This window comes from Pleurodeles waltl, chromosome 4_2 (genome assembly GCF_031143425.1).
Source record: "Pleurodeles waltl isolate 20211129_DDA chromosome 4_2, aPleWal1.hap1.20221129, whole genome shotgun sequence".
NCBI lineage: Eukaryota > Metazoa > Chordata > Amphibia > Caudata > Salamandridae > Pleurodeles > Pleurodeles waltl.
This window is the reverse complement of record NC_090443.1, coordinates 1,025,432,196-1,025,572,914: the sequence shown is the minus strand read 5'-3', so window position 1 is coordinate 1,025,572,914 and position 140,719 is coordinate 1,025,432,196. Positions and strand designations below refer to the sequence as shown.

The following is a 140,719-nucleotide window of genomic DNA, read 5'->3' as shown; positions in this document are numbered from 1 at the left end:
GGCATTTTCCTGCACTAACCATTTGGGGCCTGCTTCCTGTGTCCTGGGTCACATGACTGTGTATAGCTTGGCAGTTGTCCTTTGTTTATTCTTCCCAGACAGTGAGACATAGAGGTGCTAAGTGTTGGCAAAATGGACCATCCTGTCAAGATGGATGAGCAGAGCTGTTCCCTTCCCCACTTACATTTCAAGGGCTGCCTCCCGCACATACACCCAGACCTATTGGAACCTCGGCAGGGCAAGGGAGGACAACTTGCAGGTTAAGGCAGGAAGCAGTGTGGCCTCCGACAATTTGTCTCCTTAGGAACCGGATGAAGGGAAGGCTGAAAGAGAATTCAGGCTGCATCTGGCCAAACCTCTAAGGCAGAAGAGGAAGACAGAGGCTGACAGTGCCCTAGAGGAGTGAATGATGGCCCTAGAAGAGAAGAAAATTCTGCTAGCTCATCAAGTGAGTAAGCAAGATGTGGACCTAAAAGCAAAGCAGATCTCAGAAACCAGTAGCAATGGTGGCAGTAATATAGGCCCTCATTCTGACCTTGGCGGGCGGCGGAGGCCGCCCGCCAAAGTCCCGCCGTCAGGTTACCGTTCCGCGGTCGAAAGACCGCGGCGGTAATTCTGACTTTCCCGCTGGGCTGGCGGGCGGTCGCCTTCAGACCGCCAGCCAGCCCAGCGGGAAAGAGGCTTCCACGATGAAGCCGGCTCGGAATCGAGCCGGCGGAGTGGAAGCTGTGCGACGGGTGCAGTTGCACCCGTCGCGTATTTCACTGTCTGCGCAGCAGACAGTGAAATACATGTAGGGGCCCTCTTACGGGGGCCCCTGCAATGCCCATGCCAGTGGCATGGGCACTGCAGGGGCCCCCAGGGGCCCCGCGACCCCCCCTACCACCATCCGGATCTCGGCGGTCCGACCGCCGGGATCTGGATGGCGGTAGGGGGGGTCGGAATCCCCGCGGCGGTGCAGCAAGCTGCGCCGCCGCGGAGGATTCAATGGGGCCGCGGTACACTGGCGGGACCCCGCCAGTGGTGCCGGTCCGACCGCGGCTTTACCGCCGCGGTCGGAATCCCCATTGGAGCACCGCCGGCCTGTCGGCGGTGCTCCCGCGGTCCTCCGCCCTGGCGGTCAAAGACCGCCAGGGTCAGAATGACCACCATAGTATCCAGTGGAGTGGTGAGGGTCTGTATTCCCCATGACCTGGTGCCTAGCTGTGTGGTGGGGGATGATATGGATAAATGATTTCAGCCTGTGATGTAGCCCTGAAAATACCCAGGGTCCCAGAGGAGGATTAGGGGGCAAGTTTCTAGAAACACATACATACAGTGGGGAGGATACTCTGCTAACACTAGAAGTAGGGGCCCAGAAAGAGGTATGCTCCCATGAATGCCATTCTTCTCACTAAGTTTGGGCTCATCCCAGAGAAGTACCATATGAGATTTAGGGACAGCCAGAGGTTGCCTACCTAGTCCTCGGTTGATTTCCTTCATTACTCTAGTAAGGCACTGAGCAGTCAGGTGACGGACAGTAAGGTGAGTGATTTCAATGGGCTGTATTTTGAGGGAGCACATGCTCAATACTTGCTTTACAGAGTTGCACCAAAACCTAATGGACAGTAAGCACACTTCACCTAGGGAGCCTGCCCTGGAGGCAGACCTCTGGGTTAGTGCCCGAGTGTGTAAGAGAGTATCTGGGGGAGGGGACGTTCACCCAAAGGGTGCCAGGGTTCCTACCAGAAGAAAGAGGATGGAAACAAAAATAAAACCAGGGAGTTCTCTCAAGGCCCTTAAGTCCTCAGGGGAATGGTTCACAATCCCAATGGGTTCCCTGAAAAAAACTCCTCAGGGAAGTTGAACCCCAAATGTTATGAGTTGTATGGATATGGGCATATGAAAGAGGATGCCAAATGCCCCAAGAGGATGCAGCCCCCCACTGGTGGGTAGGCACCTGGGTTGGCTAGTGTAGTGCTTTGGGAGGAGGTTTTCCCCAGTTAACAAGTCAGGTAGAGCAGAGGTTGACATAGTGGCACTGGGTGAAAAAGAGACGATGCCCGAAGCCCACAGGCTTTCCAATCCTTCGGAGTACAGGCAGTGGACACAGGCAATGGATAGAAGTTGGAGACTCTGGGGTTCACAGGGACCAGTATGACTACCATAAGGTGGCATCTGTTATCCTCAGAGCAAGTAATCCCTAATGGGTTCCACCAGGTTGTGGTAGCAGACATCCATCAGAGCAGTACCCAGTAGCTCTGCTTCCCTTTGAGGTGAAAGGCATCTCAGCTTCCTTGAGAGTAACTGTGAGTACTGTCATGCCTTGGTATAGACCTAGGGCACACTGTCTTGAAGGAAGTGGACCTCAGATCCCACCTGGTGATGTTAGGGTTGCCTGTGTGGGTGTGCATGACCACAAGGTCCATGGCAACTGACGGGAGAAGTCAATGCATGGAGCCTTGAAAAGTGGCCTACCTAGCTGCTAAGAGGAGAAAGAGGAGAAAGGGCAAATCTGCGCATGACACTCCCTCGGTCTGGGAGGAGGCTGAACCTGAGGGAGACACCCTAGAGGAAGACACCCCAGAACCTACAGGGAGGGACATTGCTGATCAGGGGGACTTAACCAAGCTGGCTGATCGTCAAGCTGAGGGAGGGCCCACGACGAAGGAATTTTGCAAGGCTCAGAAGGAGAGCCCTTCCCTTTAGGGCCTCAGGCAACAGGCCCAGGCAACTGGGGGCAGCTCTGGAGAACACCTTATATCTTGGGACAATGACCTCCTGTATAGCGAGCCTAAGGTTCCTGAGCTTGGGGCAACACATTTGTTGGTGCCCCCCCTCAGTGCTACAGAGCTTTCCAACTGGGTCTGGCTCATGACATACCCCTGGCAGGACATCTGGGGCAGGACAAGACCTTTACCAGGCTTGTCTCTCACTTCTATTGGACCTGGATGAAGGTGACCTCAGATGCATTCTGCAAGCCTTGTCCTACCTGCCTAGCCAGTGGGAAGTCAGGGAGAACGCTAAAGGCTCTCCTGTCTCCCTTACCTATCATTTACACTCCCTTTGACAGGATGGACATTGACATTCTGTGGCCCATGCACCCCAAGACTGCCCTACGCAACAGGTTTATCCCGGCCTTGGTGGACCATGCCACTAGATACCCAAAGACCATACCTCAGAGAACTGTGACTGCACCCGCAGTGGCCAGGGTCCTGATGGGCATTTTACCTAAGTGGGGTTCCCCAAAAGAGTAGTGCAGTACAGGGGTACAAACTTCATGTCAGCCTATATGAAGTCCATGTGGGATAAGTGTGGAGTAACTTACAAGGTCTCGAAACCCTATCACTCTCAGACCAATGGGCTTGTTGAAAGGTATAAAAAGAACTATAAAGGCATCATTATGGGCCTGCCAGAGCCCATGAGTCAGAAGTGGGATGTCCTCTTACCATGCCTTCTGTTTGCCTACATGGAGGTGCCACTGAAATGAGTTGGGTTTTGAACCCCTGTATGGCCACCCTGTTAGGGGTCCCCTCAATTTCCTAAAGAAGCGGTGGGTGCAAGGTCCCAAGAAGCTCCCCAAGATGTAGTCAGCTACATGATGGCTCGCAGGACACAGATGTGGCTCTGCTGGAAGAATGCCACTGAGAACCTGCAAGACAACCAGTAGGTGATGAAGCATGATCAGAAGGCCACTCTGGTCAAGTTTTAGCCTGGCCAAAATGTGTGGGTGAAAGATCCATTGGTGCCCGGGGCCCTACAAAACCACTGGTCTGTGCCTCATGAGGTGAGAAAGGGGATGTCACATACCTGAAGGACCTAAAGATCCGGTCCTGGGGGTCTTGAGCATAGATTAATTTACTGACTTTGGTGGTTCTCCCTGACAAGGCTGTGATTGTTGCTTGGGGTGAAACCCCACTCAATCAAAAGCCCATTTTTTTATAGATAGGTAGATAGAGTTGTATAGATAGATAGAATTGTATCGATAGGTAGATAGATAGATAGATAGATAGATAGATAGATAGATAGATAGATAGATAGATAGATGGATAGATAGATAAGCCCTAGGCCCAGCTCCCATTACGTACCTGGGACTGGTCTTCTGACAAGTATAGGCCCTTGCAGACCCGGCTAGGTGCCTCGAGGCTCCCGCCATGCTCCCTCAGCTGCTTCCACTTTCACTCGCCTCATTCTCATACTCTCTCATGCGCCCAATTCTGTTTCAGGGCCTCTCTCTCTCTCCTCGTCTCTCTTAATCTCTTTACTCACCTCTTTCCATGCCTCTCTTAGACTTCCCCAATGTGTGCCTTCTCTCTTTCACACTTTTCAGCCTCTTTCTCTCTTACTTCTTCTCTCACTCTTCACACGTTTTACGTGCCTCTTGTAGGCTTCCCCCTTGTGCACCCTTTCTTGTTCACACTCTTTAGCCTCCTCAATCTCTATTTTCCCTCTTTTTGCACTCTCCTCTTGTTTTTTCAGTGGTCTTTCACTCTGTACTCTCCTTCCTCTTTCCTCCTTCCTTACATTTGTGCCTCTTTGTTCTCTTTTACCACCTCTCAGGCTCCATCAGCTCCCACTCCCCCTCATGCTTCTCTCCTCTCCCAGAACCTAATTAATGGTGGCTGTTGTGCAACAGCACAGCAGGATCATCAAAGGCAAGCCCATCTAAGTCTGTCCCTGCCTGTACCATGCCCAGTCCCAAGACCCCTGGTCGGTTGTACGCCCACTGCTACTCAGCTGCGATCCTTCACTCGGTAGATCCAGAACCCTAAACCACCAACTGCTGCTACACCGGACCACACGGCACGGCAGGACCTTTCTCACCCTCTCAGACAACTATCCCACCACACAACACACCAGACCCTACGCAAAATGTCACAAGCATGCTTCTCAACGCCTGCTCACTTAGCAAACACGCAATCAAAATCTCGGATGTTCTCCACAGCAGCACACTGGACCGCCTGCTCCTGATGGAATTCTGAATGAACCCCGCTTCATCTCATGACAACGTTGTGGCCATACCAGCAGGATGAAAGACTGCATGCCAAGACCACCTTCACAAACCTGGAGGTGGACTGACCATTGTATACAAGGACACCATCAAATGCATAACAAACACAAACCTGGAAACTCCCATCATGGAACACATGCACTTCAGTATACAAAATAATGACAACCCCACCCTGAAGGGTACCCTAGCATAAAGGCCAGCTTCAGCAACCTCATCTCAGAATTCATCGCATCCCTCAACATCAACTCCAACTACTTCATACTTCTTGCCGACTTCAACTTCCACCTGGAAGATCCCACTGACCACTTTTCCACCAACCTCTTTGAGAATCTGCACAACATTGCCCTTTCCCAACTTGTCATGGATCCCCCACACAACACAGGACACACTCTAGATGCAAACTTCACATTCGGCAGAAGTGTTAACTGCAACTCCCTCTCACTACTCACGTGGACCGACCACTCCATTATCCATTTTGCAGTCTCCATTCCACAAGCCAAAGCACCCTACCTAGCAAGAATTGGAACAGAATAACAGTAACTGGCTCAGTGCACTCGAAACAAACCAGCCCAACACCACCATCAACCTAGTCGTGGATAGCTCCAACTTCAACCAGTGGATATTGAGCTGTGTTAATGGACTCACACCCGCAATATTCACAAATACCGCAGAGCAAACAGAGCAAACACCACTTGGTACACCAACAAACTACAGAACTACAAAAGATATTGCAGCAGCTCAAAAGGAAATGGAGATCCAACCATGAAGTCGATGCAAGATCTACTTACAATGCCAAACTCTGGCACTGCCACCATATTCTGAGAGACACCAAGAGCAAGAGAAAATGCCTCACTGATCGGATTCAGGCAAGCTCCTATAACCACAAAGAAATCTTTGCCATCATCAAGGAGTTCACCACCGAAGAAGCCACAGCCAACTCCATTACTCCCTCCCATGAACTCTGCAACAACCTTTCACACTTCTTTCATAGCAAAATCAAAAATATGTACAACTTCAAAAAACAACCCGAAGGACATCATCACCAACCTACCCATCACCTAACTAAACACCCACCTAACCAACTGGAGAACACTCACAGAGGAGGATACCACTACAGTCATGAAAACCGTCAACTGCAGGGCCCCAACAGACCCTTGCCCACATCATCTCCACAACTTGGGAAGTCCTCTGATCAGCAATTTACTGACACACATCATCAACTTCTCCACTGAATCCCCCACCTTGTCCAAAGACTGGAAACATGCAGTAGTCACGGCCTTCCTCATAAAACCTTCCACCAACCCATGTGAGATGAGCAACATCTGCCCTATCTCCCTGCTGCCGTACTCCTGTTCCCAGCCAAAGTGATAGACAAGACAATCAACCAACAGCTCACCAACCGTCTGGAACTTCACAACCTTCTCGACCACTACCAGTCCAGTTTTCGAAGCAACCATAGCACAGAGACAGCACTCCCCTCCAGAGACGAGATCCGAACCCTACTAGACTGAGGGGATACCACTGCCCTCATTCTGCTGGACCTCTTTGCTGCATTCGACACCATGACACACCCCAGCCCCATCAAAAGAGTTCACGAGAAAAACATCCAAGGACCAGCCCAGTCACAGGAAGAACACAAAGAGTCAGACTCCTACCATACACATCAGAGCCCAAAGACTAGATCTGCGGTGTCCCCCAAGGTTCGTCTCTCAGCTCGACCCTGTTCATCATCTACATGATACCTCTTGCAGATGTCATCAGAGCACATAGCATATCCATCGTCTCCTACGCCAATGACACCCAACTCATCCTATCAATGTCCCACAAGTTCATCACCACCAGAACCAACTTCACTGACTGCATGATCCGCTTTGCAGAATGGATGAAAACTAACTGCCTCAAACTAAACTCTGACAAGACAGAAGTGCTGATCTTCGGGAATAGGAACTCCACCTGGGACTTTACTTGATGGCTGCCAGAGCTGGGTCCTAAACCAACACCCACTCACCACGCAAGAATCCTGGCAATCATCTTAGACAACAAACTCAACGTGTCAGAACAGCTAAACACAGTCGGCCCCTCTGGCTTTCATTTACTATGTATCCTTAGAAAAATCTTCAAATGGACACTCAGGAACACCAGAGGCACAGTCACTCAAGCTCTAGTCACAAGCAGGCTAGACTACAGCTATGTTGTCTACGCCGGAATCTCTAACCATCTCCTCCACTGACTTCAGACCATCCAGAACACCACAGCAAGACTCATCCTAGACCTCCCACGTCACTCCCAGATCATGGCACACCTCAGAGAACTCCACCGGCTTCTGATAACAAACGCTGTCAATTCAAACTTCTCACTCACGCATACACGGTACTGCAAAACATAGGGCTATCATACCTTAACAACCGTGTTTACTTCCACCAACCCACGAGGCACCTGCGCTCAGCCTCATTCTCTCTCGCATGCTCACCCTAGATCATCAAAAACAGAAAAAGAGACCTAGCTCTCTCCCACATATTGCCCAAAACATGTACCAACCGCCCTCTACACGTCAGGGCCTCATCCTCACTTCTTGAATTTCACAAGAAGCTGAAGACCTGGCTCTTCAACTAACTGTGTTATGTTATGTTATCTTATGTTAACTAAGCTTGTATAGCATGACGACTCACTACCGAAGGAGAATCCCGGCGCTGGTTTAGCATATCCAAGGTAGGTAAAATAGCTAATGGTATTTAGAAAAGCCATGTTTTAAGCAGTTTTTTAAACCGTCCAAAATCAAGGCAGGCACAGATGTGAAAAGGAAGGTTATTCCAATAATGAGGAGTTAAATAGGAAAACGAATGACCTCTGTATATGTTCGTTCAGATACTCTGTCGTTTCAGGAGAGCTTTATTCACAGACCTCAAGTTTCTACCTGGACTATACCAAGAAAGCCTTGTACGCTAGTATGCGGGCTGTTACCAACAAGTGTTTAATGAATAAGACACAAGAGTTTGAACAGATTCTGCTTTCTTCTTGGCCACTACCAGAACTGCATTGAATGAATGAATGATATAGATTTGTATAACGCAACGATTCCTAGAGGCGTCAAGGTGCTAAATTCTGATCCTGAAATTAACCCTGCTAATACCCTTGCCAGATTACAAGGAGAAAAGTCAGGTTTTTAGGGCTTTCCGAGGGCAGACGTAAAGATACTACTTGTAAATGCCCTTTGTGAATTCCCAAAGTCGTAAACTTAGATGTTTGGTCTAAGTTTAGACAAACGTCTGTTTACCTTTCTGAATCGAGCACAAGGTTTTGTACCACTCCCTTAGGGCAGGGTGTTGGACCAAGTTCTTTTGGCCACTAATTTTCTGACCAAAGTTCCTGCGCTTTTCCGCACAGGAAGATTTGTCTTTCCTTCATTGTATTGTAAACAACTCAAACTCATCCAGGCCACCACCCTTCTCATACAGTCAGATAATCCAGATTTGGAGGTCTCTAGATTTTGCCCAATTGAGATCACCAGATGAGTGTTGTTGGGCAGTCCGGTTACCCCCTGTCCAAGCAAGGACCCTCACTCAAGTGTCATCCCTGTAAGATATTATTTCAAATCCACAGGATTTGACAATCTTTGCAAGTAGGCCACATAAATATTAAAAAGGGTAGGACTCCGGGAGAATGCCTGAGGTACCCCCTTATTATTTGTGACTGTCCTAGATTTGAAGAGATGGATCGAGACCACTTGGGATCTGTCAACCAGAAAGCCCCTTAACCAGGCTAGGGCCTTTGCATGTACACCTATCTTATACAGTCTCTGAATAAGGATAGAATAGGAGACCGTGTTGAAGGCAGCTGACAAATCTAGTAATGCCAGCATTGCCAGAGTGCCTGCATCCAGCAATGTCCTAGTGGAATTGATAACAGTCAGAAGGGCATTCTCTATGCTGTGTGCTGTTCTAACACCTGATTGTGAAGAGTCCTGCATGCAATTGTCCTCTAGGTATTTGGAGAGTTGTTTATTAACTAACCCCAAAAAGAACAGATGATGTACAGAATGCTAAACAATGCACAGATCTGGGTTTAATCCATTGTTTGTTTGCTCAACATGCCACCCCAGTTTGGACCAAGTCATATGCAAATCAGTCTTGACCCTGCTCCCCATGGGAACAGTCCAGCCCGAACTGCCAGACCAGGTCTTGCTCGGACTGGAAACAAGCATCCTGGGACCGGTGGCAGGGTATCACCCTTCATCAGCCAGGCTAGCTTGAATCCAATGGTGCAGTGAGCACCGGACCCTCGTCTGGGCATAGCCTTCCCACTTAGGGTGACAAAAGCAAAAAGAACAGATGATGCTGAACAATGCATTCAAACTAGCCTGGCTGATGAGGGATGATACCTCGAAACCAGTCCCAGGATGCCAACAAGACCCTGTGAATATCTGTATCCTGTAGTTCAACCCAAAATTGTGTTTTAGAGCAGTGTGCGCATCACTGTGTTTTGATTTTAATGATAGAGTTTAGCAGGAGATAATCTGAAAACTGGTGAGCCATAAAGTGGCATAAAGTGCTATGACGCAAAAGGATAATTGTATTAGAAAGCATGTATTGTGAATGAAAATTTCCATTGTGTACCTAATATATCATTTTAAAGGATTTCTGTTGGAAGTTTCGATGCAGGCATGCAGAAGAACATATTTCTATGTGCTATAGTTTAAGAAATATTTCATATTATGTTATTTATCTCTGGAGTGCAGTTGCTGAGGAAGTAAACAGAAGATTCCTCTTACCTTAAGACTTGGGTTAGTGCTAAGTTGATTTAATTAATACGAAGTGGTTTTTGATTTGCCAATGCGATCTAGCAATGATCATACCATGCTAAATCTGCAGTTTTGCTAATTGTTATGCATAACTTATGTATAAAAAAACATGTTTTTGAGGGTTCAGAGGAGACTTATTTTTTTATCCTGACACTCAGTTCGATTATTGTGAGACTTTCTTTTCCTCCCTTAGGATGCAATCAGTGCTCCTTTAACCATTTAATCACCCCATTTAGCACATTTACTTGTTTAGTCTCAAAAACACACCTAGGCAATGGTTCAGGCAGAAAGGGATGAACGGATTTTGTTCCTGGGGGAGTGGTGGTTCCAGGCATCATTTGAGGTCAAAGCTTCCCCTCCTAATAGAAATGAGGAATGATCTGGATGAAAAGGTAGCCCTCTCCCTTGATGCAGAGAATGCTTTTAATCACTCTGATTGGGGGCAACTCTTTCACTCACTGAAGAGAACAGGTATGAGTCCAAACTTTATACAAAAAGTGCTGCATCAAGTTCCTATGGCATTGTCGGTGAATTAGGGATTCACATCCCACCAAATTCACATTTTCAGCAGTGCCAACCAAGGCTGCTTCTTTTTCCACTGAGGTCCCTTCTTTTCCTGCTGCCATTGGAACCAGTGGCGATCATCACCAGGTAATTAGAAGATGTCAAGAGAATTTCTTCAGCAGGGGACATTCCAGGATTTAAACTACTTCTCTATACTGAAATTAACAGAACCAACCACAACCATATCTGACATGCTGAATCTGGTCTCTACATCCTCAAAATGAATTAGACTGAAAGTAAAGCAATGCTCATGAAGTCGTATGGATGCCGGAAGCCTCAACTGGCCTCACGTTTTTGATAATTCCTTCACAGTGCTTAATTTGAGCCTGTGGTTTCTGGCGCTCGGCACTGGCACTTAATTGTCAGTACTGGCATTAATGCTTGCGCGCCACATGGTGGCGCTGTTTCTCTACTTTAGAGATGAGCACAGCAACAGTTGTTTATTAATTTAATGAACATTAAAAATGACTAGTACCTGTGGCCCAAGCCATTCTTATAGCGTGGGAGCCTGGAATAGTCTGAATTGTCACACTTGTAGCAGTGTGGTGGTTGGTAGTTGTGTGGGTTCTGGCATTGGCATTGCTGGCATGGGTGCTGTAAGCTACAGTGGACTCTTGACAAGGGCCCGGGCACTTATTGTTTTATAGATTAAGCACTGTTCCTCCGTAATCTTAAAGATTTGGGAATCATCCTGACCTATGGGATCCTGGGATGATACAGGATATTGAAACATCCTTATTGGACAGAATCACTTTAACAAATTAAAAAACACTATGGTACAGGTTGTCCAAGAATTTGTGCCCGTGGAAAGTGATGCAAAGTGTTGTAAAGTCTTGGAAGGGTATTTACTTTCCAGAGCAGAAGGCGCTTTATGGTGTAAAGGCTCCCTTTTCTCAGCAAAAATGACATTTAGTGCACTGTGTTGCACCACTTTGAGCAAGGGGGAAATACATGGGTGAGAAATAGGCAGATCATCACAAACACCCATAGTTTTGATGCAAAGTTTGATCCACTAAGTTTGTCAGACTGAGGTGTGTGTCCAAACATTATGCTGCTTTGAAGCAGGGGCTAACTTGGAGAAATGTTTTAAAATCTCCAAACACTTCACACATTGCATGTACAGCACACATGCAATGGGTAGAATGTATTAAAATGTGTCTAGGGATAGGATTTTATACCGGAATGGTATTCTTCCAGTGTAAATGCTATTCTTTACATTACATATACACTTTTGCACCATGGCGTTGAGTTTGTGCATGGCGATAGGCAGTGTGTTTGTGTGCCAGCGCAGGAGGTGACAGGAATAGACAACAATGTGACTCTGCTCTACTTTCTTACCCTTGCGCAGTGCAACGCTGCAACGTTGTGTTAAAAATGAACCATTCTACCCCTGCAGCTAGTGCTTTGGGGCAGGGTGCAGACGGGTATGTTGGCTTGTTGCACTATGTCATTCCTGTGATCCCTATACAGATCCCTCAGCCAGTAGGTATTTATTGTTAGGACCTGGTTTCCAGAGGAAAAGCATTTTTTGACTTGGCTGTCTCTTTGGCACCGTTTGACAAATCTTCATGAAATGTTCCCAAAAAAGTGTCAAGTTGGGTCTTGTTGTGCATGGAAAGTTTTGGGGTGATCCATCAAGCGGGGGCCGAAAAAAAGGCGGGGGAGGTAAAAAATAAGTGTGTTTCCCATAGAACTTTTAGACATGACTAAAGCCCAAACCGCTGGACGGAATTACACCAAATTTGGCAGAAAGGTAACTCTTGGCCCAGAGAGTGTCCTCATTGTTATTTGGTGTAAATCAGTTCAGTGGTTTTTGAGATATTAAATAAAAAAACTAATTTGCATATCTAGGTGCATGAATAATTTGTGAATTCTCTGGATTTCATGCAGAGATCTGATTGGCTGCCAATACTTTAACCAGGAAGTGTTGGCAGACATTGTTTGGCCGAGCCCCAAACAAAAAGATTTAAAAAAAAGAAAAGGGGGCAGGGTATAAATACCCTGTTCCCCTAGCCTTGGTGCTGGGGTCCCCCCGGACCCTTCCAAGGCCAAAAGGCATCTTTTAAAAAATGTAAAAATTCATAATTTCAAGGCAAAAAAATGAATAAATAAATACGCGCGTGCTCCCGCGCTTGTTTTCAACAAAGCCCCTGGGTGGGCCATGTCCCGGGGCCATGCCCATATATAAAAAACATGGTGGGAGGCGCATGGAGGCCCCGCTCCTAGAGCTTTGTTTTAGGGATCACCACCTCCTGGGGCTTTATAAAAAAAATGGGATGGGACTGCGCGGACCCCCCTTCCTTGGGCTCAGAGAGCCCTGGGGACCACCACCTCCCCGGGGCTTTATTTCATAAAGGGGGGCCATGCAGACACCCCTCTTTGTCTTTTATGTGCTCTCTGGACCAGCAGAACCCCGGGGCTAAATAAATACTAATGGGGGTCTCTGCAGACCCCCCACAGCCCTGCAGCCCACCGCCTCCCTGGGGCCATATACAAATTAGAAAATGGGAGGGGGCCACGTGGCCCTCCTCCTGGGCCATATACGGCTCCGAGGACTGAAGACCACAACCTCCCTGGGACTGGCTCATGCTATTTAAAGGAGGGGCCGTGTAGCACCCCTCCGGTAGCCAACTATGGCCCAGGGCACTGCCACCCCTATCCGTCTCCCGAGGTGCCCAGCCTAGGGAGATAGATGTTTGCTTTCTCTTGGTGGAAGCTGACAGCTTCCGCCAAGTGAAAGCAAACACTAACTCTGCCTCCAGCAAGAGGGAGCTGTCAAACAGCTCCCACTGGAAGCAGAGTTTTCATATGTTTCCCTACGCGCTGCCATGCGGGCAGGGAAACAGATGAAACGATTGCTCCAGCATGCAGGGAGCTGCATTTCTTGCAGCTCCCTGTGTGTGAGAGAAATGCCGGCTCTCGTAGGGGGGTGGAGAACAGGCTGGGGCCGCGGGAGCCTTGAGGCTCCCCCGCAGTTCCCAGTGATACACACTGGGTGCCCTGGGTGAGGCCAGGACACCCAGCGGCCAGTCTCCGGGGGATGGGGTACCCAGGGCCGAAATTCCCCAAAGACACCCCTACTTCTGTAAAGTACAAATCACCCTAACTTCCTGCGCACGGCCAAGGCAAAGCAACTGTGTGTTTCTCTGTAGTTCGATCTTGGAAAGTTATTGGTATGCAGCATCTTCCCGCACTTTTCCCATGGTGATGGACAGCTTACTAAAAGGCCCCCTGTGCGTGTTTCCAGCCGATTTTAGAGACAAGTTCTTGATGGACAGGAATAGGATTGCATCTCCACCAAACAGACAAGCACTTAGTTCTGTAAAGTATAAAGCATCCCAGCGTCTTGTGCATAGCCAGGCCAAAGCAATTTTTTTTCTCTGCAGTTCCACCCCGAAAAGTTAAATGAAATCCTTGATGGAGGTGTTTGCATCGTTGCTCTTTTGGGTGCAATATCTTAAGGAGTGATACTAGGAGCATGTTAAATGACCTAGAAGCTCAGCCCCAAATACATTAGTGGTATGCAATATCTTCCTCCCCTTTTCCCAGGGTGATGGACAGCTAACTAAAAGGTCCTGCGAGCACATTTCCTGCCCATTTTGGATACACGTTCTTGATGCACAGGAAAATGATCACATCTCGACCAAACAAAGAAGAACTTCATGCATGGCGTGGGATTGTGTGGTTATAGGGGGTATGCTGCAGGGCTTGGCCACAAACCAGGCCTTGCGGCCAACCCCTGCCATGTATGGCCAAAGGCCTTGCACGGGTTGGGTGAGTATACAAGGTAGGTTGCAGGATCTGCAGCCAACCCCTGCCACGCACAGCCAAAGGCCGTACAGCCATGCATGGCGGTGGTTGGATTAAAATAAAGTAATTAAAGTTACTTAGCACTAAAAAAAAACATAGAAATTCACTGAAAAAAACAAAGGTTACAGGGATGTTATAGTTAGGAAATAGAATAGAATAAAACATAGAAACTCACTTAAAAACCCCCAGAGGTTAGAGGGATGTTATCATTAGGCTCATATTTCATGAGTTATAGTTACCTTAGGGCACGAGTTATTGTTACTTGAAATAACTCTAACTGTAACTGCTGAATTTCTATCGTTTTGTACATTTGAAATGTGAGCCTAACTATAACGTCCCTGTAACTTTTGTTTTTTCAAGTGAAAATTTTTTAAAAAAAAAAAAACATATATATATATATATATATATATATATATATGTGTGTGTGTGTATATATATATATATATATATATATATATATATATATATATATATATATATATATATAAATATATATATATGTATATAAACTCAGTGACTCACGGTCGCCACTTGGTAGTTATAGTTAGGATAGTGTTTCTATAGGAAGGGCCTTTTTTGATTTGCTAATACCTTTAATGCCGTTTGACAAATCTTTGCCAAACCTTCTAAAAAAAGTGCTCTTGTTTTTTGGTCAGCTCCTTCCTGGAAGGTTTCAGGGTGAGCCCTCAAGCAGGGGCCAAGAAAAAGTAGGCCCCAAAACGCAAAATCCCTATGTAATTTCCAGAGAGATTTTTGAAAAGCACTACATTCAAAATGGCTGAACAGAATTACATCAAATTTGGCAAGCATCTAGATCTTGCTCGAGAAAGCATGATTTGGTATAGATCTGTTCAGTAGCTTTTGAGAAATTAAGGTTAAAAAATATTTGTATATCAGGACAGTTGAGCACAACTTCACAAAATTGAGCATTGTGGATGGCCAAAGGGGCTTTTTTTCCCTTTGGGCCACTGTGCACCTAGGGGAGAGAGGGTCCTACAGGAGCGAGTGCGCTGATTGGCTGCCCAAAACATAAACAGAAATGTTACAGTGACCATTACAGGACTCGAGGACTTAGTCCTCTGTCAAGAAATGTTTGAAAAATATAAGAGGGCCTGTGGCCAGGCTCTGTGGCCAATGCCCCTAAAAGCAGCCAACCCCACACTCCACAGGGCCTTCAGTCGTGGCACCTTTTATTTGCATTAAAGGGGAGGTGGCTGCATGGCCCGAGCCTAATATGGCCGTGAGGACTCTTTCCCCCCAGGGCCATATATATTCTAAAGGGGATGGGGGGGCCTCATGTCCTCCTAACCCCTCCCATTAGGCCCTGAGAACCCCATCTCATAAATCCCCCATGGCCACCCCTGCTCCCAGAATACAGAAGGGTCCGGCATTGCTCCTGCACGCAGGGAGGAGCTACTAACGGTGCTCCCTCCAGGCGTGAGCAATATTTTGATCTTTTTCCCTGCTCGCATTAGTGTGGGTAGGGAAACAGATCAAAAGTGTGCTCCCAGCCGGCGGATGCATTTTTAAAGCTCCTGCCAGCTGGGAGTAGACTTTGTGTAAGCTAGCACATAGTGAGAGATTAAAAAATGCTGCTGCCAAGCAAGAGCAAACACAGGTTTCCCTTCCTGGGCCGGTGCAAGCAGGGAAACCACTATGTCCCGGGGTAGGTTCACCGGGACATAGCTAGTCAGCCAGCCCTGGGGATGGGACGCCTGAGGTCACAGAAGGCTGAGTCAGGGGGACTGTCCCTTTTTTTCAGAGTATAGCACCCCTGGGAGATGGGGGATGTAAAAAAAAATGTTGCCCCCTCCCCTCCTGGGTCCTGATCCACCCCGAGGAGTTTTGAAAAGAAACGCGAGAGACTGTACTTTAAAAAAAAAATTGCCATGGATTTATGGATCCTCTACAAATGAGTAGCACAATTAAAAAATATATGTTTCTGCCTCAGATGGGATCCCTCTGTGATCCCACCCCGAGGCCTAGGGGGGCAGAGTAGATGTACCCTGCCAACTTATGACTCTGGACTGAGTCCCACCACTTTCTGGATCCCTGCGGCATGAAATATACTATTACAATATGTTATATATGGTAGCACCTTGGGCAGGCACACAGGAGTGTGCCATGTTGTGTTTTCAATCATGGTTTGCACCATGGCACATAGCCTGCAATGGCAGTCTGTGTAGAATGTGTGTGTGGGTCTCTTAGGGTGGCATAAGATGTGCTGCAACCCTTAGGGACCCTCTTTAGTGCCTTTGCCTTAGGATACCAGGGATACCATTTATTGGGTTACAATTAAACATCACATAGTGTAAAGGAAAGAGCACAGACACTGGGGTTTGTTTGGCAGTCCTCAGTGCACTGTCAGAGTCGAAAACAGGCATCTAGTAGCTAAAAAAGGGGTAAAAGGTGGGGGGACACTGCAACAAAATTCCAGTTTCCTACAGTACTAATGATAACAAAAGGGGATTGTGATCTGATATTATCTTGCCAAGTATTCTGTCTTATCTATCAACAGGGGAGTGTCTCCACTCCCCAAGACAAATCCAATCTAGTAAGTACCACGTTGACTTGTGAATAAAATGAAAACGTTCGACTATGTGGGTGGAGACTCCTCATATGTCCAAAAACTGCCACTGCTGCAACCAACCCAAGAATTTAATGGCAAAAAACTGGCTTGGGTACCAGGCAGTGGGGGATGTGATCTGTCTCGCTCACAACTGTGCACCATGTTAAAATCACCAACCCATTGTCGTGCAGATAGAGCGTGTTGCAGACAAAAAGGACCCAACCCTCCAAAAACGACACCTGTTGAACATTGAGTGCATACCTGCTGGCAAGCACCAGAGATCTGCCATCTAATGTGCCATCGAGAATGGTGTGTCACTCCTTAATATCTATACAAGAATCATGCTAAACATATGGACCCGCTGACAGTATCCAGACTAACGTGCCTCTTGAGAATATGGAGTACATTGTTCCATACAGTTGCCCATGCAATTTTTCCGTAGCTTAGATAGTTCCGTCACAGTCATGTGAGACTCCTGGAGGCCTGCAATCTGGACGTTGCATCTCTTCAGAAAGGAAATCTGGTGATCCCAAACCCTCAAGTTACAGGTAACACACTGGAATTTATGCAAAGCCATCAAGACTAGCAAAGGGCCACTCACTTGGGCACATACACACTTTTGGGTTCTTGTAACTGGACTCAAACATAGGGGCATATTTACATCAGTCCTGATGCACCACTTTTCTTGCGTCTCCCCTGCCCCATCTAACAACACCATGGTTGCACCGTATTTACAATACGGTGTACAATTGCAGTTGTTAGGACAATAGCGTCAACATGTTTGATGCTATTGTGGCGCTTTGGTGCACTAGCGTCAAAAATGTTGACGCTAGTGCAGCAAAGCCCAGGGAGGCACATTGATTAAAATGCAAGCATTGCGCCACTTTGTAAATATGGGAGAAATGCCTCCTTAAAGCCACCTTAGCTTAAAAAATATGATGCTAGGGCGCAGCAAGGTGGCGCAAGTGGCTTGTAAACATGCCCCATAGTATTCGAACCCCAAGGCAAATGAGCCATTGGAGCTACTGTGATCTGTGCACATTATCCTCCATCCTGAGCGCTTACCACAACCATCCCCATCCCTGCAATCCCTGAATCCAGGACATCGTCCATCCTTGGCCATGATTTGAGAACTATTCTTGCCATCCTAATTTGAAACAGAAATTAGAGAACACAAAAAGCAAACCATGAAACATAATGTATCCATTTGGATAGTCTTGCACTGTGTACTCTTTGGGGGAAACTTTTAGAACACTAAGGCCCATATTTATACTTTTTTACACAAATCAGCACTACGGCAGATTCGCGTCAAAAAGTTTACCGCCGGCTAGCGCCATTCCAACGCACCAGCCGGGCACCTTATTTATGGAATGACGTTAGCCGGTGCTGCAGCCTGGTTAGCGTCAAAATAAATTACTCTAACCGGGCAGCGCAGGCGTAGGGAAGAATGGGGGTTGTGCGTCAAAGAATAGTGCAAGTCAGGTTAGAGTAAAAAATCTTGGCTCTAACCTGACTTGCACCATTTTTTGATGCACAACCCCCATTGAAATGACTCCTGTCTTAGCAAAGACAGGAGTAATGCTCCCCTGCCCAATGGCCATGCCCAGGGGACTTCTGTCCCCTGGGCATGGCCATTGGGCACAGTGGCATGTTAGGGGGCCCAAGTTAGACCCCCCTATGCACTTTAAAAATATATACTTACCTCTACTTACCTGTACTTACCTGGGATGGGTCCCCCCATCCATGGGTATCCTCCAGGGGTGGGCGAGGGTGGCAGGGGGTGTCCCTGGGTGCAGGGAAGGGCACCTGTGGACTGCTTCCATGGTCGGAGACCATCCAAATGAGCCCACAGGTCCCTTAACATCTGCCCTGACCCAGGCGTTAAAAAGCGGCGCAAATCAGGCTGGGAGCCATGTTTTAAGGCCCGCCTCCTCCTGTGCATCAAAATGACGCGGGAGTATAAATAAGGCGCACAGGCCTTAAAGTCATTTTTTGCACTGGAATGCCTACCTTGCATGTAATTAGCGCAAGGTAGGTTTTGACGCACAATCCATAACTTTGGAGCTGGACGGTTCCAACGCCAAAGTAGAAATATGGAGTTAAGTTTGCGCCAAATTTGCGTCACAAAAATTACGCAAATCTGGTGCAAACAGAGTATAAATATGCCCCTAAGAGGCTACCCAGGGTCACACCGCCTCTGTGAGCAGAAGAACATGCACTGAAAACGTTGCCAGCTATCATATTTGCATATGTACTGATCCCCTGTAGTACAAAGGTCTTTAATCCATGCAGATAAATAGTGGCATCCGAACAAAATGGCCCCACGTGGGAGACATCTGTATGTGTTGGTAAACAAATTAGGTCAATTAGTCACACACTGACTGATAAACGTCTACCATCCCCAAGTTAGCAAGGCACAAACCTCTCCCAAGAGACACCAGGAATTAATATAACGAATCACACAATCATAACAGATCATCTACAGATTTCGGGGTATGGCAGGGCCAGATTTCATGCCAATGTCCTCCAGTTCTGCACCTTCTTCCCTGATGTGCGTTAAGTCACCCGTGTACAATGGCCTTTTAGGGGACTATTAGTGCACCAGCTCTTCAAAGAACTGGACATGCTCTGTTGCTGCATGCTCTTCCATGAGTATTCCACCTAGGCGCTAGCATTCAGACCGCCTGCTCCATCGCCGACCCTCTGCCAGAGGGCAGTCATAAAAGTATGTCTTGCTTTCGGGCACCAAACATAGGCGAGCCGGAAACCGGAGCACATGTGGCAGGCCAACCTGGCACAATTTCCATTTGAATGCTAGGAGGGAGCTGGGCTGTTTCTGGGTCTCCGTCATATAGTCGTGGATAGTGTGTGTCAGGCCACAGTTTATATTCCATGGGCCATGTTTATGATCACATTGTAAAATTTGGTCCCTCTCCCTATAATTGAGCAAACGTGCTACCATTGCCCTTGGTGGTGCTCCAAGAAAGGGGGAGGGGTGGGGGCTTGGGTGCTGCCAGGAATCCTCTGTGCCAATTCCACTGAGAGCAATTTAGTGGGGTGATTTTTCTATTCTTCGAAAATTGCCTATTCCTCAAGAGAAACCTCCGGGCATTGACCCTCCATGCCTTCCATAAGTCCCACTATGCCTATGTTATTTTGCTTAGATAGACTTTCAGCATCATCGGACCGCATCTGTAACTTAACAATTCCTCATTGTTGTACCTTTACCTTGTGTTGTGGAGTATCTATAACTGGCAAGGGATCTGTTGAAAGGGCCTTGTTGGCCAATATGTTTTCTTTGACATTTTTATCATCATCTCAGAGGAGGCTAATATCAGTTTGTTTCCAGGGGTCACATAGTTTAACTTAAGGAAACAAGTCTGCATTTAGGAAAAAAAATGACTTTAAAAAAAGTTTGGTTTATAATTGCCGATGGTTTCATGGATCACTGTTCACTCCCAATCAAACTTTTTAGTTAATTTATCACACATGGACCCTTTCACCTTTGTGAATGGATTACCATCTTCTTTAAGGAGCCTGTAACCTATCAATGGTTCACAACCAAAATTGCTTTTGCACACCCTTGATACACAACATTCCGAGTCACAATTTGAAAGTTAGGGGCATATTTACAATCTTTTCTCGCAGGGCAGTACCGCAAACCTTCTGGCTGCACTGCCCTGCATCAAAAGAAAAGGGCAGGAATGCACTGTATTTACAAGATACAGCACATTACTGTCCTTTTCCCCTGCGCTGGCGCACAATAGACTGCTATGCGCCAACGCAGGCACCTTTGCACCATGGTGCAAGGGTGTCTGCGTTGCGGGGATTATTGTTTTTATGCCGGAAGGGACACCTTCCTGCACAAAAATAATCACAAGAGGCGTTTTTCTCTTTCTGTGTGTGCTGCAGAATGCAATGAAAACAATGAGAAAGAGGGGTGGGTTATTTTAATCAGAGAAATAAGAAAGCAGAGTGGGCCTTTTTGAAAACTTCACTATTGCAAATGGAGCCTCTGTGTCATTGGATCCCTTCTCTGCCAGTCATGAGGGGGCCTATAAATATGGAGGACAGCTCTTTTCCAGGATAATGATCTCTTACCCCCCCTCCCAGAGGGACAGTGGGATGTCTAACAACTTTTAAATGAAGACCCTTAGGCACCCATTCGTCATCCTGCCTTTGCTTTTGAGAGTATGTAAAATTCTTTGTGCATTCTTCCTTTTATAAAAATAGTAATTAGTATAGAAATCAATAAAAATCTTCATATGTCTTCCTTGGAAGGCTGATTAAAGGGGGCCTTGATAAAGTAATATATGTGCAAAGGAGAGACTATTAATGGGGAATGACAACTGTAAAATTCATAATTGACTATGATTTATTTTTAGCAACACAACATGATGGATGAAGTGGTGAAACTTTTCAGACACTCACCCACAGTCACAGATCGGGGTTAAATCCATCTTTCTTTTACTCACCACGCCAACCCAGTTTAGACCCAGCCGTATACAAAATCAGTCTTGACCCTGCTCCCCCTGGGAACAGTCTAGCCCGAACTGCCAAGCCAGGTCCTCCCTGGACCGGATCAAGCATCCTGGGACCGGTTTCAGGGTATCACCCTTCATCAGCCAGGCTAGCTTGAATCCAGTGGCACAGTGAGCCCGGGACCCGCGTCTGGGCGTACCCTGTGCCAGGATGCTTGCTTCCGGTCCAAGGAGGACCTGGCCTGGTAGTTCGTGTTGGACAGTTCCCATGGGGAACAGGGTCAAGACTGATTTGCATATGGCTGGGCCCAAAGTGGAGTGGCGTGGTGAGAAAAAGAACAATGGACTAAACCCAGATCTGTGAATGGGGGTGAATGTTTGAAGAGTCACAGCACCCCGTCTATCATCTTGATGTATTGCTATGATTTATTTGTGACAATTAACCCCTATGGTGCCTTGGACGAGGTGATCTCATCCAAGGCACCAGTTCCCGGGTGCCTTGGACGAGATCACCATGTCCTGCACCCGAGAACCGGGGGGGAGCGCTAGCTCTCCCCCCATCTGCCCCCCACCCACACCCGCCGGTCGTGGATGGAAGGGGAATCCCTTCCCCTTACACCCCGACCCCCCCACTTTCCCCCTGTGACGTCAGCGCACATCGCGCGCTGATTGTCACAGAGACCTCCTCCTTCGCGCTGGAAGCTCAGCTTCCAGCGCTCAGAAGAGAAATGCTTTTGCATTTCTCTTCCGATCACATTGAGGAGGCCGAGAGAGGCTTCAAAGGGAAGGAAATATACTTCCTTCCCTTTGAAGTCTCTCTCAGCGTTTCAAAAGCCAGATTGTAAAGCAATACGGCTTTTGAAACGCCCACTAGACACCAGGGATTTTATTTTGATTTGGAAACTGGCATGAGGGAGTGATCCCTTGGGCAAGGGTCGCTCCCAGGGGGGGATTTTTTTTTTTAAGGCCTTTTCTGCCACCCCTGGGGGCAGATCGGCCTATTATTGGGCCAATCTGCCCCCAGGGGGGGCAGAAACCTCTAGGGACCAGGAATCATTTTTTTGTTTGTTTTGTTTTTGTTTTGTTTGGTTTTTTAGAGGTGGGTCGCTCCCCAGAGGGGTTGGGGGGGGGCATATTTATTTAGGCCATTTCTGCCCCCCCTGGGGCCGGCTGAGCTAGAGGCCAAAATCTACAGGTAGGCAATTTGCAAAAAACACCTCTGTTTTCTGTGAAAAAAAGTGATGTGTCCACGTTGTGTTTTGGGCCATTTTCTTTCGTGGGCACTAGGCCTACCCACACAAGTGAGGTATCATTTTTATCAGGAGACTTGGGGGAACGCTGGGTGGAAGGAAATTTGTGGCTCCTCTCAGATTCCAGAACTTTCTGTCACCGAAATGTGAGGAAAATGTATTTTTTTGCCAAATGTTGAGGTTTGCAAAGGATTCTGGGTAACATAACCTGGTCAGAGCCCCACAAATCACCCCATCTTGGATTCCCCTAGGTCTCTAGTTTTCAAAAACGCACAGGTTTGGTAGGTTTCCCTAGGTGCCGGCTGAGCTAGAGGCCAAAATCTACATGTAGGCACTTTGCAAAAAACACCTCTGTTTTCTGTCAAAAAATGTGATGTGTCCACGCTGTGTTTTGGGGCATTTCCTGTCGCAGGCGCTAGGCCTACCCACACAAGTGAGGTTTAATTTTTATCTGGAGACTTGGGGGAACATAGAATAGCAAAACAAGTGTTATTGCCCCTTGTCTTTCTCTAATTTTTTTCCTTCCAAATATAAGAGAGTGTGTAAAAAAGACGTCTATTTGAGAAATGGCCTGTATTTCACATGCTAGTATGGGCACCCCGGAATTCAGAGATGTGCAAATAACCACTGCTCCTCAACATATTATCTTGTGCCGATTTTGGAAATACAAAGGTTTTCTTGATAGCGATTTTTCACTCTTTATATTTCAGCAAATGAATTGCTGTATACCCGGTATAGAATGAAAACCCACTGCAGGGTGCAGCTCATTTATTGGCTCTGGGTACCTAGGGTTCTTGATTAACCTACAAGCCTTATATATCCCCGCAACCAGAAGAGTCCATCAGACATAACGGTATATTGCTTTAAAAAAATTGACATTGCAGGAAAAAGTTACAGAGTAAAACGTAGAGAAAAATTGCTGTTTGTTTCACCTCAATTTCAATATCTTTTTTTTTCAGTTGCTAGTGTCTGTAGAAAACCCTTGTAGGATCTACACAAATTACCCCTTGCTGAATTCAGAATTTTGTCTATTTTTTTAGAAATGTTTAGGTTTCTGGGATCCAGCATTGGTTTCACGCCCATTTCTGTCACTCACTGGAAGGTGGCTGAAAGCACAAAAAAATTGTAAAAATGGGGTATGTCCCAGTAAAATGCCAAAATTGTTTTGAAAAATTGGGTTTTCTGATTCAAGTCTGCCTGTTCCTGAAAGCTGGGAAGCTGGTGATTTTAGCACCGCAAACCCTTTGTTGATGCCATTTTCACGGAAAAAAAACACAAGCCTTCTTCTGCAGCCCCTTTTCCCCATTTTTTTTTAAAAAACGACATTTTCACTGTATTTTGGCTAATTTCTTGGCCTCCTTCAGAGGAACCCACAAAGTCTGGGTACCTCTAGAATCCCTAGGATGTTGGAAAAAAAGGACGCAAATTTGGCTTGGCTAGCTTATGTGGACAAAAAGTTATGAGGGCCTAAGCGCGAACTGCCCCAAATAGCCCAAAAAAGGCCTGGCACAGGAGGGGGAAAAGGCGTGGCAGCGAAGGGGTTAAAGTCTTACTGTGCAATTTTTATTGTAATTACATTAATGTATTTATTTATCTAACAGAGTAATCGGAATAAAAAATAATTAAAAGACTGGCAATAAACATGCTTTGCACCCGTAGCATGTGTACTACGGCCAGATTTACGACAAAGTGGAGCAGTGCAGCACACAATGGGTTGCCAAGTGCCAACGCAGGCACCCTTGTACCATGGTGCAAGGGTGTCCCGGTTGCATGCAGGACTGTTTTTGTGCAGGAAGGGACACCTTCCTGCACGAAAAAACAATCCTGGGAGGTTTTTTCCTCCTTTTTTGTGTGCTGCAGAATGCAGCACACACAGAATTAGGTAAAAACAAGGAGAAATAAAGATATTTTTCCTTGTTGTGCCTCCCCAGGCGTACCAGGGCAAAATCCACGGAACACCCGTGAATCGCTGCCCTTGTGCATAGTAAGGCAGCGATTTGCGCTGCCTTGCCTTACTCCAAATCTATGAGGCCAATCAAAAATATGCAAAGTGGTCTTGCTTGGCCTGATAGATATGGTTGCACGGATTACACCGCATCACAAAAAGTGGCACCGCGGCGGCGGAAGGGGCTCCTAAATACGCCCGTAGGTTTCTAACAAAAGGCTCCTATAACAGGTAGAAAGTCTGTGTGTGAAGTGCTCAGACTGAGGAATACATTCATTTTCAAGGCAGTATTGAGCTCAGTAAAGCTCGCTTTTGGCCCAAGTGAGCCAGCAGTTCCCACACTGAGGCCTGCATGGCCCCTGGGGCCCCAGTAGGTGGCGACTGTTCTTAAATATGGTCCTACTGCACGGCAGAGAGAGTCGCACATACCTAAGGGTATGGATTGCAGAAAGTCAAAGGCAGACTTGCTTATGTATTTAATGTATGTATAAAGTTTCAAGCAACGGCTGGGGATGCTTAGCATTATAACAAGACCAGAAGCAGATAGTTATTACTCTGAAATACGAGACACTTGGGTAACAGTTTGCGCCCGTGCTAGGGCACAAGTTCCATGTTTGCGCCATGGCGCACCTTAAAGCAAGTGTGCCGGATGCAAACGTAGAAAGTGTGCCCTATTAGTCAGAATGTGCCTGCCTCATGGCAGCCGTGAGCTCGTGCCGTCCCAGGGGCAGCACATTCAAGAGAAATACGTAGCAGCCGTTCAAAAGCTTCTCCGTGTTTCCCTGTGCAGGTGGCAACCTCCCTGCAGTTTTTAGGGGCATTAGCAATCCCCTTGCAGGCGGGTGTAGTGAGTCAGTGCACCCGCCTGCAAGGGGATTTCTGGGGGGTCCATAGGACACCTGTTCATCCCTTTTGAGGGCTGCCTATAGAAGACACACTGAACGTGCCCCACATTTTTATTGCACATTTTCAGTGCACCTTCTAAAGGTATGTTTTCCTCTGCGCCCATGTCGGTAACACAGCGCCGGTGCAGAGGCAAAGAGATTCCCTCATTTGCATGGGGCCACGCCCACATGCAAGTGAGGGCACGCCCTCTACTGACAGCGCTGGTGGTATAAGTGTGCCACCGCTATTTGTATTACAGAAGGAGCTGCACAGGTATTTGCTGCCCCTTCTGTAGCTTCTGTAATACCAAAGTGCCCAGAGGGCCACGAAGCAGGCGCAAATGCCTGTTGCGCACCCGGGGCACTTGTGTAATACGGTCCCTGGGCTTTTCAATGATAATGAATCAGAAGGGGTGGATCTGCAGAGGCGAAGATGAAGAGGCATAAAAAGGTGAAGAAGGCAGCAGGGGGGAGAAAGTAGCAATCAGGGCCTTTGAGTAAAGCGCAGTCTGAAGATGGGAGGCTTTAGGTGTTGTCGAATGACGGTAGGGCTGGATTGATCCTGAACTCAGCTGAAAGGTTGTTCCACAGCAGTGTTTTGAAGCTTGGCTTTTCAGCAGGTGATTGTTTTTACAGCTGAGAAAGAGGCTTTGTTAAGGCAAAATGTGGCACTGTCTGGGGCATGAACTTGAAAGAGTTCCTCTGACTTAAAGACTTCCTAGATTAGTTGACATTTGCTAAACCTTGTGGGAAAAGCCATGGTTGGAAAGTTGGGAGGGCATGGTCTGTGACGGTCTGTGAAAGGGGCTGGAAATATTAAAACTGAGAAGGAGAGATATCAGAACTGGGTGACATTGTGCCTGTAGTGATGATGGACTTGGTCACAACACAAAGCAGCAGTTCTAACTTCAAAATGCTCTTTTCTCTCACCGGATTTGGACTCAAATCAAAGATACTTTACTGCTGGATCACCCCTCTTGGGTATGGTAGTGAATCAAGACAATAAAGAAAAACTTGCTTGCAACATGCTTTAGCTTTAATTGTATATTTCTTGTAATAAGTAGCTGTGGCAACAGAATTCAACAATTCAAATGCTGTACCAGTTTATTTTAAAAATAACTTTTTTAATACAATGTGTTTGGAACTAAAAACTAGGATGACCACCTCCAACCAGATCATTGCAGACACTGTTTCCAGTCCTGGACTTTGTGTGATAGTCTGATGTATTGTGGGAGTTGTAGTTTTCTTTTGCTTCTATTGAGCTATTTAGACTAACACACCTGAAATTAATGTTTTGTAGATGAAAAGTTCAGGGTTGGTGACAGGGTCCATAATGACTTAGAGTGCGGATGCTATGATGAAACAAACCAACCAACAGCAAGGTTCAAAATGGAGGAGAGAGTCAGTTAAATAATTCACCAAGGTGCAAGCAGAGACTTTTAGTGTCAATTTCTTGGCCTTAACACATGCACTACAGTTCACCGACAGAGGGTGGCAGGGGAATGAGAAGAGGCAGGTAGGCATTGATTGGATAATGGGAAGTAATATCAACAAGTGAAAAGCACTAAAATAGACAATCCCTGGCACCTGGTTGGTCATGGTCAAGTGAATGATGAATTGGCACTTAGGCAACACATATTTCTGTCTTAGAGGATTTTACACCAAACAAAGTCTATATTTTTCTGAGATTATATATAATTAAAAAATTGCAACAAGAGATCATCCTAATTTTGCTGAAAAAAACCTGTCCAAATTTTAGGAGCACTTTAAAATCTGAAGCTGACTGCTAGGACTTTCCTTTCAAAGTTAACCTGCCAAAGTAATGTATGCACTGAGCATCGGTGCGGTATGGATTGACTGTGCAGTATGCTCAAACATAGGCATTTTAATGCAATTATGAACATTAACTGTGTGTAAGACTTATTGAGATGCATCAAGTTGAAAACTATTTGATGCTCCAGGTAGAACTTCAAGGCTCACAAAAGATCCATGGCAGCTCCCATTTCACTAATGGTGCAAACGTTTGCGTTGCGTCTGACTTTTGCATATCCTCGGTCTCCCCAGTAATGTCCCCAGCTAAAAAAAAAAAGAAAAAGATTAAACAAGGAGTGAAGATGCAAGGCAAACAGAAAGAACATGATAAAATATCAACAGGAAAAGAGAAAAGACAAATGCAGATGATCAATAACAAGGGGAAGCAAAGGAATTGTCATTAAAGTTTAGCGGATTACCCATAAAATTCTGCACTTCAAAGTATCTTTTGAGCCTCAGTAACGCCCATATTTATACTTTTTTAGCGCAGCATTTGCGTCGTTTTTTGACGCAAAAGTGACCCAAACTTACAAAATACAATTGCATTTTGTGAGTTTGCGCTGCTTTTGCGTAAAAAAATTACGCAAATGCGGCGCTAAAAAAGTATAAATATGGGCGTAAATGTTTGAGAGTTAAACGAGTGAGATATGCAAAGAAAGAATGAATGAACAAATCAACAGTGTACGATGGAGAAATCCTTACATTTGAGAAAATACCAGAGAAGATACGAAAGGACAAAAGAGAAACAATGGATTTGTAGAAAAGGAAACAACGAGGAAAACAAGAAAAGAGATAGAGCAAAGACAGAAACACTGAGGCCCATATTTATACTTTTTTAGCGCCGCATTTGCGTCATTTTTTGATGCAAAAGCGGCACTAACTTGCAAACAATTGTATTTTGTAAGTTTGCGCCGTTTTTGCGCCAAAAAGGGGCACAAATGCGCCGCTAAAAAAGTATAAATAAATATGGGCCTGAGTATTTACGCATCAAAAGTGAAAAGCAGACTAAGGGAATGAAAAAGGATAATCATATCAAATTTCATTGAGGGGAGGAGCAAATAATAGTTGAAAGAGACAAAAAGATCAAAATAAACGAATACATTACTGTGCAGCAAAATATATATATTTGTTTTGAAATTGTTCACTATGACTTGATTACAAGCATTTATAATTGGTGTGATATTTATCGCACCTGGTATGATATTTATCGCACCTGGTAAAATCCGACCCTTTTGAGTCAGAATTCATTGAGTGCAATAAATACCACCCAGTGCTGATTTTGGTGTTTGCCAGAAGAAAATCTGTATTTCCACTCAATTTCATGGACTTTTCCTCCGATAAACAGAAGGTTTGACCTGTCCATATTTATCACAAAAACGCATAATTGTCATAAGTACAGTAACATGAATTACATGTGACAATGACTTTGAGAGTCAGTAGGAATGAGTGCATGAGACAGAAATAATGCATGCCTGAGGGCAAAATAAAACAATTATAAGAAAGCATTGGCAAAGCCAGTAAGGAGTAATGGGTGTTGCGGAATGATAAAAAAAACAGACGCCTGCTGCTGCAGGCCCTCCATGTTCCTCTGCTCCTACCGCCTCGGTTCTTCTCTTCTTCCCTACCCATCCAATCCCGACACTGCTCTCGTGCTGTTACCCAGCATGAGAGAAGCACCGGGATTGGCCTGAGCGGGCTGAAATGACGCTCAGTTAGGGAGTTGGAGCCTGCGCTGGTTCTCCATTCAGCTATGAAACACAGCTCGGGAGGAGAGTTTGTAGTGTGCATGTCGGTTTGGCCAGCCTAAGTTGGCCAGCCAAACTGATATGTGCACTTAGAGTGCACCTAGCATTCCCCCTACCCCTGCCCCGCCCTACAATCAGCAGACTAAGTGGGAAAATAAAATTATAATAAAATACTTTTATTAGCATTTGGGCCGTTTGCGCATGCTAAATGGCCTTTTGCCATGTAGCAACTGTATTTTGCGGTTTGGTAACCCATTACCAAATTTCCAAAATAGATTTTTCGAGTCAGTATTAGGAAGGGGCGTGTTAAGGGCGTCCATGCCTATTAGCGAGTCACAGGGCCATGTATGAATGTTGTGCAACCTGCATGCAGTTGCAAAACACTAAGGGGGTTATTACAACTTTGGAGGAGGTGTTAATCCGTCCCAAAAGTGACGGTAAAGTGACGGATGTACCACCAGCCGTATTACGAGTTCCATAGGATATAATGGACTCGTAATACGGCTGGTGGTATATCCGTCACTTTACCGTCACTTTTGGGACGGATTAACACTTCCTCCAAAGTTGTAATAACCCCTTAAATTTCTATTAAAAACCCATTGGTAACCCATTCGCAAACGGGAAGGGGTCCCCAAGTGATCTCTTCACCTTTGTGACTGAAGAGCAGGAAATGAACAGAACGCTTTTCATTTTTCATTTTTAAATCAAGGAGAATGGGTTGCATTTAAAAAAAAAAATGCTTTATTTAAAAATCAGTCACAGACATGGTGGTCTGCTGACCCCGGCCAGCCACCATCCCTGTGAGTGCAGGCCATTCCCAGTGGGTCGCAAATTGCGACCTGCCTCATCAATATCGATGCGGCAGGTCCCTTGCAACCCATTTGGGAATCGAATTAGTGTCTGAGGCACTGTTGTACATCGCATATTGCGAGTTTGCTAATTGTAATTCGCAAAAAGTCGCAATTAGGAACTCACAAAATGGTGGGACCGTCCATGTGGCCCCATGAGTCTTGTGCACCCATGCGCAGGAATTTTGCAATGTACTTTCTATTACAGAAAACCCATTCCATAATGGTCATCAATGGGCATGCATGCATGCACACGCGTGTTGTGTTGCATGCACCCGTGTGTAATGGCACATACATTGCCAAGCATGCATTTGCATGCATCATAATTCGTTGCAACCATGTTAGTTGGTGCTATGGCTCATTTTTAGTTGGCTGGTTAGAACGGTAAGGTGAATGTAAAAACAAGAGAAAAACAGATTTGTGCAAAAAAGGAAGCAAGTGCCCCAGTGACACTTTGCAGGTGCTGGGCCCTTATAAAAACGTAAAAGTGGAATGGAAAGCGAGGCGGGAGTATCACGAAGCGGAAGAAGGAGTAAAATGAGAAGACGAAGGGAGGAAGCACAGGGAATTGTGGTGGAGGGATACAAGGAAACACTTGCACTCCCTTGGAGTGCAGAATAAAAAATAAAAAAGATCCCCTTTTAGCCTAGAGAGGAAGGATAAAATTGTGACTCATCGAATCACTGCTTCTCGCGATCTAAACTAGGGGTGGTCGTAACTGCCATAATTCAGTGTAATGTAATTATTTGTATTTACTGCAAAATCACTCAGAAATATGTGTAATTGTGTGAGAAGCGTGAGCTTGCATTTAGTGCTGCAAAATTCACCTTGAGTTTAAAATGGGCCCAAGGACAGATTTGTGAAAAGAAAATAGCACTGAATGCTACAGGACACGAACAGCACTTGCCAACATCCGCTTTCTCTCTCTTAGTTCATTGTTTCTGTGCTCCTGTGACAGGATTTGAGCTCCAAAATACTCTTAATTACTCATGCTGGCATAATTTTGGTAATCACAAGAGTAATGTGTAATTACTGAAACTACTTTGATTACTCCATTGCAGTTAACATTTCTCCCAGGCCTAATGCAAACACAAGAATAGGGAAAAGAAAAGAAATCATGGAGAAATTATTTCAAAGAGAGATTATTTTAGACAGAGGAATACACACGTCAGAAAAGAAAGATCAGATAAAAAACAACAGCAAATCATGATCAAGCAAAGGAAACAAAGAGATATTTAAAGGAATAAGGCTCTGGATAACTATGAAGAGGCCATGACACAAGCTCAACCCACCACCACTTCTCAGACTTCATTCAACCAGCCAACACCACATTCAGCCTCTGACAAGCCTTAGGTTGTCCCTAGTTCTGAATCTAGTGTTCCCACCAAATATACCCTGGCACCAAGTTCGGAAACTTAGAAGAAGTCTGTGCCACATCACCAATGGGCTCCATGGCACTGAAACGGGCACCCTGACAAAGTTGCTATGGATTTCCAGAACACCAACTGGATCCTCTCTGAAAAGTCTAAAGGCACCCAAAGGACTCATTACAGACCTAAAATTAATTGCAAGAGGCTTGGTGAACTACAGAGGGTCATCAATGTAGTAAAGCCAATCCGTGTACACCAAACTGGGTGCAACCCAGGGTGAGAACAAAAAGCATTACAGAAAGACAACACTGAAAACAGGAATAAAGGAAAAGCATAGGAGGGAAGGGGCGTGTATCAATGTCACATGTACTTCCTTTATGTCAGAAAAGAGACAGTAACACTATTTGTGGGATTATGTAAGAGGAAGACCAAGCAAAAACCATACATTCTAAAGAAAAAGTAGAAAACAATGAAAGCATAAACAAAACAAAAGCAATTACACTAAAGCAATGGAAAGCACGAATGAACAAATGCAATAAATGTGTCCTTTACAGTCCATAGATGTATTATTGGCCACCAATAAGCCAGGGTCAGCATTATGGCTGGCATTGGCTCCAGACGTTTAATGATGCCCAGAGAATGCCAGGAAGAGCCAACGTTATGCCGTCATGGTTATCAACTTGTTAAGGATGCTACAACAGGCCAAGGATGCCAAGCACCTCATCAGAGGTTGGAACCTTCATGCAAGAGATGGTTTTTGCATGTCACGGAGTTAATGTGATGGCACAGGCCACCATAGATACCAGGGTCAGGTGACCTCTAGTGGAGGACACTGCATGGTCATGGTCAGAGGATCACGCAAATCATCATCCCCAAACTGTTTGTCTCTCTCTGACACACACACATGCAACACGCACATGCAAATAGTCCCAAAAATGAGCACAGACATAGAAACAAATGCACATACACACACTCACTGACAAACACACAAAGTCACATGCAAATTGGCCCACAAATGAGCACCCTCACCCAATCATGCATGTAAAACCTTAAACCATCTCCTGCAGAAATCAAGGGTGCTCCTTTTCTCTTACCTGCCTCCTTTGGTTTCCTCAACACCCTGATCTAGCACTAGGGAATAATAATTACCTCAGGCCCATATTCATACTTTTTTAGGGCCGCATTTGCGTCATTTTTTTACACAAAAATGGTGCAAACTTACAAGATATAGGTCCATATTTATACTTTTTTAGTGCCGCATTTGCGTAATTTGTTGACGCAAAAGCGGTGCAAACTTACAAAATACAATTGTATTTTGTAAGTTTGCACCACTTTTGCGTCAAAAAGTGGCACAAATGCGGTGCTAAAAAAGTATAAATATGGGCCTCAGTGTACCCTAATTTCGAGAGGCAGATCCAACCGTGCTCCGGGTTCCTGGGGTTTGCAGTCTGCAGTTTATGCACTATCTCAGGCAGCTTCTGTGTGAAGTGTATGTTTTACAGACAGTGCAGTGTCTTTAAAAGAGAAGCACAGGTCTGCAGCCCATCACACATTCATGGCATGGCCAGAGGTATTACTCTTCTGGTGAAGCAGGAATTTGCGCTTGTAGGTCCCATAGCTGTGATCAGGGACAACATCTAAACATGAAAATGGTTGGACGCAAGAGGAAAAGCTGTAAAAAAATAGGTATAGCTTAAAATCAAGAGTTTGGGAGTGAAGGAACGAGGGGAGAACGGAAAGAATTAGAGGAAAGGGTGAACAGAAAACACGATTAAAGAAATAGATGAGAGTGGAATATCACATAATTATAAAACAGAGAGAGTAAAGAATCCACATGTTGAAAGAGAAAACAAACACAAAGCAAAATATAGAATCAGAGAAAATATTGATTTGAAGTCTGTAATTTTTAGAGTAGGAGGGACTGAATAGAAAACTGGTCACAGTACTAAAAAATTTAAATAAAATACTTCTAGAAAGAAGACCTTCGCTTGAGGTAAAAAAAAATTAAATAGAAATTTGCTTTTTTGAATACCACAACATACTTAAAGCGTGGCCACATGGTTTGTGCGGGATCAGGTCAGCTCTAAGTACAATCAGCATATAGTCATTACTATAGGTATAAATAATACTAAGGGCCTGATTACGGCCTTGGAGGAGGGGATATCCCTCCCGCCTATTACAAGTTCCATTATATCCTATGGAACTTGCAATATGGTGGACGGGATATCTGTCACGTTTGTGTTGGACGGAGTAATCCCTTCCACCAAACTTGCAATGGAGCCCACAGTCTCTAAGATGCTACACACAGCCAGAAGGAAAGGTGTGAAATACACCCCACCTGTTCTTAATGATCCAGTAGTCTTCATGATTTTCTTCTCCATATCCCACAATTATGATGGCGTGGTTGGCATCAGGGCAGTCTTCTTCCTCATAAATCCCTGCATAGTGACATAAGGCAGCAAAGTCAGATTTTAATTGAGCATCACTCGAGATCAGCAAACAGAACTAGCAAGAGCTAAAGGCACACCTTCCTTTAAAATGAACTCTGAAAATCACAAATTTAGCTTGAGCTCAACACCCTGGAAGGGATAGCACAGAGCAGAGAGGCTTACCTTAGGGCAATGTGTAAAGTATTTCTGCACTACCAAAACAGTAACAAGGTCAAAACACCAAGAAATACAAATCCCAAACTCAAATAGGAAAGTAGTTTATATTGTAATAAATGAAACCAAAACAACGAAATCCAATAAAGGGAACCAGAGATATGATTTTTTAAAGACTTAAGGTAAAATAGTGCCAGAAAGTACACAGCTCCAGTAGTAGTCAGTAAACTGGCACCTTGGTGTGATTTGAGGGTGAACATGATGGAGTGTAAGATGAATACACCAACCAGGTTCGACCCGGTTTTAACTAGTGACATAGTCTCAAAAATGGAAGTCAAAATCCTTCAACGGGGCAAGGTAGTAATCAGTCTGAGGAAGCCTTTATGAAGTCAGATAAGCTGTGTCCACTGAAGCTGTTGGTTTAGACAGGAAAAGACCTCAGCAGGAAAATTACATTTGCAATCAGGGACATCCTCTCACCAGCTGGTTAATTTTGGAGCCTTCACCTGGTAAGTATTTCTATTTTTGGACGTAGTCTCTTTTTCAGATCTTGGAATCCTCCAGCGGGGCAAGGTTGCTGGCCCTATCCAAAGAGGGCTCCCTGAGGTCTGGCACCTTCTTGCCGAGGACCAGTTGAATCATACCTGTTACTGTAGAGAAGCTCTGAGTAGGAGAAACCTAATTTCTAAGCCCAGCGAGATTGTGCCTTGGGTGGATAGGCTGGGGTGGTTTGTCTCACTCCTCCAGAGGTCTTTCAGCTCAAACATATTCTAGGTTTTTATGGGTGACAGAAGAAATTCAGTCAGACACAGCCCTGGGTTCCAGCACATCAGGGACAGCACAGGACTTGGGGGTGGGGTCAAGCCTCACTCCAGCCAAGACCACTAGAAGGGGTCAGTTCAGGTTTAGTTGGTACTGGTCAGCTGAGCACATCGGGAAAAGTGTCTCTTGCAGTTTGGTGTGGCACTATAGCTACAGAGGAGGGCAGCCAACTGACCCTTGGAGTTCACTTCTTCGTCTGTGTACAAAGGGGAGCATGTCCAGTCTTTCAGGGCTCCTCTCAGGTCACAGACGACAGTCCCAGTCCCCTTCTGTTCTTCCTCAGGTCAAGGACATCTTCTGAAGAGGGAGTTTGTTGGTGCCACATTTGTCAGGCATGAGCTAGTGGGTGTGGGTGACACCTGGCTCTGACCTAACTAAAGGATTATAGCTTTCCAGAGCCAACACTATCCACTTTTGCAGCAGTTCCTGGTTACCCTACTACAAACAATACCACAATGTACCTAATTCCCAAAATCCAAGGGGCTTGGGGGGAACCCTTCTCACCTTGCACAGTGCCTTTCTGCCCACCAAGACGTGGCAAGGGTAATGAGCATTTCATCCTCTGTGGTAACTCCAAACCGGTTCTGGAGGCAGCTTTTGCCCTCTGGGTTTGGTGCTTCTGACTTGAAGGACAAAAGTTATAGCCTTTCCAGATGTCAACTAACATTTGCTTGTGACAGGGAAGGTCCCTTGAAGTAAATGAGGTTACTGTTCCCACCCCAAAAATTCCCTCCCCTGCAGTCAGTGTCACAATCCTGAGTGTTCTACTATCCTCGATCATCTCTGCAACCTCAGAGTAAAGCTGACTCATCTTCATGTTTTTTTATCCTCAAATGGTATGCAGATTTCTCCCAAACCACCTTCAAGAACAAGTAGTTTCATCTTGCGTCTTCTCCAGAATCGGCTATTGCAATATTCTTGTCCATGTTCTAATGGAATATTTCTTGATTCTGCAGCAAAATATTCACAACGTTGGTGTCCCGATAGTCTGTAGTTTGAGGAAAGTGGATCATAAAGCACAGGCATGGATCTCGCTTCTGAGAACTTGCTGCAAACTCTATGTTTCTCTCACAATTCAGTGAGGTGCTTCTGTTCTAACTTTCAACTAGTGATTTGTACTCTCTGTGTTAAAATCTGAAGGTCTGGTGGGCATGCTCTTTCTCTACTTGGTCCTCAACTTTGGAATTAACTCCTTCTGGGTATCAAGTCCACTACTTCCTATCCCTGCCTTTGACCGGCTCTGAAAATATTTTGCTTTGTTAATTGACTCATTCGTTCGTCCTTTAAAGTCTTTTCCCCTTTTTCTAGTGCAAAATGGCTACGTTAGTGAACATTGCACCTAATAAATGTATTCCATTCCTTTCCATAAAATGGGTCCACATCTTCCACTGACCGAAGTAATCCTTAACAGTCTCCAGGGAGGCGATGGGTTGAAAATAAGTTTGTGAAAACCCCAAAACTGGAAACTATGGGAAACAGCACTCCCCCTTGTTCCGCATGTATGTTTGGCCGGCCGTCTGGGGTCGGGCAAACATACATGCGCAGTAGGCTCTCTCAAGCCCGGCAACCCCGCACAGTTGCCGGGCTTGAAAGAGCCTGCACAGGCTCCCAGTCTGCCTGCTTTGAGCAGCGTCAGGACTGGCCACAGGGCAGGCTGGGAGCCTGTGCCTGCAGCATCCAGAAGGGGGGGAAAGGAGCGGTTCCCCGCGCGACGCGGGAACAGAGGTACGTTTTTTTTAAATACATTTTTCTTCTATTAATTCCTCCCTTGTCCCCGCAAATCCCCCCCACACGCCACCCCACCCCCAGGAATCCCCGCAAGCTGTGACTGATAGAAAAAGGAAAAACAGGGAGAAATAATGTCATTTCTCCCCTTTGCACCACTTTAATGCCACCCCTAAGGTGGCGTAGAAATATGACGCATTCCTAGACTTGTAAATCTGGGAATGCATCAGATTCCATCAGATTCCATGGGCTCTGCTGTGCCGCAGCAACACCCATGGAACGCCCCTTTCACACAGTGTTATGCGTGAAAGGGGTCCATATTTACAAGGCCATGAAAAGCCACGCAAGGTGGCTTTGCGTGGCCTTGAAAATATGGGCCAATACACAGCGCCACCAGAGCGTAAAAAACAAGCATTTCCAATGCAATGGGTCCCGTGTTTGCTCGAGTTAGAGCCATTAGTGTTGTAAACTCCTAACCGGACTTTTCTTGCCACATAAACTGAAAATGAAAAGTAAAACAGTTTCAAATAACTAACCGGACTTTTCTTGCCACATAAACTGAAAATGAAAAGTAAAACAGTTTCAAATAACTAACCGGACTTTTCTTGGCACATTTCTTTAAAATGAAAAGTAAAGCAGTTTCACATAAGCAAACCAATGGTCGCCATGAGCGCAAAGTAGACACACAAAAGGAAAACAGAAGTTTGCTCGCAGTGAAACGTATCGGCAAAAGCTTAATTATCCATGTAACTGGAAAAAGTGCAATTAACCATGTAACATGGTCGATGTCATGCAAAGTGCTTAACTACTGCCCAGCGAGATCGCGCTGTCTACGAAATAAAGAGAAAAAGTAGTCCAGAAACCATACCGAAAACATGGAGCCTCGTATTATTTCAGTAGTTGGCCACTGCGTTCAAGGCGGGCTAAACACCGGAAAAGGCATGACGTATGCATGCCTTTCACTAATTAAATCAAGCAAATTTTAAAAGGCAAGTCCACGAACCAACCAAACTGATGGGCATTATATGGGTGTGGTTAAAAGCCCACAGTGAGATTACACCAGGGACAGAACGATTTGCGAGCTCGACCCTAAAAATGATGCTCCTGTGGCTCAGTGCGCCGCTAGGGCCTTCTGACTTGAAGTACCCTTTTCATAGTAGCTCGCACTGGCAAATCCAACCCTTTGTGTTTATAAATCTGACTTATGAGCCCAAATGGTTTTGTGAACAGGGCCCTACTTTTTTGGTGATGGGTAGAGTGTTTTACACCTCTTGGTGGTACATTCTTGTTGGCAGGGCCTCTACAGGGGTGCAGATGGTCAGTAAGATTGGGGGGGGGGCGAGCTTCAGATTTTCCCACAATCCCGCTGACATAGAATGTTAAATTACATTATAGGACAAGCATGATGCATGAGAGGGGCCCAAGGGGCAGTAGACGGGCGAGGAATGCGGATGGGTATGGATATCAAGTGACAGAAAACACAATATTTTGTAAAAGAACCAACATTTCTGAGGAATTTCAAAACAGAAGAAGCTAGTGTGTTTGTCTTTATGTCTGTGTCTATGTAACAGTTCCTGGTGAAATCTGACAAACACCTGACAATACCCGACTGAAAGCACCTGTACCCAACTATTGATCAGAAAATACATTTGTGAGGGAGGTTTTACACCCCCACCCCTCCACCACCTCCATGAAGCTAAGGCCCTGGTCCTCTTTGTGAGTGAAGGGGATGTTCAAACATGGCTGCAGTGCGGGATGAACTTGCCATTACCTTCGCTGTAGTAGTAAAAGGTGTTCGTCACTGCGAATCCCACGGTGATTGGGCCATCATAAGCCACGGCGGCGGCCATGCTGTCTTCGCCGTTCAGTTCATAGAACTTGGACATGTTCATTGGGACTGTCTTCGAGTGTCTCAGGCGACAGGAACCATCCTGAAACGAGATGCAGAGAATCACACAGCGTGGCTCTGATGTCATGATCTCGATGAGATTATCAAGCAGAGGATTACACAGCGTGGTTCTGACGCCATGATCTCGATGAGATTATCAAGCAGAGCATCACACAGCGTGGCTCTGACGTCATGATCTCGAGATTATCAAGCAGAGGATTACACAGCGTGGTTCTGACGCCATGATCTCGATGAGATTATCAAGCAGAGCATCACACAGCGTGGCTCTGACGTCATGATCTCGAGATTATCAAGCAGAGGATTACACAGCGTGGTTCTGACGCCATGATCTCGATGAGATTATCAAGCAGAGCATCACACAGCGCGGCTCTGATGTCATGATCTCGATGAGATTATCAAGCAGAGGATCACACATCGTGGCTCTGACGTCATGATCTCGATGAGATTATCAAGCAGAGCATCACACACCATGGCTCTGACGTTATGATCTCGATGAGATTATCAAGCAGAGGATCACACATCGTGGCTCTGACGCCATGATCTCAATGAGATTATCAAGCAGAGGATCACACAGCGTGGCTCTGACGCCATGATCTCAATGAGATTATCAAGCAGAGCATCACACAGCGTGGCTCTGACGTCATGATCTCGATGAGATTATCAAGCAGAGCATCACACAGCGTGGCTCTGACGTCATGATCTCGAGATTATCAAGCAGAGGATTACACAGCGTGGTTCTGACGTCATGATCTCGATGAGATTATCAAGCAGAGGATCACACAGCGTGGCTCTGACGCCATGATCTCGATGAGATTATCAAGCAGAGGATCACACATCGTGGCTCTGACGCCATGATCTCGATGAGATTATCAAGCAGAGCATCACACACCATGGCTCTGACGTTATGATCTCGATGAGATTATCAAGCAGAGGATCATACAGCGTGGCTCTGAAGTCATGATCTCGATGAGATTATCAAGTAGAGCAGTGGTTCCCAAACTTTTGACTTCTGTGGACTCCCCTTTATCATTATTGGAACCTGTGAACCCCCACTGACTCATTATTCGAATTAAGGGACCCCGCCCCCACTGAGTCATTACCGAAAGCTGGGGAGCCCGGCCTAAACATTACCGATGAGTTGAAATGCAAAACAATAAACAAAAATACAAAAGCATTAATCAAATTCATACACAAACAATAACACGTTATTTAATTTGCAAACAAATATGAACAAAAACATTAAAATTTTAATAGGAAAGGTGGAGTTTTTCCGAATTCAACTGAAGCTACACATTGTCTACTATATTCTGTTTGATGCACCTGACATGCTCCCAAGAATCAATCCGAGTACACTAGTTTAGTTTTTAGCCCTCATTTCAAATTCCTTGGCATTCACAGTATGTTTTAAATGTTTTCATTTGTACATTTAGCCCCTTTTTTATATACACTTTATTAATCTGTTAATATTATTTAATTTTCTAAGCAGTGGAGGACCCTCTGAGGAGACTTCCTGGACCCCCACGTCCCCGGACCACAGGTTGGGAACCACTGAAGTGGAGGATCACACAGCGTGGCTCTGATGTCATGATCTCGATGAGATTATTAAGCAGAGGATCACACAGCGCGGCTCTGACGTCATGAATCTGATGAGATTATCAAGCAGAGCATCACACAGCGTGGCTCTGACGTCATGAGTCTGATGAGATTATCAAGCAGAGGATCACACAACGTGGCTCTGACGTGATGAATCTGATGAGAATATCAAGCAGAGCATCACACAGCGAGCTCTGACGTCATGATCTCGATGAGATTATTAAGCAGAGGATCACACAGCGCGGCTCTGACGCCATGAATTTGATGAGATTATCAAGCAGAGCATCACACAGCGTGGCTCTGACGTCATGAATCTGATGAGATTATCAAGCAGAGCATCACACAGCGTGGCTTTGACGTCATGAATCTGATGAGATTATCAAGCAGAGCATCACATAGCGTGGCTCTGACGCCATGATCTCAATGAGATTATCAAGCAGAGGATCACACAGCGTGGCTCTGATGTCATGATCTCGATGAGATTATCAAGCAGAGGAACACACAGCGTGGCTCTGACGTCATGAATCTGATGAGATTATCAAGCAGAGCATCACACAGCATGGCTCTGACGTCATGATCTCAATGAGATTATTAAGCAGAGGATCACACAGCGCGGCTCTGACGCCATGAATCTGATGAGATTATCAAGCAGAGCATCACACAGCGTGGCTCTGACGTCATGATCTCGATGAGATTATTAAGCAGAGGATCACACAGCGCGGCTCTGACGCCATGAATCTGATGAGATTATCAAGCAGAGCATCACACAGCGTGGCTCTGACGTCATGAATCTGATGAGATTATCAAACAGAGCATCACACAGCGTGGCTTTGACGTCATGAATCTGATGAGATTATCAAGCAGAGCATCACACAGCGCGGCTCTGACGCCATGAATCTGATGAGATTATCAAGCAGAGTATCACACAGCGTGGCTCTGACGTCATGAATCGGATGAGATTATCAAGCAGAGCATCACACAGCGTGGCTTGATGAGATTATTAAATTATCTGTTTTTGTGTTGCTTAAAATGGTAGCCTGCTTCTTTCGGACATACGCGACATGTTCAAAGTTATTTTTAGAAAACACTGCTGAACAGTTTACATGAAGGAAGAGATTTTAAGGCAGGTAAAAGGGCAAGGTATAAAGGGAGCGAGGCAGAAAAGTAATATGGTATTTACTAAAGCAAGAGCAGGCATCAGCGTAGAGCAGGGCGATGAACTGATGGCAGATACAGAAAATGTTCTATTTTTTACTCATTCCTTGCAGAAGGAAATTGCTATGGAAATGTGAACGTGTGAGAGCACGTAAGTTAGCAAAACCTATACCAGATGTCACTAATTTACCAAGTACAGAGCACCCTCTGTTCACATCAAGTAATCAGATCAAAGACATAGCGGGCCTGTTGATCACTATACTTAAATACTGATAAAACTCCAGCTATTACAATACTGCTTTTGAGATCTGTACATAGCGCCTCGTTCTCGTAAGTGAAATAAGTATGTAACATGTTTACACATTTCTTTTTTACAAGTCACCCACCCTTCAGTGTCTCTGGCACTGTGATCCAGTTCACCGTCTTAGAGAGAACCCCACGGCCTTCGTGAATTTCCGGCCTTCAAGTACAGAGTCCACACATCCTGACCCCATAGTTATGTCTCTAGATTCGGTGAATCCAAGTCCCTTTAAACTGTGAGCACAGATACAGAAGCATCATGGGACATCTGGTATGTGCTGTGAATTAATTATATGTCCTCAAGTGCTCTCGCGGTAACAAAGATACCATCCTATTCTGAAGTTGGGTGAGAAGGTATCACTAGGAGACTTTCATTAAAATGTGACAGCAAACACTACCTAAAAAGAACATACTCAGACCACAACACAAAGGGGCTCATTACGAGATTGGGTGTCCGGAGGTATTATGGGTTTCCTGCTAGGTCGGTGGGCGGAAACCTAAGTTTCCAGCCGCTGGCCTAGCGGGAAACAGCGTACAGCATTGTCTCGTAATCAAGCGGGCGGCAATGCTGTAGCCCGCAGGGTGCAAAGCAGACAGTGAACATTGCGAAGGTGCTGGGCAGGAGGGGGGCCTGTGGCCCCCTGCACCTGTTCTAAGCCAGCCTTTTCATGCAGAGAAGGAGATCGTAATCCCCAGAGCAGCGCTGCTTTCAGCACTGTCCTGGCGGATTAGGATCTCCGCCACCTCCGGACCGCCGGGATCCAAGATCCTAGCAGAGCTGGCGGTACGCTGGCGGTCCGACCACCAGGGTTGTAATGTGGCGGTCGGACCTCCGCAGTGGTGGCAGTCCAGACCGCCACACTCATAATGACTCCAAAGGTCTTCTGAAATCCCTTTTTGGGAAGAAAATTAGCCAGTAGAAGGAAAAATGGCAATAAATACATAAAACAGTTTAAAAAATATTCGAGGTTTTAACATTACACGTAATCAGAAATGTTCTCAATGATATGCGCCAATAAGAGCTTAAACTGGCCAAATTGAAAACATTTCTTTTACAGCCAGCCTTTTTGTCAACTGTCAGACTATCAGTGGGAAATCCAAAAGCATAGGTGGCTTGGATCATTTTGGGGAGAAAAAAAGTTTGCTCATTATTCTGTAAATCTTTTGGATGACTTGTTGTTTTGTAAATGTGTGTACTGGGTGGAGTTTGCAATCTCTCTGACCACAGCAGAATCTTCATCTTCTGGGTATGAGATTTTCAGTGGAGTCCAAAGTGAAATTATTGAGCAGTAAAACTTCCAATAGAATCTACAAATGTATACATTTAGGGGAAAGAAAAGCGTTAAAAACAAAATAAAAAAACTAAGGATATTCTTGACACAAAAAAAGACAATTTTTCCCTATATCCATCCATTATGGATACAGTAGTGCATTTTCTTGTCACTGATACTGTGAACTTTCCTAACAGATGATCATAATGCAATTATATAGTTATGTAGTCGAATTGATATAAATCAAATAGCACTTACACGTCCTTTGTACTTATATTTCTTAGAGGGCATTATGCCATGCTGGGAAATGAACCTAAAGGCACTGTATGGAAACCCTCCGCAGCAGCCGCCATCTTCTTGATCGCAGTCGACAAGCTCTTGTTCGCTCATCTCGAACAGTTCCCCGGTCTTTATGCAATGGCGAGATTCAAGGGATCCAACCTATGGGGGTGCAAAACAAGCATTTAGGACCTGGTGAGATTGCCATAATTATTTCTCTTTATTATAAAATTCAATATCCAGTGGTACAGTACTAGTCTGTGAGATGCTTATTGCCTACAAAGGGGTTACCCCGTCATAAAAGGGCATAGCATATGCATTTTGGTCCTCACCACATGCTGCTTTAGGGCTTTGAAACTCCCACCGCACAGGAGGCGCATGGGTGGCACCCAGGTGTGTGCCCGGGTGAAGACCAGGCCAAGAGCAGGTCCGTCGGAGCGCAGAAGAGGATGGGCCGGGCCACGCTGCATTCGTCTACAATTCAGCTATAATATTGGGCCAATCGATTCAAAGGTTTTTCATAAGTGTCCATCTATGGATTCATTTCTTACATCAGCCAAAGAGGGGAAGGCCTAGTGTGGGGGGGGCGGCAGAAGCGGCATATGTCCCCGAGTAGGGGGGGCCTTGCAAAGTGAGACTATTATAGGGGAGTAAACAACAGCTGAGATTCATTTGGCCCCTGGCACGCCAACATTTGAACGGGCCCCACCAGCCAAGAAAAAGAAAAAGAAGGATCTGGGGGCAAGACCTAGAACTGGTTTTTCTAAAATCTGCCCCTAATATGTCCATCAACTTTTCATCTATCCCCCTGGTTTCACCTATTAATGTCATGGGGGGGGGGATACTGTTTTTTCACCTTCTTTTGCATATTAATACAGTGTTGGAGCCCTTGTTCAATGATTTGTTGGATAAAATTGTGAACTTCAAAAGTACCATGTAGGGTTTTCAGGTGAAATTGGTGGCCTTAGAATCCACTGTTGCCAAGCTGAATTCCAATTCCTTACTGCTAGGGAAACGGGGAAGTGTAGTCACCCATCTAATGATGCCCATGAACTGCATGCTAAGACCCATTTATAACCCTCACAGTTCCCACATAACCCTTTAAGGCCCTCTTTAATGGCTGGTCCATTCTCTACCTCAATATATTGACAGAGGGCTGGTACTCACCCCCACTGTTGGTAGCATAGCATCAAACACTCACAGGTTGCAGCTCCCTCCTGAATATACCCCACTGGTGGCCATTTTGGTGCATGTTGCCCCGTTGAAGCCGGGTGTGGTCGAAACCACTCCTGAACTCATACGGAAGGTTACACATTGGTGCGATAGGAAGCACTTGACCAAGCACATAAATATGGCCAGGAGAGCGGGGTGGGGGGGAATCAGGGTGAAAACTTGGGAAGGGGAATTGCATTTTCAATTTTGATCATTCTGATTTAGCAGGAATCCTAACACAACAGGCGATTTATTCCAGTTATCTCCCTGGGGGGATGGGATTAAAATGTTACCATTAGCCATTTTTATCCGCCAAAAGGCACAGTCCATGCTAGGAACTCAACACCCCGTTAGGGTGGCAGACAGACCAGGTTTGGGGAAGACAGGAAGCCCCCATCCAGCTGGCCAGTAGATTTCTTCCACTGAGTTGCCTAGAGAATAATCATTGACTGGTTCCTGAGTCTATCAGTGCCTCTCAGGTGAAGGACAGTTGAGCGAATGTTAGAGTTAGTTTCCCAGTTAATGTTGTACCTATATTAGGCTATGGTTTGAAGCTGGAATGTAGCAGGGCTGGATAACAAAAGATCAGATGAGAGGTGGCTTAGTGTGCTAAAGGAATACCACATAGTGGGCTTACAAGAAACTTGAAACAGAGATAATTCCTTTTATCTGGATGGGTATAACGCTTCTTTTTCTCCAGCCTAACCGTCACAATGTGGTAGCGCGTAAGGGGGGGATTAGTTGCATTGTTATCCCTAAATCTCCCATGTAAGTCTACACCGTTAGATATGGGCTCTGGCTATCTGTTGGCGATCCAGCTAGATTTCAAGCAAGCACCTAGCTTACTAGCTGTAAACATTTATAACTTCTTTGTGCAGTCTGAACCTGCGGAACATCTGCTGGGCCTGAAGTCCTTCTTAAAGTCTTAGGCGGAAGGACATGACTTCCCATATTTGGTGCATTTACTTGGAGATTTTAATATTCATTTGTGTCAACCCGTGTTTCATTTTTATGAGGAGTAACTTTTAAGAAGGCCTCAACCAAAGCCATTTCGAGCATACAAGTCAAGGGAACGTGGTTACTGACATCATAGCAGATTTTAATGTGGTAGATACCCTGCAAAGTAGAGAAGATGGGGACATCCCTGCTTTTGTTGGTAGAAGCTCCAGCTCGATTATTGAGCATATATTTAATTCTGTCTCATTAGTTTTGTCTATTCTGCACTTTGAGGTTAAATGGAATTAGTTTAGTGACAACAATTCTTTATTCTTGGTCGTTGAATGGAGAATGAGGGAGGAAATTAATTTATGAACAGGGCCTAGGAGCTCTGATATTTTATCTCTGGACCAAGGACTGTAATGGAACAAGGCCCCTTTGGGTTCCTTTTTAAATAATCTTCAGCGTGTATGTGGTCAGCATATTAGCCTGTGTCTAGAGGGTCTTACACAAGCTGATGCCGTATTGAGTGCTTTTAATAGGGCATGTGAGCATATTTCAAATAGCCTAGTGAGAGTGGGAGGAAAATCTAAGCACAAGGGAGAGAGATTGTTTGACCATAAATGTTCTAAGGCACATCTTAGCCTGCTTCTAACATTGCAAACAATTCCAAGGAATAACACAGTGATAAGTGCCCACAGGAAAAGATCTAAGCTTGCCAGGTAAAAAAAAAAAATGAAAATAAAAGGGATGAATGGAACCAACTTGTTCAGACTAACGTTCTAAAAAACAGTGCTAGATTCTGGGAAATAGTTTACCAGCTCCTTTTTAATGGGTTGTCTAACAGTGGTTTAGCATTCACAGTAATACCAGATATATGGGTGAAGCATTTTCAGTGGATTTATGTGTGTTGGACAATGGATACCCTTAATAGTTCTTCCAAGGAGTTAGGTGGGGAAATTGACCTGGAGACTATTTCTACCATGTTGAATGACAGGCGACAGGCCCAATGGGGTTCCAGCAGACTTATATGAGAGGAACCCCAAGATCTGTGCTAAAATTCTACGTAACGTCTGAAATGCCACCTGTATGATTGGAATACCCCCCGCCTGGTCTAGATCTATATTTATCCCGATCTTCAAAAAAAGAGCAAGTAATGGTCTGCGATGTTACGGACCCATCTCCCTAATAGACTCTGTGGACAAGATAATGGGGAGAGTGATTCTCTCAAGGCTAATCTCTTGTCTAAACCTAAATAATATGATCTACAATCTACAGTATGGGTTCAGGCCAGGGTAGAGCACATTAGATCAATGACTGAACTTGCAGCTGGCTATTGGGAAATACACATTAGCTAAACGAGGTATGTTACATCTAGCCTTCATGGATTTCACTTCAGCCTTTGGTAGAGCCTGTAGGCCAAAGCTATGGTGAATCCTTATCAATATGGGGGTGGATCCTACCATTGTGAATTTCTTGCACAAATTACATGTAGATCTACCTGCAGTTGTAAGATACGACCAGACCGGGAATCTTTCCTCGGCCATCAGAGTACATAGGGGGTAGGACAAGGCTGTGTTTAGCCCCACTTTTGTTTACATTAAGCATTAATGACCTGGGCCCAATACTGAGTACAGCTTGTAGATACTGGGTGTAAGGAAATGCCTCCTTGGCATGGTTACCCCCTGACTTTTTGCCTTTGCTGATGCCAAGTTATGGTTTGAAAGTGTGCTGAGGCCTGCTAACCAGGCCCCAGCACCAGTGTTCTTTCCCTAACCTGTACCTTTGTCTCCACAATTGGCACAGCCTGGCATCCAGGTAAGTCCCCTGTAACTGGTACCATTGGTACCAAGGGCCCTGATGCCAGGTAAGGTCTCTAAGGGCTGCAGCATGTCTTATGCCACCCTGGCGACCCTCACTCAGCACAGACACACTGCTTGCCAGCTTGTGTGTGCTGGTGGGGAGAAAATGACTAAGTCGACATGACACTCCCCTCAGAGTGCCATGCCAACCTCACACTGCCTATGGCATAGATAAGTCACCCCTCTAGCAGGCCTTACAGCCCTAAGGCAGGGTGCACTATACCATAGGTGAGGGTATAAGTGCATGAGCACTATGCCCCTACAGTGTCTAAGCAAAACCTTAGACATTGTAAGTGCCATAAGAGTATATGGTCTGGGAGTCTGTCAAACACGAACTCCACAGCATCATAATGGCTACACTGAAAACTGGGAAGTTTGGTATCAAACTTCTCAGCACAATAAATGCACACTGATGCCAGTGCACATTTTATTGTGAAATACACCCCAGAGGGCATCTTAGAGATGCCCCCTGAAAAAATGCCTGACTTCCAGTGTGGGCTGATTAGTTTTGCCAGCCTGCCACACACCAGACATGTTGCTGGCCACATGGGGAGAGTGCCTTTGTCACTCTGTGGCTAGTAACAAAGCCTGTACTGGGTGGTGGTGCTTCTCACCTCCCCCTGCAGGAACTGTAACACCTGGCGGTGAGCCTCAAAGGCTCACCCCCTTTGTTACAGCGCCCCAGGGCATTCCAGCTAGTGGAGATGCCCGCCCCCTCCGGCCACGGCCCCACTTTTGGCGGCAAGGCCAGAGGAGATCATGAGAAAAACAAGGAGGAGTCACTGACCAGTCAGGACAACCCCTAAACTGTCCTGAGCTGAGGTGACTCTGACTTTTAGAAAGTCTCCATCTTGCAGATGGAGGATTCCCCCAATAGGATTAGGGATGTGCCCCGCTCCCCTCAGGGAGGAGGCACAAAGAGGGTGTAACCACCCTCAGGGCTAGTAGCCATTGGCTACTAACCCCCCAGACCTAAACACACCCCTAAATTGAGTATTTAGGGGCCCCAGAACCATGCAAAATAGATTCCTGCAACCTAAAGACGAAGAAGGACTGCTGACCTGAAAGCCCTGCAGAGAAGACGGAGATACCAACTGCTTTGGCCCCAGCCCTACCGACCTGTTTCCCCACTTCAAGAAAAACTGCAACAGCGACGCGTCCCCCAGGGTCCAGCGACCTCTGAAGCCTCAGAGGACTACCCTGCATCCAAAAGGACCAAGAACTCCCGAGGACAGTGGCTCTGCTCCAAAGAAGAAACAACTTTGAAACAAAGAAACAACTTTTAAAGGACTGCACGTTTCCCGCCGGAAGCATGAGACTTTCCACTCTGCACCCGACGCCCCCGGCTCGATCTGCAGAGAAACAACACTACAGGGAGGACTCCCCGGCGACTGCGACCCTGTGAGTAGCCAGAGTTGGCCCCCCTGATCCCCCCCAGCGACGCCGGCAGAGGGAATCCAGAGGCTCCCCCTGACCGCGACTTCCTGCTTCTAAGAACCCGACGCCTGGTAAAGACACTGCACCCGCAGCCCCCCAGTGCAGAAGCGACCCCCAGGTTGCCCTCTCCCTTGCCCAGGTGGTGGCTACCCCGAGGAGCCCCCCCCCCCCTTGCCTGCCTGCTTCGCTGAAGAGACCCCTGGGTCTCCCATTGAACTCCATTGCAAACCCGACGCCTGTTTGCACTCTGCACCCGGCCGCCCCCGTGCTGCTAAGGGTGTACTTTCTGTGCTGACTTGTGTCCCCCCCGGTGCCCTACAAAACCCCCCTGGTCTGCCTTCCAAAGTCGCGGGTACCTACCTGCTGGCAGACTGGAACCGGTGCACCCCCTTCTCCTTTGAAGCCTATGTATTTTGGGCACCACTTTGACCTCTGCACCTGACCGGCCCTGAGCTGCTGGTGTGGTAACTTTGGGGTTGCCCTGAACCCCCAACGGTGGGCTACCTTGGACCCAACTTTGAACCCTGGAGGTGGTTTACTTACCTGCAAAACTAACAAATACTTACCTCCCCCAGGAACTGTTGACATTTGCACTGTCTAGTTTTAAAATAGCTTATTGCCATTTTTGTGAAAACTGTATATGCTATTTTGCTAATTCAAAGTTCCTAAAGTTCCTAAGTGAAATACCTTTCATTTGAAGCATTGTTTGTAAATCTTGAACCTGTGGTTCTTAAAATAAACTAAGAAAATATATTGGCCTGGAATTGTCTTTGAGTGTGTGTTCCTCATTTATTGCCTGTGTGTGTACAACAAATGCTTAAAACTAACCTCTGATAAGCCTACTGCTCGACCACATTACCACAAAATAGAGCATTAGAATTGTCTCTTTTTGCCACTATCTTACCTCTAAGGGAAACCCTTGGACTCTATGCATGCTATTTCTTACTTTGAAATAGTACATACAGAGCCAACTTCCTACACTGGGTCACAGTTAATTCCAGCACTTTTATACACCGATGATCCCATGTTGTTAGCAAGAACAGCAGTAGTATTCCAGCATCTTCTTAATTCCTTATTAAGTTGCATGAACACTAAATTTGGCTACTAACTATACTTAATCCTAAATCATGGTGTTAGGATCTAAAATAAATTCCAAAGAAAGTGTGTTTGGGAAGGTACAAAAATTACCAGGGTGAATGCCTTCTTCTACCTGAGGGATTTATACGATGTCAGGAGTACTTGGGCTCTGCTAAGGAGGTCCAATAGTTACGTAATTGCTAGAGCTGTAGCATCTGTTTTTTATTTTGCCCGCCGGCTGGGTGCTACCCTGTACAGACTATGGTTCAAGTTTATCAATCTGAATGTATTTCTTTGGCTAGTTACAGGAGCTACATTTGGGGCTCCACGGAGGCTAAGGACCTACAGATGGTGAAGAACAATTTATTAGATGTCTACTCTTAGTTCCTCAATCTACAGCCTCCTATATTATCCACAAAGAGATAGGTGCTCAGAATATTTCAGAGCTCTACATCTCCTAATAAGGTGGATTAGGATTAGGATAAACCTGGACCTGGAACTAAATCAGACAGCCATAAAAGATTGTTTGTCTCTGGAGCGGGTCAGCTCTATCCCGTGGCTTAGCTATATCAAATCTTCATTCGGGACGTTGGGAGATCCAGGGCTACATTGGTCCCCAAAAAGGATCACAAGGGAGGACCTGGGTTGCGTTAAGAAACATTTCCTCTCTGTAAACCAAGCCGAGAGAGAAGCTAGCGAGTTTCGTCAACCCTCAGTAGGATCCTATATTTTATGAAAGTCATGACCCTTAACTAACAGTGGTCATGAATCCCCATCATTGTTTTCTTTTAAATAGATTTAGGTTAAATCTTTTGCATTGGTGGAACCACTGGGCTGCAAAAAGATGGTAATTTGGGTCCTTGTAGATGTGATTGTTTTTCTGCACAAGATACCATGCATTTTGTAATGTTTTGTGCCCACTATAGTTTATCAAGACAAAAATATATTTTACCGTTGTTAAGAGGGAAACATTTTGTACAAGTAAGACCTGCTTTAACATAACTACAGATGTTGCAGAATGTACTAGCTTTCTAACGGGGGCAGTAAGAAGTGGAAAGAGACTATCTGCACAGGTTCTTGAGACAAATTAACCTCATTTTGATTTGGTCCTGTACTTTTATTTTTATAGAACTGGACATCGGATTTTTAACTTTTTATTTTTAAACTACTAATTTGTAAATGTCTATTGTTATTGACTTTTTAAACTAACATGTAATACCTCATGAAGTTATGTATTTATCGAAATTGTCTGTGTCTTTGATGGTTTTAATTAGCTGAATAAAGAAAATGTGATTGACTAACAGAGATTCACTCAGCCTTTTCACCCCCACTGCTTCGGGCAATAATATTGACGAGATGGCTCCTCATTTTAACAACTAGATTATCAGTGCCTTTGATCACATCCAACGTTGTAAAAAATAATTGTTTCTTATGTTGGAAGATGACTGTAGTCCCCATCCAGAAACCAGCTGATCGGGAAATGCTTAGATGTCATAAAAACAAAAAAAGAAACTTAGCAGATAAGCCTGCACGAAGGAATATGAATGAGTCTGTGATTCAGGGTGTGAAGAATTCCTGTTGTGAAACTTTTAGCTTGCTACCACCTCCTGTGTTTCTCCTCCATAGGAACCTTGCAACATCATCTCTTTTTATTTTGATGATAACATTTTAAAGGTTTTTAGTTCCTTTAGTAACTGGAGCCTACCTTCAGGCTTTGTCAATGAGATGATCACTATAATTTCAAGGGCCTCCTCTGTTGTATCTCAGTTCTGCCCATAGAGTTTGTATTATTTGCGATCCCACATTCCCACTACAAGATTCGGATCTCCAGACGACCACTACCCTCCTTGGGCCTTCAGTCTTGCTCTTAGCTCCACAACTTCTTTCATTGTGTAATAATTATCTGTCTCTTGCTACTTTTGCTCGAGTCTGGAAAGAGGCATAGGTCATCCCAGTACTTAAGAAGCCTACTAATAACCTGCAGTTTGGGCAAATCATCATCCTAGTTCCTTCCTCTGGACAAAGGTAAATTCTCAGCTTTCATTTTTTACTGAATCCAGTCACCTTCTGTACAACCAACAAGCTGGCTTCAGCTCTCTCCACAGCACTGAAACTCCCTTATTTGCTTTCATTTACAACATCTGGAAGCTGCTTGACAAAGGCACATGTGAGAAATGGGTTGTTGGTTGAATGGGGTGTGAGCCCTGGCCAAGCAAAAGCCACAATCTCTTGCATGGTGAACCACAAAATGTCACTAAATTAACTTGTGCTTAACCCTGGGAAGCCTGGCATAAAAAGCAGTCAGGCTTAACTTAGAGGCAATGTGTAAAGTATTTATGCAGTACACAAACAGTAATAAAGTGAATAAAAACACAATAAAAATCCCTAACCAATTTGGAATAATGAAGTGAATTTTAATAAGTTATTTGGTACCAAAACAACAAACATCCAATCAGTAGAACCAGAGATATGTTTTTTTTGCAGTGAAAATTAGTGCCTAAAAGATCAAAGTGCCAACCACAGCGGTGCAAGGCTGCAGGAGGGGTTTGAGGAGGGGGTGTTATTGTCAGATAGCCTTAGGTCAAAGCTGACTTTACCATTAAATAGGGTATCTCTTACAATTCCAAAGACACCAAAAATTGACACAGCTACCTGCTCCCAGTTAGAAATTACAGCATATTAAATGTAATAAGGAATCTTCAATGTTATCCTATTGGAGGAATACGCCTCAGAGTAGTGAAAAACCAATTTAGGAGATTTTCACTACCAGTAAAAGTACATCTCCAACCTTTAATTTCACTGCACTATGGAAACTTACCCTATAATGCTTTGCAGGTCATTACTTTTAGAAAACATTTGTGTTCATAACTCAGCCTGTGGTGGTCCGAGGACAATGGGACCACAACCAAGATGCTCACAAAAACATGCTATTTCTGTATTCATCATCTGAGTCCCCAAACTAGGTTAGTGGGGACCCCAAAATAATGTCTCCACCCACCATTGTGTCTTTTTAAGCTCTCTCATGGCTGGTTTTATAGCTGGGAGTAGTTTGTGTTTTAAGGGCCTTGTTGTAATATCATTGCAGTAGGCCTGTTAGCTCAGAAAATGTGTAAGGTACTATACCTAGTGGCTAAATATATGGTTCACTGCATTACTTTCTGCCATTTTCTTTTCATGTGGTCATGCCCTCTAGGACCTAGCTATATGTTTACATGGCCATGTTTCTTGCAAATGCTATTTTCATTGTGGTGCCCTCTTGGGGCTGTTCTACGCATTACGGTCAACATATCAACGTGGTACAATATTTGCAGCACGGAAACGTGCCTCATATTGCTTTGTAGGGCATTACTTTTACAAAATAGTGTTTTGCTCATAACTCAGCATGTGGTGATGCTAGGACAATGGGACCACCTTCAAAACATTCACCACAACGTGCTCTTTCTGTCTACATCACTTCTGGGTCCCCAAGCTAAGGCCTGCTAGCCTTCAAAATGTATAATGTACTATGCTCTCAAGGGGCTAAATATACGGTTACACTGCATTACTTTCTGCCATTCTCTTTCCGTGTGGTTATGCCCTCTAGGGGCTAACTATATGGTTACATGACCATGCGGCCAGATGTACAAAGGATTTTTGCATCCGCAAACGGTCCAACTCACAGAATTGGCCTGTTGGCGTATACAAAAAATGTTTTTGCATGTACTGACCCCATTTTACAATTTGGTAATCGATTGCTGAATCGCAAAATGTTTTTGCTAGTCACTACTAGGAAGGGGCATGCCAAGGGCATCCCTTCCTAATAGCAAGTCGCAGACTGATGTAAGATTGTTTTGCGACCATGAATGAGGTCGCAAAACATTTGCAGTTACCAACAACTTCAAGTCCTCAAGGAAACCTTCCCCTTTGTGAATGGATGCGTAAATATTTTTTCAGAGCAAGTAGTGGTACCACGGACCACTGCCTAATCTGAAAAAAAAATGAAAAGAAAACTTTTCATTTTTTTTTTTTGAATTGCATCCTGTTTTCCTTTAAGGAAAACGGGCTGCATTTAAAAAACAAAAACTGTTTTATTTAAAAGCAGTCACAAACATGGTGGTCTACTGTCCCCAGCAGGCCACCATCCCTGTGAGTGTAGCCATTCGCGAAGGGGTCGCAAATTGCAACCTTCCTCATGAATATTAATGAGGTAGGTCTTTGCAACCCCATTGGGAATCACAAACAGTGTGGTTTGCACTGTTGCACATTTTGTTTTGCGACACGCAATTTGTGATTTCCCAAACAGATCGCAAATTGCGAGTCACAAAAAAATGTCATACATCTGTCCCATTTTTCTTACAAGTGTTATTTTTATTGTGGTGTCCTCTAGGGGCTGTTCTGAGCATCACAGTCAACATACTACAATGTTCGCAGGCACAAAAACTCGCCCCATAATGCTTTGCAGAGCATTACTTTTCCAAAGCATTTGTGCTCATAACTCACGTATGGTGGTCCTAGGACAATGGGAACACAATCAAAATGTTCACCAAAATTTTCTCTTCCAATCTACATCATCTGTCTGTCGCCAAACTAGGTTAGTGGGGACCCCAAAATAACACCCTCCGAACCATTTAGTCTCTTTCTAAGCACTCTCATTGTTGTAACTTTTGATTAACAGCTGAAAGTATTTTGTGTTTCAAAGGACTTGTTTGTAATTTTATTGCATTAGACCTGCTAATCCTAAAAATGTATAATGTGCTATGCTCTCTAGGAGCTAAATATATGGTTACACTGCGTTACTTTCTGACAATTCCTTTTCATGTGGTTACACTCTCTAGGAGCTAACTATATGGTTACATGACCATGTTTCTTACAAATGCTATTTTCATTGTGGTGTCCTCTAGGGTCAGCTCTGAGTATTACAGTGTAATGCCAAAAGTTTATTTCTGGTAAAGGTTTTTATTAGGTTTACATGATAATTGTATATGTTTTATTAATCTCTCCTTACTGCAATTATGACCATGATTTCGGCCAAATTAACGTCCTTATTACATTATGACTGCTTGAAGCTCTTGATGTGTTTTGGTGACCCTTCTAGTTCATTTCTCTTGTTACTCCTCCATGGCTGTCTTGTGTCTTTTTTGGGGGGGAATTGTGTTAATCAGCCAACAACTCTGATGGTGGGGCGGGGAAAGTGGCATTTTATCGGAATTAGCATGGCAGATTTAAATTAGGATTCTAAATAGCAACATTTTCATTTTTGGCTGCAGATAGAGGAAGAAGGCAAATGGAAGTGCTTTAGTTATATGCAGGGCCACTGGAATTATGTGGCAGGAAAAGACCAAATTATGAGACAGGGTTGACCAATTTATGTGTCAAGAAAAGTCCAGTTATGAATTTACAACGCCAATAGCTCTAAAACAGGCAAATGCGAGACGTATGGCATTGCAAATGCTTGTTTAAAACCCTGCCACAAAGAAATTGGCAACAAAGGGACAAAAGGCAGTAAATCTATTCTGCTTAGTTGGTTGTAAAGTCTGCAATTCAAAATATCTTATAGGAATAAGACTCATGCTCCAGAGATCCTTGTGTCCCACGTAAATCTCAGAAAATATTTCTTTTAATTTTTTGATTTATTTCGATCACTTTATGACCATAAAGCACATGCACACATTAAAAACAATAATCCGTAATATAAACATGTATCTGTTGGAAAGGGCCCTTTTGCAGGGTTATCCTCAAACTTTTTGCCTCTGACCTCCTGTTTTTGACTGTGTGCTGCATTTCCTTTTTGCTGGTTTTAGGACTCTGGGCACTTTTCCACTGCTGATCAGTGCTAAAGTGCAAGTGCTTCCTGTGTAAAATGTATTGGTGATTGGTTTCTCCATGATTGGCATATTTGATGTAGTAGTAAGTCCATAGTAAAGTGCACCAGCGGTGCCCAGGGCCTGTAAATCAAATGCTGCTAGTGGGCCTGCAGCACTGGTTCTTCCACCCATACGAGTTGTAGCCCTGTGAACATGTCTCGGACCTGCCACTGCAGTGTGTGTGTGTCTGTGCAGTGTTAAACTGTTGTTTCGACCTGGCAAGTGCAACTACTTGCCTGGCCCAAACCTTCCCTTTTACTACATGTAAGGCACCCCTAAAGAAGGCCCAAGGTAGCCCCATGGGCAGGGTGCAGTGTGTTTAAAAGGTAGCACATGTACTGGTGTGTTTACATGCCCTGATAGTGAAATACTACTAAATTTGTTTTAGGATTGTAATACGTCGGATGGGATATCCGTCACCCCCTCTGTCAAACTCTAAATCAGACTCCAAGTCTTGTCCTATTTACAAGCAGGGTTTAGGGCACATAAAAGCACTATAGACCATGCTTATTGTTTTATCTTGACCCTTTGGAAAACAATTGTAATCAATAAAGGGCATCTGTATGTAGTGTTCATTGATTTAAGAGATGCCTTTGAGCTGATTCCCTGGGAGATCGTAATATTGCGGAAGGGATATCCATCATGTTTGTGAAGGAGGGACCCCTCTGCCAAACTCTAAATCAGGCCCCTAGTTTTCATCCATCCAGGTGCAGGTGAGGGAGCCACCTCCCCTCAGTACAGTACACTGTGCACGGGCCACATGCCCCTGGCTGGGTCCAGGGGGGAGGGGTTCCCCTACAGGTAGTTTAAGGAGGGGTTTCTTAAGTTTCGTTTTGCCACTGCGACGAAAAGAGGCCTAATGGCCCCTTAATTTCGGCCTTTGTTATGGGCCCAGCTGGAATCTGATAAGCCTCCTTCCCTGCCTCAACATTGCTGCTCCGAAAAAAGCAGACAACGTGCGGGTGGTGCTGAATGTGTCCCGGTGTCCAAGTTCAGCATATTTCTGTGGGGCTCAACCTCTTGGCAGGGTAGACGGCGTCCGCCCCGTGAAAAAAGTTGGTAGCTGCTGTCTACCGCGTCTACTCATGACTTATGCCTTATCGTGTCATTCAGTGTCTCAGCTTTGCCATGGAAGTCACTCCCTGTACCCTGGCCATCACACAGGCATAGCTGCCAAGGTTTCATCGTGCTTATGTGCGACATGCCTATGTTTTAGTGTCTTTATGTGTGACATTTTAATGCTTATGTGTGACACTTCATTTGTGCCAGTCTAGTGAGGTAATTCACAAAAATGACCCACTTCTGCTCAGAGTTATGGTCAGAGAGTGTGGAAGTAGTTGCAGAGCTCTTCAAGTGCAATGCTACAAAGCCTCCTCCATGTACTCAGATAACCGCTCTGAAACGTTAGCGGGTGCACTGGAAGACAGGGTGCTGTGCTGGCCAAAGGGAGAAATGCAACACACAATAACGAAACAGATCGAGAGGTGCGCTGCGGACGGGGTACTGGTCCGCATACTGGAGGAGATGCAGCGCTCAAGAAGTTTAAATCAGATGAAAGGTGCTACTGTACAGAGAGCAATAGTTTAAAAAGGAAAAATCTGCTGGATTTTCAACATCTAGAAAAAAAAGATACCTATTTCAATAGGATTGACTTGGCTCTGACTTGGACTGGATATGCTCCATGCTCTGAGCAGTCTGGTGTGATTGCTTAAAAGTTCTCATCCTGCAGCCACGTCACTGCTGAGAAGATGCGATGCTGCAGAACTGCACACTTTATAACATGCCTCTCTCCAGAAGGCTGCCTGCCTGATGCATCTTTAGTTACCTGTACTGGAAGTACATCAGCCATGTCCAGAAGAAGGTGGGTGTGAACGGAAGGGTTATGTTATTTTAGGTTGAGGGCCCTTGCCGTAGCGCAGCGACTCACACCCGAAGGTGTATTTCAGTGCTTTGCTACTCAGAGTCGGTATAGTGCAGTTAGAACATCCATGTCTTTAAGAGTCTTTTCAACTTGGAAGGATCTGAGCACATCTGAATTTGGGAAGGAAGCTTGTTTCAGTGAGTGTGGCAAGATATGAGAAGGATCTACCTCCAAATTTGGAGGTGAGGATGCAAGGGATTCTTAGTAATGCTTTATTAGCAGACCTGAGCAATCTCAGAGACTGGTAGTGTAGGGTCTGGTGTTCAGGTAGGTAGATAGTGGCTTGGTTAATACCTTATGATTCAAGCAACATAGTTTTAAAATGTCACTTTTTCTGACTGGCAGCCAAAGAGCGAGAAGGAAGGTTACAGATCAGTCGAGCCACTGCGTTCTGCAGAATTTGAAGCTTAGCCTGAAGTGAATCATTTGCTGCCACTAGCAATGCATTCCCATAGTCCAAGCGACTTGTGATCAATGTTTGGACTAAGACTTTCCTTGATGTAAAGGGGAGCCTTGGGAAGACTTTTCTTGGAAGGTGCATTGTGGCAAAACAAGTGCAACAGGTTGTGCTAAAGTCTGATCCAGTTTGCTGCCAAGATTTTTTACCACCTGTTTTGGGCATGGGTTGGGCCTACTTCAACCGGCCACCAGTCCGCCGACCAAAGCTCCTGAGCCTTACCAGCGGAGGGTCCAGCACATGCAAGTGATCGTGACATCCATGGCAACCATGACCTTTGCTCGATCCACTACGAGCTCTCTGACTGTGGAATTGGATAGTTTTTGCACTTCTCAAGTTGCGCTTGGATAGATGAACTTAGCAGAGCGCCTTGAGCCACATCAGAGCTAAAAACCTATGAATGGCATTGAATACTAGTTTGGTGATGCAGGGGGGAAACTATAATTTCCTGTTACCTTAACCTGCGATGCTAGGTAGTTTACAGGGCAGCACAGTGTTCTTGATAAAGTCAGTTCATGCCTCGCAACCACCCATCCACAAGATTGAGGTGAAGTGTTTGTAGAGGGTAGTCCAATGAAGTGAATGGTTATGAACGATTTTCTGGGGAATAAGGAATAATTGTAGGCTGGGTCTATGGGAGTCACTGGGAATGCTCGGATATTACAAACAATGCAAAAGGAAAGCTCAATGAGAAGGCTATCAACCTGTCTTTACCCCAAAGCCAAACAAGTTCCAAAAGTTAGACCAACTAGCATTGGAGCATTCGGAGCGTCATTGAAAACAGTGGAGTGCTCTTGGCTTCTAATGGTCGGTAGAAGCCTGGCGCTCCAACATTCCAATGTTAGTCACAGCTGTTAGGGCTCGATGATGCCTTTGTTTTATTTATTACAACATTCTGCCCTCCACTGGCAGACTGTTCTAATAGCCTTATAGCCCTTCGTACCTGGGCTATACCGGCATTGAAATACCACTCATTTGTTAAAGGCCCCCGAGGCCCAGCTACGGAGGACTATAAGGCTATTAGAACATTCTTTCAGCTCTGGCCCTTAATGCGGGAGTGGGACTTTAATGGCTGGTATAGCCAGCTACGGCCGGCTATAAGACTATAATAAAGCAACTGCATATTTATATAGACAAAACAAGAAATTTGGGATATCTCACAAACCTATGGTAGGTTACCTACCGCTGCAAATGCCCAGCAGGAACCACAGCGTCCTTGGTCCTTGATGGCGGTGACGCACCGCTGATCCCGCCAGTCCACCTGCGGCGGCAGTGACTTCAAGCTCACGTCACTGTACTTCGACTTACCGCTCTGCCTCACTGCTGGTACTCTGAGGCAAGACATGGATTTCAGTTCGTATGGTGTCTGCAAGAATTAAGAATAAATATCATACAGTGCAGGAGAGCCGGAAAGAAAGAAAAAAAAGTGAAAGAGGTGTACTGTGGTGGGGAAGGGGGAGCAAAAAGACAACGAGAGAGAGAAAAATGGAGAAAGAAATTAACTGAAATGAGAAATAATCAGTAAGAGAAGAAGAATTCAATAAAGCAAATGAAGATACACACAGAAGCAGAATGAAGTGCTATGTGGATGGATAGATGGATGGAGGATATTGGCAAAGATAAACAAATGATCAGTAGATTGATGGATGGATGAATGGACTGAAGGATGAATAGAGGGATGGATTGCCAGTAGAATGGATGGATGGTGGTTGAATTGAAGGCTGAGTCTTTCGATGGATGGATGGACTGAAGGATGGACAGACAGATGACCAGACGGAAATGCAGACAGCAAGGCAGATGACCAGACCGTGCCATTTTATCCTTGCAGAGGATGCACTAACCCAGTACAATGTGCAGGGATGTGTTCATTTTCATAAGCAGTGTTTTGCACATGGACACCAATGAACAATGTGGTGTAGGCAGGGGTGCATTGATGTCATTTAGGGGTCGCCAAGGGTCGCAGCTGCGACCCCTGGCAGCATGGGTGTCCACAGAAATGTTTTCGGGGGGCATCATTTTAACGTCATCTATCCTGCGAGCATTTTTTACAACGTCTGTACTAGTGCAGGCAGCATAACACTACAGCAGCCGTAGTGTTATGCTGCACAGAGAGCCTGCACTCCAGGCTAACCCTAAATCCAGGGTGAGGCAAGCCCCTCCTCCCTAGCTTCCTCCCCCAGCCCCCCTGCGAACACCGAGGCCTGGCTGTGCCTTCGCGACCCCTGGCCTCAAAGGTGGCAAAAATGCCCAGAACACAGGGGTAGCTCATCCTAATGGATGTTGCTTGGGGATCCACTTTCCTGAGTTTCTATCAATTTTTTCATTTTTTCATACACAAATAGTGAATAATAATATTCACTATTTTTGTAATATAAAATGGAGTACAATTCGCTGGAATATGACCCTACCTGGCAGCCAAAGTAAGCAAAAAATGCTTTCAAATGTGGTATGCGTGCTTGTGGTTGAGAGTGTGTTTATGTGAGAAAGAGCTTGTGAATGTGTGTATATGTGTAAGCATGTGAACGTGAGTCACAGTAAAGGTCAAATGGCGAGTGATGTCACTTCTGCTAACCCCGGGATTGTGGTAAATTGACACCCATCGAGGAGCAAAGTGAAACTTTGAGATAATTAACATGACCTCCCATCTCTTCCGTGCCTTCCTTTACCCCAATGAGGCCCCTGGCTTCTCCTAGACCCCTTCCTTTCCAACATAAACCCCCCCCCTTCTGCATGTAAACAAGCCAATCAGAAACTCAGTCGTCTCATAGAGGGAGGGCTGGAGGGAACTGTTGGGAAGGCGAGGGAGTAGGACTAGGAGTAATGCCATTATCGGTAAGTAATGAAGTATTTCATTGCCTGCAGTCACTTGAGCACTAACACAAGATGTCGCCACGACCGTTCCTTGAGACTTGGTTGTTGACAATGTGTGCACTGCAGTTCTCAGTGCGTCTTCTGTGCATTGTGACTACAGAATGTGTGTTCATTTCACATTGTGTGCCCTGGACCAGCACCCACTCTTTGGGTACAGTTAGCCCCTCGACGGTAAGATGGACTCCCACAGAAGCGCATGATATGATGGTCCTGCGGGTACATGCGGCTAGTCTGCTTAAGCCTTACATAGGAAGATATGGGTGCAATATTAATCTGAAGTTGACATTACAAACGAAATCAGATTAGAGTAAGAAAATATCAGTTCTGATAAGCATAACTCGCTTATGCTTGTGATCAATTATAAATTTAAATATTGTTTTTTAGGGTGAGGCGAGACAATCGGGCTGGATTTAGGGTGGTGCGACCGTTGCAGCTGCATCTGGCGCCGACTTTGGTGGGAGTCGTTGTGTTTAAAAATAACTCGGCTTGAACTTCCGTGTGTGTCCAGCAGTTTTCAGGTGAGTATTAAAATGTCAAGATAACTATGGTGATTAATGTTCCTACTGGCGAGTGATTGGAATGTTAGCTAGTAGCAGTTTTGGCTCATCGTAAAGTAGCGTGGAGGGTTAATGTGCCTGCACCAAAGAACACATACCATGCAAATCACAAGACGTGTGACTGAACTACTATAAAAAAAAAAAATCTATGTCAAAGAGGAGGCTATGGAGAGATGAGGGGCACTGTTGGAGGGTGAGGGCATTCGTGGAGAAGGAGGTAATGGTTTTGGCGGGAGGGGGGGTCACAGGAGGACAAAAAAGACTGTTTCCCTGGGCGCCACAAACACTAAAGCGCACACTGGAGACAAGAATTACTGGAAATGTCATCTGCACACATTTAGGCTCCAGAGCTGGCAGAGGAGAGCCATGTCAGCAGCAGGGAGACTAGCAGCAGAGGGGGGTCATGGCAGCAGCAGAGGAGAGCAGCAGCAGAGGGGAGTCATGTCAGCAACAGAGAAGAGCCATGTCAGCAGCAGAGGAGAGCATCAGCAAAGGGGAGTCATGTCAGCAGCAGAGGTAAGCCATGTCAGCAACAGAGGGGAGTCATGTCAGCAGCAGAGGAGATCAGCAGCAGAGGGGAGTCATGTCAGCAGCAGAGGCAAGCCATGTCAGCAACAGAGGGAGGTCATGTCAGCAGCAGAGCAGATCAGCAGCAGAGGGGAGTCATGTCAGCAGCAGAGGAGAGCCATGTCAGCAGCAGAGGAGAGCCATGTCAGCAGCAGAGGAAAGCAGCAGCAGATGGGAGCCATGTCAGTAGAGGAGAGCCATGTCAGCAGCAGAGGAAAGCAGCAGCAGATGGGAACCATGTCAGCAGGAGAGGAGAGCCATGTCAGCAGCTGAGGAGAGCAGCAACAGAGGGGAGTCATGTCAGCAGAGGAGAACAGCAGCAGAGGAGAGCCATGTCAGCAGGAGAGGAGAGGCTTGTCAGCAGCAGAGGAGAGCACCAGCAGAGGGAAGTCATGTCAGCAGCAGAGGAGAGCAGCAGCAGAGGGGAGCCACATCAGCAGCAGAGGAGAGCCATGTCAGCAACAGAGGGGAGTCATGTCAGCAACAGAGGGGAGCCATGTCAGCAGCAGAGGAGAGCCATGTCAGCAGCAGAGGGGAGCAGAAGCAGAGGAGAGCCAAGTCAGCAGCAGAGGGGAGCCAAGTCAGCAGCAGAGGAGAGCCATGTCAGCAGCAGAGGAGAGCAGCAAGAGAGGGGAGTCATGTCAGCAGCAGTGGAGAGCAGCAGCAGAGGGGAGTCATGTCAGCAGCAGAGAAGAGCCATGTCAGCAGCAGAGGAGAGCAGCAGCAAAGGGGAGTCATGTCAGCAGCAGAGGCAAGCCATGTCAGCAACAGAGGGGAGTCATGTCAGCAGCAGAGGGGAGCCATGTCAGCAACAGAGGGGAGTCATGTCAGCAGCAGAGGAGATCAGCAGCAGAGGGGAGTCATGTCAGCAGCAGAGGAGAACCATGTCAGCAGCAGAGGAAAGCAGCAGCATATGGGAGCCATGTCAGCAGAGGAGAGCCATTTCAGCAGCAGAGGAAAGCAGCAGCAGATGGGAGCCATGTCAGCAGGAGAGGAGAGCCATGTCAGCAGCTGAGGAGAGCAGCAACAGAGGGGAGTCATGTCAACAGAGGAGAGCAGCAGCAGAGGAGAGCCATGTCAGCAGGAAAGGAGAGGCTTGTCAGCAGCAGAGGAGAGCACCAGCAGAGGGGAGTCATGTCAGCAGCAGAGGAGAGCCATGTCAACAGCAGAGGAGAGCAGCAGCAGAGGGGAGCCACATCAGCAGCAGAGGAGAGCCATGTCAGTAGCAGAGGAAAACAGCAGCAGAGGGGAGCCATGTCAGCAGCAGATGAGAGCCATGTCAGCAGCAGAGGGGAGCAGAAGCAGAGGAGAGCCAAGTCAGCAGCAGAGGAGAGCCAAGTCAGCAGCAGAGGAGAGCCATGTCAGAAGCAGAGGAGAGCAGCTACAGAGGGGAGTCATGTCAGCAGCAGAGGGGAGCCATGTCAGCAGCAGACTGATATCTGACGAAGAAAGGCATGATGGGTAGCCGTATAGGCACGCTTTATTGTGTGAACCGATTTATTTAGGCATTTCCGGAATTATTTTGTAATGGATGCATAGGGTATTAATGACAAAGTTTATAATTCCAATATGTGTGGTAACAGAGATTAATGCAAATATTGGTATTTATTGGCCAGCTCATACTGAGGCCCAAATTTAATAAGGACCTAGCGCAACATTAGCGTCATATTTTTTACGGTAATGTGGCATTAGGCTGGCAAAAATGCCACGCCAAATTTACAAAGTGGTGCAATGCCTGCATTGTGCCACTTTGTAAACCCTTGCACCACATTATGCCTGCACCAGGCATAAAGTATGCAAGCCGGGCATTTCCCCATTAGGAAGCCCAGAAAATAGGGCAAATGAATCTATAAGATTTCACTGCACCATTTTTAGCATCATTTTTAACGCCTGTTTTAAATTGAGGCACACCATTTTTTTTTTTATAATGGGCTTCTGTGTACAACATTTTTGGCACTAATCCTGCAAAGTACCACAATAGCATCATAAATTATGATGCTATTGATCCTAACTTACGTCATTAATACGGCGCACACATGGTGGCATTAAGGGGCGCAATAGGGCACAAGAAAAGTGGCACTTCATGTAATGAAGCGCCACTTTTCTTAAATCTGGTCCTGAGTGCCTTAGAATGGGCTTTGGCTCACCGCTTGCTCATAACTGGATGGCTTCAGTGGCCATCCCACCTCCCGATTCAGCGGCCTTTCTTTCGCCCAGGAGCATTTCAGTCTCATAGTGCTTATAATGGAAAATATAATCATGTAGGGATCTGGTCAGACTTTCCATTGCAGTTAGACATCTAACTTTGGGTCTGATTTATAACTCGGTAGATGCAATACTCGGTCACAAACGTGACGGATATCCCGTCTGCTCTATTACGATCTCCATAGAATATAATGGGATGGTAATACGGCGGACGGGATATCCGTCACGTTTGTGACAGAGTATTCCCCTCCGCCAAGATCTAAATCAGGGCCTTTGTTTCTTCATGCATAGACATAAGTGTGCTGCTAAAGTAAGGTATACCATGTGCCTTAGAATTTGTCGACAAAAGATAAAGATGGCGGCTGGTAGGTGTTGACTTTCAGCAGTGCAAGTTGAAAAAATGGCTAGATAATTCTAGATGATCTTCCTGAACAATGTATTGGATGGATCTTTCCCTTTCAAATCATCATTCTGGAATACCAGATGTGTTCATGGGCCGCCCAAATGTAAACAGTTGAGGTAAGACAAATGTGATGGGTTTCAGGAAGCCCATCTATTGGTTAAACTCTTAACATAAGCACTGCTCCAGTACTATGCACATACAAGAAATGAAATGCCTCTTCTTTGTCATAAGCAACTTATTCAAATAAACATGAACAATGTAACAAGCATTGGCAAAGCCAACAGGTCTTGCCTATACAAGAGCTATTGGCTTTGGCAATGCGTTTTGCCAGGTTGTACACCAGTGTGGCTGCTGTCCAGCATGGCAAAAAGTTAGTGGCATGGAGTGCCAGAATGGAGTGGGGAGTAGAGTGTCGTAGACTGGATTTGTTGGAGTGTCGTAGAGTGGAGTAGGGGGAGTAGAGTGTCGAGTTGAGTAGAGTTCAGTGGTTCAGTGGCAAAGAGTGTCGTAGAGTGGAGTGGGGGGAATAGGGTGAAGTGTGTTGAAGTGGTTTGAGGGAGTGGGGTGGATTGATTGGGATAGAATGGGGTGGATTGAGTGGAGTGGGTTGGATTTGTGTAGGGTAGATTGGACTGGAGTGTGTATTGAAATGGGGTGAGGGGGTGGACTAGATTGGATGGGGCGGGTGGTTTGGATTTGAGTGATAGGGTTGGGTGGAGTGGATTGGAGTGAGGTGGATTGGATTAGAGTGGGGGGCTTAGATTGGACTGGGGTGGGGTGTATTGGAGTGGGGTGGGGTGTATTGAATTTGCTGGATTGGGGTGGACTGGAGTGAGGTGGATTGGATTGGAGTGGGGTGGATTGCATTGGAGTGGGGTGTACTGAACTGGGATTGGGTGGGGCGGATTGGATTCGGGAAGAGTGGGATGGATTGGAGTAGAGTGTGGTGGATTGGAGTGAGTAGGGTGGTTTGGAGTGGGGTGTGGTGGATTGAATTGCAGTGGGTGGATTGAAATCAGGTGGGGTGGGGTGCATTGGGTTGGGGTGTGGTGGGCTGCAGTGGGATGGATTGGTTTGCAGTGGGGTGGGGTGGACTGGATTAGAGTGGGGTGTGTTGGATTGGATTGGGGTGGAATGGAACAGGGTGGATTGGAGTGGGATGGATTGCATTGAGGTGGGGTGGATTGGGGTGGGGTAGAGAGGGGGGATTGGAGTAGAGTGGGGTGGGTTGAAGTGGGGTGGACTGAACTGGGATGGGCTGGGTGGATTGAATTGGGGTGGGGTGGATTGTAGTGGGGTGATTGGATCAGGGTGGATGAGATTGGCACAGGGCCATTGAATTGGGGTGGATTGGATTGGAGTGGGATGGAATGCAGTGGGGTGGATTGGAGTGGGGTAGGCTGAATGGATTGAATGGAGTGCGGTGAATTGAACTAGGATTGGGTAGGGTGAATTGGACTGGGGTAGAGAGGGGGGATTGGAGTAGAGTGGGGTGAATTGGGGTGGAGTGGAGTGGATTGAAATGGGGTGGGTAGATTACGGTGGGGGGTTAACTGGAGGGGTGGATTGAATTGGAGTGGGGTGAATTGGATTAGAGTCGGATGGTCTGGAGTCGGTTCGACTGGAGTGGGGTGGATCGGATTGAGTGAGTGGGTTGATTGGATTGGGGTGGGGTTGGGTCAATTGGATTACAGTGGGCTGAATTTGAGTGGGTTGGACTGGAATGGGGTGGATCGGATGAGATGGATCAGATTGGGGTGGGGTGGGTTAGAGTGAGTAAAGTGGATTGGATTGAGTAGGGTGGACTAGGGTGGAGTAGATTGAATTGAGAGTAGTGGATTGGATGACTGTTGTGGATTAAATTAGGGTGGAGTGGATTGAGTGGGGTGAATTGGAGTAGAATGGAGTGGATGGGAGTGGGGTAGATTAAGGTAGCTTTGAGTGGCATGGATTGGACTGGATAGGCTGGGTAATGTGGACTGGATTAGGCTGGAGTGGAGTGGATTTAAGTGGATTGTATTGGAGTAAAATGGAGTGAGGCAGTGTGGGTGGATTGGATTGGAGTGAGGTGGATTGGGTAGCAGTGGACTTGATTGGAGTGTGGTGGATTAGAGTGGATGGATTGGGTGGATTGGATTGGAGTGGTGTGAATTGTATTGGAGTAGGGTAGATTGGATTGGAGTTAGTTGAGGTGAGATGGATTGGAGTGGGGTGGGTTGAAGTGGAGTGAGGTGGGATGGAGTGGATGGATTGGGGTGGGATGGATTGGAGTAGAGTAGCTGGACTGGGCTGGATTCAGGTGGATTGGATTGGTGTGGGGTGAATTGATGTGGGGTGGACTGGAATGGAGCGGGGTGGATTGTGGTGAATTGGAAAGGGTTGAATTGGGATGGAGTGGGGCAGATTGTTTTGGTTTGGAGTGGGTTGTTTGGGATTGGAGTGGGGCAGGTTGGAGTAGGGTAGGGAGGAGTGGGGCAGTTTGTTTTGTATTAAAGTGGAGCAGATTGGAGCGGGGCAGAACAAAATTGATTGGAGTGGGGTAGGTTGGAGTAGGATGGTTTAGAGTGGGACAGACTGATTTGGATTTGGAGTGGGGCAGATTGTTTTGGATTGGAGTGGGGCAGATTGTATTAGGCTGGACTGGAGTGGGTTGGATTGGATTGGGCTGGTGTAGGGTAGATTTGATTAGAGTGTGGTGGATTGGATGGTAGGGGTGCGGATTGGAATGCGGTGAATTGGGATGGAGTGGGGTTGATTGCATTCGGTTGAGTTGGATTGGATAGGAGTGGGGCAGATTGGTGTGGGGCAGACTGGAATAGGGTGGATTGGGGTGGGGCAGATTGTTTTCAATTGGAGTGGGGTGGATTGGAGTGGGACAAATTGTTTTGGATTGGAGTGGGGCGGATTAGAGTAGGGCAGGTTGTTTTGGATTAAAGTGGGGCCGATTGGAGTGGGGCAGACTGTTTTGAATTGGAGTGAGCAGATTGTTTTGGATTGCAGTGGGGCAGATTGAAGTGGGGTATATTGTTTTGGATTGGAGTGCAGCAGATTGAAGTGGGGCAGATTGTTTTGGATTGGGCAGACTCGGTGGGGCAGATAGTTTTGGACAGGAGTGGGGCAGATCATTTTGGATTGAAGTGGGGCAGATTGGAGTGGGGTAGATGGGAGTGGCGCATATTGTTTTGAATTGGAGTGGGGCAGATCGTTTTGGATTGGAGTGGGGCAGATCGTTTTGGATTGGAGTGGGTCAGATGTTTTTGGAGAGGTGTAGATTGTTTTGGATTGGAGTGGGGTGAACTGGAGCGGGGTAGATTAGATTGCGGTGGGCTGGGAAGAATGGGGTGGATTGGAGTGGATTGGATTGGGGTGGATTTGTGTGGGGTGAGGTGGGGTGGATTGGGGTGGATTGTAGTGGGGAAAATTGAAGTGGGGTGGATTGGTATGTACTGCACGATTATGTGTTAAAGCATCATTTCAGAAATAACACATAATAAAGAAACAATGTCACTTTGCAATATTTAGAACAGGATTTTTGTTATCTTTTTAAAACAGCGCCCACAAGCTAAGAACAAAAGAAAACATCAGTGCAATGGGCAAAATAAAAGAAAGTTAGCTATAAACAATAAAACTTTGCAGCTTTGCTTGCCATGCTGGGCACGTTTTTGACAGTCACACACCTTCTGTTTGTAGGGCACTAGAAGTTAAAAATAACGAAATAGTACCTCAATCACATCAGGAGCAGCAGACGGGCACTGATTAAGTTGAATTAATCAGTGCTTGGTCCCTGCTCCACACAGAGGAACGGAAATGATGTCTGGCCTGCAGTGACGAAGTACAAGGCTGTAAAGTAGAGTGCAACGCATGCCAACAAATGGTTAGCGACAGGTGGGCTCCAAGCCCTTTAATGTACACAACAGAGTCTTGCATGCGAGACACATGCGCTAGTGCATGCACTCGCAGGCTCACCCCTAATAAAAATGCCTGGTGCCTAATTTGGCGTTGGGCAGTAACAGAATACCCTCATGTATCTGTAGGAATAAATGCATCTAGAAGAACATCCACCGTTGGTATTTTCCCCAATAGATGGAAAGTACAGTGGAGAAAATTCAGCTGATAGGTTGTCCTCTGTATTGATCTAGAAATCCAAGGATCTTCGATTAATGTCCATTTTCATACCAGGCACTTTGTTTGTGAACTAGTCCCCCAAGAGACACTTCACTGTGTAGGACGTTTCATATCAAGGGTCAATATTGTCACTTTTTCTTCCCCATTGTCTGTTCACACTTCTTTGAAGGCACTAAACCAATTATTGAATACTTGACACAAGATGATCTTACCCGGTCGGCAAAGTGGTTCATGGCCATCCGGTAGCTCTTCTTGCCTTGGTCCGCCAGCTTGTTGTGCTCCGTTACCTTCTTCCAGGTCTCTTCCCACCTTTCTCGGCGAAGCACCTCTTCTTCGTCGCTCTCATACTTCCTCTCTGTAGAGTATAATCAATGTGTAATCAGTTTTGTGGGAAAAAGCCCCAATAGTGAAGTCTGGCTAAATCTATGTGTTGAGCCTGTCTCCCCGTCTCAGGACATTAAATCGCGTGTCACTTAGAGATCACTTGAGCCACTGACTGTTGGCTACATCGGGAATGAAGTAGATCACACTACTGAAATCTCTACACTGGCTGGCTGTGGAAAACAGGTGCTTTTTAAAGCACTATGCTTTATGTTTAAATGCCTCCACAATACTGCCCACCCCGTACCTGTGCTCGGAAGTTACTTCCTATGTAGCCCAACGTACTCTTTGATCTAGTCAACAGAGCCTAGCTGCTGTCCCTAGAGTGAAGAGGGCCCATCAAGGGGGTGCTCCTTTCAGGTCCTTGGACCTAAATTATGGAACAACCTCCTGCTACATCTGAAAGAGTGCAAAACCTTTCTGGAATTTCGTAAGCTGCTAAAAGCTTGGCTGTTCCCAATGGTATAATCTTGGGAGCTTGGTTTGTGGATTACGTCATTCTTGGCGAGTGCTGGGAAACCCAGCGAGTAGCCATGCGCTTTATAAATTATGCAATCAATCAATCAATCAATCAAATATGGCCATAAGCATGCACACGTTTGGAGTAGACACCCTCCACCACCACACCCAAGCTGTACAGAACAAGTCAGCTCTCAGGTACAACAGACACTCGTTAGCAGCTATTAGTGTCTAAAGCTTTTTGGGCACCAATGACTGCTGTCAAATGCTCCAAACAGACAAGATTTCCAAGGGGGTTTCCCGAAAAGATATACATTTGACATTTACCAGGGTCATTGAGGAAAATGGCAAGTCTCAAATTACAAAGTAACTTGAAATAAAAGAAGTGTATGTACTCCTTGATGACAAAGATCAGACATTTTTTGGGAGTCAAAAGGAATCAATGCCCATTGTGCCAAATGCAAGAACAGTAAATTGCTTTGGATTTTTCCCATTTTGCCACTGTTTGTCAATTTCAGACCTCTGGACATTCGTACATCATCACCACAATCTGCCATTCCCTTGTATCCACCATTATTCTTATGTTATTTACGAACGTGGTCTCTGTAAACTACCATCTAGTCACCAGCCTCATAGCTCTTCACGACTCTCCTCCTCACTTCTAAGCCTGATAGAGCTTTTTCATTCTCTCCTGGGGGTGAAAAGGTAGGAAGGAGGAGATGTTTTGCCCAGACCGGTGCTACACAGTTGTAAGTGACACCATGTTGACTAAACTAAACACTTCCTGTAAACCAGGCGGCCATTTATAAGTGGTGCTAGACAAGCCTAAGGTGCCTTAGGAAAATCTATATCTTGTCAACGACTAAGCACTCACAATTATAGTTGTCTTCTGAGCATGCTAGCTGAACTGAGCTTACTAGAGATCAGAGCAAATTGATTTCTTATTTGAAACCCAGCCTCTGACTACAGCCTTCAAAGCTGACTCTGATATAGTACCACCACGGATATGTTCGTGGGTATTTTGGATTTAAAGTGTACCGATGCACACGGATGACCTCAGGGCATTGGCTCCAATATGTAGCTGCAGGAAGAGGAAAGATAGTGCAAGTGGCTAGGGCCCAGAATTACTAAGGCTTTGTGTGGCGTTTGTGTTAGAAAAGTGACCCACATCCAGGGCAAAGAATTGGGGTGGAATTTACTATCCAATGCAAACCAGGATTCATGGTGGAAAGTTAGCTAAAGTGACCCAAAGTTGGGCTGTGTAATTCTTTGCACTATTTTTCATCAGGGGAGCGTTTCATGGGTGGTACATTGGTGTTCCATGGCAGCCACACATGTGTTTTTATGCAAATCCCTATCTAATAACATTTGTAGACAGAGATCTGTGCCAATACCTTACGCCTACTCGAGGAAGGCATAATGGGGGGAAATGTTTTCATTTCTCCTTATTGTTCCAACTTTGTATGTGTGCTGCATTGTGCACCGTACAAAGAGGGACATGTTTTATTGGGTAGTTGCACAAGTCCACTTACAACAGAAGAGGTAAAAATGGGCAATATCTTAGTAGGTATGGTACATTTTTTCTCTCTTCCCATGTATCACATAAATAAATCTAAGTCTTGGTCTTGCACTAACTTCTGAAGCTGAGTTATTTACCAGTTGGTTTAGTGTGAGCTAGAGAAAAATAGTTCATTCTCTGAGCATCTTAGGTGCAACTACAAAATGGTATCAGGTGCAATGAAAGTTTTAGCTCAGGAATACTTTGGAGTATATAGGGAAATGGTTGGCATGTCAAGGGCACAGAAAAGTGAGAATACATTTCAGGACACAGTGGCAAGACAGGGGAGGCACTGCATCAAAGGTCAAGGGTAAAGAGGCTATACAGCAGCAGCACTTGACTGAAGACACCACTTGATACAGAGGGCACTGGAGAGTATGTCAGACAAAGGGCAGGATGGGAGTACATCCGAAACAGAGAGGAATGGAAGATACAACAGGTACAGAGAAGAATGAAGAAAACATTAAGAATGCAGAGAATTGTAAAGTACAAAAAGAATACAAGAAAAATGTAGAAAAGTGAAAGAACCAGAGCATTAAAAATCTGATGAGGTGGATGGGGGACTATGCACTTTTCCAGCCTGATACTGCATTGACTGTGCCAAACGTGGCTAACAGGGAATAATGGACATGTAAACTCGGGATAAAAGGTGAAAGCTAATTGAAAAGTGTATAGAATGGATCCTAAAAGGGCATTTAGGTGTGTTGCTTTTTTGGACTCCATTTCCGGTTGTGGCACCCTTACAGGTGTATTTACTCCTGTTCAAAGGGTCATGAGTGGCATTCCCATTGGTGGTACTATAAGTGGATGCCTATGTGGACAAACTGGACAATCTCTAGAAGTAGCCCTTCGCGAAGGGTGTGGTCTATTACCACAAACTGCAGAGAATTCCAGGAACTGCATGATTATAGGAGGTGGGCACAATATGAAAAATTATGCAGAAAAAAATTACATTTTGAATTCTTTCAGCAATAAGGCCTTTAGTTTACGGTCCACAGGATCTGAATAAGCCTGGGCGAAATTCAGTGTAATTCATGTAGTTTCAGTAATTTCACATTACGGTTATGCAGAATTTCCATACAACGCCATTATACCGTGCTGCGTAATTTTGCTGCTGTTCATGGCAAAATTAGATCACTACAGAGCAGAAACTACGCAAACATTCAAAGCATTCATATATTCATAGGGGATATACACCTTGTCCTAACGACGCGGAAGAGATTCATTGAAAATCTCATAAAACATCCCAAAATAACAGTCTTCAGAAAACAACGCCCCCTTTTCCTCTAACAAGCCAATCTACCATTGTACTCACCTGATTTATAAATGATCCAGCCTGGCAGCTTTCAGAAAACACCTCAATGCTCACATATTAATGAGAAAAAAACTCAATACTCATCCTATTAATCAGAAAACACCTCGGTACTCATCTATTACATGCATAACCCAGCCTACCTGCATTCAGAAAACACCCCAATACTCACCTATTACATATATGACTCATCCTATCTGATTTCAGAAAACATCTTTAAACTCACTTGTTACATACATGACTCAGCATACCTGCTTTCAGAAAACACCTCAATACTCACCTATTGCATACCTGACCCATCCTACCTGCTTTCAGAAAACACCTCAATACTCACCTATTACATACATGACCCAGCATACCTCCTTTTAGAAAACAGCTTAATACTCATCTATTACATACATGACTCAGCCTACCTGCTTTCAGAAAACACCTCAATACTCATCTATTACATGCATAACACAGCCTACCTGCATTCAAAAACGCCTCAATACTCATCTATTACCTACATGACTCAGCCTACTTGCTTTCAGAAAACATCTCAATACTCACTTGTTACATACATGACTCAGCATACCTGCTTTCAGAAAACACCTCAATACTCACCTATTACATACAAAACCCAACATACCTCCTTTTAGAAAACATCTCAATACTCACTTGTTACATACATGACTCAGCATACCTGCTTTCAGAATACACCTCAATACTCACCTATTAATCAGAAAACAACTCAATACTCACCTATTACATACATGACTCAGCATACCTGCTTTCAGAAAACATCTCAATACTCACTTGTTACATACATGATACAGCATACCTGCATTCAAAAACACCTCAATACTCATCTATTACATACATGACTCAGCCTACCTGCTTTCAGAAAACATCTCAATACTCACTTGTTACATACATGACTCAGCATACCTGCTTTCAGAAAACACCTCAATGTTCACCTATTACATGCATAACCTAAAATACCTCCTTTTAGAAAACAACTCAATGCTCACCTGTTACATATATGACTCAGCATACCTGCTTTCAGAAAACACCTCAATACTCACCTATTGCATACATGACCCAGCCTACCTGCTTTCAGAAAACACCTCAATACTCACCCATTGCATACATGACCCAGCATACCTCCTTTTAGAAAACAGCTCAATGCTCACCTGTTACATACATGATTCAGCATACCTGCTTTCAGAAAACACCTCAATACTCACCTATTACATACATAACCCAGCCTACCTGATTTCAGAAAACATCTCAATACTCACCTGTTTCATACATGACCGGCATACCTTCTTTTAGACAATAACTCAATGCTCACCTGTTACATACATGACACAGCATACCTGCCTTCAGAAAACATGTCAATACTCACCTGTTACAAACATGACCCAGCATACCTCGTTTAAGAAAACAACTCAGTGCTCACCTGTTACATACATGACACAGCATACTTGCTTTCAGAAAACACCTCAATACTCACCTATTACATACATGACTCAGCATACCTGCTTTCAGAAAACACCTCAATACTCACCTATTGCATACATGACCCATCCTACCTGCTTTCAGAAAACACCTCAATACTCACCTGTTACATACATGACTTATACTACCTGTTACATACATGATCCAGCATACCAGCTTTCAGAAAACAACTCAATACTCACCTGTTACATACATGACTTAGGCTACCTGTTACATACATGACCCACCCACCAGGTTTTATAAAACAACTCATTCCTTGGGCTGAAATAACACCTGTATGGGGCGTGGCGTGCCAGGTGCCACGCCCTCCGCACAGCGCACAATTATTACATGTGAATTGTACCGTGTCGCGCCTTCCAGCTTTGCCATTCTGTTTCCAGGAACTCTGCAGCCAGAGCACAGGAGAGCATCGAGGCCAGCAGCGCTACAAGCCTCTGTTTGTGCATCCTGTAAAACACAAGCGAGTGAAACACTAATGCATCATACTGGGCACTTAAAGAGAAGGGCATGCAATATAATGCATCATTATTGAATTAAAAACCATGACACAAGGAACTGAATAGAATCCGCCATATCAAATATATATTTTGCACTCCATGGGTTTGCTGCCAATTTAGGCTAAGAAACAGCCCTGGAGTTCTCTGCATTGGAGAAAAGAAAAAGAAAGCATGTATTGGAGATTATAAATATGGAATAATGTTGCTATGAGAAGTGCTTGCTTATTTAATTCAAGCTCTGCCTTCCTTGTCCCAGACTCTCTTCCCGTCTCACTGACCTGTGCCTGAGGCCCTGTTTAATCAGCATTTGCTTCACTTTGATTTGCTTTTAATTTGTATTCTGAGGTCATTGCTCTGCATAGTGTCATGGTTGGATCATAAGCATCAAACACCCAGACGGTGATGGAGAGAGGCTTGCAATAAGTCCCACCACTGGCAATCGCTCGGGGTAGCATTCCAACCCATCCTTCTTCTGCACACCATGCCACATCAGATGAGACCCAGCCATACGCAGGTCACTCTTGCTCATGCTCCAGCAGGAACATCCAGCCCGAACTACAGGCCAAGTGCTTCCTGAATATGATGCACTGAAATGTGGCCTGAGTGAATGCCAGTGACTGGGATTAGTTCAAGTATTGTAGACGTCACTTGTGGCTCTGCATAATGAGCAGAAAGAATGTCAGTGGATGTGTGTCTGATATGAGTTCATTCACACACTTATACACATACATTTGGGCAGATCAGTCACATCATGATGGCAGGAATGCTTGCAAACAGTGTAAACTACTGGCAGGTGCTCTAGATATCATTCCAATCCATCATTTTTCGTCCACTGTACCACTCTGGCTCTTCGACTGAGACCTTGACAAAGTTTGGATATCGTTGCGGGTGATAAGTTGCACTCTACAACTCGACTGATTGATTGAGTCTAGAGAGAGGCGTGTCATTCCGACTGATCCTATGGGGACCAGGGTCAATACTGATTTGAATAAGGCATGCCTCAGTCTAGAGTAGCACAGTGGGCAAAAAAACGATCAGATGGGATGCTACCCATAGGGGTTGTCAGTGGTATAGACTCTTTGAAAGCATTTGTCCTATGATCTTGTGTTTGTATTTGATATAACACTATGAGTGGCTGAGAATATGCCCAGACGTGGTTCCCTTGCTTGGCGTTGCACAGAATCCAAGATATACCTCATTTGCAGGGCCAAAGCCAGGCTAGGGTTGCTTGTAGCCCCTTCTAGCAGGGGCCTTGCATCGCACTTCAATGTGAAATACGCCCATGAAGAGAAGGATGAGGGCTGATTTGCATAGAATTGGCGCTGGTCTAGGGCGGCACATGGGTAAAAACAATCCACTGGAAGGCCATCCAGAGGGATTGTCAATGGTTTAGACTCTAAGGCCCATATTTATACTTTTCTTGCGCCGCATTTGCATCACTTTTTGACACGAAAGCGGCGCAAATGTACAAAATACAATTATATTTTGTAAGTTTGCACCTCTTTTGCGTCAAAAAATGATGCAAATGCGCCCCAAAAAAAGTTTAAATATGGGCCTAAGTATTTCTCCTATTATCTTTTGTGTGTTTGATGTAGCGTCCGCAGTGGCTGATGCCAGGACAAAAGTCCCTTGATCGGCGTTCCACAGAGGCCAGGCTATACTTTGCTGACCAGACTCAAGCCAGACTGGGGTTACTTGTGTTCCCGTCCGGAGGGGACCGTGCCTGGCAGTTCAGAATGGCTTCTTCTCAAGGGAAGCAGGGTCAGGACGAATTTGCATAAGGCAGGCCTCTGTCTAGAGTGGAAAGATGTGTGATAAATAATGGGCTGGAATGCTTTCTGGATGGATGTGGGCTGTTTGCAAGCTTTCTCCCCACATCTTTTTGTGTGTTTGCATTTAAAGGCATGTCAGAGCCACATTTACATCTCAGCACTTTGAAAGCAGAAACATGCGTGTCCTAGCACGAGAAGCGCCTAGTGCCTGGCAGAAGGATGTGCACTGTGACAAGGCACTTCAGATGTTGGAAACATAAGTCTGTCTCGGTTACACAATTTACAGTGCTATGTAAAACAGAGCTAAAGTTTCAAAAATGTCCCTCACTTCAGTGACTTTCACAATTACTGGCCTGGAAATCAGTGCTACAAATGTGAAAAAGCTTCCTGCACCACACAAAGCACATCACACATTACACAAAACGGAGAAAAAAGCTAAGAGAGTTAGGGCCTGATTTAAGAAAAGTGGTGCTGCACTCAGTACAGCGCCACTTTTCATGTGCCCCCCCCCCCACACCACCATCTGTGCCCCGTATCCAAGATATGGCGCACCATGGCAGTAGTTAGGGGAACTGTGTCAACATTTTTGATTCTAGTTCGAAGCTTTGCGGGATCAGGGTCAAAAGTTTGACGCTAATCCTGCAACGCCCATTGAGGCCCATTGTAATTAATGGTGTGCCTCCTTTTAATGTCTGCTCTGAGCAGGCATTAAAACTGCCCAAAAAAATGACACAAAGAAATCTTTTAGATTTCTTTGCAGCATTTTTTCAGCCCCCCCATAACGGGGTAACGCCCCCTTTGCATAAGTTATGCCTGGCGCAGGAAAGGGTTACAAAGTGGTACAGTGCGTGCATTTCACCACTTTGTAAATTTGGTGCAGCAATTTTGGCCTCATTGGGCCACATTAGCGACAATAAAAATTACACTAATGAGGCGCAAGGAGGCACTAGGGGCTCTGAAATCTGCCCCTTAGGCTTTTAAAAAAACGAATCTATGACAATAAAAGGTGCACCACAAGAAAGAAAAAGAAAGATGAGAAAAAAACAAGACGATAAAATGTGGGCAGAAAGGAAGTAAAAGCGAAACAAACATTAACATAAAAGGATGAGAAAAAATAATGAAAAGAATGAAAGAGACAAAGGAAGTAAGAGTAATTAATTGACCAAAACAAAGAAGTGAATCAAAAGAACCATGACAAGCAGTGACAAAGAAAGAAACAAGCAAATGATCAAAAGAAGAAAGGCTGGAAGAAAAACAAGAAAAAAAGGAAAGAAAAAAGAAATGAGGAAAACAGAATGAAACGCAGACGCTTAAGAGAAATCAAAGAGACGGAAATTTAAAAAATGCAAGAAAACAAGAGGTAGGGAAAAAAGAGAAACAATGAAGAAAAAATAAAAGAAATACAACAAAAGATTAACATGAAAGAAAAGAAAGGAGATGTGAACAATACATTGAAAAATATGAAATACTAGAGTAACCGAGTGGAAAAAATTGATACAAAATGGAAAAAACAAACACACAGGAAGCAGCGAGAAAAAAGAAGAAAATGAAAAAAATACATATTCAAGGAAATAACGACAAAAAGAAAGAGGGACCAAAGAAAGTTATTGTGCACACACATATAATTCAGGCGCCTGACATTGGCAATGCTGGCCATACCTTGCTCTGTAGAAAGTCCACTCTCCTGTGTGCCTTCCGTACGGACTTCAATGCGCATTTGCCACTGAGAGCGTCTTATAAGGCCCCGCCAAGCAGCTCCCGCCCACAGGATTGGCCGGTGGCCTCCTGTGTTATCAGAGACATCACAGAGCGTTGGTTATCAGGGCTGACAAGGCAGCCCCTTCTCATGAAGCGAGAAAAGGGCCAGATTGCATCTTTTCCACGATGGCCAGGTCCCTTCACTGCCAGAATCAGTTGCTGCTTTACTGTCTTTAAACGGCCAGAGATTCTAAAGTGTGTAGCTACTGCTTGCCACGCTGGAGCAAGTGGATAGTATTGTACTGTATTGCATTGCATTCTACAGTATTGTATTGTTTAGTATTGCATTGCATTGTATAGCACGTATTGTATTGTGCTGCATCCCTAGGACGACGCTACTTACTTTTGGTGCATAATATAACGGACGCTCTGCAGACTTACCAGGGTCTATGTCCTTTGATTGCTTCCATGCCAATATACTGTACACCTTGCTGTACAAAGTCTTGATATCTTGGAGTCCCATTATGACTTAATCTCATTATTCTTATTTAACAAGCCCTGATGAAGTCCGTGAGAGTACTGTTCTCATAGGACGAAACACGTGTTGGCTGTGGCTGTATGTGCTACATGGATACTGACTTCAATACTGTGTTTACTACATGAACATGGATGTCAAAGGACAATTCTGTGGTTACTATGATGAACTTTTTTGTTGAACAATACATTGAGCTTGAAACTCTCCATGGTATTAATGCCATTATACATTACATATTGATATATTACTTACTTGGAATTATAGATTCATGGGTGCCCTGACAGCTGTGTTTTGGTATTGTGCTGCATTGCAATACTTTGTATTGTGCTCTATTGTATTGCATCGTATTTTGTTGCATTGCATTGTATTGTATTGTATTGTAAAGCATTGTATTGTACTGCATTGTATAGCACTGTATTGCATTGCAATGTATTGCATTGTATTGTATTGCAAAGTATTTTGTTGTATTGCATTGTATTGCACAGTATTTTGTTGTATTGCATTGTATTGTATTGTACTATATTGCATTGTATTGTGTTGTACTGTATTGCATTGTATTGTATTGCATTGCACTGCATTCTATTATGTTTTATTGCATTGTATTGTGCTGCATTGCAATGCTTTGTATTGTGCTCTATTGTATTGCATCGTATTTTGTTGCATTGCATTGTATTGTATTGTATTGTAATGCATTGTATTGTATTGCATTGTATAGCACTGTATTGCATTGCGATGTATTGCATTGTATTGTATTGCATAGTATTTTGTTGTATTGCATTGTATTGCACAGTATTTTGTTGTATTGCATTGTATTGTATTGTACTATATTGCATTGTATTTTGTTGTACTGTATTGCATTGTATTGTATTGAATTGTTTTGTATTGTACTATATTGCATTGTATTGTGTTGTACTGTATTGCATTGTATTGTATTGCATTGCACTGCATTCTATTATGTTTTATTGCATTGTATTGTATTATATTGCATTGTATTGTGTTGTATTGTATTGTATTGCATTGTATTGCATTGCATTGTATTATGTTGTATTGCATTGTATTGTATTTCAATGCATTGTATTGTATTGTATAAATGTTATTTGTAAAGTCGTGGTAACCTAAAAGGCGCCATAGGCATCTGGAAGCACCATCAAGCCATCTGAATGAGAGATATGCTATGCAGTGTCTAACAGAGCACCAGGACTTGGGATCTTAAAAGTAACTGGTGTACATGCCAGTAGAGCAGTAACAAACAGGGCCAGATGTATCAAAAAAGCACTTTGTGATTTCCCAATAGTGAATTTTTGCGATTTGCTATTCGGAAATTTGCAAACTGCAATTTATTACAGTGTGTTTAATACTGTTACTGAATCGCAGTGGGTCGCAAATTGACCTGCCTCATGAGTATTCATGAGGCAGATCGCAATTTGCGACCCATTGTCAATGGCTACAATCACAGGGACGGTGGCCTGCTGGGGTCAACAGACCACCATGTCTGTGATTGCTTTTAAATAAAGCGATCTTATTTTTTTGTAATGCATCCCGTTTTCTGTAAGGGAAAATGGGATATGTTACAAAAGTAAAACTGAAAACTTTTCTTTTCATTTTTTAAGAGTAGCCAGTGGTCCGTGGGACCACTGCCTGCATTTAAAAATGTTTGCACCGCCATACGCAGAGGGGAAGAAGTCCGTTGGGGACCCCTTCCAGTTTGCGAATGGCTTACCACCAACTTTAAATTGATGGTAATCTGTGAATGTTTTGCGACCACATTCCTGGTTCCAAAACATTCACACCTACCACTTGGACTTGCTATTAGGAAGGGACGCCTTTGGCACACCCCTTCCGAATAGCGAATCGCAAACGTTATTTTGGGAGTTGGTAATAGAGTACCCACTTGCAAAATAGGGTTGGTTCATGGGCAGAAGCCTTATACTGGTCGCAAATGGCCTAATGCGCCGTTTGCGACTGGTAAACTGCTTCATACATCTGAACGATGGATCTTTCTACCAAATCTTCGTTAATTCCTGATGACTAGTTGCAAAGAGATTCTATTGGAACTTGGTTCCTGAAATAGACATGCTTTAGGACATTTGAAGAAGGTATGAGATGGTAATTGGCTTCAGTTGGTATCTCTAGATGGCCAGGAGAGTTTACACCCTGTGGACATGTGAACTATATCTACAAACACATGTGCTTCAACTGGATCCATTAGAAGCCATTTGTAACTGGTCAGTTGTAGGGGTCGGCCATGTTGCATAGGTTATTTCTTGATCAGCAGTCGTAGTTCTCAGGAGAACTAATGGTCTTACTTGTGACACTAGAAATAGGCCTTTAGCTTGCAATCCTTTTTCTCGAAAAAATCAGTTGTCTAAATCATAAACTAGAGCCCAGTTTTGAACCTTACATCGATATGATATTTCCTGCAGAAAAAGGTACCTAAAGATTAAGGGGCATATTTATGGGAGGCTTGCGCAGCAGAAGCGTCACTTTTTTTGACTCTCCAGAGTCAAAAGCCTTTCAACCACATCTATGAGGGCAAGCAAAGTCACTTTGCGTGGCTTTGCATTGTCTCATTGATATGGATTAAGACCGGTGCCCCTTCCTGCACAAAACTATCCTGCCGACAACACAGGCCCCCTCGCACCATGATGCAAGGGTGCCTTGCGATAGCGCAAGGCAGCCAATTGTGTGCCAGTGCAAGGGAAATGGCAGAAATGCATACATTTCTTGAATATGGTGCATTCCTCCCTTTCACATTGGCGTAGGGCAGCGCAGCAAGAAGACCTGCAGTGCTGCCCTATGCCAATTTCCCACGAAATGTGCCCTCATTCAGACTTTGTGCTCTGTAGGTATTGTCATTGAGGAAAAAATGTCCGAAGACTGTGGACGACATTCCAGACACCTGTAACTCTGGCCGCTGGGAAGCCTTCTGGTAGCCATGCGCTCTGTAAATCCAGTAAATGAAACTAAACTAAACTAACTGTGCCCTGGGAGCTCCAGAGACAATAGCTGATTTCATGCTTTTATGTACCAATAACTTGCAGCACAGAAGGCACTTTTTACGTCCCTTGTTCCTTCAATATAACACATGGTGCCATGGCCGGCTTTAGGGCAGTTCATCCGGTGCGGCCGCACTGGACGCTGACCTGTAGGGGGGCACTGACCTCACGGGAGGGCGAGCACTGTGTTTAAAAGCACCTGCTGCAGAGCTCCTTGTGTGCCCAGCTAGAGGCAGCAATAAAAATGTCCCAATAACTCTTGTGATTAATGTTTCTGCTAGAGAGGGAAAACAGAATTTTGTTTAGGGGCAGTTTTGACTCGACATAATGTAAACCAAGGAGTTAATATGCCTGCTGCAAAGAACAGATCTGTATTCTATGTGAATAGCTGAGTGGATTAGTAAAACCAGCCTTTACCAGGGCTTTAAAACAAATGAAGTGTAAGTGAGAGAGGGGCTATTGGGAGGAGCGGGCACCAAAAAAGATTGTTGCACCGGGCGCTGCAAGGAAGCCCTGGAACTTTGCTTTAGGATGGACTCGAGAGAAACTTACCTTGCAGTAGCTGCACACATTTACTCAGCGTGGAAAGTAAGAAGATTACATCTGAGTTGAGACAGGATTGCCTGGCTGCTGCAGGGTACAAACAGTTTTTTTCCCTACGGAGGCTTCCCTGGAAATAGTATGAATGTTGCAGCTAAATTATGAGTAATTTGTTTTATGTAAAGTACGGGGGAAGAAAGAAAGATTGGCTGATCAGGCAGAAGTCGACCAATAGAGGTTCAGTTCGGTCCGCACTCGGGGACTTCACTCAGGGGTCTCCACACCGGCCTTCTGGCACAGGCCCTGGTCTGCAAAGCACATGGGGAGGGTTGCCTTGGGACACGCTCCTGTTCACAGTGGTGCCCAGCCAGGACAGATGCTCCAATCCACAGATAGTACCAATTCTGCACCTCAGAGGAAAGGAGGCACTGTGTCTGGGGCACGATGACTTAAACTCCAAGAGTTTACCAATCTGCACCTCTCTGAAAGGAAGTACAACATTGGGTGTGCGATGACTTGAGTTGAACCAGACGATTCCGAGCACACACACGCAAAGTGACCAATGCAGGGCCTCCCGGATATGAGGCAGATGCCTGGTGTGCGATGACTTGAGTCTCACCAGACAATTCCGCTTGCACATCTAAAGTTAACAATGCAGTGCCTCCTTGGAATGAGGCACGTCTGGTGCGTGATGACTTAAGTTGAACCAGACAATTCACCTAGCACACAAAAACATAACAATGCAGTACCTCCCTGGAATGAGACACAACATCTGGTGCACGAAGACTTGATACGCACCATGCAATTCAGCTTGGACACAACAACTTAACAATGCAAGCCTCCCTACGATGTAGCACAATGTCTTCTGTGCAATGACTTGAGTCGCACCAGACACAAGCACACAAGTAGTTCCAATCCCATACCTCCCTGGGATGAGGCACAACGTCTGGTGCGCGATGACTTGAGTCGCACCAGACACTTCTGAGCACACAAGTAGTTCAAATTCCATACCTCCCTGGAATGAGGCACAACGTCTGGTGCACAATGACTTGAGCCACACCAGACAAATCTGGTCACACACACAGAGACGCAAGTTCAGTGGTGCCACACGAGGTAGAATGCGGAACAACTCCTAGTACACCCCTACCTCCGACGGTCGCATGGGCATGCAGTCTGGTGTCGCACGAGAGAACTGAGGCACACTTGACAACTAGTGGCCACGTGGGCTCCCGCCATAGGTGAATCCACTCACTACCAACCAGAAGCATATATAAGTCGTGGTCCCACGATAAAGGGGGGCAATACCTTGAAGGCTCCACACAAGGCAAATCTGATCTCCAGACACAATACTTAGTTCTACTCTCAGACCACTGCTACCAGGTGGAGTCCAGCAGATGACATAGATGCATAGGATGGCACCGCTCTCCAGATGACACAGGCAGAATGTGTCAGTCCCTCAGAGGAGATCTTTGATGTACCAGAGACCTCCACAAAGAACAGGCGGCAAGCCAACAAGCCCTTGGAGAGCACACTTCAGAGTGTCACACTGCAGTAAGCAGTGTGCCTAGGTCAGTTGTTGGACTTTTTTACTTATGCAGGGTCATCCCCAATCATTTTGCCTCCTGCCTCCTATTTGTTCTGACCTGTTGCTGTTGGCTTTGAACTCTGAGCACTTTACCACTGCTATCCAGTGCTAAAGTGCATATGCTCTCTGTGTAAATTGTATGTAATTGGTTTATCCTTGATTGGCATATTTGATTTACTAGTAAGTTCCTAGTAAAGTGCACTAGAGGTGCCAGGGCATGTAAATCAAATGCTACTAGTGGATCTGCAGCACTGGTTATGCCACCCACGTAAGTATATCTGTAATCATGTCTCAGACCTGCCACTGCAGTGTCTGTGTGTGTAGTTTTAACTGTAGATTCTACTTAGCAAGTGTACCCACTTGCCAGGCCTAAACCTTCCCTGTTCTTACACGTAAGGCACCCCTAAGGTAGGCCCTATGTAGCCCCAAGGGCAGGGTGCAGTGTATGGTTAAGGTAGGACATATAGGGGGTCATTCTGACTCCCGCCGGCCACGGTAACCGCAGGGCCGGCGGGAGCCGCCAGAATACCGCTGCGCGGTCAGAAGACCGCTGCGGTTATTCTGAGTTTCCCGCTGGGCGGGCGACCGCCAGAAGGCCGCCCGCCCGCCCAGCGGGAAACCCCCTTCCACGAGGATGCCGGCTCCGAATGGAGCCGGCGGAGTGGAAAGGGTGCGACGGGTGCAGTTGCACCCGTCGCGATTTTCAGTGTCTGCTTGGCAGACACTGAAAATCTTAGTGGGGCCCTGTTAGGGGGCCCCACGACACCCATTACCGCCATCCTGTTCCTGGCGGCGAAAACCGACAGGAACAGGATGGCGGTAAGGGGGTCGGAATCCCCATGGCGGCGCTGCAAGCAGCGCCGCCGTGGAGGATTCCCCAAGGCAGCGGGAAACCGGCGGGAAACCGGCGGGAAACCGGCGGTTTCCCGTTTCTAACCGCGGCTGTACCGCCGCGGTCAGAATGCCTATGGATGCACCGTCAGCCTGTTGGCGGTGCATCCGCGGTCCCCGGCCCTGGCGGATTTTACCGCCAGGGTCGGAATGACCACCATAGTAATGTGTTTTATATGTCCTGACAGTGAAATATTGCTAAATTAGTTTTTCACTGTGCAAGGCCTGTCCGTCTCATAGGTTAACATGGGGGCTACCTTTAAATCTGATTAAAGTGTAGATTCCCTTTGGGAGCGGATGGACATGTGGAGTTTGGGGTCTCTGAGCTCACAATTTCCAAATACATCTTTTAGTAAAGTTGAGTATAAGATTGTGTGTTTGAAAATGGCACTTTTAGAAAGTGAGCATTTTCTTGCTTATACCATTTCTGTGACTCTGCCTGTTTGTGGATTTCCTGTCTGGGTCAGTTTGACAGTTGGGATGGTTGCACCTCACCCTAGACAGTGACACAAAGGGAGCTGGGGTGTAGCCTGCATTTCCTGATGAGCCATCTGTGCTAGGAGGGTGGGGGGGAGTGGTCACTCACACCTGAAAGGGCTGTGCCTGCCCTCACACAATGCAGTCTCTGACCCCCTGGTGAGTGTCTGGGGCCCTGGCCTGGGAAAGGCAGGATTTCACATTCAAAAGAGACTTTACTTTGAAGTAGGCCTACTACAAAGGAGAAATTGGGTATAAGAAGGGCACCCAAAACCACAGACGTTAGATCACTTCTGGACATCAAGAGGAACCTCTGCCTGGAGAAGAGCTGAATAGCTGAGGAGAAGTGCTGCCCAGCCTGGACTGTGCTTTGTGGAGCTATCCTGCAGTTGCTGCTTCTGCCAGAGTAAGAGGGCAAAGACTGGACTTTGTGTGACTACATCTTGTGAAGAAATCTCCAAGGGCTTGATTTAAAGCTTGCCTCATGTTGTTTGAAGTCTCAGGGACAGCAAAGACTTCTTACTGCCAGCATCTGGAGTCTCTGGAGAGACTCCTGCTCTGACAAGTGGTGCCCTATCCAGTCCCTGGGCCCTTGAAAGGAAAGCTGGCGGAAATCCAAGGAAATCGTCTTCGGCCGACTTCGGACCGATGCCACTGCTGAATCTGGTGACGCCACCTGCAACCGACTCCGTGATCTGCGCTGGAACGCGCCGACCTTCGTGGGCCCGATGCCGCTGCAGCCCCGCTGAAGTCCGCGGCTCCGTGAAGTCGCCGCACCATGTCGTGACCGACGACGCTCGAAGTGCACGGATTCAACGTTTCGCACAGACGCCGCGATCCCCCGACTTTGCGCATCAACTTGTTTTCACTCTTCACCAAAGGTACTGTACTTGGGGCTCTACACGACTCTGTGTCTGGCGCCGCTGGTGTCGGCTTGTTGGGAACGACTCCGTCATGATGCTGTGTTAACACCTCATCAAAGCATTTTGTGTTTCTAATTGCTATTTTCGAGTTTAATCTTTAAAAATTCATAACTTGACTTGTGTATGTCGGAGTTTTGTCGTTTCAGTCTTGTATTGTTTAGATAAATATTTCCTATTTTGTCTAAACTGGTGTTGTGTCATTTTTTAGTGTTTTCATTAAGTTACTGTGTGTGTTGGTACAATTACTTTACACCTATCACTCTGAAGTTAAGCCTACTGCTTTGCCAAGCTACCAAGGGGGTAAGCAGGGGTTAGCTGAGGGTGATTCTCTTTTACCCTGACTAGAATGAGGATCCTTGCTTGAACAGGGGGTAACCTGACTGTCAACCAAGACCCCATTTTTAACACCAGTCAGGATGCACGAAGAGTGGGGACAATCAGGAGGGGAGCCAAATTTAGGGGCATATTTATGAGAGGCTTGAGCTGCCAGAGTGTCACTTTTTTGATGCTCCAGCAGCGCAAGCCTCTCAACCATATCTATGAGGCCACGCAAAGCCACTTTGCCCGGCTTAAATGGCCTTATAGATCAGGAGTAAGACAATCCGGTGAGAGTCACTGCGTTGCCTTACTTTGCACCAGGGAGGCGTTTCTTGGGCGTTGCGGTGGGTTTTCCCACAAAACACCTATAGATCTTGATGCTGCACCAGATTTACTTAATCACATAAACCTGGACCAGCGCCAAAACCTTAGCCTCCCCAGAGCAGGCAAAACAAGGAAAAATATATATTTTTCTCATTGTTTTTTCCTCTGCATTCTGCACCACATAGAAAGAGAAAAACACCTCTCAGGATTGTTTTTGTGCAGTTAGGTGCCCTTTCCTGCACAAAATACAATCCTACCTACAATGCAAGCACCCTTGCACTGTGGTGCAAGGTGCATGCATTGGTACTAGGCAAGCAATTGTGCACCAGCGCAGTGGGAAAGGACAGGAGTGCACTGTAATGCATTCCTGCCCTTTTACATTGCAGCTCTCTTCTTTACCAATTCCCCATAAATAAGGGCCATAGGGGCATGGTTACAACAAAGTGGCGCATCATAGATGATGCACCACTTTTCTCAGACCCCCCCCCCCCCATCGGCACCCAATGACACCATGGTAGTGCTGTATTTATGATACGGTGCACCATGGCGGTCATTAGGCCAAAAGTGTCAGAACGTTTGATGCTATTGTGGAACTTTGCTGCATTAGCGTAAAAAATGTTGACGCTAGTGCAGCACAGTGCAAGGAGGCCCATGGATTACTATGGTTGCGTCATTTTAACAACTGCTTTGAGCTGGCGTTAAAAATGACATCAAAAACGGCAACATGAAATCTTGTAAATTTCACTGCGCCATTTTTGCAGGCCTCATAGCGCCAGAATGCCGCCCTGGCATGCATTATGCCTGGCGCAGGCATAATGTGGCTCAAGGGGTTACAATGTAGTGCAATGCATGCATTGCACCACTTTGTAAATTTGACAGTGCAAAAAAATGCTCCCTTAATGCTACATTAATGTAAACAAAATGACCCTAATGTGGCACATGGAGATGCTAGGGGCTTGTGCTTGTAAATATGCCTCTTAGTTTTGGACCTAACAAAAGACTGGCCCTGGCTTTTGAGTATCCCAACAATTGGGATCTACGAAACATTAGACTTACGTAATAAAAACTACTCACAGATCTATTCACTGGAACTTCCAAAGGGTCCTGTTTTACACTTAGTTCTTTAGTGGGTGCCTGTTTTGATTCTAAACCCTCTGACCTTTGACAGTTAAGATGTTCAATTCTCTGTGATTTGCCCAGGCTCACACAGTTGAGGCAGGCGGAGTGACTCTATCTGGAATTCTGTTTATGAAAAGGAGAGAATTAGTAATAAACTGTGCATGTCAAGGGCTTCTACTGATTCATGTCAACAGACGTGTACAATTAGGGGTTCAAGGCTGTCATCCAGTACCAGGTCACTAGTAGTGACTCAGTTTGCGCTTCCTTTAAATTTAAGAATGAACTTAGGTTCAGATTTGGATGGTACTTTGGTTTGAAACTGAAATCCAGTGGCTGCATCAGCCTGCTGCCGCTCTACTAGAGAGTCTGTCTGCTTCCTCTTCTTCCCCAGATATCCTGGTTAGCTTCCGAGCAGTGGCCTGCATTAGACAGTGGAAGTGCTGTTTGTTGTTGCTACAGGTATTTTGGCCCATATTTATACTTTTTAACGCAAACCAGCATCGGCACTGGTTTGCGTCAAAAATTTGACCGCCAGCTAACGCCATTCCTACGCCATGCTGGCGCCTTATTTAAGGAATGACGTTAGCCGGTGCTGCAGACTGGTCAGAGTAAAAAAAATTACTCAAACCAGGCAGCGCCGGCGTAGGGGAAAATGTGTTGTGTGCGACAAAAAATGGCGCAAGTCAGGTTTGAGGCAAAAATCATGCCTCAAACCGGACTTGCGACATTTTTTGATGCACAAACCCCATTGAAATGACTCCTGTCTTAGCAAAGACAGGAGTCAAGCCCCCTTGCCCAATGACCATGCCCAGGGGACTTCTGTCCCCTGGGCATGGCCATTGGGCACAGTGGCATGTAGGGGGGCCCAAAATAGCCCCCCCATGCCACTTTAAAAAAATAAAAAATATATACTTACCTCAACGTACCTGTTCGTACCTGGGATGGGTCCCCCCATCCATGGGTGTCTTATCCAGGTGACTCGTTGACACCTGTTCGGTATAAGTCAATAAGGACGCTCAATGAAGGACCACACGCCAAATATGAATACAATTTACCTTTACTAGAATTTCAGATAAATGTAGGCATTTAGCACATTAACAATAGAAGAATAAGAATAGCAATGAAAAGCATCTATGTATATATAAGTACACTACAAAAAGCATCTAGTTATACGCAAAGAGTTCATTGACAGATATAAGCTTTGATTAACTGTATACCAAAATGCATCACACTATGATGTTCAGGAAGCAAAATATAAATGAGTTGAATACTTCAGATATGCTTTGATTTACTGCACACCAAAATGCATGTTTCAATTACTGCAGCAGGCTCACACTACGATGTATAGAAAAGCAAAATATAAACAAGCTGAATACTTCAGAAAAGCTTTGATTTACTACACAACAAAATGCATGTTTCAATTACTGCAGCAAGCTCACACTACGATGTTCAAAAAGCAAAATATAAACGAGCTGAATACTTCAGATTATAAACACAGTGCAAATATAAATAATCAATCATAATAATAGAGCAGAGAAACAAAGGCCTTTCATCCCTGTGTGGAACTTAACTTAGTCCACGAAATGCTGGGAAGCCCTCTACCGCCTGCTTGGAACTCTCTCCCCCTCAAGCATCACGGTCTCTGAACAGCAAAACAGGGAGGCAGCGCTGGGCCATGGCAGCTTTCACAACCCCATCTGCGAGCTTCAGATCCCTCACCCACACTTCAGTGCTTAAATAACTCGAAGCTTGGAGTCTATCTCTTTCTGGCATTTTCTAGCTATGTTGTCAGCACTTGGCTGTTCTGTCCTTCTCCAGCCTTTGTTTTCATTCCATCTTCTCCCTGTACTCTCGTTCTCAAGCTTGAGACGGAGTCTTCTACACAAACAAGCTTGAAAATAATATCATGAACTTTTCCACGTTGTTTGGGGGGGTTTCAGCAGGCATCACACTCATCTACACTGCTCAAGCTAATTAACCCTTCGCGTCACAATGTCTTCCGCATCTTTCCCTATACTGATCAATGGGTGTCCTCCAGGGGTGGGCGAGGGTGGCAGGGGGTGTCCCTGGGGTCAGGGAAGGGCACCTCCGGACTCCTTCTATGGTCAGAGACCATGGAAGTGAGCCCACATATCCCTTATAGCCTGCCCTGACCCAGGCGTTAAAAAACGGCGCACATCAGGCTGTGCGCCGTTTTTTAAGGCCCGCCCTCTCGTGTGCGTCAAAATGACATGGGAGTATAAATAAGGCGCACAGGCTTTAAAGTCATTTTTTGGGCGGGAACGCCTAACTTGCATGTCATTAACGCAAGGCAGTTTCCCACATGCAAAAAATGACTCAGACGGAGGAATTGTGACGCCCGCGGGCTCGGTGTCAAAGTATAAATATGGGGCAAGGTTTGCGCCGAATGTGCGTCAAAAATATTGACGCACATTCGGTGCAGAGTATAAATATGCCCCTTTGTATCTTTTGAGATATAAGGTTGGGACATAGGTGAAACTGCTACTCAAAAAAGGCTATTTGCACCACACCGCCCTCTTCTCCACCGATCACTTTGTGGTTGTGTTGTTGTGTTATGTATATGTACGGAGCGCACTATCACTCAGGGTATCCGGGTGCTGGGCAGGTATGTCTGCCTGGCCCTGTCTATGGTAGGTTGGTTAATTTAAAAAATAGGTCTTCAGCTTCTTGTGGAACTCAAGAATAGAGGAGGAGGCTCTGATGTCTAGTGGGAGGCCGTTCCACATTTTAGGAGCAATGTATGGAACTGATTCTGTGTATTCGTGGGGTGTCCGCGAGTAGGAGTCTGGCAGAGTGGATGGGTCTGGGGTGTGGGTCAGAGGGGGTGCAATTGTTGAGGTAGGTGGGACCCATGTTGTGTAGGATGAACTGTGAGCTTTTGTGTATGAAGAACCAGTGAAGTTCCCTAAGGTGTGGTGTGATGTGTGTTCTGTGTACGTGTTTTAGGGGGAGTCCGTCTGCCAAGTTCTGGATGCTTTTCAGTCTTCTAGTGAGTTGCTTGGTCTATCCAGCATAGATGGTGTTCTCGTAATCCAAATTGCCAGTGACAAGGGAGTGAATGACAGTTTTTCTAGAGTTGTTTTAGAGCCATTTGAAAACTTTCCTGAGGATCTTCCAGGTGTGGAAAGAGGTCATTTGCAGTTTGCTGTTGATGATCCTGTGGTTTCTGGCATGGGTGCGAGAGGTGCGTGTTGGTCCAAGGCCAGCTAGCAATCAGGTAGAGTCCCATGGCGAGGTGTCATGCTGAAAATCACTACTTCTATCTTGTCACTGTTGAGCTAGGGACAGATGAACTTCGTTTAGTTGGCAACTGCGTTCATGCTAGCGGTGAAATTGTTTCTTGTGTTGAGGGTCTTATCCCAGAGAGAGAGAGTATAGTTGGGGTAGGAGAGTATGTTGATGTTGTGTATGTGTATGACATTGGTTAGAGGGATCATGTATGTGTTATAGAAGGTAGGACTGAGGGACGAACATTGAGACCCTACGCAGATGAGTTTGCGGGCTTCAGAGGAGTAAGGTGCCAGAATGATAGCCTGAGTTCTTGCTGTCAAGAAGGAGCATATCCAGCAGAAAACAGCCCCTTGGATGTTGATCTCATGTAGTTGTATTATGAGGTTGGGAGACCGTTTCAAATGCTTCTGAGTGGTCTAGGAGGATGAGGGCTTCTGTCTCACCTATGACCATGGTCATGCAGATGCCGTCTGCGGCAGAGATGCGTACTGTTTTGTACTGTGCTTGGGTCTGAACCCAGATTATGCTGTATTGAGGAGCAGTTAGTTGCTGAGATGGTCAGTGAGGCACATGTTGATTAGTTTTTCTAAGACCTTCACTAGGTACAGTAGGAGGGCGATTGCTCTGTAGCTGACGAGCATGGTGGGGGCCACTGAGCAGAAGCATGCCAGTGGCGTGCTTCAAGTGTTTCTGAGCATTCTGGAAGGTCGCATTTGTGTTTTTCAGAGCTCATTGACTGTCCTGTAGAGTAATGCAAAATGTGGATTACACTTCTAACAAGCCATTGCTGAAGAGTGCTGACACAAAGCCTCTCTCTATGTATGTTATCCTGTGAGTTGATTGGAAACATGAATGACACTGTTAAAATAATGGTTGAAAAGGGCTCTCAAAGCCCCTCACATTCACTAGTATGAATTGCCAGGCCAGGTTCAGGAGTCACAGGGCTGACATGGGCTACTACAGGACCCCAAATGTGGGCTTTGGGGGTTGTTTGCCACTGGTGACCTGAGGTGCATCCTGCCAAGTATGGGTTTTCAAACTGAGACCAGTGCAAACCTTCCACAATTGGCTCTCGGGATAGTGAGAGCGAGTAGTCAGAGACTTCTCAGGGAGTTTGGCGTAGTGCACACGCCCAGTACTCAAAAGTCAACCAGCAGAAAGAATGACTGTTTGTCCAAACCAGTACTAATTGCTATGCAATCCAACCTAGTACACATGGTAATGTCCCTCTGCATAACAATCCCTTGTGGAGTTACCCCTACCAACATACCTCTCTAGTCCCACGTGGGTGATGCCTCTATGCTGGTTCCCCCTCTAGTTGTCAGCTAAAACATGACTCAGACTCAAAAGCAGTCAGAGGTCACATGCACATTCAGTTCAAAGTATTCTCAGTTCTCCCCACTGATGGATTAGAGGGTGGTTAACAGTCTTTTCTATGCCTGGGTGACATTTTTATTACACAAAGTAATTGAAGTAATTATTAGATTTCAATTCATTTCAATAATTACGCATTACTCTTGTATTGCAAAATTACCGAAATTATGTGATTACTCAAGCTTGAGTAATTAAGAGAAATTTAGGGCAAAAGTCCTGCCACAGAAGCACCGGAACAGCAAACTAAGAGAACAAGCAGCTGCCAGCTACTAATGCTCATGTCTTGTAGCATTTAGTGCTATTTTCTTTGCTCAAAATGCATCCTCTAGCTCATTTTGGACACTAGTGTGCATGTTGTACTAAATAAATAGTGTTAAATGCTGGATTATGATTCTCACACAATTACACATAATTAGAAGTTATTTTGTGATAATTACAAGTAATTACACCAGACAGAACTGGCAAGTTAGCCTACCCAAAGATATTTCCTAGGCTTCTTCAGAATGATTTGGTGGTCTCTCCACACAGGTAAGCCATGAGCAAATATAGTCCATGGCCATCACGTTGGCCAAGTCTGGATCTATACACATGCCCAGCTTAATCCTGTCTCTGGTCGACTGGCTGTCAAATGGACACCGGCCAGGGTTGACGGGTAGTTATTTAAATATTCTGCAGAGCACTGCCTCTCATGGTCATGAGGAACTTGAACTTCTAGGTATAGGATGTAAATCCACTGTCCCAAACTTCAGAATCGTTTTTGGTTGTTTCTCTGTTCAAGTGTTGTTCTGATGCAGCTCTTCAGATGCAGCCTTTGTGTTGAGTCATGCGTCTTTCAGCAGGCAACACTGGGGCTTCCTCCAGACATGAACACTAACAACACACGCTCAACGAAGGGTGAGGTTTCTGAACCTGGCTGTCAACAGCTTCTCTGAAGGACAGATCTTAGGGCCTGATTTAGATTTTGGCAGATGGGGTTACTTTGTCACAAAAGTGACAGATATCCCATCAGCCGAATTGTGATCCCATTATATCCTTTGGGAATCATAATACGGTGAATGGCATATCTGTCAAATTTGTGACGAAGTAACCCATCTGCCAAACTGTAAATCAGGCCCTAAATCTAGAAACTTCCTAACCTAGCAAAACAGAAACTACAGGCCCACCCTTGCCCCGCCATCAACAAAATGGCAGTCCTGAGCAGCCCTTTTGCTAACAAAATACCTTGTAGAATTTTTAAAGGTAGGCCTGTTTCCATCCTCCTCCCATCAGTGTCCCGAACTCCTTCCTCCAGCAGGCAAATACGTCCACTTTCTATACTAATTTTCTGTTTCGTGTCAGGCCAGGGGTATCCAAATGGATACCAATGGCTTCATTACTCAAGCTCACTCACACACAGAGCCCTATTACTGCATATGTTCTACACACAACTACGTATGTTGGAAACCTGCAGGCATTGCCAGATTTGGGCACTATCCAGTTAAAGTTCACCCTTAAGGTTTACCCCTTGTATGAAAATGCTCAGTTCATGGACATCAATTCACTAAAATGCTAGACATAGCGGAAATGACATCACAGGCCTGGTGACGGTACAGGGTTCTCCCTTGTCCTGCCTTTAGCCTCTCAACAGATTCCATGATGCGTGGCAGAGTATTAACAGGGCTGTTACAGCTTGTTTACTTTCTGTTCCTGCCTCTGCCTTCATAAACCCTGAGACCAGGCTCGGCGGGTGGTAGGAAGTGATTACCTAGAGCAGATTTGGGCAAGCCAAGTCTACATGACGGTGGTATTCATAGTTCATCGTGATTGGAGTACAAAAGGAGAAGCTCTCTACAGTATGCTAAATGCATTTGGACAATAGTGTGCAGAACTTTTTAAAGTGAGGGGTGGGACAATCTGCTTCTGCTGCTCCCCTGCCCTGGTAATGGACCTGGCTGGGTATTCCCCAGCTACTTCCATGTCCAGGGTGTCAAGGCAAGTATCAACAGAACATGCACCTTTCTTTCCACTTTACTTATGTAAATGTATAAGATGTGTACAACACTTTAGCACCAAACAGGCATTTGTACACTTTACAAAGGGGATAAGCCACTTTTGTTATCCATAAGCATCCTTCACAATAACATACTATTGAACCTGGCCCTCTCTGCAGGGTCTCCCCTAAACTATTGCCTTCAATTCTCCTGTTTACTGAATTCGTTTTCATTGAAATCAGGACTCTGTGCATTTTACCACTGCTAACCTTTCTCCCTAAAACATGGTAAAATTGTCCTACATCTGATTGGCTCATTCAATTTCCTTATATGTCCATAACATAAGGTACTACATGTACCCATTGCACGTAAATTAATTGCTACTAGTGGGCCTGCAGCATCCATTATGCTACCCACTTAAGTAGCCCTGCAAAGCATGTCCGAGGCCTGCCATTGCATCCTGCTAGCATTTTTAAGCTGCCAATTCAGCTTGGCTAAATAACCCCTTTGCCAAGCCTAAAACTCCCTTATTAATACATATAAGTCACTCCTAAGGTAGGCTCTAAACAGCCCGTAGAGCAGGGTGTCTTGTAATTAAAAGGTTCGACATGCACATGTCTTATATGTCCTGGAAGTAAAAAACTAATAAATGTGATTTTCACAAGTGTGAAGCCTACCTCTCCCCCTAAGGATAACATTGTTTTTTTTTATATAGCGCAAACTCAACCCAAAGAAATTGGAGCGCTTTACATGAGCACCAGTACATTACACAAGACCACATTAATTTTTTTAAAAGCACAGGTATATTAAGTGATTTACCCACCATCACAGGATTTTGAGCTGACGCAGATACTCGAACCTGGCTCCCCATCTACAAAGTTGCCAGCTCGGGCCATTATGCCACATTTTCTCCCCATTGGGTTAACTTATTACATTTAATATGTTCTTTTGTTTGATTGGGAGCAGGTAGGAAACTTATATTTGGTGTCTGAGGAATTGTAATTTAAAATCCTCTTTAATGGTAAAGCCAGATTTTAAGTCACAGTTTTGAAAATCTCACTTTTAGTAAGTTTACATTTTCCTGCCCTGTTTGGTGCCTGTAGCTTGATTCTGGGACACATGACTAGGTGTGAGAGGCAGTTGGCCTTTGTATATTCCTCCCAGACAGCCATAAAATAGAGGGATTAGGTGTGCCTAATTGGGCAATCTCAAGCAGGATGGGGGAGAAAGAGATGGGCACAGCCCCACTTGCAAATCAATAGGCTGTGCCCCAAAGGATTTCACACTAGTCTATTGTGTCTTTATCCAGGTTGGAGACAGGCAGGGAGGCAGGAAATTCCAAGCACTTCTAAAAGAGGGATTTCCATAAACTTTTCCTACTTCAAAGAAGGCAGCAGGTATAAAAAGGAGACCCTCAGACTCACTCTTCAGTTCAATATTTGGACCTGTGGAAGGACTGACAGGACTGCATGCTGGTGTCACCTGCTGAGCACTTCTGAAGGATGCTTAAAAGACTGCTCTGCTGTTGAAGCTTGTCCTGCAACCCAGAGGTCTGTCCTGCCACTTTAGTTCTGCAATTCACTTTGAACCTAGGACTTTCAGAGTGACTCCAAGGGCTAGTTGGCTAGCCTTTTGATCAGGGCATCAGGGATAGAAAAGGCTCCAGCCATCTTGACCCCTCCCCTGGACCCAGTCTGAGTGAGTCTTGACCCTCCAAGTGGCATCTTTCCAGTCCTGGACCTTTGGAAAGGTGCCCTGATAGCCCAAATCCAAAGCTTGGGACTTAAAAAATATTTGGCCAAAAAGTGCTCTGAGAACCGAGAGAAGACCAGGACTAACCTGCTTGTCAATCTGCATAATGTAAAACTTCCAAAAAAGGGACTAAGTCTGAATGGAGGAATCTTCACTGTGACTTTGGCCAGTGACTCCCCAATGACGAAGCCTCCTCCTCAGATAACATCAGCTGTCTTGCCCAGCTGAACTTTACCTTCTCAGACATTTTTTCACAAAATGTTTTCTAAATCCAAATGTAAGCAGAGATTGGCCCAATCCACTTCTTGAATCTGACTCGTGCTCCATTGCGATTGGCCATAACTTTTGATTTTGCCCCTGTCTTGCATGACTATCTGTGGTTGGTGCTTTGATCTTTTAGGTGCTAGATTTCACTTTAAAATGTAAACATTCATAATTCCAGTTCTCCTGATTGATTTTTTTCATTTTCATGTCAAAAAAATGTATTAAATTTTACTCTATTTTTTCTAAATCAGTGTGGGTTTTTTGTGTTGTGTTTTCACTTTATTGCTGTTTTTGTGCTACATAAATACTTTACGCATTGCCTCTAAGTTAAGCATTATTGTTTTGTGTCACGCTACCAGAGGGTTAAGCACAGGTAAATTTAGGTAAATTGACTTTAGTGGATCACCCTGACAGCGATTGTGGCTGTTGCTTTAATAGAGTTTCACCCTTCCTCAACTGACAACCCAATTTCTCATAACCTCATATTTTAGATCTTGCCTAAGACAGCGCATGCACTGTCTCTTGCAAGAGCTTTGGTTAACTAAAAAAAGTAAAAAGGGCTTAGAGTCCGCTCATTACTTACTATTGGTTGGCTTCATTGTCATTCTCATTTTGTTGCTTCTCATTGGTCAGCGTGTTTCACTTTCTCTTCTTGTGTTTGTCCATTGCATAGAGAAAGGACCCAGGACTGCTTCCTTGCAGGCCCAAGATGTCCTTCCACTGGTCGGGTGCTTTTGTAGGTACTTTTTAATTTTTTTAGTTCCAGTTCGTCATAGGAGTGCATGTGTTTGCAGGTGGACTCCCATCCTCCCTGTTCCACTTGTTGCCGCTTTTCCCTCCCGCCCTTCTACTGTCACTGGTGTTGCTTGCCCCCTCCAGCTCTCCTTCATGTTGCATATCCCCCCTCCTTCTCCACTGTCTGTTGTCTTGCTATCCCTCCTGCCCTCCTCCCACTCTCCCTCATCCTGCTGTCATCATCCTTCCTCCCGCTGCCATGTTGGCCCGCCCTGTCGACCTTAACAAAAAGAGCACTATTGACTGTGTCATAGCCATTTTTTTTACTTTTCTCCTCACTGCAAAACTCTCTACCATAGTGAAAAGAAACATCTTGTTGAGGAGGTTGCCATGCTCTTGAAATGAGAGACATTATAGTCACATCAAAACTGTTAGGTAGAGACTGAACATTGGCGCTCAGTCTTCAATAAGCAGGTTGTGAAGAGTAAACCTGCCACCCATTATAGAATAATAGGCTTCTTTCATGCAAAACATCAAGCTCTTGCTCGTATACTGGAATTAAGAAGCCATAACATTGTTTTAATATTATTAGTAATTTAAAAAACAGCACATTTATGTTCTGTGGTATGTTTTAGAAAATAAAAAAGTAACCAATAATTGCACAGATTTTGCATTTTTTGGCTTGTGTGCTGCTCTTCTAGCCACAGTCTGCTCTCTGGGACTGATTCACAAGGTAAGGTTAGGCTTTTGGTCAAAGTTTAGACAAAAAGTCTAACTTTACTCCTTTTTGGTATTCAAAAAGGTAAGTTACGACTAGTATCTTTGCGTCTAAACTTGGAACGGAATTGCTGCACTCGGGCGGAGATTTTCTCTGAATGCTGAGATTCCACTCTGGGTGCGTAGATTCCATCCCGATTGCGGACGTAAAGATACTACTCCTAACTTACCTTTGTGAATCTCAAAATTCATAAACTTAGACTTTTTGTCTAAGGTTACCATTGTGAATCAGGGCCTGTGTGTTTTCCATCCAATTGGAAACCCTTTATCTGGATTTGAAAACAGAAAACTTAACACAAGCAAATGATATAGGTCAGTGGGCTTATCACTAATGAAGTTGTGTAAAAAGTAGTGCAAAACACTCTTTATATTTTATTTGTAAACAACTGGCTAAAGAAGGCATTGGTAAGATAACCCTGTGGGTGAAGAAGCCTGAAGAGATCAGTGTCAACCAGGAGGTCTTCCGGTTGTTTTTCGAAGACTCAGTTCTGCTAGTCGCCCTTCCAAAGTCAATAAACATGACTGCCATTGAGCTGAGTGGAAATAATTCCTATTTTTTAAACACAAACCCACTCCTTCTCCATAGCGGTGGCCCATTGCCTGGGGCCCCTGAACTTGTGTGAGCCCTAAGTCCTATTGGTTCTATAGGTATGCAAGATCCTCCCCGTCTCATGGGCTATTTCACAGATATGTTAAGACCCTGCTTCCCCCTTTTGCCCGCATGAACTCCGTTCTCTCATCAGCACCCAAATTTACTTTGGAGCTGGTACGCCTATTTGGGTTAAGAATGAGTAAATAAATGAGTAATGAGTGATGTCTGCTGCTTGTGGAGGGCTTGAGGCTGTGTATCTCCTGGCGCTACAGCTGTCTCAAGAAAGACTGCTGGGAACTCCACGCTGCTCTGCTGGTGACCTTTAATCCTGACACAGTGGCGTAACAAAGGCTCCTGCAGCTCCTGTGGTGGTGGGTGGGGGAGTTGCAGGGGGCCCCATAGCACAGCACCCTGGCCTGAGAGCTCCTGAGTGAGCCTGGAGCGGGACCACTCCACGTTCTTTGCAGGGGGGCGACCTCCAGTTTTGTTACGCCACTGTCCTGACATGCAGTACCTTCCATTACACATAGCACACAGCTGCACCAGTGTACCTCAGTCCATCTGCAGCACTCTTTGCTATTCAAGTGCAGTGCTCCTCATACACTTCACCGCCAGTGCACGTCAGTCTTGGCCTGTATCACTCTTTGGTATTCAGTTACTGTGACCCAGGTGCCCAGCTCAGCCAGCACACCTTAATCTTGGCCCGCAGCACTCCCGCTGATGAGGTACTGTGTGTAAGTACGCAGACTAGAGCACTGGACCTCCCACCAATGAAGGGCTCCAGCTCAAAAGGAGCCCCCTGGAGAAGTGCAAGACCTGGGCCTTTTGAGGTAGATAAAACAAGCATTGGCAAAACCAACATGTCTCACCTATGCAAGAGCTATTGACTTTCTCAATGTCTTTTAGCGCAGCTGCTGCCCTGCCTGGCTGAAAGTAAAAAAAAAAAGAAACCATGACGCAGTCAGCGCTGGCCCCATAATAGCACTTTTTTCCTTTACTTTCAGCCATGTTGCACAGCAGCCACACTGCTCTACAATATGGCTAAACAAAATATTGACAGCGTAGGTGAGACCTGCCAAAACTTGTTCTTCTTTGCAACAGTTCTTAGTATTTGTTGCCTCACCTCATAGAATAAGGACAGTGGCAAGGAGAGCTGAGGGGATAGTGCATCAAAGTGTTTCACCCATTCTGTATCTAGAGGGAATGCATTAACACAAATTAGCCTGGATTCAGAAGAACCAAGTTTATTGCTAAGTATTTGGGATTTTGTCCCCTTGTTCTTGTTGTCTATCAGCATCTTTATTATTTGGGTCTTCACTTAAAGAAAGGACTGTCATGAAGACAGCTTGCACTTGGAGTGATGAAGATCACCGGTAAGTAACCTGGACATCACCCCCTCACCCAAGTTTATCATCACAGGCCTTCCTCTGTGAGTAAAGATCTCTTACAGTCAGGACATTGATGATGAAGAGGAAGACCTGGACTCAGAGTGATGAAGATTTGAGGTAAAAGGTAGTGAGATCCAAGTGTTATGTTAAAAGAAGACCCCGTTAGTGATCGTTAGTGATCAGAAAACCACAGGTCTGTACCTAACATAGCACTTAGGTACCGCATCCTTTGAAGCTAGGACATGCTTCGGGGGGAGGGGTGTGGGCTGGGGTCTTAGCCAGGTCTGGTGGTGCGGACTTACGCAACGACTGACAATATTTGTGGGATTTCAACCTTACAGTTTCAAATCCATCTCTCTGAAGTTGATAAAATGAGCGCTATTGAGATGGGTAACATAAATCATCTGTTGTGCAGCGCCAAGAAGCCCTTCAAAGTGAATATACAATCTACAAGTACACATTATGGCTCTCATTATAACATCAGCGGTAAAAAACGCCTACCGCCGCAGCGACAGCCACCATCGCTGCCGCTACCAACGCCACAAGAAGGGCCGAAATCCAGCTGTGGCCATCCTGGCGGATGGCGGTAAGGTGGCGCTGCTAGCACCAGCAGTGCCACGCCAGAAGACAGCCGCCAGCCATATTATGAGAAATAATACGGCCTGGCGGTGTTCTGCTGGCAGGCGCTGTTGGCGGTAAGAGCACCCCGTCCCGTCTCCTGCCTGTAGACCCCATGGATCTAGGTAAGTCGGGTCTCCGACAGGGGAGGGGTGTTGTGTGTGTGGGGGGGGGGGTGTGCATGTATGTGTGTGCGTGAATGCGGGTGTGTGTTGAGGGTTGATTGTGTGTGTGCATGTATGGAAGTATGAGTGTCTGTATGTTTGAAATTGTAATGCGTGTCTGCATGTATGTTTGGAAGTGTGTGCGGATGTGTGTATGATTGGATGTATGCATGCGTGTATGTATGTGTGAATAAGTGTGTCTGCATGTGCGTGTGTGAAGGGGCGTGGATGTAGGGGGTGGGAGTTGTTTTGGGTGGTAGGAGGGTGGGGGGGTCTTTGAAAAGGTAGGGGGTGGGGGGCACCTATCAGTGACGGGGAACGAATTCCCTGTCACTGATAGGGCATACTGCCATGGTTTTTGTGACGTTACGAACACAACGAAAACCATGGCGGTAGGCGGGGTCATAATCCCGCAGGTGGCACAATGCCTGCCGCCGGTCTGGAGATGGATATCTCCAGCCCAGCGGCTATTACCGCCATGGTGGTCAGAGTGGTACATTGGTGGTTGGGCTTCAGCCAACCCGCTCGTGTCATAATGTGGCGGTAAGTACTGCCAGCCTCATGGCGGTACTACCGCCACATTGTCGCCGACCGCCGGGGTTATCGTCGACCGCCTGGGTTATAATAGCCCCCTATGTGTCATTGTCAGCTGTGAACAACAAGCCACATTGAACATTCTGGGACTTCAGAAAATACCAGTGTTATGTCAACAGATCTGCTGAAGTTCATGTTTAGTATTAAAAAATACTATGGGCCCTGTAGATGTAGCAGTGCAGCATTCACCAGAGCATAACTGGGGAGAAAACTGATAACTAGCTAAAAAAATTAACAGTAGCAGAAAAAGATGGATTAAAAGAAGAGAGAAACATTAAAGAAGAGGTTTACTAGCTGAAAATAAATGTCTTAAGGTGTTTTTGAGAAATCAGGAGAGATGGTTCTGGTGCAGAGGTAGTGGGCAATGAAATCAAGGTCCTGGCTGCAGAATTGCTTGCCCACTCACTCTACCCATAATTATTATGCGATAGGTATTAGTAAGTAGAAGCCACATCTCGGGTGGCTGTGTCTTATGGGCAAATGTTGCCATGCAGAGATGCTGGTGAGATCATAAACCAAGAAGCTGGAAGTGAAGTGGCTTCTGATTGTCAGCACAACCCTGAGATGGCAACACACGAGCAGATTGCAGAAGAGAACCATAATGTATTTTAAATAGTACATGTTTATTTGGGGGACTTGGCTTCAAACAGCTACTGTGGAGCTAAAAATGGACATAGATTCAAAGTAGAATATTTACTTTTTATTTACTTTTCATGAATAAATTGATGCTAAAGTGAGGGCTAGTGGCGTCAATATTTGCCACCTAATTATCAATTTATCAAATTTGCCACGTAATATGGTTCTTAATTTGCATGATTTTCAGATTTCACAAACAACGTTATTCCTAGTTGAATGCATGAAAATTAATTTGCCAGAGAATTTGCCGCATAATTTGATTCTTTACAGCGTTAATTTGGACACCCTTGCTTCTGATTTAGATAACTTTTCCACATAAGGCCAGCAGCTGTGGCAATGTGAAGCATCAGCAGATTGATTTGTGTGATATTATTATGAGGTTGAGACTCTTATTTCAGAGAACCATTAAATAATTTCCATATTTCATGGTTCCAGTGAAAGCTGGGTTTTTATATCTCTCCATTTTGTGCCATAAACGAACCTAAACATGCATTACCCATGCACAATGAATGAATAAGTTAATAATGGAAATGTGGCAAACATGGGTTCAGTATGCAACTACAAAACTCAGTGAGCGGTGTACTGTATTAAAACTCATCTTATTTTGTATGAGCCATTATTTCTGGGATTGGTTCAGCGCTACCACGTGGCTTCTCGTCACAGGCTAGCACCTTAAAAATTCTGAGGCATATTTACAAGAAAGTGATGCATCAGTTCTGATGTGACACTTTCCTTGCGTCCCCCGGTGCTCCCCTAACGACAACATGCTTGTTCCCTATTTACAATACGGCGCACCATGGCGGTCGTTATCACAACAGCGTCTACATTTTTATGTTATTATTGCGCTTTGCTGCAGTAGCCCCAAAAATGTTGGCGCTGGTGCAGCCAAGCACAGGGGGGCCCATAGGACAATACAGGAGGGTCACTTTCATTCAAATGACGGAACAAATAGCGCAGAGAAATCTTGTAAATTCTTTTTACTGCATTTTTTCAGGCCTTCCTGCGGGGGAACGCCCCCCCTTGCATACATTATACCTGGCACAGGAATAATGTGGTGCAAGGAGTTGCAAAGTGGCACAATGCATGCATTGCGCCACTTTGTAAATATGGCGCAGGGGAATGGTCTACTTAGCGCCGCATTCGCATAAACAATTATGCTAAGAGGCGCTAGGGACTTGTAAGTCTGCCCCTAAATACATGAATCTAGGTTTGTGAGTAAGACCCTCTGCTTGTGATGGGTCCCACTGTTTTCTCACAGGTCAGGAAGGGACACCCCTCATGTAATCTGCACCCCCTCCCCAGGCTGGTCCAGGTCTGTGCTGGCCTTGGATGACCTCCATCACATCTCTTGCTGATTCCTATCTCACTGAAGCTGACAAGGCCACATTTATCTGTTCACCCGACTGGTGCAGAAGGCTGGCACGGCCGCTGCCAAGTGACAAGGTTGGCTATTTGCCTCCCTGGCAGTTGACACACTTGGGCGGTTGACACCACGAGTTAAGCCTCGAGATATTTATCTAGAAATCATTTGACCCTGCAGCCCTCGGCAGCATCCTTTCAAACCCTCCTGCAGTATGTATATAGCACTCACTGCCACAGCTTTAAAAACACGGTATTACCCCCATGTCTCAATGGGTCTCGTATCAGCCTCGGAAGAATGAACGACTGAGTGGCCCTGCTGCTATCTGGATGAATGATGAGCGAGTCAGTTTTGTTTAAAGGCCTCAGCTTTACTAGTTTTTTTGCAGATTTTATTCTCAGTAAAGTAAGTTAGAGAGTATCTTCACGTACTTTGCCATAAAATTAGAAATCATCTGTTTGCTTGAGTATTTGGCTGAACAAAAAAGCTTTTTGCACGATAAACTTCACAAACGAAAATAAACCGCATCCAGTGTTGCAGGGAATAAAAACGTCGCTCACGAATAAGAAGCACTGAGTAAATGTGTGTAGTTAGCTTTGCCAAGAATATAATGTTTTTTGATTTTTTTTTTAAATTGTTAACAAAAGCCAAATTGCAAAGTTACTGGTGCTCCTTGCCAGGGGAATCGGTGTTCTAATGTTTTGTTAAAGTTGGGTAAAAGTTAAAATAGCAGCCATAAATCCAACAAAAAATGTGATGTTCCACTGAGGCTGGTAACAGCAGTTACCCCCAGCTCCTTCAGAATTATGGGATGGGCTGGGACACCACTGATCTGTTTACTTTCACTCAGAGAGACGGCTGCTGAAAGCAGGCACCATGGGGCATATTTATACTCCGTTTGTGCCGAATTTGCGTCGTTTTTTTCGACGCAAATTCGACGCAAAACTAACTCCATATTTATACTTTGGCGTTAGACGCGTCTAGTGCCAAAGTTCTTGGCGTTAGCGCAGTTTTGCGTCAAAAAGTATAAATACGGGCCCATGTTTGGGTGAAAGCCTCTGGATACATGAAGAATTACTAGGGAATCAGACCTGGATTGCTGATTCTGCCGGTAACTCCTCCTTTCTTAGCAGACACTCGTAATGAATTGAATGTTCCCTGCTCACGGGCCCTGGAGTACAGAGGTATCCTCAACTCTGGCAGTGCGGAAATCCCGGCCCATAATCTGGGGCACCCATGAACAGGGAGCAAATATTTACACAGAAATGATTCCGTTAAAATATTTGAAGGAAATCTCCAAAATTTTGAGTGAAATTTCATCTTCAGGGAAACTTGTGTGAAGGTGACAAACTTCACAACTTTGTGAAGTTACAGCAACTGTCACCTTTACAGGGTACCAAGACGTTAAGGGCCTGATTCAGACTTTGGCAGAGGGATTACTCTATCACAACACTGACAGATATCCCGTCCACCGAAATATAAATCCCATAGGGTATAATGGGATTTATATTTCGGCATACAGACTATCTGTCACCGTTGTGATGGAGTAACCCATCCACCAAAAACTAAATCAAGCCCTCAGGCAGTTGTGATGTGCCACAGTTTGCATAGTTCATGCAGCCTCGGGCTTCTGACAGCAGTGCTATCCTTCATGCTACAGACTTTATGGGAGCTCAGTCATCTGGCAGCAACGTTGTCACTCTGGACACAAATAGTGCACAAGCTTTGACATTAGAGGTGCAGGCACGTTAGAATAAAGCTGGCCCTCAGATGATGCAGATCTTTAAAGCACAGTGTCAGAACAGCAGACCTACCACTCACTTTACGAGGATCTCACAAGCCAAAGTATTACACACAAGAAGCGTCCATAGGATTACAGAGATATTTGCACTCCAAACACTGTAGCCTCGATTGTTTTTCTTGTGCAGTAGGAAAACCAAGACTCACTGTAACATGCCTTATTGGAACCCAGTGAAGCCAAATCTGACAGCAGAGCTATCCCTCAGACTACACAGATTTCATGGGCTCAGATCTATGATGACGAGGTTACAAGAAACTCACAGGTTCCATCATCTTGCAGCAAATATAGCCCTTTGCTCACAGTGATCGTACTGTCTCATACCTCTTCCAGCAGAGCTATCCCTCAGGTTACAGGGATCGAATAGATGCAAACCTCAGGCAGCAGCAGTATCCCTCAGGGCAGAGAAACATTCCAGGCACAGATCTTGCAGGGCCAACCTTCATACAGCAGAACTACCAGTCGGATCAGAAAGAAATTTCAGGCTCTGGTTTATGACAGCAAAAGAATCCATTAGTGTAGAAATTTCTTACAGTTATCCATTCCAAAGACCTTACATGGTCAGGCTTTTGTCAACAAAGATGCTCCTGTCTTTCAGGTAACTCAGGTCTCACATGCTCTGCCGCTCAAAACAGATCTATTCCTAAGGTTAGACAGATCAAGCAGGCCGCAACAGACGGCAGAGCTATCCCTTGGTTTGCAGGGCCCGTCAGGCCTAGGCCTATGGCAGCAAAGCTCCAGCAGGCCCAGGCGTGGGATAGAAGAACTATTGGTCGGGTTACTAACCTGGGAAACTATTCAGCATCCCTGAGGCCCATCTCTGGTACTGATGAGTGCGTGTGTGTGTCTGGAGCAGGTGTCCAGGCCCAGCTCTCCACCTACCTGGCCCTTAATAAGCTCCAGGATCTGCGTTCTTCCAGGCCCTCTCTCATCTGCTGCATTCATCTTCCTCTTCCTGATTCTGCTCCACTCTCTTCTCAAGCCCCTTCCTGCTCTCTTTCCCGCCCTTTTTGCTGCTCGTACTTTCTTTCTCACTCTTTTTGCTGCTGCTCCCGCCTGTTTCCCGCCTGTTTCTTCCTCTCTGCATCAGCCTTTTCTCTATTGCTTCATTCTCACCTTCCTTCCTTTTATTTTGCTCTTTTTGTTTTTTTCTGCCCTCTTTGGGCTCTTTTAGTCTGCTTATACCCCTTTTGCCCTTTTCCCGCTCCTTATCCTTGTTGCTGCCTCCTCCCGCCTCCCTCTCTCCTTCCTGGCATTTCGCTAGCCCTACCTACTGCCTCCTCGTGCCCATCCCACCCCCCAGGAGCCGTCTGCACCCGTTCACAGCTGGACCGCGCCCAGCACAGCTACACTTCTACCTCTCTCTGCTGCCCTCGACCCTGGACGCCGCCACAAACACTGCCACCACGCCACACCAAACTCCACGGTAGAATCTTTTACCTGCACCCTCTGCCACTTCACCTGCCACAACACGCACTCTTCCACCCCTCTAAGCAACTCCTAGCCCACTCGACGCACAACAACAGCTACTCAGCACGAGGTCGTACGTATCCTCCTCAACACTCGTTCAGTCAGCAAACACGCCACCGAGGTCTGGGACCTTATCAAGACTTCTGCGCCCAACATCATCTTCCTAACCGAGACCTGTCTCAACTCTGCGTCAGCCATCAACATACCACCAGGATACAGAATCACCCACTCTGACCACATCAACAACCCAAGTGGAGGAAACGTCATTACTCACAGAGACTACATCAAATGCTCCACTGCCACAGAAGACACCATCCCAGCAATGGAACACCTCAACTTCATTATCCAAAGGGGCAAGAAATCCACCATGGGAGCCCTTGTTCACTGTCCACCGGTACCCCGAACCACCTTCTGCAACCTCATCACCGATTTCATCAACCCCTTGCCATTGTCACAAAGGACTACATGTTCATGGGCACCCACAACTTCAACCTCGACAACGTAACCTAACTCTGCTAACCTCCTTGACAACCTGAACAACATCGGCCTCTCCCAACTTGTACACGACCTGACACACATTGTAGGACACACGCTTGACCTCATATTCACTTCCAGTGACCACATCAAATGCAGCCACACCACCGAACTCAAGGAGCGATCACTCAGTCATCCACTTCATCAACACGACCCCCATGCCCTCCCCCAAAGCAACCCAGTGCCACCTGTCACAGCTGGAACAAGACCTTCGAGACCGAATAGTCCAACTCCCTCACCCTCAACCCACCCAAACACCACAACAATGTAAACCAGGATGTCAGAAGCGTCAACACCTGGATCACTGACTGTGTGACGGTGTTGTGCCCATCAAGAACAAGAAACACAGAAGATCCACCAAGCAAGCAAGCTAGTACACTGAGGACCTCAGGACAGCAAAGCGTCACTGCAAGTATCTTGACAAAAGGCAGGGCACCAATAAAGACCCAGCCGATGGAACCGTCTGCAAATCAACACTCAATCTATACCACTGCCAACCATGTGAGATGAAAAAAAACCAGCTCTGGCATCACACATCGAAGCTAATCCCAACAACAGTAAGGAGCTCTTCTGCATAGTCAAGGAATTCACCAACCTGGAAAGAGCAACAAGCAACATCTATCCCTCTCAGGATCTATGCAATAGCCTTGCAGACTTCGACCCTCAACTCCAGCCTGAAGACTTTTTCAATGGCCCTACCTCCACACACGACCATCCCAAGGCTAACCATCTAGAACCACCTCACCAGTCAGGACCCCATCATGAAATCCATCCACTCAAGGGCCCCATCCAACCCATTCCCCCACCACATCTTCAACCTAGGATCATCCTAGATTGGTCTCAAACTTTCCATACTACTGAACACCTCACTGCATTCTGCCACCTTCCCAGAAGACTGGAAGCATGCATAATCTAAGGCCTGCTGAAGACACCTTCAGCGGACCCCAACAAATGGAGCAACTACAGACCCATCTCCCTGTTCCCTTTCCTGGCTAAATACATTGAAAAATCCATCACCCAACAACTCACCTTCTAGCTAGAACACAATTAACTCCTGGACGACACCCAATCCGGATTCTGCAACAACCGCAGCACGGAGACAGCCCTGATTGCGGCCACAGATGACATCCGGGCCTTCTTTGACAAAGGAGGGACATCAGCCCTTATCCTCCTCGATCTCTCAGCATCCTTCAACATCATCTCCCATCACTCGCTCATTGCCAGACTTCACAACATAGGCATCCATGGAGCAGCCCACAGATGGATCCACTCCTTTCACATCAACAGACTCAAGTCCACCTTCCACCCTTCCTTCGGAACCCAAACCAATCATCTGCGGAGTCCCTCAAGGCTCATCACTCAATCCCACCCTCTTCAACATCTACATGTCCCCTCTAACCAAGATAGTCAGATTCCATCGACTCTGAGGATCCAATGCAGATGATACACAACTCATCCTCTCCAAAAATGTAATCACCACCAGAACCAACTTCCACCAATGCATGACCATGCTAATTGAATGATGAATAACTGACTCAAGTTCAACACAGACAAGACGGAAGTCTTGATCTTCGGCAGCGACAACTTCCCCTGGAGCACCTCATGGTGGCCCACAGTATTGGGGCCCACTGCAACCCCAGCTTAGCACACCAGGAATCTTGCAACCATCCTGGACAGCAAACTCATCATGAGGTCCCAAGTCAACGAAGTGTCATCCTCCTGCTTCTCCATGCTGCTCATGTAATGTAAGACTTTCAAGTGGCTTTCCCAAATCGCAAGACGCATCATCACCCAAGCCCATGTCACCAGTCGACAGGACTATGAAAACATCCTCTATGTGGGAATCGAGGCCCACTTAGTTAAAAAACTACAGATCACCCAAAGCACTGCTGCACGACTCATCCTGATCTTCCTCTTCACACCCACATCACCCCCACCTCAAAAACTCCTCTGGCTCCCAGTTCAGAAGAAATGCCAGTTCAGTCTCCTCACCGATGCGTTCAAGGCTCTGCACAATTCTCAACCCACCTATATCAACCACCACCTGAGATTTCACAGACCCTCCAGACACCTCCACTCTGCCTCTCTCGCACTGGTCTGTACCCCGCATGCAACGCAGGAGAGCAAGTTCACACTCCTTCTACCTCGCAGCAAAAGCTTGGAACGAGCTCTCCCTGCACCTCATGCCCTCCCCTTCTCTACAGAAGTTCCATAGGATGCTAAAAACCTGGCTATTCAACTGAGACCCTGGACCCTGCCAGCACCTGGATACCCTCACGTGTGACAAGTCGCACTCTACAAGTTAACTAATTGATTGAATGATTGATTGCTGAGAACTGTGTGCCTGCAGCAGGTGTACTGACAGCTGAGCACCAGGCAGGCAACGGTATTGGAGGCAATGTGGCAGGTGACACTCTATCTCCATCTGACATTGATAGTAATGGGTATGGACTCCTGGGTGAGTGACAGGGCCTGCTGTTTCCTGATTGGTTCAGAATGTTTGAGTGAGTGGGAACTTCTAGTAATGTGAGGGAGTAGAGAGGAATTGATGGTGGCAGACACGGTTCACATGCAAGAACCACAAGCCCTCTGTCCCACCTGACCCTGTTCCTCAAGGGGAAATGCAGAACAAGGACTTGCCTTAAAAAAGTGCTGGTAGCAGGCCAAAATGCATATTTTTCTTTAAAGGAATCCAGAAAATGTTGTCACCTACAAACTGTCTGTGAATAAGACTGGCTCGTAACACCATCCTTAACATCTCAGGGACTGACCGATGGAAACATTGTTTTTGTCAGTCATTACTGCATGACGCCTCCAGAGCTGCGGTATTACCGGATCATCTCCTGGTCTTACTGCTGCATCTCTGAATATACACCAGAAACGTTTGGAATTCTGTAAAGCAGAAACATCCAGTAGTCCAAGTAATAGATGCTATGCCTCTTTACACTTGCACAGGAGGTCTTTGAACCTGTCAAGTAGCCAGCAGGAAGACTCCAAAGGCAAACCATGAGCAAAATACTCAAAACACTGCCACCACGCCACACCAAACTCCACGGTAGAACCTTTTACCTACACCCTCTGCCACTTCACCTGCCACAACACGCACTCTCCCACCCCTCTAAGCAACTCCTGGCCCACTCGACGCACAAAAACAGCTACTCAGCACCAGGTCGTACGCATCCTCCTCAACACTCGCTCAGTCATCAAACACGCCACCGAGGTCTGGGACCTTATCAAGACTTCTGCGCCCAACATCATCTTCCTAACCGAGACCTGTCTCAACCCTGCGTCAGCCATCAACATACCACCAGGATACAGAATCACCCACTCTGACCACATCAACAAGCCAAGTGGAGTAAACGTCATCACTCACAGAGACTACATCAAATGCACCACTGCCACAGAAGACACCGTCCCAGCAATGGAACACCTTAACTTCATTATCCAAAGGGGCAAGAAATCCACCATGGGAGCCCTTGTTCACTGTCCACCGGTACCCCGAACCACCTTCTGCAACCTCATCACCGATTTCATCAACCCCTCGCCATTGTCACGAAGGACTACATGTTCCTGGGCACCCACAACTTCAACCTCAACAACGTAACCTAACTCTGCTAACCTCCTTGACAACCTGAACATCGGCCTCACCCAACTTGTACACGACCTGATACACATTGTAGGACACATGCTTGACCTCATATTCACTTCCAGTGACCACATCAAATGCAGCCACACCACCGAACTCAAGGAGCGATCACTCAGTCATCCACTTCATCAACACGACCCCCATGCCCTCCCCCAAAGCAACCCAGTGCCACCTGTCACAGCTGGAACAAGACCTTTGAGACCGAATAGTCCAACACCCTCACCCTCAACCCACCCAAACACCACAACAATGTAAACCAGGATGTCAGAAGCTTCAACACCTGGATCACTGATTGTGTGACGGTGTTGTCCCCATCAAGAACAAGAAACACAGATGATCCACTAAGCAAGCAAGCTAGTACACTGAGGACCTCAGGACAGCAAAGCTCCACTGCAAGCATCTTGACAAAAGGCAGGGCACCAATAAAGACCCAGCCGATGGAACCGTCTGCAAATCAACACTCAATCTATGCCACTGCCAACCATGTGAGATGAAAAAACCCCAGCTCTGGCATCACGCATCATAGCTAATCCCAACAACAGTAAGGAGCTCTTCTGCATAGTCAGGGAATTCACCAACCTGGAAAGAGCAACAAGCAACATCTATCCTTCTCAGGATCTATGCAATAGCCTTTCAGACTTCAACCCTCAACTTCAGCCTGAAGACTTTTTCAATGGCCCTACCTCCACACATGACCATCCCAAGGCTAACTGTTGTACCTGGCTTTTTGACAGGGTCATCCCCAAACTTTTTGCCTCCTTCCTCCTATTTTTTTCTGACCTGTTGTTGTTGGCTTTTGACCTCTGGGCACTTTACCACTGCTAACCAGTGCTAAAGTGCATATGCTCTCTGTGTACATTTTACTGTTGATTGGTTTATCCATGATTGGCTATTTAATTTACTCGTAAGTCCCTAGTAGAGTGCACTACATGTGCCTAGGGCGTGTAGATTAAATGCTACTAGTGGGCTTGCAGCACTGGTTGTGCCACCCACTTCAGTAGCCCCTTAACCGTGTCTCAGGCCTGCCATTGCAAGCCCTGTGTGTGCAGTTTCACTGCCACTTCGACTTGGCATTTAAAAGTACTTGCCAAGCCTAGAACTCCCCTTTTTCTACATATAAGTCACCCCTAATGTGTGCCCTAGGTAACCCCTAGAGCAGGGTGCTGTGTGGGTAAAAGGCAGGACATGTACCTGTGTAGTTATATGTCCTGGTAGTGCAAAACTCCTAAATTCGTTTTTACACTACTGTGAGGCCTGCTCCCTTCATAGGCTAACATTGGGGCTGCCCTCATACATTGTTGAAGTGGCAGCTGCTGATCTGAAAGGAGCAGGAAGGTCATATTTAGTATGGCCAGAATGGTAATACAAAGTCCTGCTGACTGGTGAAGTCGGATTTAATATTACTATTCTAGAAATGCCACTTTTAGAAAGTGAGCATTTCTTTGCACTTAAATCTTTCTGTGCCCTTCAATCCACGTCTGGCTAGGTTTAGTTGACAGCTCCTTGTGCATTCACTCAGACACACCCCAAACACAGGGTACTCAGCCTCACTTGCATACATCTGCATTTTGAATGGGTCTTCCTGGGCTGGGAGGGTGGAGGGCCTGCCCTCACACAAAGGACTGCCACACCCCCTACTGGGACTCTGGCAGACAGGATTGAACTGAAAGGGGGCTTGGTGCATTTCTTAGACACTCTTTGAAGTCACCCCCACGTCAAAAGCACAACTTAGTATAAAACAGGGCCTCTGCCCTACCTCATCAGACACTTGCTGGAGAAGAAACCTGAAGCAGAAACTACATCCTGCCAAGAAGAACTGCCTGGCTGCTCAAAGGACTCACCTGTCTGCTTTTCTACAAAGGACTGCTGCCTTGCTGTTGGCCTGCTGCCTTGCTGAACTCTTGTCTGGCTGTAAAAGTGCTCTCCAAGGGCTTGGATAGAGCTTGCCTCCTGTTCCCTGAAGTCTCAGGACCAAAAAGACTTCTCTCTTTCACTTGGACGCTTCGCGCGACGAAATTTCCGACGCACAGCTTGTTCCGCGGCGAGAAAAACGCCGCACACCGACGCTGATCGACGCGCCGCCTTCGGGACGATCGAAACTTTGACGCACGGCCTCGCAAGGACAACGCCGCCCGACTTCCAAGAGAAATCGACGCAACGCCTGTCGTGAGAGTGAAATTTCGACGCACAGCCCCGCGGAACGACGCGCAGCCGGAAAACAAGCAGGAGAATCCACGCACAGACCCGGGACATCTGGTAATCCCCGCGATCCATGGAAGGAGAAGGTCCGCGTGCCGGAAAACGACGCACGTCTTCCCCCGAGTGAAAAATAACGACGCAAGTCTGTGTGGGAAGGGGCGCAACCGACGCACACACCATTTTTCCTCCTGTAGAACGACACACGTCTCCCCGCGTGAAAAATAACGACGCAAGTCCGTGTGTGAAGGGGCGTAACCGACGCTCACACCATTTTTCCACGCATCTCCTCTTCTGCGTCCCTCTGCGGAGATTTTCCACCAGAAACCAGGTACTTTGTGCTTGAAAGAGACTTTGTTTGCTTTTTAAAGACTTAAGACACTTTGGGGGTCATTCTGACCTCGGCGGTAAAAGGCGCTTACCGCCGGTCAGAAGACCGCCATAATACCGCCGCGGCCGCGGTAAGCCGCCACGGTCATTCTGACCCACAACTGCCAAACCTCCACAAATCCGACCTCCACTGCAGTCCGCCACATCAGCGGTCAGTGGTAAACTGGAGATGACCAAACCTCCACCGCCACGCCAACAGAAACACGCCCATGCCATTACGACCCACGAATCCACGCGGCAACATCGCGGTGCAGAAGACTGGCGGCGGACCCCCACCCACCCCACCCGAATTCACAGCATGGGAGCAAGAGGTCTTGAACATCCTGCATCCTGAGGGCCTCGCAGGAGTAGGCGGAGGAATGGACTCTGGTAAGTCGAATCTCAACTACTACATCCCCCCCACCCACCAGCATGCCAACCCACACCCCCACCCTCACCCCCAACCCCCCTTCACACATCCTCCCTGAGAATGTCTCACCAGCACAACCCACCCAACCCAACACAAAGCCCTGCATGCCAACACAAACCATGGACACCCATCACCTAAGCATGCCTACTGCACATACCCATCCCCCCACAAACCATCCTCACAAATCCTCCCACAAGGGAATGCCAGCACTGGGGGACAAGGCCACACACAAATCGCACGCCATGGCACACACACAACCAATAACCATACTCTTTTACCCCTGCAGGACCCGAACGCCAACACACCGGTCAGGAGGGTCCAGAAATGTCCATCCCACCCCCGGAACAGGCCCCCAGTGATGACAGCAGCTCTGTCGACCTGGAACCTGATGACCAGCCCGGACCATCGGGGACCTCTGGGCAGTGGGTTCCCCACACACAGACACAGGCCACAGCAGACCCAACCCCCTCTGGGAACACCAGCACAGCTCCCACCCAGCGGGCCCATGCCTCTGTCTCTAGGACAGGTCAATCAGTGGTGTGTCCGCCACTACAGGGCACCCAGGCTGACCCACCACCCCAACAACAACAGGGACCTGGGGGCAGTGGTAGTGGGCACACCGTCCAGGGGACAGAGGCCCGGGGAAACAGGGCAACTCGGAGGGCAGAACCCACTCTGCAAGAGGCCCTCACCACCATCATGGGAGCCTACCACCACTCCCAAGAGACGATGGCGACGGTACTGGCCAGGTTCCAGGAGATCCAGGCACAGCAGGAGGAACGCTACATGGGGTTCAGAGACGAACTCAGGAACATCGGGACCGCAATGAGGACCATCGTCCTGGCCCTCAACCGGATCGAAAACACGTTGCGGGAGCATGTGGCACCACACAGGGCCCCTGTCACTAGCCAGGACCAGGAACAGCCTACCTCCTCCGCCGGCGCTAGTGGACAGGAGGCCCCCACACAACGACAGGCCACCAGAACCCCACCTCCTGCTGAAGAACAACCACCCCGCAAGAGGAGCCTGAGATAAAAAAAAAAGACAGAGTAGGATGCCAAGACCCCCGCCAGCATGAGATACCCCCTGAAGTCATCCCACTGTCCCACATTGCCACCCTGTCCAACCTTGAACTGCCCCTGCTCCATCCTTACACAGGCATATGGACAATGCACCTGTGAGACTGAGAACTGGACTCTGCCATGGACATTACTCCACCACCACCCATCACCGTTTTACTATCATGTACCAATATCTAGCACTAAAAATAAATCACTCATTGCACAGAAATCAGTTTGGAGTCATGCTGTATTATTAACAAAAGTATTACACATTACAGTTCAATATATGTTCTGTCAATTAGTGATGACAACATACCAATACGCTGTAGTTCATGGGCAAACCAAGCAGAAGTCACGCACTGAGTCATACAGCACTGAGAAGGGAAGGGAAAATGAAAAATCAGTTAAAAACAACTGGGGGGAAATACAGAAAGTAGAGATGCAGGAGGCTCTAAGTAAATGTGAAATGGCGTGGGTGATTCTTACCTGTGGGCTACTGAAAATACTGTTGTATAACAGTTTCCCTGTTGTCTGTGTTCTCCCCGTCGTCTTCCTCCTCTTCACTCTCCACAGGCTCCACAGCTTCTACAACACCACCATCTGGACCATCCTCCTGCAGGAAAGGCACCTGGCGTCGCAATGCTAGATTGTGCAGCATACAGCAGGCCACGATGATATGGCACACCTTCTTTGGTGAGTACATGAGCGATCCACCTGTCATATGCAGGCACCTAAACCTGGCCTTCAGGAGGCCAAAGGTTCGCTCGATCACCCTCCTAGTACGCCCATGGGCCTCATTGTACCGTTCCTCTGTCCGGGGATTCCTCACTGGGGTCAGTAGCCACGGCAGGTTGGGGTAACCAGAGTCACCTATTAGCCACACACGTTGTCTCTGTAGCTGTTCCATCACATAGGGGATGCTGCTATTACGCATAATATACGCGTCATGCACTGACCCAGGGAACTTGGCATTTACATGGGAGATGTACTGGTCTGCCAAACAGACCACCTGCACATTCATCGAATGGTAATTTTTCCTGTTTCTGTACGTCATTTGGGGGTACTAAAGCCACATGGGTCCCATCAATGGCACCAATGATGTTGGGGATATGTCCAAGGGCATAGAAATCAGCCTTCACTGTAGGCAAATCACCCTCCTCTGGGAAAACAATGTAGCTCCGCATGAGTTTCATCAGGGCAGACAACACTCTGGACAAAATCTTAGAAAACATAGGCTGAGACATTCCAGATGACATGGCCACTGTTGTCTGGAATGAGCCACTTGCCAAAAAATGGAGGACAGACAGAACCTGCACTAGAGGGGGAATTCCTGTGGGTTGGCGGATGGGGGACATCAGGGCTTGCTCCAGCTGGGCACACAGTTCATGTATAGTGGCTCGGTCAAGTCGGTATCGGAGTATAATATGGCGTTCTTCCATTGTCGACAGGTCCACCAGCGGCCGGTACACGCGAGGATTCATCCTTCTCATCGCAAGTCCCAGCGGACGGTGCCTAAGAAGGACAATATGGAGCACAGAGTCAATCAACTCACAGGTACGTTCACCACAGCTTGCACAGCACACGATTATGTATGTATTTCAATGCTTGTATGTGTGGCAATGCAAGGCCTAGACCTGTGTGACGCAGTTGAAATTAAGCCATGTGGGCCCTTGAAATGGCGGCTGCCTGACCTGTGAAGTGGGACAATGGGATGTGAGGTCACTGCGCTGGCGTGGCACACCGTGGCGGTAGGCGGCCGAAGACCGCTGTGCGAAGACGCATTGGTTAACAATGATCCCTATGGGTTTCATGAGCCAATGACGATGTACGCCGGCGGTCGCGGTACGCACCGCCGCAGTACGCACCGCCACGGACGTGACCGCCATTTTCTATCTGCTTAATCACTCGAGACCTGATCATCCACAGGAGAGGACCTATACTGCAAGTGCTGCTGTGACCTCGGTCTGGAAGAGACAATGGCTGCTGCGACTGGGGAAAGGGCCCCTGCCTTCACTTCTGAAGAGTTGGAGAAACTAGTGGATGGGGTCCTCCCCCAGTATGCGCTACTCTACGGTCCTCCAGACCAACAGGTAAGTACACAGGGTGCACGTCGAATGGGCAATGCATGTGTTGAGTGGGATGGATATAAGATTTGGGGGGGGAGAGAATGACGAGTGCAAGGCATGACAGATGACAGAATGTGCCACATGGCAAGGTTGGGGAGGGGGGGCCAATCACATCTAACAAGCAGAAAATTGATGACATTTCCCTTCCCACCCTGTACATGTCAAATAGGTCAGCGCCCATCAGAAAGTCGATATTTGGCGTGCCATCGCCAAGGAAGTCTGGACCGTGGGGGTCTACAACAGACGGGGCACCCACTGCCGCAAGAGGTGGGAGGACATCCGCCGCGGAACCAGGAAGACTGCCGAGTCACTGCTGGAGATGGCCTCCCAACCTAGGAGGGGTGCCAGTCGTACCCTGACCCCCCTGATGTCCCGGATCCTGGCGGTGGCCTACCCTGATTTGGATGGGCGCGTGGCGACATCACAGCAGACACAAGGGGGTGAGTACCAGTTAATTCAGCCATTTTTACGCGCAGTGGAGGTGCCTGGGTGGGGGAGGAGGACTGTGGGTGACATTAGGCCAGGGCGCTTTCTGTAGTGTAGTCCTCTCCTTTAGCCATGGCCCTGTGCCCCCGCCCCCCACCTCTGTAGGGTGACAAGTACAGCTATCCATGGTCCAGCATCACCCATGTGCGCTTTTGTTGACCCTAGATCTGTAGGCCTGGTCACAAGTACTGAGTAGTGTACCCCGATAGCGCGGCTTAGTGCATGAGGCTCCTGTGTCTGTCCTCTCTGCCAACGTTGTTGACAATGCATGCACTCAACCTGTTTTTTTTCTCCCCCCACCCTTTTTCTTTATCTACTTTTCCATGTGTGAATTAGCATCATCAGGCAGAGGAGATTTGGCACCGGAGCAGGAGGGAGCTGCGACTCACAAGGCCCCGGTGGCCCATGGCACAGATACCGAGGGCACCAGTGATACGGAGGGCGAGGGGAGCTTCACAACGGGGACCCGTGGTGAGACCAGCGACACCGACACGTCCTCGGATGGGAGCTCCCTAGCGGTGGTGGCAAAATCCGTGCCCCCGCCTCTACAGGTACAGCCGCCACCCAGCGCACCAGCTCCGCCCTCCCAGCAGCCCCTCAGCCTACGCTCCGTGCCCGCTCTCCCAAGAAGGCGGGCATCTCCTTCGCCCCAGGCACCTCAGGCCCTGCCCCTGTTACCCCTGCTGCCCTCAGTGAGGAGGTCATTGACATCCTACAGACCATCATTGTTGGGCAGTCTACCCTTTTGAATGCCATCCAGGGTGTGGAGAGGGAGGTGCATCGTAGCAATGCATACCTGGAGGGCATTCATTCGGGTCAGGCTGCCCATCAACAATCGTTCAATTCTCTGGCCTCAGCACTGACGGCAGCCATTATCCCTGTCTCCAGTCTCCCACTTCTAACTGCCTCCACCCTGTCAGCCTATCCCATCCACACCATCAGACCAGCCTGCACACACCTCAACACCCAAGGGCAGCTCACACAGACATAAGCACCACAAAACACACAAACACTCACCCAAGCAACACACAGAAGCAGACATGCCAACAGTCACTACCACCTCTGTGTCCCCCTCCTCCTCGTCTACCTCCTCCCTCCCTGTGACGTCTACACTCACACCTGCATGCACACCACCAACAGCCAGTACTTCCATCACCTGCACACCCTCCAGTACAGTCCGCACACGTGCAGTCACCACCCCCACTGCCATTTACACGTCCCCTGTGTCCTCTCCCACTGTGTCTGTCACCCCCTCTTCCAAGACACACAAACGCAGGCAGACACCCGAACAACATCCATCCACCTCACGACAGCCTACGTCACATTCACCTGCACCCAAAGACAGCACACCTGACACTCCTACAACCACATCCTCTTCCTCCACTCCCATCACCACTACTCCCACCCTTTACCTTGGTCCCAAAAAAGTTTACCTCTCGAATCTTAACCTCTTTCCCTCCCCTGACCCACCCCCTCCATCTGCTAAGAGTCCCAAGAGCACCTCAGCCACCACCAGCCCAGCTTCGAGTGTCAGTGTTGTGCATGGGTTCTGGAGTCCACCCTTTGGCAGCAGTGACACATCTGTCAGCAGCAAGGGGACAGCCAGCCCCCCCCTGGCAAGAGGACCCGGAAACTCAAGGGCCGCCGTGAGAAGACGGACACGGCTGCCCCCAAGGACCAAAGTTCTGCCACTTCACCTGCCACAACATCCAGGGGAGGCAAGGCCCAGAGACCTTCATCTAAGGAGCGAAAGGGCAGCAGGGCGGAGAAGTCAGCCAGCAGGAGCGCGGAGCAGGAGGGCCCCACAAGCCCCATCCCGGGTGTAAGGGAGGACACCCAAGGGGCCAGGACTCCGTCACCGAAGGGTCCAGCAAATGCACGGTCGGAGGGCGACTGAGCAGGGAGGCCAGGTCTGGCTCCCTTGGATTAACCGTGCAGGAGAGCACCGCTGAACAGGGCCCCGCCGTGCAGAAGAGCACCGCTGAACAGGGCCCCGCCGTGCAGAAGAGCACCGCTGAACAGGGCCACGCCGTGCAGAAGAGCACCGCTGAACAGGGCCCCGCCGTGCAGAAGAGCACCGCTGAACAGGGCCCCGCCGTGCAGAAGAGCACCGCTGAACAGGGCCCGCCGTCTCAAGCACCGCTGAACAGGGCACCGCCGTCTCAGGCACCGCTCCGCTGGGCCCTTCATCTCAAGCACCGCTCCGCTGGGCCCTTCATCTCAAGCACCGCTCCGCTGGGCCCTTCCTGTCAAGCACCGCTCCGCTGGGCCCTTCATCTCAAGCACCGCTCCGCTGGGCCCTTCATCTCAAGCACCGCTCCGCTGGGCCCTTCCGGTCAAGCACCGCTCCGCTGGGCCCTTCATCTCAAGCACTGCTCCGCTGGGCCCTTCTTCTCAAGCACCGCTCCGCTGGGCCCTTCCTGTCAAGCACCGCTCCGCTGGGCCCTTCTTCTCAAGCACCGCTCCGCTGGGCCCTTCATCTCAAGCACCGCTCCGCTGGGCCCTTCCTGTCAAGCACCGCTCCGCTGGGCCCTTCATCTCAAGCACCGCTCCGCTGGGCCCTTCCTGTCAAGCACCGCTCCGCTGGGCCCTTCCTGTCAAGCACCGCTCCGCTGGGCCCTTCATCTCAAGCACCGCTGAACAGGGCACCGCCGTCTCAAGCACCGCTGAACAGGGCCCCGCCGTGCAGAAGAGCACTGCTGAACAGGGCCCGCCGTGCAGAAGAGCACCGCTGAACAGGGCCCCGCCGTGCAGAAGAGCACCGCTGAACAGGGCCCCGCCGTCTCAGGCATCGCTCCGCTGGGCCCTTCATCTCAAGCACCGATCCGCTGGGCCCTTCATCTCAAGCACCGCTCCGCTGGGGCCTTCCGGTCAAGCACCGCTCTGCTGGGCCCTTCATCTCAAGCACCGCTCCGCTGGGCCCTTCATCTCAAGCACCACTCCGCTGGGCCCTTCCTGTCAAGCACCGCTCCGCTGGGGCCTTCCGGTCAAGCACCGCTCCGCTGGGCCCTTCCTGTCAAGCACCGCTCCGCTGGGCCCTTCATCTCAAGCACCGCTGAACAGGGCACTGCCGTCTCAAGCACCGCTGAACAGGGCCCCGCCATGCAGGAGAGCACCGCTGAACAGGGCCCCGCCGTGCAGGAGAGCACCGCTGAACAGGGCCCCGCCGTGCAGAAGAGCACTGCTGAACAGGGCCCGCCGTGCAGAAGAGCACCGCTGAACAGGGCCCCGCCGTGCAGAAGAGCACCGCTGAACAGGGCCCCGCCGTGCAGAAGAGCACCGCTGAACAGGGCCCCGCCGTGCAGAAGAGCACCGCTGAACAGGGCCCCGCCGTCTCAAGCACCGCTGAACAGGGCACCGCCGTCTCAGGCACCGCTCCGCTGGGCCCTTCATCTCAAGCACCGCTCCGCTGGGCCCTTCATCTCAAGCACCGCTCCGCTGGGGCCTTCCGGTCAAGCACCGCTCTGCTGGGCCCTTCATCTCAAGCACCGCTCCGCTGGGCCCTTCATCTCAAGCACCACTCCGCTGGGCCCTTCCTGTCAAGCACCGCTCGGCTGGGCCCTTCTTCTCAAGCACCGCTCCGCTGGGCCCTTCATCTTAAGCACCGCTCCGCTGGGCCCTTCATCTCAAGCACCGCTCCGCTGGGCCCTTCCTGTCAAGCACCGCTCCGCTGGGCCCTTCATCTCAAGCACCGCTCTGCTGGGCCCTTCATCTCAAGCACCGCTCCGCTGGGCCCTTCCTATCAAGCACCGCTCCGCTGGGCCCTTCCTGTCAAGCACCGCTCCGCTGGGCCCTTCCTGTCAAGCACCGCTCCGCTGGGCCCTTCATCTCAAGCACCGCTAAACAGGGTACCGCCGTCTCAAGCACCGCTGAACAGGGCCCCGCCATGCAGGAGAGCACCGCTGAACAGGGCCCCGCCGTGCAGGAGAGCACCGCTGAACAGGGCCCCGCCGTGCAGAAGAGCACCGCTGAACAGGGCCCCGCCATCTCAAGCACCGCTGAACAGGGCACCACCGTCTCAAGCACCGCTGAACAGGGCACCGCCGTCTCAGGCACCGCTGGCCCAATGACAGTGCCGGTTCTGTGTCGACCTACTGTTCACGGTTCACTGTGCCCACCATGCCTCCTCCATGACCAGTGGTCTCTGTAATCCACCGGATGGACTGTGGCTTTGCACTCCCCAGGATGGCCCAGTGGTCAACCCACCCACTGTAGAGACTTGAGAGACTGTGGCTTTGCACTCCCCAGGATGGCACAGTGGGCAATCTACCCACTTGTGAGACTTGAGAGACTGTGGCTTTGCACTCCCCAGGATGTGACAGTGGTCAACCCACCCACTGTAGAGACTTGAGAGACTGTGGCTTTGCACTCCCCAGGATGGCACAGTGGGCAAGCCACCCACTGTAGAGACTTGAGAGACTGTGGCTTTGCACTCCTCAGGATGGCACAGTGGGCAAGCCACCCACTGTAGAGACTTGAGAGACTGTGGCTTTGCACTCCCCAGGATGGCACAGTGGGCATGGTGGCCCCTTCGTGGATCTGGCGTCGTGGACTCATCCGGCTGAGGTGCCCCCCCTTCCCTTCCCCCTGAGGTGCCTGTAGTTTTGTCATCAGATGCCCCTGCAGTGTTCTCTCCAAAGGACTCAGGTCTCCTGTGTGGGCTTTGCCCTTGTGTTAATTGACTTTGGCCCACGGACACTTGGTAGATCGTTCAATGTGCAGGACTAATTGCCTCGGTGTCTCGATTGCACCAAATATTTACTTTATTGTTTCATATTGATGATGATACTTTACCATGACTTCTGAGAGGCTATTTTTTACATAAATTTTGTTTTTCACTTTGATAATGTCTTATCATTATTCCGGGGGGTTTGGGTGGTGTCACTATGACTTGTTGCTCTGCATTGGTGTGTAGATAGTTGGGGGGGCGTGTGGGGGTCGCATATGTGTGTGCCTGTGGCCTTTCGTCCTCCCCCCTCCCCTGTGTCGTAGGTGCAGTACTCACCGTTGTCGTCTGCGCAGGCGTTCGTACTCGTGGTAGATGAGCAGGTAGACGAGAGCAGGTAGGATGTTTAATTTGGGTTCCATGCTGTCCTCCTTCCTCGTGGAGTGCGTAGAGGTGGGCGTTTTCCCGTTCGTAGTCTGTTTCCGCCGTGTTTTTATCGGCGGGGCTCCCGCCCCGGAAAAGGTGGCGGATTGGTGGGTCGTGATAGTGTGGGCGGTACATTGTCTGCCGCCTGGCTGTTGGCGGTGACCGCCGCGCTGTTTGTTTGTGCCGCTGTGGCGGTCGGAGTGTTAAAGTGGCGGCCTGTGTTGGCGGTTCCTGCCAGGGTCAGAATTCCATTTTTTGGACCGCCGGCCTGTTGGCAGGTTGGCCGCCGCTTTATCACTGACCGCCAGGGTTAGAATCACCCCCTTTATATCACTTTTCAGTGATATCTTTACAAATTCATATTGCAACTTTGATCGTTTTGACCTGCAAATACCCAGATAAATATTATATATTTTTCTAAACACTGTGTGGTGTATTTTTGTGGTGTTATATTATGGTATTGTATGATTTATTGCACAAATGCTTTACACGTTGCCTTCTAAGTTAAGCCTGACTGCTCGTGCCAAGCTACCAGAGGGTGGGCACAGGCTGATTTTGGATTGTGTGTGACTTACCCTGACTAGAGTGAGGGTTCTTGCTTGGACAGAGGGCAACCTGACTGCCAACCAAAAACCCCATTTCTAACATTGGTGGCAGCGGTGGGATAGGACTTGTGTTTGTGCAGTGACATACAGTAGCTAAGTATTTCACTACCTACCCACAGTTGAAGGTCAACTTGATTTTTCCTCTTTTTTGCTTTTGGTTCTCTGATGTCCTCCTGGATATACTATTGATATTTTTGACTTTGGATTTTGGTTTTTGCCGGTAAGACTTTATCAGCAATAAGATTGCTTACCTACTCACTCTTTGTGCCTACTGACCACCTCACTAAGGCTGACCTAAGGAGGCTTTGCAGAAAATGGGGCCTTCCTGTATCAAGGAGATCTACTAAGATGGAAATGCTACATGCCTACATAGTCTGGGGGGAAGAAAGATGGGCAGAGAGAGAGGCAGAAAAAAAACAAATGACTAAGTACCCCTCAGGTGAGGAGGGGGACTGCTCAAATGAGGAGGATGACTACTCAGATGAGGAAAGAGAACCAGTGAGAGATGAATGGTTCATAGCTCAAGAGCGGTGGATGGAAGAGCTAGATGAGCAGCTTGAAAGGGCTGAGGCAGCAAGACTCTTAGCCCTAGAAGAAGAAAGGACTGCAGCTCAAGAGCTGAGCTGTGAAGAGCTGAAACTGGAGGCCGGAAGGGCTGAGTCCAGTTCAGATGGTGGCAGCAAAAATCTGGCATCCAGTACTGCTGAAGAAGGGCACAAGCCCAGAGATGTGGTGCCCAACTTGAAGAAGGGAGTTGACACACCCCAGGTGGTTCAAGGGTATGAGGTAGTTCCCGTTATGCACAGGGTCCTTGAGAAGGATTGGGGAACTGGCACAGGGAGTCATATTCCTACTGGGGGGAGGGACACTTTACTGACTCTAGCAGAGAGTGACAGAGAAAAGGGTTCCCCCCTGGTGGACGTCCTGGATATAGAGTGTAGAGACATCCCAGAAGAGTATGGGTTGAGTGTTAGGGACAGACAGATACTGTCTCCCCAGTCTCAGGAGGGTGATGTAGAGTGCTTTTGCAAGGCTGAGTTACTGGGTGGTTGGGTGAAGGGTACTGTGGTTAATACATGTGAAGGGCAGAGTGATGTAATTGCTGGAGAGCATATGTCTGGTCCTTATTTTCCAGAGCTACGCCAACACCAGGTGGAGTGTGAGTTCTCTGACCCCAGGGAACTTACAATGGAGGCAGACTTCTGGGTGAGTACCAGAGAGTCTGAAGAGGCATTTGGGGGTGCTCCTGAAGGGAGTGGTCTAGGTGGTTCCCAACCAAGTGAGGTGGGAGAGGATTGTAGTGTCCCAGGTAGGTCCCAGGTCCTAGAGGGTTCCATGAGGGAACACCAGGAGGGAAGCCTAGCCTGTACCGTCGGGCCACCTTTTGAGGGAAACCCTGCAGTGTCAGAAGAACTTGGGGGGGTGACTGTAGCCAGCATCCCAACAGTTCTGGTGTCTGGCAGTACCACTCCTAGTGAGGGGGTGCAGAAGTCCAGACATAGGGTTGAGAGGGGGTTGCAGACCCCAGTGGAGGACCTTGAGAGTCAGGGGTCCGCTCTGAGAGCAGAGCCCCCCAGGAATGACCCAGGTGAAATCGTTTCTGGTTTGGGGGAAACCCAGACTCTGCCGGATGGGCAGAGGTCGGGTGACCTGCGCCAACCAGACTCTTGTGTGGCCCTTGGGGACGGTGTGTCCCTTGTGGGGGGTGAGAGTGCCCCCCAGAAAGTCCTGGTATGCCAGGCAATGGTTCAACCTCAGGGTGGTGACTCTGGGTTGGCTAACCAGGTTCAGAGGTTAAACTCTGACCTGATGGGGGGGTAGGTGTGCCCCCCAGAAAGTCCTGGTATGCCAGGCAATGGTTCAACCTCAGGGTGGTGACTCTGGGTTGGATACCCAGGTTCAGAGGTTAAACTCTGACCTGGTGGGAGGTAGGTGTGCCTCCCAGGAAGTCCTGGTGTGCCAGGCAATTGCCCAACCTCAGGGTGGTGACCCTGGGTTGGAGAACCAGGTTCAGAGGTTAAACTCTGACCCGGTGGGGGGTAGGTGTGCCCCCCAGAAAGTCCAGGCATGCCAGGCAATTGTTCAACCTCAGGGTGGTGACACTGGGGTGGATGGCCAGGTTCAGAGGTTAAACTCTGACCTGGTGGAGGGTCAGTGTGCCCTCCAGGAAGTCCTGGCGTGCCAGGCAATTGTTCAACTTCAGATTGGTGACTTTGAGTTGGATGGCCAAGTTCAGAGGTTAAACTCTGACCTGGCGGGGGGTAGACGTGCCCCCCAGAAAGTCCTGGTTTGCCAGGCAGTGATCCAGTCTGAGGGTACAGACCCTGGGCTGGAAGACCAGATTCAGGGTGTCCCCCCGGACCTGGAGGGAGAGGCTACTGATAACAGTGCCCCTACCTTGTTGTCTTCTGAGGAGGCCACTCCTAGTTGGAGGGTGCTGGACCCCAGAAGGGAGGGCAGGGGGAGGGAAGCCTCACCCCGGGCCCTAGTCCAACCTGAAGGTACAGACCCCAGGTTGGAGGGCCAGTTGCAGGTTAACAGCCCTGCACTGGTGGAGGAATGGTACAGGGCGACTTCTATAAGCACCCTGACCATGTTGGACTCTGGGGGTACCGCTCCAGGAGGGAGGGTACATAGCCCCAGAGGGGAGGACCAGGTTCAGGCTGTCATCCCTGACCTGGTGGAAGGGAGAGTGGTTAAAGGGTGCCCAGAACCTGGGGCTACTGCCCCCCACTCTCCACAACCACAGTGGTGGGAGAGCTTTGAGACGCCTGGGGCCTGGCTCTCATCCCTGGCAGCTGTCAGTAACCACTGTGGCTTGCTGTCCGGGTGGACAGAGTTATCCCTGGGGATGGGACAAGTGTCACACCCCGAGGGTAGAGTGGGCAACACCACTGTGTTAGTCCTGGTGGTACTATCCTGCTCCTGGGATACATCTGTGAGCAAAGTAAGGTTAGGTGCTGCACAGATGGGATCCGCAGGTAAGGAGAAAGGTTCCCCATGGATGGGCTTAGTGGGCCCTGAGAGTATGGACAGAGGGATCCAATTGGAGTCAGGAAGGCGAAGAACTGGAGCATGCCCCTGCTGTTGTGGGCCTGGGTCCTTGTTCTGTCGCCTCAAACAGGGAAGTACATCAGGATAGTGATTGTTCTCCCCTGGCTTTAGGCTGGTAGGGGGTCATGTTGTACCTGGCTTTTTGACAGGGTCATCCCCAAACTTTTTGCCTCCTTCCTCCTATTTTTTCTGACCTGTTGTTGTTGGCTTTTGACCTCTGGGCACTTTACCACTGCTAACCAGTGCTAAAGTGCATATGCTCTCTGTGTAAATTGTACTGTTGATTGGTTAATCCATGATTGGCTATTTAATTTACTTGTAAGTCCCTAGTAGAGTGCACTACATGTGCCTAGGGCATGTAGATTAAATGCTACTAGTGGGCCTGCAGCACTGGTTGTGCCACCCACTTCAGTAGCCCCTTAACCTTGTCTCAGGCCTGCCATTGCAAGGCCTGTGTGTGCAGTTTCACTGCCACTTCGACTTGGCATTTAAAAGTACTTGCCAAGCCTAGAACTCCCCTTTTTCTACATATAAGTCACCCCTAATGTTTGCCCTAGGTAACCCCTAGAGCAGGGTGCTGTGTGGGTAAAAGGCAGGACATGTACCTGTGTAGTTATATGTCCTGGTAGTGCAAAACTCCTAAATTCGTTTTTACACTACTGTGAGGCCTGCTCCCTTCATAGGCTAACATTGGGGCTGCCCTCATACATTGTTGAAGTGGCAGCTGCTGATCTGAAAGGAGCAGGAAGGTCATATTTAGTATGGCCAGAATGGTAATACAAAGTCCTGCTGACTGGTGAAGTCGGATTTAATATTACTATTCTAGAAATGCCACTTTTAGAAAGTGAGCATTTCTTTGCACTTAAATCTTTCTGTGCCCTTCAATCCACGTCTGGCTAGGTTTAGTTGACAGCTCCTTGTGCATTCACTCAGACACACCCCAAACACAGGGTACTCAGCTTCACTTGCATACATCTGCATTTTGAATGGGTCTTCCTGGGCTGGGAGGGTGGAAAGCCTGCCCTCACACAAAGGACTGCCACACCCCCTACTGGGACTCTGGCAGACAGTATTGAACTGAAAGGGGGCTTGGTGCATTTCTTAGACACTCTGTGAAGTCACCCCCACTTCAAAGGCACAACTTAGTATAAAACAGGGCCTCTGCCCTACCTCATCAGACACTTGCTGGAGAAGAAACCTGAACCAGAAACTACATCCTGCCAAGAAGAACTGCCTGGCTGCTCAAAGGACTCACCTGTCTGCTTTTCTACAAAGGACTGCTGCCTTGCTGTTGGCCTGCTGCCTTGCTGAACTCTTGTCTGGCTGTAAAAGTGCTCTCCAAGGGCTTGGATAGAGCTTGCCTCCTGTTTCCTGAAGTCTCAGGACCAAAAAGACTTCTCTCTTTCACTTGGACGCTTCGTGCGCCGAAATTTTCGACGCACAGCTTGTTCCGCGGTGAGAAAAACGCGCACACCGACGCTGATCGACGCGCCGCCTTCGGGACGATCGAAACTTTGACGCACGGCCTCGCAAGGACAACGCCGCCCGACTTCCAAGGAGAAATCGACGCAACGCCTGCCGTGAGAGTGAAATTTCGACGCACAGCCCCGCGGAACGACGCGCAGCCGGAAAACAAGCAGGAGAATCCACGCACAGACCCGGGACATCTGGTAATCCCCGCGATCCATGGAAGGAGACGGTCCGCGTGCCAGAAAACGACGCACGTCTTCCCCCGAGTGAAAAATAACAACGCAAGTCCGTGTGTGAAGGGGCGCAACCGACGCACACACCATTTTTCCTCCTGTAGAACGACGCATGTCTCCCCGCGTGAAATATAACGACGCAAGTCCGTGTGTGAAGGGGCGTAACCGACGCTCACACCATTTTTCCACGCATCTCCTCTTCTGCGGCCCTCTGCGGAGATTTTCCAGCAGAAACCAGGTTTTTTGTGCTTGAAAGAGACTTTGTTTGCTTTTTAAAGACTTAAGACACTTTATATTACTTTTCAGTGATATCTTTACAAATTCATATTGCAACTTTGATCGTTTTGACCTGCAAATACCCAGATAAATATTATATATTTTTCTAAACACTGTGTGGTGTATTTTTGTGGTGTTATATTATGGTATTGTATGATTTATTGCACAAATGCTTTACACATTGCCTTCTAAGTTAAGCCTGACTGCTCGTGCCAAGCTACCAGAGGGTGGGCACAGGCTGATTTTGGATTGTGTGTGACTTACCCTGACTAGAGTGAGGGTTCTTGCTTGGACAGAGGGCAACCTGACTGCCAACCAAAAACCGTATTTCTAACACTAACCATCTAGAACCACCTCACTAGTCAGGACACCATCATGAAATCCATCCACTCAAGGGCCCCATCCAACCCATTCCCCCACCACATCTTCAACCTAGGAGCATCCTAGATTGGTCTCAAACTTTCCATACTACTGAACACCTCACTGCATTCTGCCACTTTCCCAGAAGACTGGAGGCATGCATAAATCTAAGCCCTGCTGAAGACACCTTCAGCGGACCCCAACAAACGGAGCAACTACAGACCCATCTCCCTGTTCCCTTTCCTGGCCAGCTACATTGAAAAATCCATCACCCAACAACTCACCATCTAGCTAGAACACAATTACCTCCTGGGCGACACCCAATCCGGATTCTGCAGCAACCGCAGCACGGAGACAGCCCTGATTGCGGCCACAGATGACATCCGGGCCTTCCTTGACAAAGGAGGGACATCAGCCCTTATCCTCCTCGATCTCTCAGCATCCTTCGACACCATCTCCCATCACTCACTCATTGCCAGACTTCACAACATAGGCATCCATGGAGCAGCCCACAGATGGATCCCCTCCTTTCGCATCAACAGAACACAAGTCCACCTTCCACCCTTCCTTCGGAACCCAAACCAATCATCTGCGGAGTCCCTCAAGGCTCATCACTCAATCCTACCCTCTTCAACATCTACATGTCCCCTCTTACCAAGATAGTCAGATTCCATGGACTCAGAGGATCCAATGCAGATGATACACAACTCATCCTCTCCCTCTCCAAAAACTTAATCACCACCAGAACCAACTTCCACCAATGCATGACCATGCTAATTGAATTATGAATAACTGCCTCAAGTTCAACACAGACAAGACGGAAGTCTTCATCTTCAGCAGCGACAACTACCCCTGGGGCACCTCCTGGTGGCCCACAGTATTGGGGCCCACTGCAACCCCAGCTTAGCACACCAGGAATCTTGCAACCATCCTGGACAGCAAACTCATCATGAGGTCCCAAGTCAACAAAGTGTCATCCTCCTGCTTCTCCATCCTGCTCATGTAATGTAAGACTTTCAAGTGGCTTTCCCAAATCTCAAGATGCATCATCACCCAAGCCCTTGTCGCCAGTCGACAGGACTACGAAAACACCCTCTATGTGGGAATCGAGGCCCACTTAGTTAACAAACTACAGACCATCCAGAACACTGCTGCACGACTCATCCCGGTCTCCCTCTTCACACCCACATCACCCCCACCTCAAAAACTCCTCTGGCTCCCAGTTCAGAAGAAATGCCAGTTCAATCTCCTCACCCATGCGTTCAAGGCTCTGCACAACTCTCAACCCACCTACATCAACCACCACCTGAGTTTTCACAGACCCTCCAGACACCTCCACTCTGCCTCTCTCGCTCTGGTCTGTACCCCGCATGCAACGCAGGAGAGCAGGTTCACACTCCTTCTCCCTCTCAGCCAAAGCTTGGAACGAGCTCTTCCTGCACCTCATGCCCCCCCCTTCTCTACAGAAGTTCCATAGGATGCTGAAAACCTGGCTATTCATCTGAGACCCTGGAACCTGCTAGCCCCTGGATACCCTCACGAGTGCCAAGTCGCACTCTACAAGTTAACTAATTGATTGAATGATTGATTGCTGAGAACTGTGTGCCTGCAGCAGGTGTACTGACAGCTGAGCACCAGGCAGGCAACATGATTGGAGGCAATGTGGAAGGTGACACTCTATCCCCATCTATCATTGACAGTAATGGGTATGGACTCCTGGGTGAGTGACAGGGCCTGCTGTTTCCTGATTGGTTCAGAATGTTTGAGTGAGTGGGACCTTCTAGTAATGTGAGGGAGTTGCGAGGAATTGATGGTGGCAGACACGGTTCACATGCAAGAACCACAAGCCCTCTGTCCCACCGGACCCTGTTCCTCAAGAGGGAATGCAGAACAAGGACTTGCCTTAAAAAAGTGCTGGTAGCAGGCCAAAATGCATATTTTTCTTTAAAGGAATCCAGAAAATGTTGTCACCTACAAACTGTCTGTGAATAAGACTGGCTGGTAACACCATTCTTAACATCTCAGGGACTGACCGATGGAAACATTGTTTTTGGCAGTCATTACTGCATGACGCCTCCAGAGCTGCGGTATTACCGGATCATCTCCTGGTCTTACTGCTGCATCTCAGAATATACACCAGAAACGTTTGGAATTCTGTAAAGCAGAAACATCCAGTAGTCCAAGTAATAGATGCTATGCCTCTTTACACTTGCACTGGAGGTCTTTGAACCAGTCAAGTAGCCAGCAGGAAGACTCCAAAGGCAAACCACCATGAGCAAAATGGAATTATGATGAAATCAGCATCAGGTTGACAGGAAACCCAATCCTAAAGGTGTCTGGCAGCCCAGCTCTCAGTATTTGTGTTTTTTATATATCAAAGCTGGAGTTCCTGTTTACTGGCCAGTCTCTCGATCCATACTGGGAATTGTAGTTCTACCTGTTGATGTACCTGAAGGTTTTGTTCCAGCCCTCACATACACGTGCCTATTACCCCTCTTTCTTTGTGTTTGACAAATGTGAAAGATGCCACATGGCGCTGCCATGCTGTGCATCGTAGACCCCACCAGGGGCTGCTGGCCCACAGCATCAGCGTCACCTGTGAGCATCTACCTGCCCTTGTGTATTTAGAGTGACCATGGACATGACTATAGCTGCTCACAAAGGTTGTGGTGGGAGATGCACAATCCCCATGGGACTGGGACTGACTTCTGAGAATGGTGGAGACTGTGGTTGCCTTGTGAAGGTTGCTTTGTGATCCAATGCTTCAATGTGATCCAATGTGATCCAATGCTCCAATGCACCACACTACCTCTCACCCTTTTCACCCCTGAACTCACACCTCCCTATACCTGGTACCTCCTAAGCATATTACTCCTAACTTCACTATAGTCCACTCCAGACATTTCATTTTGCTTGTGGCCTATTCTGTGTCCTGCACTCCACCATGCCACATAAATCTGCACCTCTTGGTATACCACCTTCCAACGTGCCCCTGCACGATGACTTTTGCTGGGAAGGGGAGCAGGGAGATAGGCGGGAAGTTCTTGAGGTCCTTTGGGTCCGCCTTGGGTTTTTTAAGGAGGGCGTTGATCTCGGCGTGTTTCCAGCTCTCCGGGAAGGTGGCGGACTCAAAGGAGCTGTTGATGATATTCCGTAGTTGGTGTGCAATGACAGCTTGCTTTGTTGAGGATGTGGTGAGGGCAGGGGTCAGATGGAGAGCCGGAGTGGATGGTGTTCATGATTTTGATGGTGTCGTTGTAGTTGACGGGGGTCCAGGAGAGCAGGGGGTTGGTCGAAGGTGAATCTGTGGTGTTGGTGGTTGCCGGGGGGGGTCTGGATGCTGAAGCTGTCGTGGATGTTTGCAATCTTGTGGTGGAAGTAGGTGGCTAGGGAGTCGCAGAGGTCTTGGGATGGTGGGATGTCTTTGGAGCTGGATATTAGATTTATTCTACCTGACCTCCTTGGGATATTAGATTTATTCAACCTAGACCTCCTTCTAGTGATAGGTTTATTTATCCTGGACCTCCTTCTGGTGATAGGTTTATTCAACCTGGACCTCCTTTTGGTGATAGCTTTATTTAACGTGGAGCTCCTTGTGAGGTTAGCTTTATACAACCTGGGCCCACCTACGATGATAGTTTTATTCAATCTGAGTACTCATCAGAATGAGAGGCGTAACAGCGTACCTTTGCCATTGCTGTGGGACAATGTGTTTTCAGCCACAGGACACACAAATATAATCTAGTTAAATATATCTTCCTCCCTCTCATGGTTTCAAGTAGAATGAATTTCTGGTATTTCAATTAGTTCATAGATATTACCTGCTTATTAAAATGCTTTATGACATTTTTTCAATGGAGATGACATCCATATTATAAATTGCAGTGGATCAGTTACAACTATGACAGTCTAATCTTTAAATGTAGTTTGCAATGTTGTGAAACAATTGTATTTCATTTTCATGGGTGTTTTTGTTGTATAGTTCAGTTACGCTAAACTCCTCGTTGAAGGGCCTTGTGGCCTGGGATGTATGGGGGATTGAATGAACTATGCTACTAGAAAAAGTGTGACACGCTGCTTTCTACAACGCTTGAACACTTTCACTATGAATATTGCATTCGTTGATTTGTTACAACTGTGAGGAGTAAAATGTTGAGTATTTTTACAAAAAGACTGCAGCTGTGAAATATTGATATAAAAAGTGGTGCCTGGTTGGATGTTCTGGATGTTCTCAGGTCATTTTCCTTGACTTGCTATATGGTTGCCCAGACCAGGGGGTAATAGGCAGGAAGCAATGAAAACAAACAACAAGAACTGTGTCATAAAATTGAAAGACAGAGAGATTACGGAGGGTGTAGTAATACAAGGGAGCACCTTCTTCTTGGGTATCTTTCCTTTCAGCATTCCAAAGTCAAGATGGCTTCCAGTGGGAGCCACAGGAATTTGGCCAAGATGGCTGTCTGGGATCATGTTGCTATGCTCTGGTGACATGCTGAGCAGCCCAGAGGTGCCTCCAAGCTTGACTGTAACCAGAGAGGATTTAACTCCATGCAAATTGAAATTTTTAAATGTACAATGAGCACCTTGACATTCCAGACAGGACAGAGCTGGCCTGGGACAGGACTTAACCTATGGCTGCCTGGTGGTTGAAGAGCAAGAGGACTGACCCCAGAGTGAGCAGGACCTGAACGCTGGGCAATAGGTCCGTGCTAGTGAGGAACCCCATCTTTTCTGGTCTAGGCGGTAGACTATTAGGGTCAAGGAATTGCACAGGTAGATCTGGAGAGACAGGATGGTGAGATCCAATCAGAGAACAATTAGGGTTTGGGGCAGAAGAAATAGACTATAGATGGTGTTCTGACTTCTGATCTTAGGCAGGGCGGGATTTAGACTGCCTTTATCTTTTGATACATTGCAACCTAGTTAGCGTGGAAGTAGACTGGGTCAGGACACTTTAATTGTTGCATATTCAAACCTGCTTGCAACAAATGTTATCATTCCACAGGTCAAAGGCCATGTCCACAGTGGTGCAAAGACAGAGGTAGGGATCACATGAGGGACATGGTGTTAAAACAGGTAGGGGTCCCTGTAGGGGCCCCAGCAGACTGGGCAGGTCCTGGGGACCTTTTCTGCAATCAATTACTGGTAGTCTGTTCAGAGTGTAGGTTCATAATAATTATCCTTGCAGTGACTTAATTCAGTGTGAATTTGATTGCCATCAGATGCTCCAAAATATTTCACAAAAGCAAGTGGGGGTACTGGAGAATAAAATGATTTCCAAGGATCACACAGTCTGGTCAGATTGTGAGACAGGATTTAAACTCTTGGTATTCTGGTTCCAAAACCTGAAAATGGCAAAACAGCAAAGCTTCTTTATGCTTGAAGAAAGAATGATCCTTTTTTAAAGCACTAGCTCACTTTAGGAGCAGGTATGTCCCCTTGCTATTTGACCTTAACCTCTGTTATAAGTCAGCAGTCATTATTCCAAACCAGGCCTCCAAAGAGCATGGATTCTTCTTGGTGGCGAGAGTCTGCTGCTAGGGGCATTAAGGGCTATCCAGATCTTATCTGAACTGCCCCTACACCACAATGCATCTTCAGAGATTTAGTGAAATACACAGAGAGACAGATTTCGTGAAGCAGGAAGCACGCGCTTGACTCAGAAGTACAGTAACGTATCACGAGTGTGCTAGGATAAAGAGCTTAGAAGAGATAGAGAAAGATCACACAATTGTCGATAGAGAGAGATTTTCAACGGTTCTCCCAGTTTGGAACCATGTGTGGAACAACCATAATGATGGAGTGGTATAAGGCAGGGGAGGGGCACAGTAGGCAATATCAGAGGAGAAGGACAGAGGCAAGACCCTGTCCAATGACACTAAGATTTGCAATGTAGGGGGAAGAATTGTTAAAGGGTTGTGTCACTTCAGCACCACGCAGACGGTGCACGTGCATCTCAACCCCTAAAATGCGTTTGCCAAGCCACGCAAGGCCACCTGGAATGGCCGTGAGTGGCTTTCATTAATCAAGAGTAATGCTAAGCAGTGCTCATCGCTGCGTTGTTTAAGTCTGCCCGAGGGAGGCATTCCGTGGGTGGTGCATTGGTGTTCCCAGGCAACACCCATGGTTTTTGACACATTCCCAGATTTACCACCAGTGGTAGACAGGGAATGCTCAAAACTGCTACGTCTCCTCAGGTGAGGCGTGCAAAGGAGAAATATGTTTATTTCTCCTCGTTTTTTCTTCTATGTGTGCTGCATTCTGCGGCACACGAAGAAAGTGGAAAATGCCTTAGGGGATTGTTTTTCTGCAGGAAGGTGCCCCTCGGTATACCATTGTGCACCATGGTGCAAGGGTGTCTGCATTGGTGCTAGGCAGCACATAGTGCACCAGTGTTGGGAAAAAGCAAGAATGCACAGTATAATGTAAGATACAGCACATGTCTGCCCTTTCCCTGTCACGCAGAGCAGCTGCTTGACTTTTTGAGCAGCCCAACTCTTTGTACATGTTCTTTCCTGGGGGAGGTCTAAGGAACTTTGAGTTCTGCATTGGGTCAGGTCGTTGAGAGAGGGGCGTGTCTGCCAGCTGTGCACCTTTCTTGATTTAACTTGCTGTGTGGTTTCTGGTGAAGTCCAATGGTGGCCCTGCCTGGTGAGGGGAGCAAGTGGAGAACTGGGTTGGAAGGGAGGTAGCCATGTCTGATAATACATACCAGTCAAGCCCTCTTGTATTTAATGGTGAAGAATATGGTGATTCGATGAATGTAAAGCTGGTTAGTTTGACATTTCCACGCTCAAACTGCACATCATCAGAGTCTGGACATAGGATTTCATTTTCCACAATATCATGTACTTGATAAAGGATATGTTGTGTTGTGGGATGTATTCGGCACAAACAGGACTCGGTGATAATACGGGCGGGATATGAGGCTGTTCATGGCCGGCTTTAGCACTGGTGGCGCCCAGTGCAACAATCATTTTGATGCACCCCCCCCATGACTTCCTCTCAGTTTACCTCACTACTACTGAGCAAAAGTGCCCCTCATCTCTCCATAGCACATCTCTCACATATATGTTGGATTTACCAACAAGAATGTATATCTACCCAAACAAACTCTTTTTAGCAACACTAGGAATAGAGAATCAAAGACTGGGGGAAAAACATAGGCCCATATTTATGAAAAAGTTGTGCATCAGTTGAGATGTGTCACTTTTGTTGTGTCCCACCCCACTACCGGCACTTAAAGACACCATTATTGCACCGTATTTATAATATGGTGCACCATGGCGGTCGTTAGCACAATAGCATCAAAATCTTTGATGCTATTGTGGTGCTTTGCTACACTAGCGTCAAATATTTTGATGCTAGTGCAGCAAAGTCTAAGGAGGCCCATAGGTTACTATGGGAGCGTTATTTTAACGCCTGCTTTAAGCAGGCGTTAAAAATGATGCCAAAAATGGTGCAGTGAATCTTTAAAATTTCACTGCGCCATTTTTGCGGGCCTCCTAGTGCCGGAACACCCCCCTTGTATACATTATGGCTGGCACAGGGAATACAAAGTGGCACAATGCTTTGCAAATATGGCGCTGCACAAAAGCCACTTTAGCGCCGCCTTAGCATAAAAAAATTATGCTATAGCAGCGCTAAATTGGCGCTAGGGGCTCTTAAATATTTCCCATAACATCCTAACCTATTTTATTCAGTTATTGCTAAACACATCTCTCCCCAGATCAGAGCCCAGTGTAGCTGCACTAGTCGCACTTCCCTAAAGCCGGCCCTGACCCTGTTTTCAGTTTTACAAGGGATACATCAAAGCCATCCACAAACTCATTTCGACAATGGTTGTGAAACCTCACGTACAACTTCTGCTTCGTGAAATCACACTGCAGAATGAAATGTGTCTATAAATTGTGTAGCGTGGGGTTGGTGATTCAATGTGGCTTTAACATATTTGGTCTGTCTCTTGTGGTTAAATAGCAAGGGATCAACACATGCACAAATACAGGGCCCAATTCCGCCTCGAGTGTAGACATAAAGATACTACTCGTAACTTACCTTTGTGAATACCAAAAGTCGTAAACTTAGACTTTTGGTCTAGGTTTACCTTTGTGAATCGGGCCCACAGTGTGTGCATGATAAACACCATTTTGTGACCATTGCTGGTGTGTCCATGAATGTTTGTGAGCACCGCCACAAATCCAGTGACACCTTAACACTCTCCTCCTGATTTTATACTACCACTGTCACCTGCTGTGCAAGTCTTAAGGCCACTGTGAGTAAGAAAAGCTCATTGTGAGACCTCCCCCAGTGTCACCCTCCTCATCCAGGCGTCTGCAGTACAGCTAGCCACTGCTTACTAATCTACCATAGCAGCCTCATCAACTAGTAAGAAGCACAAAAACACTCAAAACCAGGAGCTTGTGCTACTAGCAGAGAAAGTTGTGAAGGAGGAGGCAAGGCTGTTCATCCTGTAATGATGACTACTAACGTAATGTGGACAATATGAAGCACCACAAAGAGCAAAACTATAGGTATGTGAATCTAATCTTAGTAAGTTGAGTAAAGGAACAAGAAGTGGAATTACCTAACACAGCATGTGTGGGCGATGGTCCATAATCAGTGCAGGGACAGGGAGGCAACAAGTGGGGTCTTCCCAACCCAAGTAATCATTCAATCCCCGGAGGACAGGGTCATGTCTATCATATACTTCCCAGGGCTTGATGAGAATCCAAAAGGCAGCAGAGAGATAGGAGTTATTTCCATTCCCTTCATCATGTGACCCTTGAACCTAAGAGGAAAGGGATAAGTCTATCTTAGACCTTCCAGGTCTCGCTTGGGTCCCAGAATCCTTTGAGGTTGAAGAGTCCTCCCAGCAGCTGACAAGTAGGTGACCTTTCTAGAAATACAACTCACTCTTCTGCCATACTCATCTGACTCGTTTGGGGTGCAGTGGAAAAGGTGAAATTGGGCTCAAATTGCGTTGGCACCTGATGTTACATTATGAGTCCAACAGAAATTATATTCCATTAAGGGCTTTCTCACAGAGTGGAATTAAGTCCACAAAGTGGAATATGATGTGCTCTTGCCAAGCAGCAGGAGGAAAGCTAAATGGAATTCAGCTTTTCAGATCTAAACACCTGTAACTGGCTCTGAAAAACACCTGGAGGACACCATGAGCACGCAGTCCAGCAGTTTCACCATCTCTTCATGAAATTGATAATTGCTGTGGACTGAGAGTGGGTGCTCGATGTGCCTGTATGAATCACATCCCTCTGCAAGTGACATCCAGCATTTGGACATAGAGGAGACTGATCAAGTTCAGGGACCCTCAACTGCACAGCTATCTGCAACTGCTCTCAGCAAACTACACCTACCACTGCCTCCCCCACCCCTGTGCTGGCCAGAGTGATTCCAGAGGAGGCCTTCGCCCATCTATAGCCTTCTTAAGTCATCATCATCTTCCTGGAGGTGGGTATAGGAGATGCAGCTGACACTGACAGAGGGCATGACAGCCCCAGTCATACCATGGACCTGGTCCATCATTGCAACTGCGGAGAGGGATCAGGCATCACCTGTTTATGGCTTCCCCCAGGAACTCTCAAGGACGGTGACCATCCAAGAGGCAGACTAGGCATCAGTGGTGGCCAACTCAGAAAAGGGTGCCAACTCTCACTGAAAATGCACAGAGATGCAGATAGAAATCAGAAACACCCTGAATTAAGAGGCCAACACTGCACAGTGCCACTTGACTGAGCACAGGTTCCTGGAAAGGGTCCTGTGCCATGAAGTGACACCCAACCTAACAATCAGCCATTGAATAGCAGATGGCCGAGGTAAATTTTCTGCAACATTTGAGACCCATATTATGCTGCTAGAGAAGTAGACAATCCTGGCTCAGATGTATGCCTTCTTTGCGAGAGATATTATTCGTGAGCGACATTCACAATTCCCATTTTCTTCAGCTTCTCAGTCATCGCAGATATCAGGGCCTTGGTGGAGCTATGTCTGAATGAATGCATGAAGTGGATTTCGAATCATAAGGCGTACCTCTCTCTGAAAGTTTTCAAACCACAGACAAGAAACTACTCATGGTTGCCATGACATAGCTTGCACAGCTAAGAGTAGAGGGTATAGGATAGTGCAGACAGGGAGTGGTTCTGTAGGGATCCAGGAGTATGATGGAACTGCCCTGGTACAGGAGGTCTGTTGTGGCCAGCATGTGGGTTGTTTTATTTTTAATCCTGCTACTGCCTTTGGGACTAAAAGCAACTGACCTACACTACCACTGACACTGCCAAAGTGACAGAGTATCAATAGTCCAACACTGACTTTCACCCTTCCTCCCCTTCGACTCCTTCTGTTGCGTAACATTTGTATGCCTGGCAGTGAAGCCAGGGGGCCACCGCCTACTCTTAATGTTTTTTAACATTCTCAAAGGGGAAAGGGTCCCATGGGAATCAGGCAGTTTGTGACCGCAAAAAGGCTTAGTAAATCTGGCCCCAGGGTGCATTTCTTTAATTTGAGGCTGCAGACTGTTCCAAAGCCTCCAAAAAGGCCCTTCCACCCCATCTGGTGGGAACTTTATGTAAAGACCAGGCATGAGACTTTAAAAACAATCCTCTTTTTAACATGAAGCCAGTGAAGTGAGAGCATACCGTCACTGACCGATACATGCCATGGAATATTGACCGCAATCTGGATGACCCGGAGTTTGTAGATGCAGGACTAAAATTGACATAAAGGAAATTGCAATAGTCCAAGCGTGAAGTAATCAGTGCTATTGTGACTGCCTGGTGCAAATTCTCTGGGATAAATGGAAAGATCTTCCTCAGAATTTTGATGATCATGAAACAGTTTCTAGTTGTATGACTGATCTGGTTCCCAAAACTGAGAGCGTTGTCAAATACAACACCCAGGTTATTAGCTGACTTCATCAGGGTAACAGAGATCCACATTCACTTGGCCACCAGGTATCAGACCAGACCGATTCCTGGCACCAAAATCCAATACCCCTGTTTCACCAGCATTGAGTTAAAGGGCATTATGGCATTATCCTTTATCCACTTGTTAATGCTGGACATGCACTGATTGAATTTTCCGGTAACCCAGGTCAGGTCGTTGGAGATAGAGACAATGATTTGAGTGTCGTGAGCGTCAGACAACACTTGAAATCCAAACCAGCGTACCAGAGATGCCATGGGAGCAACAAATGCGTTAAAAAGGGTAAGACTAAGAGCTGATCCCTGGCGAACTCCACCAGGGGGGCAAGGGCCTTCGCCTTGAACTCTCCACACCTAACTGTATGCGCTAAGAAAGTATCATGCCGGGAGTAAATTGAGTGAAAATCCTATCCAAAAAGCGCATTTGGCGAGCGCAAGCAGCCGGTCTTACTCACTATTTGTGTTCTGTTGTATTTAGCACTATTTCTTTGTAAAAAACACATCCTTTTGGATGTGCAGGAGCATTTTTGTGCTAAGAAATAGCACTAAACACAGAATTATTCTTCTTGCGTAATTCTGCATAATCTCATGGAATTCTTGAGCAAATCCATATGATTACACTGACAAGTTATACCCCCTAGTAATGTCTGATTGAAATTACTTGTAAATTGCTATTTTTATTTTCTACTTAGTTGTACATCGATAATCCCGATTTGGTAACTGCAATTCATTACTATCACAATTTCCAAATCAGAATTCACTATGTTCGTAGATCAGACTCTATGTAGGTCATTTTGACCCTGGTGGTAAAAAACGCCTACCACCGTGGTGGGCGGTGTGGTACATTGGCGGTTTGGCTTGAGCCAAACCGCCAATGTCTTAATATGGAGAAAAGTACTGCCAGCCTCTTGGCAGTACTTTCCTCCATATTAACGCCATCCACCAGTGTCGTAATGAGGGCCTATGTGTTTACAATGTCTAGTGCTGTAGCTTAGGAAAATAACCAAACACTGAGCAGCTGGGAGTAGGAACTAGAAGACACATTCTGATTGGGAATCTCAAGGGTTCCCTCTATCTGAACAAAGAGACTTATCCTCCACTTGGACCCTCAGGGAATAAGTCTTTAAATTAGTAGGCTGAAGTAATGAGTTATCTTGTTTTTTTCTGTCTGGTGGGATTTGGTCACAGGGGGCCCCATCAAGCAGGATAAAAATTGTGAGATCCAGGCACCAATGAACAGCATCAGCAGCAGGGGATCTGCAGTCAGTGCGTTTAGTGAGGTGTCTGAATGGTGGTGATTGCCCATCTTACTTTGCCAGGTAGGTTTTTGAGTGATCACATTTGGTAAACTTTTGGCCCAATTAATGATATGTAGGAGATGTCCAAACAGTCCTATACCCATGATCGCTGCACGAGGCACACTGATAAACATGTTGTAACACAAACCAACACAAATTAATCACAGCTCTTGATCTGATCCCACTTGTCACCTCTCGTCTTTCCATCAGGATGTGACTTCCTCAGGTCACATAGATCATGGTAGGGGGCATCCATCAGGATGTGACTCCCTTAGGTACATTGATCATAGTAGAGGCAGGTGGTCCCAACATCAAGTGATTCACAAGACTGTGCGTACTGGGACCAGCAGGAGTAAATAAAGAAGGTGGGGCGATATGGAGAATCTCTAAACCAACACATCATACTAGGAGGTGCAAGGGAACTGGAACTGAGGTAGAGGAAGCTCACTCCCACCGGTTGTGATCGAAGGACTGACTCCTGGTGGGAATAGTGTACTCACCAAGGAAGACCAAAGATCCCAAAACTTAAGGCAATGCAAGAGCAAAAACCAGACCTTTAATTTTAAAAAAGTATTAATTGTACAGATTGTTTCTGTTCCTACAAGGATTCCAAATACAATGTTCTATTTTGCATAGACACCCTCTCCATAAAAGTGAATTCCCCAATAAACTATCTTAACACTGCTTCAGACAGAAAGTCCCTATGTTTCAAAGACTC

The 140,719-nt window shown here is 46.8% G+C and overlaps 1 protein-coding gene across 1 annotated transcript; it reads right to left on the bottom strand.

Annotated features, from left to right (window-relative positions):
- Window positions 1–26,305: 26,305 nt before the first annotated feature.
- LOC138293616 (cathepsin K-like) lies at window positions 26,306–77,432 on the bottom strand. The gene is made up of 8 exons (XM_069232892.1): window positions 77,335–77,432; window positions 73,750–73,853; window positions 68,409–68,551; window positions 58,652–58,834; window positions 42,703–42,885; window positions 37,988–38,147; window positions 33,405–33,504; window positions 26,306–27,367 (listed from the first exon to the last, which is right to left on the bottom strand). Exons 2-8 carry the CDS (start codon window positions 73,850–73,852, stop codon window positions 27,268–27,270), a joined length of 972 nt encoding a protein of 323 aa, XP_069088993.1. The 5' UTR covers window position 73,853; window positions 77,335–77,432; the 3' UTR covers window positions 26,306–27,267.
- Window positions 77,433–140,719: the final 63,287 nt, after the last annotated feature.

Coding starts and splice junctions, on each gene's coding strand:
- LOC138293616 (XM_069232892.1), bottom strand. CDS start 73,852: ATGCACAAACAGAGGCTTGTAGCGCTGCTGGCCTCGATGCTCTCCTGT. Junction 58,835..68,408: donor TGAACCACTTTGCCGACCGG/GTAAGATCATCT, acceptor TAATTCTTGCAG/ACACCATACGAACTGAAATC. Junction 42,886..58,651: donor CCTGCTGGGCATTTGCAGCG/GTAGGTAACCTA, acceptor GCACCCCCATAG/GTTGGATCCCTTGAATCTCG.